The 107713-nt window shown below is 41.8% G+C and overlaps 1 protein-coding gene across 11 annotated transcripts; it reads left to right on the top strand.

Moving 5' to 3' along the window:
• Positions 1-2494: 2494 nt before the first annotated feature.
• wnk1b (WNK lysine deficient protein kinase 1b) lies at positions 2495-103795 on the top strand. Of its 11 annotated transcripts, XM_085436626.1 has the most exons (38): positions 2495-3098; positions 6053-7666; positions 54854-55026; positions 59611-59831; positions 60584-60741; positions 66727-66815; positions 67589-67728; positions 67922-68001; positions 68246-68446; positions 69005-69074; positions 69296-69489; positions 71028-71330; positions 73082-74509; positions 76795-76884; positions 77659-77733; positions 80905-81168; positions 82665-82735; positions 82916-83066; positions 83245-83361; positions 84065-84187; positions 84332-84383; positions 84591-84725; positions 85128-86004; positions 86193-86512; positions 86597-86655; positions 87060-87116; positions 89582-89696; positions 89778-89851; positions 90002-90289; positions 90407-90657; positions 90875-90950; positions 91040-91157; positions 91692-91889; positions 92291-92383; positions 95500-95541; positions 97137-97309; positions 97696-97752; positions 98321-103795. In XM_085436626.1, the coding sequence occupies exons 2-38, from the start codon at positions 6737-6739 to the stop codon at positions 98744-98746; spliced, it is 8289 nt and encodes a 2762-aa protein (XP_085292752.1). In that variant the 5' UTR covers positions 2495-3098; positions 6053-6736; the 3' UTR covers positions 98747-103795. The 11 variants fall into 11 exon arrangements, with proteins under 11 accessions (XP_085292752.1, XP_085292742.1, XP_085292744.1 ...); XM_085436616.1 differs by lacking the exon at positions 71028-71330 and having other exon boundaries at positions 73085-74509; XM_085436618.1 differs by lacking the exon at positions 71028-71330 and having other exon boundaries at positions 92291-92362.
• The last annotated feature ends 3918 nt before the right edge of the window (positions 103796-107713 follow it).

The following is a 107713-nucleotide window of genomic DNA, read 5'->3' as shown; positions in this document are numbered from 1 at the left end:
TTATAGTAACTTAATTTTAAGACCTGCTGAGGACCAGATTTGTTTTTGTTATGTCCTGATATGTAAAACCTTAGAATTGACAGAGTTTGTGCTTTCTTTGTGCTTTCTTTGTTCCATGACTGTAGCTCTCCTGCGACTGCCTGCACTCTGAACAACAATTAAAGAGTTTCAAATGAGTCTAATTCTTTAGATAATGGATTCCAGGCAAACTGGATTCCAGGTTTTACAATGCAAACCAAAGTGACTTCCTGTGAAATGACTGCAATGGTAAAAAAAGGAGAAGCTTTCAGTTCTCTCCAGGTTATGCTTGAAAAGCATAAACAACTGTCCTGGAATTAGAGACATGATAGTTAAAGGTGAAAAGACTATTTTGACATTTTGTGATATGCTTACTGATTTCCTTGACTAAATCTGAGATAACTGAGAACTCTCTCATGACTATACATTAAATATTTATGTGAAGCTTTTCTTCTCTTCTTGCAATTTCCACAAATTCAAATTTTAGCAGAATGTCATCCATATTCGCCAACACCAGTCAGATAGTAATAAAAAGGAAAAGTGACATTAAGCCTGTTCAGCCTGTTGTGTAGGGGGAAAGCAGACATGCATGTTCTCCATAAACTCTCTGTGTGCCTCAAGTTATAATAACATACTCTGGGATGTAATATATTAGGATGCACACATTAGGATATTAAGCTTTAATTAGGCTTGCTTGACGGCTCAGCCAACTCACTGCAAGAAAGCAAATATGCATACATGCCCAACTGCTCCTTTAAATGAGATTAGCTGCACGCTACAGCACAGTGGGGTCAGGATGCTACCTGAGCTTATAGAAATGTTTAATGTTTATCGATGGGCAGCATTGTCACTTCACAGGAACTGCAGATGCCTTTGTTGTGGCCTGTAACTTTGTGGAACAAAATATGTTCTCCTATGAAGACACATTTTGCATTTTGAGTGTCACAGGCTGTATTTTTACAGACACTTCCTGCATTCAGGAGTGCTTTTGTATACTTTATCTGCTTTAGTCTGTACTTGGCTAACCTGTTTTTACAACCTCATAATTCTTTCTTTGCCTAAAGGAAAGTGCAGGATAAAAATGTGCAGCATGCACACACAGGCAAAGGAACACCACCTCACACACACGCACCAGGAACGAAGACCAGGCTTGAAAAAAATTGATCTGCGTTGAGACACTCGTTCCTGTTTCGCTGGCACATTAAGCTACAGGTGGCCATGTGAAAACTCCAAAAACAAAAACAAGTTAATGGCTCACTTTTTGCTGTAGCCTTGCCACTGCTTCCAGTAACAAACACAGGTAGAAGTCACAGGCGTGAACACATCCTTTTCAACTCTTTACCAGCTGATTTTCCTGTACCAGCGACACAGAGCACAGAGCGACACACATCCTGCTGTTCACCGTGGAAACTTTAAGTTCAGATGAAAGCTGTTGGTGATGACTGTGAAAATTAGTCAGCAGTTTTCACAATCCACAATCAGATTTTTGTGTGTGGCATTTTCAAAACAGTTGCTTTAGTAAAATAACATTTGCATGACAATCTGGAGGAAGCAGCAAGCGTGAAGTGTGTTTCCAAATTAGTGAAGTGAAATTTTGTTTTAAAAAAAATTAAAGAAAACGTGAGCATAGAGTGGGCCTGCTGCTGAAGTGAAAGCCTCTTTCTTTCAGGGTAAATTAGTCAATATTTAGGAAAAGATGGTGGGGGCGTCATTGAACAGCCTCAACAATTATCGGTCTAAATAAAAAATGGCAAAGCACGTGTTAAAAACAAATGAAATAAAAACACGATGAGCGGCGCGTGTTGGTTCACACTGCTGCTGTCTGGTGGGTCATTATGCACGGGTTTGCCTCCGGTAGCCGTTGTAAATTACCTCAGCAGGAAATAAAACCATTTCCGGCTTGAGTTGTCAAAATAAGATCGAAGCGTCTGCTGAATAACCTTTTCTGTTTGCTTGACAATGAACAAAAAATGAGCCTAAAACAGAAACTGTCTTTGCTTACTTTTCAATACAGACAATTATTAATTATTAGTCAACTATTAACTTAAAAACGAAAAAAAGTCAAATCAATTTCGGATCCATTTCTCCCTACATTATAAAATAATTAACACGTGTTTCTTATTTCTAATGACTGAATAATACATCCTACATTATATGATAGCTTTTCTATTAGAATGACACTGAGAGCTTGAGAGCTTACAGTACTTACTATTGCTGAAGCTGCTCCAGTAGATCCACGAAGGGGCACAGCTGGATCTCCATCACTTCAACATATATGCTTCAAGTACCTGAAGAAAACAGACTCTGGTGGGGGCTGCATTGCATGAGTTTGTACTCGACAACAGCCCTTTCACGACTGAACACGCTTGCAGGAGGGATATAGGAAGTTTGTGAGTTTATGAGGTGTAATTTATTTTATTTTGAAAAGCGGCCTTATACAGCTCCAGCATCCTCGCTCGCAGCAGTGAATTGATGCGGCTGTGCTGCGTGAAAGCCCAGCAGTTGCTTTGACGAGTCATCGCTGGAGAAGATCCCAGAGCAGACGGATCCGCTGTCTGATGGCTTGAAAACGGGGAATCACTGTGGACCGCAGCGGATTTATAGCATCGTACGAGCCCGGAGGAGCGACGCGGAGGCGGCACGAGCGGACCGGGTGCCGACACGGGTCGGGATACGTTACCTTTAAGTGAGGCTGTTATCGTTTTTTTTGTTTTTGGAAGCCTTACACAGACAATACGGAGAGAAAAGTAGTACCACAGCCTCCGCGACAGCAGCGGGCGAACTTGTCATCTCTGTCCTGTGGGAGGTGTCTGTCTGTCGGCTTGGGGCTCTCTGCACGCACCGCTCGTCTCGTCACTGATTGGACCTTTTTAATTTGAGGGATATTTGTTGTGTTTTGTACAAATCGCTCTTATTTAGTGTTTTCCCTCAACCAACTGTGGCTTTAATGTGACGCACCACACTGACACTTGTGCTGTGTGTAGAGCAGACCCTCTGCAGAGGAGTAAAAGGCTCCCTAATCAAGTTTTTCCCCCCTTCACATTTCTGCGGCAACAGCACAGACCACACCGATGTCATAGGTAATGCTTCGCCTTTGTTTTTGCATCGCAATGCTTTCTGCAGAGTCGTTGCTCGCGTCTTTGTTTTTGCCTGTAGACAAACTTGTCGACACAGCCTCGTTTTCTGGAGTTCCTCAACAGGCAGCAGTGAAGCTGCACGGGGTTGCTCTGCAGCTTTAATTAAGCTCACTGCATTTCCACTCTGCTCAGTGGCAAGGCTTCTCACGAGTGCAGCACTGCTGTTGTCATACATCATACCATAGCAATATAAAGACCACTGAGCGAAAGCCAGCCAAGGTTTATTTGCTCATGTGCACACATCAGGCTTTTATGATCCGCTCGTAACCGCTGGAGTTCCTTTACTGATGATGTGATAACAAAGCCTTTATATATCAATAATAATGTTGCTGCTTCTACCTGTTTTAATGCTGCCCTTATCATTCTACTTGAAAAATAAGTTTAGATCATAGAGTTTTGCTTAGGCAAGTGGTATCAAACATGTGGCTCGTGGACCAGGAATCAGTCCGTTTTAGGGCCCATGGATGTCTTAGCCATGATATGCCATGTTTTCTCCACAAGCTGACACTCATTTAATAATAAGAAGTAATAATCTTTCTTGTTGCGCCTTCTTTGAGGCATTTTTTTAACCTGAGCTTGTAATTTCAAAGTTAAAAAGAAATCTTCTTCCTATTAGACCAGATTTGCTTATATTGAATATAAATTAACATTGTATACATACTTTACACATTTTTTTTTAGCAGTGGTGCAATAGAAACGCAAATATAAAAGCATCGGGTTATTAAAGGGACACTTCAAATTGGTACTTGGGGGACACCAGTGATGCAGTAATCCACAGTACTTATTGCAAACACTGAAGTTTAAGTCTGACTGTATTGACCTTTTTCTGACTGTTAAAAGTCTTTATTTATGCTTCCGTCAGCTGTTATGAAATCACAGCAGTGATCTATAGACACACCTGCAGTGACTCCATCGTGTAGTGGGTTACACATTCAGTCCCCAGTCCAGTCTTGGGAGGAGACACAAATTCCTTTGGGGTTGTATCAGGAAGGGCATCTGTTGTAACATAGCTGATAGGAGCTTCTTGACATAGGCACAACTTCATGTTTGTTTTTTCCTACCAGCAGTAATTCATATTTTGAGTTAATTGTCACAACAGTATCAGTGCAGCCATCGTTTCAGACAGCTGTCCAACAGAGGTGCTACACTTTCAAAGATCGTTTCATTCGCTCCCAGACTGGAACCTAACTCGTCTGAGTAAAGGGCTTCTCTTAGGGCAGAATGTGTGTAAGGCTTAATAATCTGTGGTATTATTTCATGGAAATTTAAACATTTGCTTAAAGATTTGTGTCGTTATGCATGTAATGGAGCACCAAACATAGGTGTACGGTGCAGATTTCAATATTAGAAAGGGTTCAAATAAGCAGTAAGGTCATAGCTTTCAGGTGCATCCGTACTATAACCTTCTCAGCGGTTGTCTTTTAACCGTTTCCCTAAATTGAGATGATAAAAAATAGTTTCTGGGACTAAATGAAACACAATTGTGGCTTAAAAATGTCTTCTGAAGAATAGCGCATATGTAAATTTAATGGCCACAAACTGGGACCATCCTCTGCGTTCTTCTTTGCACATCAGTGTCAAACTTGTGAAAACTTGCTTTGGTTTGTTTTGAAGCTTGAATACGTTTACAGTGAATTGTTTCTAACATCACACATGAAAGCAGCTGCTCGTTCTCTGAGCCGGTGCCACTGTGATCACCGAGTAGAAGGCGTCTGTAGGACGTTACGCGAGCCGACTTGCAAGTTCTGAACGTAGTAATTAGTTATTACATTTCCTCTAACACAAAATGCATAGTAATATATTGTGCACTGTCCTCAGATATGCATTTCTGTGAAGTAGTTCTGTCTGTGTCACTGAGTGCCCCTCATCTCTCATGTTAATCTGCTGAATTGCTACCGAGCAGTCTAACCTCGGGGTCAGTCAGGCTGTGCTGACTTGGGCTAAATTTGGAACATGGAGCAATTAGGCACAGTCTCTGCTACATCACAGCTTTAACTATGGAGGGGCAGCTGGGAGGGAGAGACTGGTGTGGGATGCAGATCTCCATCTGGTTAACATGCTTAAATTAGAGATTTAAAAAAAAAATTGTGCTGAGCAAAGGCAAATTTATTTCACTGAAAAAATATCAAACCAAAGCCTGACCGAGTGTTTTAAGTCTTTTCTGAACTAATGACTCCTGACAGTGGGTGAAGTACCGTGAACATTCACTCACCAGTTTAAACCCAGTTCTTTATTCGCTCTCATTTTATTAACCAGGCAGTTCATAACAAGAACAATAACAAAATAAGTGACTCATCTTTACTTTCTTGCCTGGGAATAATACAGATTACAGTGTGCCCAAGCCTACGGCACCATTTGGCTGCCTTGTTTCCTCTTCTGACGTTGTCAGTCCAGTCTAGTACGCCCATCGCTTGTCCTCTGTTGACTTGGTCTTTGGGACCTGAGGTGTCGCTGTTAGATATCTGGCCCACAGTTTCCATAGAGCACAGAGTGTGGGTGACCTTGGAAACAAAAGATGAGCTTCGATGGCTTGTGTCAGACATGATGAATTAAAGGGTGTGCAAAGGTCTACTATAAGTTAAATGATGATAATTTTAGTCGCGCAAAGTTGCTACACGGATGAGGATTTTTTTGGACTCCTGTCTGAGTCAGAGAATAAAAAGATATCCAGATAGAAATCAGCCGGATAGTCCCGGTTTAAGAAAGGAGAGAAAAAAGTCAAGGTTTTGAAATTGCTTTCAAATTCCTGCAATAAAATGCAATTAAAAAATATCTGACGGCTTGTGTGTTCTTATCAGCTACTTTGACAGGCAGCCAGGTATGTTGAATTCTGACATGTATACTCATACCTATAAATAAAACAGTTTCACTTCATAGTTTTCTCTTTTTATTTCCAGGGACAAGGACAGAAGCAGACCAAGCTGGGCCAGGCTAGGCCAGGCCTAGGCCTACCTAGCCATCAATCTGGCCTTACAATAGAGGCCAGCAACCTCTCTTGGAAGTTCAGGCAGCTGAGGAGGCTTCAGCCTGGTCTTACAGAGACATCCCCAGACCTAAAAATCAAACTTTGGAGTCCAGGCATCTTCTGTCATCTTTTAAGAGGCCATACTGGTCTAATCGATCTCCAGTCATTCCATGTTGCGGTCATCCCAGTCTGGTTGTTGGCAGCAGGATGGAGTTACGTGTTGATTTGACGGTTATCGTCTCACTGCAGTGCTTGCACCCCTCCTCTGTTGACTGCCTTTCATCCCTTCCCTCCCCAGTTTTTAAGAGAAAGCCCCTTCCACTCACCTGGGGCTTCCCTGAGCCCTCCACGAAAGGGCCTTGTAGAAACTGTGGGTTGTTAATTTAAAACATTGCAAAGAGGAAAGCAAAAAATACAAAAGACATCAAGGATTGCTGCATTCAGTCGATTTTGTTTTTTGTTCTATTGCACATTAACTTTCCTTTTCTTGCGGTTTGATCAAAGGTTAATGAACTAGGAGGTTGAGATCTGCGCTCAGAGTTTACAGGAATAAGTTACATAAAAGTCTTTACATAAAGATTTGCTCTTTTACAGTTTGAGCTTTTTTTTTGAAAGAATGTCTGAAGAAAATAGCAGCAGCAAAGCAGTGAAATTCATTGCTCCTCTTCCCCCCGTTTCTTCTCCGTCCCCCTGCCCATCACCCCAGACCCCCCACAAGAATGTGAACGGCTCTGCCAGTTCAGACACGCATGTCGTGGAGAAGCTTCTTGGAGAGCCGGAGGTCCAACGTCGGCGCCACACAATGGATAGAGACTCTAAAACGGCCGAGCACCGTTTCTTCCGCCGGAGTGTCATTTGTGACTCGAATGCCACAGCTTTGGATCTGCCCAGCAAAGCAGCTGTGTTACTCACATCACCCCCAGACTGTGAAGGGACTCCCATCATCTTCTCTCCGCAGCTTTTAAACCTTGGAGGACAGGATTATGAAGGTGAGGAGTCCCAAAGAGGTTCCTATCTGCAGAGCAGTACCCTTCAGCCTTCATTTGGGCATGGTGGGGCAGTCGAAGAGGGGGATCTACAAAATGCCGAGGGAGATTTGGATGTGTGCACGATTGCTGTTCCTACCAGTAGCAGTGTTGAACATAGTGCAGATGGGGCAGTAACAGAGCCCAGCTCGACAGTATTGGATGTTGCCAATAAAACAGTAGCCAAACAGCCTGACATCGTATTGCGTCCCAGAGGGCTTCAGGAACAGGTGGCCAAAGATGGAAAAGCAGTAGGAAATGTGTATGAGGGAAGCATCAGTAGTCCAACCGAGGAGAAAGACAGGGAGACGGAGGAGGAGAAGGGGCTCGCGAAAGCACGGGCAGAGCAGAGGGAACGGGAGCAAGAGGACATAGAGGAGGCTGAAACAAAAGCTGTAGGAACTTCACCAGATGGACGCTTCCTGAAGTTTGACATTGAGATCGGGAGAGGGTCTTTTAAGACTGTCTACAAGGGTTTGGACACTGAGACAACAGTGGAAGTGGCATGGTGTGAGCTACAGGTAAGGTTACGCTGTTAAAACTGTGCTGTCATTTCCTGTTTATTTGCCAAAGTCTCAAAAAGTTGCCATCCAGGTGCTGAATTTTACCCTTTCTATTTGTGCCTCTTGCTTATTACCTTGACAGGAAGATATAGTCTTCCTGTTTAGGCAGAGACTTTCTGTGTAATTGTGCACGAAAGGAGATCAGTCTGACTGGGACTGATGTACCAGTGCGGATTAAATGGGAACTGTTTACAACAAAATCCATCAGAGGTCCGTGTGCTATTTAAGGCAGCGACTGTGACTTTGGTAAATGGACATTTGCTGTGAGTTTGAGCGCACATTTTCTGCTTGTGTGGTTTTTAGTTTAAGTTTCACTGCATGTGGATCTGAGTGTTGAGGTACGCTGTTATCACAGTGGTCATAGTATTTGTAGCCCAAGCAGCAGAAGACGTAATGAAGATCCTCCAGTAATTGTTTTCATGAATAATGGATTCTAACTGTAAGTCAGTCGTTAAAAATCCACTGCTTCTTGGACTGATTTAATGCAGCACGAGCTGTCACTCAAGGGACTGCACTGCTTGAAATTATTTAGCTGACTGGTTATAAAAATTTTTATAGTGCTGGCCTGGACATTTAGCACCTCCTTAGGCCAAAGTTGTATTGTTCTAAAGCTATTGTCTCTCATCAGCTGCAACTCTGACTTCTGTAGACATCACCTGTCAGAGGTGCACATGAGAACGCAAATGTCCCACCTACTGTAGTCAGATCAGAGATCTGCCGGTTTTTAAACCGGCGGTTCGACCCTTTGGTCCTCCAGGTTGGATGTCCAAGTATCCTTGGACAAGATGCTGAACCCTAAGTTGCCCTGGATGCATCCTTTGGATTGTAACTGCATGAACACAGAGAGTATTGCTAGGGTCTGCGATTAGAACTACTAGAAGTATTCTGCTTGGCAACGGATCTGTCTAAATAGAGGCAGCAAGAAACACTTTGCACTAGGGAGATGACAGTTTAAAGATTAAAATCTCTGTATTGACTAGGTGGGACATATACGTTCTCATGTGCACCTCTGACAGTGGATTTCTACAGAACGTAGGATAGAAAACAAGTGTTTAAAAGCACTTGTATGTCTCTTGTGTATGAATGAGGATTGTAGTAAGAAAGTGCTATGATTGCTCAAATTGAGTAGAAATGCACTATATAAGTACCAGTTCATTTACCATTTTAAGACATCACAGTTATATAGTTTTATATTATTAGATATATTAAGATATACCAGTGCAGTAACCTGGACAATCTTCCAAAGTTCGCGTGTGAAAATGGCTTAAAATGTTATTCAGTGTTTACTGGGGCACTGCATCACAGATGGAACAAAGTGTCAAGCTGGCGCTCAGGCTCTTCGTTTTCTCTTACTCATGCATGTGTATTTTCATTATACGTGTGTCGTGGGTCTCTGGTAGTGACGGTTGACTTTCAGCTGCGAGTGAGCGGATGCTGTGGTGCGTCACATCACCACCACCGCATGTATAAATGAAAGCGGAAGAGGATACTAAGCAATATAGGCCAAAATGCAAGTGGGGTCGACTTCCTGATGACGGTGTCAAATCAGATAATGACACCTGCATGATATCTGCAGTATCAGAGATGCGGTATCCTGTCTCAACATTTGAAAAGTATTCAAAGTAGACACATAAAACTATTGGCCAACTTTTGACAGGATGGATTGCAGCGCACCACAGGATGCTGTTGCTTCATTGTGGTGCACTGATGCAACTTCTTTATTGAGTATTTGTCTGTCACGGGGCGAGGTGTGAACAGGAGACGTGTAGGCAAAAAGTGTATCGGTTGGTGAAAGGTTGTGCAGCATCGAAGGAAAAGGACAAAGTCTTTCAGCTTTCACTTCTTGTCGATGAGCAGGCAGAGAGACGGAGGTGCGGTGAGCAGTTGGAGATGTAGAACAACAGTCTCGGGCGGTCATATGACGTTTAGCACACTGACTGAGCCGAGGTTTCAGCGGAGGAGGAAAACAGTGACATGGACTCACGTGGAACTGCTTGCTGTGATGAAGCATTTTATACTGTGCCACAAAAACAACTTTTTCGGCTTATAAATGTATATTTCATGTTTTTCTGCAAAGTGTTTGTCATATTTAGACATTTAACACTGATATAAGGCATGGATACTGATTTTTTTTTTAATTTTATAGAACCTTAAAAAGACTGAGGTCACACTGTGCAGTTGAATGTTTTCTCTGCTAAACCGCTGGTGTTTATGTTTCTCAGCGTGTGCTTATTTCCTGTGGGAAGCATGTGCTTGTTTTTCTGTCATCTCCATCACAAGATGCTCCACGAGTCTTCCTGAATCCCAGGAGCTAAAATCAGCTTTGCCTGATGCCCTGCATCTAGGAAACGGCGGTGTGTTTATCGGAAAACAAACGTCTAGCCTTTGTTGAGCTTTTTCTGTCACACATGCTTGTCTTTATTGCCGTCTCTAACTCTACTACTTGTCGAAACGGAGAAACTTGGGGATTCTTGACAGTTCTTTGTGTCTTGGAGGTCTCCGTCTCTGAGTTGAGATTGGATTTTTAAAACTATTGCTTGGTTAGTTTGCTAAATGATCAGAATAAACTTGCTGACATTTATGTAATATATATCCTGAATTACTGGAATGCAAAATGTCGTTCATGCATTATATTCCGTGCGTGTGTTATATAAGAGTATTGAAGGACTGTGGTGATTGAGTTATATGCATGCAAAGGCAAGTACTCTTCTACATAAGAGGCTGTAATCTGGTATCACTGTGTGTCTGTGACTGAGCAACTGCTGACATGTGGCAGAAAGGTGGGAGTAGAATTACACGCACACATACACACATGCAGACACACACACACTAGAACCAATCACATTCACTCACTGGGTGGGCATGGCAACTGGAGATCTGTGGGAGTTGGCATCATCTGGAACTTGTCAGTTTTTAGCGTGGAAATATCTCTGTGTGACGTGAGTATGTCCCCCTTGCCATCCGCACCCACTTGTCACTGCAGTATGCATATGTTAGTGCGATGCACGTGTGTGTTTGTGTTTGCTTGCTTAAGAGTTGAAGGTGTGTGTCTTTCAAATTCCTGGCTTTGGATCCCAAAACAGGATCATATTTGTGTCCAGAGAAATTTGTAGTTACATGGAAGCAGAACGGGAGATGAGAAGGGAGATGGAGCTGGTACTTTGCTTAACCCTTTAGAGCCGATCGGAGCGGGAACGCTCTGTTATGCGTAACTATTTTTAAATCCCAGTAGCACTGCAACCACGTAAGCTAGCGCAAAAAATTTTTTTGCATATGAAACCGGAGGAGTTGTACTTACATCTGATGCCATCAGCTTGTCCTAGGTCACGGTTTCCTTCCACATAAAGCTTTGCAAAAACTGCATAAAAAGCGCTTGCAGGAACAAAAACATAATATTCCAGAAACACGCTTTACCGATCTGATCAGCTGTTCAAAACACTTCCTACGTTGGAATAGACGTCAGCGCGAACTTTTGCATTTCCGCCATTACCTGCCCGAAACCGGAAGTGACGTCATTTTCGCGGAAATGTAGTCTTTTTTGCGATCAGGGCCTCAGGGCCTATACTGCTCTTTTTAAAAGTTATCTTTGACTTTATGACTTTCTGTGTCGTTTCTGGGATGCTTAGGACTCATATTGCACTGCTGGAAATAGTTTATTTTGATGCATATGCTGCTTTTTTGCAAATTTGCAGTATAATATTTATTTTCGTTTTTCCTGCAGTGTATAAAAATTGGTGTATTTCAAAAATAAAACTATGAAGACACTCAAAATAAATTTCCTGTGGTAGGAAACTATTTTGTGCAACTTTTTTGTATTTACAGTTTTGAGGGATAAGACTCTTAAATTTCTCTAACTACAAATATTGTTAAAAAATCAAAAACGATTTTCAATTTTTTTGTAGTTTATTGCACTTTTTTGCAATTTATGTAATTACTATGCACTTAATGAATACATATTATTAAAATCTGGGCTATAATGGTTGTATTGATGTATAGCAACTTTAAATGCTCCCAAAAATGGCTCCACAGCAGGTAAAAATATAATATAAGCTCTGGCGGACTTGGTTCTATGGTAGGTCTTAAAGGGTTAAGCGTTTGATGAATAGCTAGAGGGGGGTGGAGAGGAAGAAGGTCATCCAGTAGCTAAGGTGCCTTATCAGAGTGTCTGTTGGAAGATGGATGGGAAAGAAGAGGCTCCTGTAGGCGTCCTGGAATGAAAGGAATTCTTGTGATCAGTTTGAACTTGGGTTACTTAAAGCTACAGATCATAATAAGCTCATGTAGTCTTGGTAAGAAAACTAATTGTAAGTTTTGGACTTTGTTTGTATCTCAGTGACTCATGAACTAGACCCGGCAGCTATGACCTAGGAGCGGCCGGATTTCTTGCAATTTAATGTTGCACTTAATTTATGCATCACCCGCTATGATGCTGATTGTGAAGGCACAGACAGGACAGAGCGGCTACATATATGCAGCTCTCCACGCAGGAGGAAACAGCAGACGCAGCGAGCGATTATCGAGTTTATTTCCTTCTTAAAGCATGAAGAGAAAGCATCTTATAAATACACCAGCCGGAGAGTCACACTTGACCTTGTTCACTTGAACGCCGACTGTTATTAATGAATATAAGCCATGGCTATCAGCTCGTTAGAAGTTGAACATTTGGCTGTTACTTTTCCTAACCCTACACTTTACAAATTGGTCGTAGGTGTGAATGTGAGCACGATTGGTGGCCTGTGTCTTTGTGTTAGCCCTGTGATAGACTCGCGACCTGTTCAGGACGTACCCCGCCTCTCGCCCTATGGCAACTGGGATAGTTTCCAGCCCCCCGCCCATGACCCCGAACTGGATAAGCGGAAGAGAGAAACGGGTTGTATGAAAGACCAGAGGCTGAGGGTGGGAGGAGGGGTACGAGTCAAAGTTCAGCCTGATCTTTCACAAGGGATCTTGAAGAGCCGGTTCAGCATTCGACCACCGAAGCAGTGTACTCTACCAAACTGATAGAGGGTGTTGAGCGCACAGGCGGTTTAAATCGGTTAAAATATTAAACAGAAAGATTGATAGGTGGAGTTGGAGAACTTTTGGAGGGAAGTGGGTTGGAAGACGGGAGTGGGGGAGGGGATGCTAGACGAATGGGGGTCGAGTTTGAGTAAGTGGAAGGTGATTGTGGAGGGACCCCTGTGAGAAGCTGGAGAAACTGAAAACACGGGGGAGGAAGGAGGGGAAATAGTGGGAGAGAAAAGACAAAGGAAATGAAAGGAGAGGATGATCAAGAAGGGGGAGAGGAACATAGAAACGGAGGATGAATTGAAGAGAGAAGAGGGTGTGTGACCTCAGGCTCGGGCACCATAGACTCTCAAAGACCTTCAACAGCACCACAAGGCGGATTAGCCCCCTTCCCACACAGACACACACACGCATGCTTTGGGGCTTTGCAACTGTCCTTTAAAAATGGTTATTCAATCAATGCCTTAAGATAGAGACTAGTTGCTGAGTCCAGGCAGCTTTTGCAGAAATGGAGATTACGCATCAGTTTGTTGACATCTCTCATATCATTATTTTGTATTACAAATTCACGCTTGCATGATTTTTATTAGCAGAACTATCATGACATTGACAAAATGAGGCTAACAACATATGCTTCAGGGTGTCCGATTTTAGCACGGCAGAGCACTATTGTTGACCCATTTTAATCTGGTGTTGGTCTGAAATACTTCCATGTGCAGGTAAAAGGACAGAGCGAAGAGGACATCGGGCATTTAAAAAGTATTATGTCTGCAAAGCGTTCTCCCTATCTTTATGAACATTGCTAGGCTTCACCTACACAAGCAACTGCCAGGATTTATTTTTTATTAAATGAAAAAAACCTTGTCCAACAAATATTTTGACCTATTTCAAACTCGAATCAGAAATCCTGATTGGACCGTTTCGAAGGTCACATGATGCTCTCGGAAACTATTCCATGCAAATATTTTCAGTTGATGATGTATCAGACAGAGCAAAAGTATTTTACAGCGTGATAAAATATCCTTAGATAACTTCAGGGCGGCAGAGCAGAGGTGTAGCGGTTAGATTTTCCAAAGGTTCATATTTCTCTGACAAAACAGCAAACCGCAGCAGTGTCAAGGCCTTGAGCAGAGGCTGCTTCTCCCTGCTGATTGATTCTGGAGTTACTGTAGTAGTCAGCATTGGACAGACACACATTATAAAGGGATAGAAAGTGTGGGTTCACTTCAAGTGTGTTCTTATAAATGTTTTAAACACCAGCTACGAACTCTTTACACAGTTCCCTTTCCTTATTAGCATTAAAGTAGTGCTTATGTGCCTGTTAGGTTTGGTCTGTGCTCTGCATGAGTTTTTGTGTGCATGCAGTTGGGCTGTACTGGTGTGAGCTCATACTGCAGCATGCTTCTGGGGATTGCTAACTTATTCATTTGGCTAGGCTGCAGACGAGCTCGACTGTTTAATTATGGAAACTTGCTGGATGTTTCCTGTGTTTTTGTTGTGATAGATGGATGTCTAAGTTCTTTAAGAGCCACCTTTCTGCAGCACTTTCTGCGTAACAATCAGGGTGGAAAATCACCACCAGCCTCCCTAAAACCACACCTGTGGTTGTGTGTTTATCAGCCGCTAATGGTCATGATATCACGACTCATGAATCTCTTATTCTTTACTAAATCTTATTGTAAAACAGGTGCATGTTGTGTTTCCACTTTGGAATCTATAGCAGTCACTGTGATCAAACAAGTTTGTTTTTTGCCTTGTAAACTGCAGGAATGCAGCACATACAAGAGAACTTTAGTATCCTGTGTTACAGTAGGTGAAAACCTGACGCACACTTTTACGTAATAGCAACAAAATCAGCTGGAGCAGCAATCTCTGTGACTGAAAAATGTAGTATGAGGACGTGCGTCAAATATCAGTTCTTGGAAAGGCCATTTGAAGCTGGCCCTAAAAGCAAGTCAATTCCCAGACTTCTTTAAAATGCTCAATTCCAGCTATGAAATGAACATATTTATAGCTAGGTACAAGTACTGGGTTTGGTCTTCATAGCTAATTTTCCACTTGAGAACAATATATGTTATATAAATTCTATTTGGATAATTTTATAGCTTGAAATTAAGGGAGTGGCATTTCTGATTAACAGGCGTAGCCGCTGAGGTGACTCACTGAAGTGGACCTATTGTCTAGGGCCTGACCAGTATGACGGCTCTGGATACTGATATTTTGTGATTTAACAGGCCGATTTTTTTTTTTTTTTTTTTTTTTTTTTGAGAAATAAAAACATAAACAGACATCGTCCCGAAACATTTACGTGTTTATGCCATGCTCGACTCTGCCCTGATCAGTTGCTGGTTGTACTTACGTTGTTAAAATATGTGTTTTGCATTCAGGGATTTTGAAGAGTGTCCTCTGGTGGAAAAACTGTGCAACAGCAAGACGCATAACATTGCTAAACGGTGGTTTTCCAGTCGCTTCTTTACTTTTTAGATTTTAATGTATTAGTTATTGCAAATGCTGATGCTAATAGGTAATAGTCATAGACAGAAAATGTCTCTTGGCTGATAATATTGGCCCACTGATAAATCGTCAGGCTATATTTTGGCTATGTTTGAGAGTTTACCACCTGCAGTGTTGGTGATTAAACCAAGGACACATTTAGGAGTCTCTGCTTTTTCAAGTAGTAGGTATCTGTCTGTGTGTTGCATTTTTACAGTCTATAAATGCATTCTTTTAACCAAGCTTGCTAGCATCAGCTAAAAAGTTAGCAAATGCTCTCTGGTTCAAATATGGTTGCTTCAAAAAAACAAGATGGCAGCGACCAAAAATGCTAACTTTGAGGCTTCAGAATACGAGCTCCAGAAATAAAAGGAGGTAAAATTGCAGTGGCCACCTTTTATATACAGTGTTTCAGATATGCAACAGCTCCAAAGCCCAGCCAGCTGGCTTTATAAGGGAAAAAGTGGGAAAAATGCCTAAGCTGATAAAGTTATTTAGCTCTGATGTCAGATAACCTGGGAATGATAGAGGGTGGACATAGAGGAAATCTCACTTTGAATCATTTTGTTACTCATCCTCATTGCATGACTCTGTCTTCCTCTTGCTTTGTTTTTGCCTTGCCTCCATCCATCCCCCGGCGCAGTCATATGTCAGTAACCAGCTGTGAGAGGCAGAGGAAGAGAGGCACAAGCTGGCACTTCCTCATACTGTCTCCATTACCACACACATTAACTTCCGGTTAATGAGCGAGCGTGTACACCAGTTTCACATAATGTAGAGCGGTGCGGTCAGGCTGCGCTGCCTTTCATTAGTATTGATTTCAGTGGAGGGTTGAAGTGTCACTTGGCCTGGATTTCAGGTCATGTTGTGTTATCAGCAAGGAGTGGGGAGTCAGATAGTGCACGCGGAAGGTCACTAAAACAGAGACCTTCCAAGCGTGGGAGTGAAGCATTTTATCACACAAACATAAATCTCACTGGAAAGCTTTAAAGACCCGGATACGTGTGCTAACAGTTTAGTTATGCGAAACAGTCACATTGACTGTGCGCTCAGAATTACTGACCTTTCTCCCTCGCAGTCTGTTTATTTAGAAAAAATGAGAAGCAAGTGTATTAGTGAGCAGACTTTCAGCGTGTGTGTGTGTGTGTGTGTGTGTGTGTGTGTGTGTACACAGGGAGACGATGCTCAAGTGTTTGGTAATCTCTTCTAAATAAAGTCATTCTGTAAAATGAAAGGATCTGAGAGCTTTAGCAACTGCTCAAATGGGTGTGTGTCCGTGGTTATGTCACACTGAGTGAAACACAATGCGTGTGTATGTGTGTTTAGTGATTATAGTATGGTTTAATTAGAAGCAGGTTGTATGTATGTGTGTACTGTAGGCTCACAGAAAGACTGTGCTTACAGTGTGTGTGTGTGTGTGTGTGTAAGTATATTGGGGTTAGTTGGGAACAGTAAATGCATCAGGCAGATGTTAGATGACTTGCACAGTGAGACATGTTTTTCTATTCCCTCTCACACGTTCTTGGTTTTTTCCCCCCTTTTAGCCAAGCGTCGTTGCTCTATGATTAGATTGACTCTTTCTTTCTTTTATCTCCAACCACTCCTGCTCATGCTGTCCTAATCCCACTCCTCTCTGCCTGGTATCAATCTTTCCTTCATGTGTCAACCCTTTAACATTGCTTACTCATCCAGCCCATAATTGATCTATGTGTAATCACAAATTTGAAGATGATTTTTTCAAAGACATCTCTCATCTGTTAGATGTTGCAGATAGTCCAAAAAAAGGGTTTAGCCAAAGTATGTGTGTTTACAGGCCTGTATACACACACACACACACACACACACTGACGAGCGTAAATGCGAGTGTGTGTGCGTCTGATTAGTGAAGAAAAGCATTTTGGTTTTCCCCTTTCTTATTTTTCCTGCCCAGACGGCCCTAACAATGCTGATATTATGCGAACAATCGCTTCCTGCTAAATCCAAAGCTGCGATTGGCTGACAGCTGCAGATCAGAAGCAGAGGATTGGATCACGTTGTTTTGAGCCTCAAGTGATAAATCTGGGATCAGGTGGACAGTTTCTGAAACTAGTCTGGGGACAGAAGGAAAGACAAAAATGTTGCTATTAAACAGGCTGTTTAATAGCAGCATGAATACTAACTTTTATCTAGTCATCTGGTAGAAATTCAGTGTGTGCTTATGAATTTTTTTTCCATCACTGTTTTTATTGCAGATTTTCCTTTAACACGACAGTGTCTCGACAGTAGACACAGAACAACAAAACAGTACAAACACAAAACGTACACAACAGCTCTTAAATAAGGCATAATACAAGATACAAAATACAAAATATAACATACAAGAGGTGGTGAGTCAGTCTTACAGCGCCCGGGTGGTGATCACGTGTGTAGTAGTCCTTTGAATAAGATAGCGGAAAGGTCCGGTCCAATATAGTCCAAAAAGGGGTGCCACATCCCATAGAACTGACCCACACTGTGGTGTATAACGTGTGTGAGGTATTCCAGAGGAATCAGTTCAAAAACTATTTTGCGCCAGCCACAGACAGTGGGAGTCCTATCGTTGATCCATTGTAAGAGGATATTTTTCCTGGCTGCAAATGTTAGAGTGTTATACAATCTTTTGTTGGCCGCCGCTTTTAGGCGGTCACTTGGAAGACCTAGAATCAGGGACAAAGGGTCCATCTCTATATCAACGTGGAAGATTTTCCCCAGTTCACCTGTAATGTCAGCCCAGTATTCTTGAAGCTTATAACAGGACCAAAAACAGTGAGTTAAAGTCCCTACATCAGTTTTGCACTTAAGACACACAGGGGAAAGAGAGCGGGATACGTGTAATCTGTGTAAAATCTTAAATTGGATTGCTCTTGTCCGAGTACAAATTGAAATCCTTTTTGCGAGAGACCAAACGGTATCCCACTTATCTTCATCTATGGTTACCGACAGTTCCCTCTCCCACACACCTCTAATCCCCTGCGCATCAGTGGTAGTCAAAGCATTAAGCACATGGTAAAATGAACTCAGAGACACCGTCAGCTGTTGCCCAAACAAAACCCTCTCAACATCAGATACTTCAGGGTGCTCAGCAAGGGTTGTATTGTGAGTGATATAGTGTCGTATTTGCAAAAAACGAAAGAAATCCTGTCTAGGCAAGCCGTAACTGTTGGTAAGCTGTTCAAACGACATGAGTTCACCACCCGAGAAAAGGTCACCAAGAGACTTAATATTCTTATCAGACCATCGTTGAAAGCCGGGGTCCAAAGAACCCAGAGGGAAAGCAGGGTTATTCATTATAGGGGTAAAGGTTGATGTTATTCTCGATCTTCCCTCAAGACGGCGGACAATTCGCCACGCTTTTAGGGTGTTGATTGTTACAGGATTTGTACAAAGGGCCTTAATTCCGTTAAAATCATTACAAAATAATAGATCGCTCAGTTTGCATTGTGACAGAGCTGTCTCAATATCCGACCAGATTGAGGTTTTACCCCTAACCCAGTCGCTCACAAATCTTAAATGGGCAGAAAGCTGATACAATCTAATATTAGGTAGATCCAAGCCGCCCCTGGAGCTTGGCAGATGCAACACTGCCATCTTGAGTCTGGGTCTGCGCTTGTTCCAGATGAAAGAGGTGAGCCAACCATTTATGTCCTTCAGTACTCTCTTAGAGAACAAGACGGGGATCATTTGGATAGGATACAATAGCCTGGGCAGCACATTCATTTTGATCAGGGCAATGCGTCCTAGCCAGGAGACAGGAAGTGACGCCCACCGCTCTAGGTCCTGTTTGAGTTTGCCAAATAAGGGTGTGAAGTTGGCTTTGTACAATTGGTCGAGAGACGGGGTAATAAAGATCCCCAAATACACAAATCCATTAGGAGACCATTTAAAAGGAAAGGAAGGAACAGTAGCCGGCATTGTGAAAAGAGTACCGAGAGGCATGGCCTCTGACTTAGCCAAATTTATTCTATAGCCAGAGAAATGGCTAAACCTGTCAATCACCTCAATGAGACTGGGTACGGATGTTACAGGGTTAGTCAAAAGAATCAAGATGTCGTCCGCGTATAAGGTTATTTTATGACACAGCTGTCCAATCTCTAAACTACGTATTGTGGGCGTCGCCCTTATGGCCTCAGCAAGAGGCTCTATGGCCAGAGCGAATAGAAGGGGCGATAACATTATTGTACATTATTGTACTTTATTGAGCCCCGTGGGGAAATTGCTCTCTGCATTTAACCCATTCACTCAGTGAAGCAGTGGGCAGCCATTGGGCGCCCGGGGAGCAGTGTGTAGGGACGGTACCTTGCTCAGGGGTACCTCAGGGTAGCTGTTAAGGGGAATCGAACCCCCGACCTTCCGATCATGGGGCAACCACTCTACCTACTGAGCTATCCCTGCCCTATGAGTGTTGAAGTAATCAGACCTAAGTCCATTAGTCAGGACTGCTGCCTGTGGATTATTGTAGATAACTTTGACCCATTTTATAAAATTCTCCCCTATGCCGAATTTGCCCAGAGTATACAACAAATAAGACCACTCAATTCTGTCAAATGCTTTCTCCGCATCGAGAGAAAGCACCAGGCCGTCAATAGATTTTTGCTTGAAAGCTACAATAGCGTTCAGTAAGCGTCTAACATTGGTGGCTGAGTTTCGACCCTTTATAAAGCCTGTCTGGTCCTCCCTTATCAGCACAGGTAAAAATTTTCTAAGCGGGTGGCCAGAATTTTAGAAAGCAGTTTCCTATCTACATTCAAGAGGGCTATAGGTCTATAGGATCCGCACAAATCAGGACACTTCCCTTTCTTTAGAATTAGGGAAATGTTGGCTTCCTTCAGTGTCTGCGGGAATTCACCCGTAATGAAGGAGTGGTTGAACATATCAAGAAGCGGTTCCACAATAATATCCCGAAACTGTTTATAAAATTCACAACAGAAGCCATCAGGCCCTGGCGACTTTCCACTTCGCAGTGATTTAATAGCCTTAAACACTTCGGTCTTAGTTATAGGGCTGTTAAGGGCAGTCTTCTGTTCCTCTGACAAATTTGATAAGTCGAATTGGGTGAAGAAATTATGCATCAGCTGCACCCCCTCCGGGACTTGTTGAGAAGAGTACAAGGCTTCGTAGAACTTCTTAACACAGTCATTTATCAGTTTGTTTTCATATATCTTGTGGCCACCTTCATCAGATATCGCTGCAATGGTATTCGATTCTGCGCGCTTCTTAACATAGTACGCCAGACATTTACCGGCCTTATCTCCATGCTCATAGAACCTCTGTCTGGTGTATTTAAGTTTCTTCTCTGCATCTCTGGTAAGAAGGCAATTCAGCGCTGACCTGAGTGCGGTTATTTCTTGCCATAATGGTGGTGATGGCGAGGCAATATATGTTTTCTCCTTATCCATCAATTCGCTCTCTAAAGATTTTTGTTCCTCCATCCGTTGTCGCTTCTTTGTCGCAGAATACGAAATAATTAGGCCCCTCGCATAAGCTTTGCATGTTTCCCACAAAACAGAGGCAGTAGTAGCTGAGGGGGTGTTGATATCCAAAAACGCTTTAAATTCTGCAGAGAAGTGAGAGGTAAATTCCTCATCCTTAAGAATAATGGTATTAAGCCTCCAGTGGCGGGACCTATGAAGCGCAGCTTTAAGATCGAGATCCATGATTACCCTAGCGTGATCTGAGATGATTATACTTGTTATGTCGCACGATACTACTGAACCTAAGTCAGTTTTCGGGAGAAAAAAGTAATCAATTCTAGTTTGGGACCTATGCGGAGCCGAAAAAAATGTGTATTGCTTATCGGAGGGGTGAGTATATCTCCAAGCATCCACAAGTCCAAACTCGTCGCATAGAGCATGAAGCGCTTTGGCCTGAGGAGAAGGAGTTGCAATGCTGTGTGGAAATCTGTCCATAAGCGGATTTAACATTAAGTTGAAATCACCACCAATAATAACGGTAGAGTTAGGAAGAAATGGGGCTAATTCCAGAAACATTTTGGTAAGAAAGGTAGTTGGGTGGGCAGGTGGAAAATAAACATTCAGTAATAAGATATTTTGGCCTTGCAAAATCCCTTTGACTATCACGTAGCGGCCCTTCAGATCCTTAACGCAATCAGTTACTACAAAAGGTACATTTTTCCTAATCAACACTGCCACTCCTCTACTTCTTGTAGTGAAGGATGAAAAAAACACTTGTCCATATAATCCTTGTTGCAACTTCAAGTGTTCATTATTATCAAGATGTGTCTCTTGTAACATAGCAACATCTACACCGTCCTTTCTTAGACAAGTAAATATCTTCCTCCTCTTAATAGGGCTGTGAACCCCTCGTACATTCCAGGTGCATATTCGCAGCCTACTCATTATTAGACTTATTCATGTATCACACAAAGCATATTGAGCCAAAGGGTTCACCACACCCTGGTTGAAAAAATAAATAAATAAAATAAAAATAAAAAAGGCATGAAAGAGCTGTGTGACGGAACATTCAAAGAACAGTGATTTGGCAACAGCCCTACTAAACATGTAGGGAAAAACCAATCTCCTCCTGCCCGTCGGGAAAGCCGAAGGGCATTGCACGCGCGTAACTCACGCCTACCCATAGACGAAAACACAGTCCGTCCGGTGCCCGATGGGGTGGAAGATTTCACCTGGTCGCTTATAAGCAGCGAGGACGAAAAAAAAGAGTCATATACGCCTAGATTCGGCAAGTACTCACACCGGTTAATTAAGGCATAGTGTGAAGAAAAGGAGTACTCCGGTGGTTACGGGGATTCAGGGCAGCGAGTCCGCGTAGGACGCAGCTGCCTCCGGTGTGTTAAATCTCTTCTCCTTGCCGTTGGCAAACAGCCTCAGTGTGGCGGGGTAGAGAAGCGCATAATCCACATTCTTCTTCCTCAGGCAGCTTTTCACCTCGTCGAAAGCCTTGCGTTTCTTGGCTACCGCCGCTGAATAATCATTAAAGGAGGAGACTTTGATCCGACTTGTTGGTTGGTTCGGCTGCGTAGCCAGGCGCCGAGCTGCGGCCATCACACGTTGTTTATCAGCAAAGTTGTGAAGCTTCATAATGATGGGTCTGGCGCGCTGGCTGGGGCCCGGCCTCGGTGCTAGAGAGCGGTGAGCGCGGTCTAGTTTGATCTTCCCATTTTTAGTTGTGAGCTCGAGATAGGAGGGGAGCCATGACTCCATGAAGGCGACAACATCATTTCCCTCCGTGCCCTCGGGAAGCCCGACCAGGCGAAGGTTACATCTGCGGCTACGGTTCTCTAAATCGTCCATGTGGTCTGCCATGTCAGTTACTTGTTTTTCGAGTCGAGCCACTTTCGCCTGCAATACACCTGCCGTGTCTTCCACGCCTGAAATCCGTATCTCGGCGTCTCCCACCCGTGTCGCCAGAGCCTGGATCCGAGACGTCTGTTCACGGATTGCGGCCAGCACAGTATCAACTTTAACATCCAATAAAGTTGTAATGCTGTCAGTTATCTTACTCAGAGCCGCAAGGATATTCGGGTCGATATCACTCCCAGTTTCCTCAGCGTCAGCGGAGATTTCTGTGTCGCTGGCGTTAGCTTCTTCAGGCTCAGCCGCCATAGGACCCACAATGTCGCTAGCTTGCACAACCGGAGCTGTCTTTTTCTTAGACCTGACGTTAGGCATTTTAGAAAAATAGTCGTCCAGACTCATTATACAGTTACTCCCACGCACATTTGTAACGTTTCACCAGGTGAACACGTATTTTAGACGGATAATCGGGGGACCTCACCGGAGCACAGCGAGACGGGTGTTCGCGCTACGACGCCATCTTGCCAACCGTGTGCTTATGAATTAAACAAATCTGTCTTGTTGCCTACAAAATGTCGAGAGTCTCTGGCTGAAATGAAGCCTTTGGCACTTGAATGATAGGGCGTTATCACCACTGGAATAAAGGAAAAAAACACTTTAAAAAAAGATTTTACTTCTGGTGATATATGAAGACTATTTGGAAAACACAGTCATCAGTCAGTATTAGTAGAATGCACAAAAAGTCATCTCTTGATGTATCTCCATTTCACTTCTTTTCAGTTTTTCATCTACTCACTACATGCATAATTTATTGCATTTGTGTTGATACCAGTGAGTCATTTCTAATGGACTTTTTTTCTCATATGAAGCAAGAGCCTGAAGATTTGTGATTTATGATTTCGGCCTATAAGAATAAATAACTTCATTTAAATGCCTCCCGTTGCTTTTTGTATCTACAGTCTCAAGACTGTTTGGATGGATGGATATATATTTGACCTGACATCAGACACCCTTTCTCAGCATGGTATGGTATAGATTAGATTCTGCTGAGCTTTGGTGGACAGCTGTTGGGGAATTCAGTTATAATCAGATAGTTATTACATGATTTATTAAACTATTATTATTATTATTAATTTAATCCTCTTATTGAAAAACACAAAGCGATCGACCGTTGGCGACAAGGTTGACTGCCCGCTCAATAGACCCGTACATGCCATAAGAAATTGGTACAGGTGATTGCGTAAGTGTGTGCATCCTGACCTGAGTCTAAAAAAGATCTCGACTCTAAGCTGCCTGTCGTCTGCACCAGCGTAAAGTGACCTGGGACACACATCACCGTGTGTGTGCGTGTGAACCTGTTTGTGTGTGTCTTTGCTTTATATTTGTGTTTAGTCTGCTTTTGCTTTTGTCTGTGCCCTGACAATGCACAGACTGTTCTGCTGCGTGTGCAATGCTCAGTCTGTTTTTGCAGAGGAGCTACTGTTTCTGTCTTTGTGTTCACCTTTTATTTTGTGTGTGTGTGTGTGTGTGTGTGTGTGTGTGTGTGTGTGTGTGTGTGTGTGTGTGTGTGTGTGTGTGTGTGTGTGTGTGTGTGTGTGTGTGTGTGTGTGTGTGTGTGTGTGTGTGTTTGAGGAGGGGGCAGCCCTCTGGGTTCATTGTATCCCTCCCAAATTCCCCGCATTCCATTGATAAGATGTCATTCCTTAGTGAAATAGTGTGTGGGGGTGTGCTTTAAAATATGACACCCCTCCCTCCCCCACAAACCCCAAATAAATGTGGGTGTGTTGGAATATCTTTGGTTCCTGAATCTCTGCTCCATATGGTTTTACTTTTCAGATATCAAAAGTCAATGAAACAATAGAGTACATACAGTGCTGTGTAAAGCCCTCATTTCTTTACATTAGACAGAATTTCTTGTATTGTGCGGTGGTCTTCAGCAATAGTTCCTCTGATTTTCTGACACTGGCTGCTTTTTCACCCATTTTCAGTCCAGTCCTTATACCTGACATTTTTTTTCTTTGTCTGGTCTTTGTTACTAGCAGCCCGTCTCATAAAGACATAATTTGTTCCCATTTTAAAATAATGTTTTTGCACCAACAAGGTGATTCCCAAAGAGCTGGCAGATCAAACCTAGCCTATTTCAACATACTGTGAGTTTGTCCTTAAAACATTTAAAGAAACTGGAAAAGTAGAGGACAAAAAAACCCTCCGCAATAAATCTACAGCACATGAACATGATCTCAGTCAGTCATAAGAAATCTTTGTGGCTGGTTGGCTGTCAAGAATTCCCTATTTCTTAATTAGGGAAACATGGAGAAAAGGCTGAGGTGTGCCAAACTGCAAAACAACTGGACTGAAAATCAGTGGCAACAGGTCTTAAGGAGTGATGAATTCAAATTGAAAACTTTTGGTTCCAATTGTGAATATATATATATATATATATATATATATATATATATATATATATATATATATATATATATATATATATATATATATATATATATATATATATATATATATATATGAGGTCCAGAGCAAGAGGGAGGTACAACAGCGAGTGTCGACACCCAACTGTAAAACACGGTGGAGGCTCGGTCATGGTTTGGGGCTGCATTTCAGTCAGCTTGGTCATCAGATTTTGATTCACCATTCAACACCACCGCTTAATTTTTCAGCATGACTATGATCCCGAAAGCATTTCTGGATTGAAGAGCACTCAATGGGACATTATCGGTCATCACTGGTGTCCCCAGAGCCTGGACCTCAATGTTAATGAAGCAGTGTGCGATCATTTTGACAGAGAATGGAACAAGAAGCACTCAACATCCAAAGAAGAGCTGTGAATATTGTACAAGAAGCCTGGAGAACTATTCCTGAACACCACCTAAAGTATACTAAGACCTTAAGAGATTTTAGGATGGACTGAAGAATATAGATGGTCATACCAAATATTGACTTTCAAGCTTTTTAGAATTGTTTAAGCTCTGTTTTTACATATTTTTGCACATTTCAATAAATCACTGCACATGTTACCCCTTTTTCTTTGCAAAATATTAAGAAATCAAAGGGGGCTCAAGAGTTTTGCACAGTACTGATGATCAGAAAATAATAACGGAGTGCAAGTAATCCCAGTTGATGCACAGGATTAAAAGCTTGATTTGGGTTTAACGAGTTCATTTGCTTCTGGAAATAGAATTTAAGAACAGTGAGACAAAAGGAGCAAAGCGTTGTACAATCACACACTGCCTGTGTCTGTGTTTGTCACACTGCTTTTTTTTCTCTCCTCTGCCTCTCTCTCTCTCTCTCTCTCTCTCTCTCTCTCTCTCTCTCTCTCTCTCTCTCTCTCCCATTTTGGGTGTCTCTCTGTCTCTGGCATCGTCTCTCATTGTCTGGTTCTGTCTCTTTTTGTCTCTCCATCCTCCTCGACCTTAACTAAAGCCTGTGAGGGGGGGAAAAGACGAGAGCGACGGAGACAGAGGGGGGAGCAAAGAGAAGGAGGAGATGGGATTTTTTTCCCCTCATTTTTTTCCCTTTCTGTTCTATAAATAGCAGCAGAGTGTCATCTGCCGAGCCATAACTAGAGCAGAATGAGTGGGGACTGTGTGTCGCTGCTTGTGTCACACTGTTGCGGTTATGTGAATAGGTCTACTTTTTGCGCTTTCCTTACCTAAAAAAGATTTTCCACTTAGAAGTTAAAGTGTTAAAATGTTACAACAGATTTCAGAAGGGATGCTAAGATTATTGAAGTTGTAATTTTTGCCTCCTCTCTATCATAGTTTTCATAACCTCTGACAGTGTAGTATATTTTCATTGGTATTAGCATATTGAACCAGTCAATACTGCCATTGTCTGCCACAAATGGATGACAGACATGTCTGCGAGTTTGAGCTCTAGTTTCGAAGGCCTTAGTTACAGGCCTAGAGACCAGTTAGAGACCAGATCCTGTGGGAACAGCTGGTCAAATGTGTACTCCCTGACCGGCTGGCAAGTGGATGCTGACTGTTACTGGGTGAAGTTGGTTGCAAAGAGGGTGCTGGAACAAAGTCCTCCTTTATCCATTTGCCAGTAGTTTACATGGAAGACACTGTTTTTGTCTGTGAACACTTTCTACAAACAAGTGGGATGCAAACTGGAAAAAGAGAACAAAGTAAATGTAAAAATTGTACCTTTTGAAATTGTTGGTTGCAGCAGTGAAGCGGGACTTTTACTCTGAGGTCAAACGGTCGGTGTTTCTGGTTTGCGTTGCACTTTTGCAAGCTTCAATACTCGCTTCCAGCAACTCGCCAGCTGGTTGGGGAATGCACATTTTTCCCTTGCAACTGGTGACTGCTAGGGGATCACCAACCAGTCTCTAATCCTATGTGACTGAGGTCTATAGGAAATCTTTAGAGTATTTGTATGATACAGATGTTTATTATAATTCAAGCAAACACTGAAATAAATTATTTTTGCCTTGGCTTTCTCTAGCTCTCTTAAAGCTATCTTATTAAATCTCTATAAAAGCATTTGATGAATTGGTTTCTAATTTAGTTTCAATTTTCATGACCAGTTTGTGGAAAAAGGAAGCACATGTTCGAAATGCAATGTTGAGTGGACACACATAGAAAAATGTACACACAACAACAGACTCCGTGGTCAGTGAGGCAGGAAGTTCTCCTCACCAGATTAGGAGTCAATCCTTCAAAAACCACACTTGCATGATGTAATCACCGCAGCCTGAGATCACATGGATGGTATGCAGCGCTCAGTGTCATTTGAATTGAATGGGAAAGCCCCCTTTGGTCTATTTAATGCCGTGGTCGGGTGCAAGAGTGAGCAGCTGCATGATTTGCAGCCGTCATCTGCCACAGATGATTCCAGCTTTGGTGCTAAAGGACAGTAAAGTTCACCAAATAGCATTGCTTTTTGCTTTTAAAACCCTGCAAGCTGTAAAAAAAAAAAAAGCTAACTTTTTTTTTTTGCTAGTGTATGTGCCTGTCTGTATCATATATCAGAGGGTGTTTTTTTTTTTTTTTCAGTTTTAAGTCTCATCACAGCTGTAGTCAGGTTGAAGTCATCAAATTCATGATGAAATTGTGGATTCAGGAAACCTCTATCTGATTCATCTGATTGCAGTTTTTATTTCCCCCTCCAGAAACGAGTTGCTGCTGTGAGATAAGGCAGGTCATGGGGGTATTGCCTCATGCTCTTATCACAGAATCAACAGGTCCTATGTTGGATTAAGCAGCCTGTGTCCTTTTGATGTCATTTCAAAGTAAATTCCCATCTTTTGTAAAGCTGGTCTTTTGGTTAAAGCCACAACTAGCAGCTGATCACAGCATGGAAAGAACATAGTAAGTTTAGCAAAGCGCCACAATTTTCACAGAAGTTGGCAACGCGGGGGAAATGGTTTTTTGAGTCGCCTTACGCTGTTGAAACCTTAAATTAAAGCTAAATTGAATCAAGGATAAACAGTCAGATCTTTTTTTCTAAACACAGATAACTGATCTTAAATATTTCCCCCCTTTTTTAAAATTGCCAAAGTGGCAATTTTAATGTTATTTTATGGTTAAGGCTCCATTTGACTGCTTTAGCTTAATGGTGTAGTGGTTATTCACAGTGTGGGCTCACTGAGAATAATATGGAGTGCATTGTTAATATACTGGTAACATCTGTGTTTTTGGTACAATGAGTCAGCATGTCTGAAGTGCAAAAGCTCGTTATCCATTCTGTTTTCTAGCATGGATTAGCAACAGGTGTGCAGGACCACTTAACATAGAAGCCCGACTCTCAGGGGCTCATCTCATTGTATGCGCCGGCACCACCACAAAATTAAAAAACAAAAGTGTGCCTCCAGGCTTTTCTTGTTCATGTGTAAAAGCGCACACACAATTACAAGTTATTAAAGCGGGGTTAACAGAGAGGTCAGGTCTGCTTGTTTTCGGTTGTCCTTCCTCCTTGTGCATTAACGAGCTGTGTTGCATCGTCTGTTCATTGTATTAAGTAGGGCTGTTCGATATAATGATATATATTGGATGACGATATAAAAACTTCTATCGTTTCATTTTACGCTATTGTTTGTTTCGTAGTGTCACAAAATAAACTGTTTACGGCAATATTTTTTCATCGTTTTGATGGTCACTGTAGTGGCTATATTCATTTCTTAAAGTTCTCTCTTTCTCTTATATTTAATATAACCATACTACAGACGGACAAGCGCCTGTTTTTATGGGTTGTGGTTAGCAACAACGACGGTAACAGCATCGCGTGTCCGCTTGTTTATGTTCCACATAAACCTTTCACAATAAAGCTCAAGATCCTGTTGAGACTTTTCAAAATAAACCGAATCACGTGAAAGAGCAGATTAAAACAAAAACAAAACCCTAGCATTTGGGTACATATTTTATATCTGCAGTTTAAATGCGTTGCATCTAAAACTGTTGCCTTGTTAACTCATTAATGTCTTAATATTCTTGCTGATTAAAAACCAAAGGCAGTGGGACGAATATAGATTAAAAAAACATATATATGTTTTTATTGGGCAGGAAGTGCAGCAAAACGTCGGTGAATGTAGCACAGAGACAAACAAACTTTAAAATAGGCTGGACATATAACTCGCAAGCCTACACAAGACAGGGCTGAAGGCAAGAGCAAGGGCAGAAAAGGAGCTAGACAATTCAGAGAGACGTTAATGGCTGATGAGCAAACCGGAGCGAGATATTTGCAAAGATAAATGGAGACGGACAGAGAGAGGCCGATAAACCGAGAGATGCAGGCAAAGTCCAAGAGAGGCGAGGCGGCACAAGAGAGGGTGACACAGACAGGGTGAGTGAGCGTAAGACGGAAAGTTAATGGGCAGCTTTAGGAGGTAATGGACTGTAGATCCCCTGCGGTCTGACGGCAGTCCCATTCAACCTGTGTACTTTAGGCATTGTGTGCTCCACTGTATATTCAATTTCCAGATGCTCCCATGCCCACGGGCTTTTGCACAAGAGTGCGGAGCAGCTCTCACAACCATCAAAGGCAGTGCGGCAGTTTAGTTTCAACTGGAAGGAATTATTTGACATGTCAGGTTGAACTTTTGTATATATATATTTTTAATTAACTGGTTTAGTTTTATGGTTTGACGCATAATGAGACGTTTTGAGAAACACACATGAGGATGGCTTTGTAGATCTTGTGCACTCCTGATATTTCTAAATGAAGAAAAGGAGGAAACAGAGATTATGGGTTCATCCGATTCTCATGAGAAGAAGCAGCAACAGGGAGAACTTGATGGTTTGATCCAGGAGTTGAAGCTGTATCACAACTGCTGTACACATTGTAGGATGTCAGTTTGAGCTCTTGTTGGCAGAGTTAGGGCCTATCTGAGGAGGCAGAGAAATGATTACAGAAAGCCGATTGATATAGAGCATTTCCATATAATCGTTCACTCAACATCAATGCAAAGTTTGAGCTATAAGTGCACTTGTTCCCAAAGGCAGTGATCTGATTGGTCAGATCTGTTTATTTGGATCCCAAAAAAATCAGAAAAGTGAAGTTTGATACAAAAAAATTTTCACACGTGAAATATTCGCATTAATTTTTCACTTCAAATTCAAATTCAAATTTTATTTGTCACGTACACAGTCATACACAGTACGATATGTAGTGAAATGCTTGGACAACTACTCGTGACCTAAAGAAAACAAAAAAGGAAAAGGCTATGAATAAGATAGGAAATAAATATGAAAAATTAAAAAGGGTAAATTTAACTAAGAAGGAATAGAATATAAATTAAGGTTAAAAATGAAATAACTGTACAACACAAATTAGAATGAAGGGTAAATTTAACTGGGAAGGAATAAGATAAAATATATAAATTAAAGTTGAAAATAAAATAACTGTACAACAAAATACACAATATAGAACTATATAAGAATGTATGAAGAAATCTAAATATAAATAAATATATACACAATAACAGCAGCTGTACAAGTATTAACCGGAAATGAAGAATATAGTGACCAGTGTTGTGCAAAAACAAAGTCCAGAAAGTCCAGTGTGTGTGTAAGAACCATATGTGTGGGTCAGTACTGTGTGGTGGTGTGATTGAGAGACCGTATCGCCTGCGGGAAGAAGCTCCTCCTCAGTCTGTCTGTGTTGGTCTTCAGGGAGCGGAATCGCTTTCCTGACCTCAGCAGAGAGAACAGTCTGTTGTTGGGATGGCTGAGGTCCTTCACGATCTTCCTGGCCTTGGTCCGGCACCGCCTGCTGTAGATTGAGGCGTGTAAAGGCCTCAGCATGGTGAAAAGCTCAAAGACTAAAGCAGGCTAAGATCTCTTTGTTTACATGGACAAATGGATAGCAACAAGATAAACGAACAGTAAAAAATATTGGCTTTGCTGTTTTTAAACACGGGTATCCACCCAGAATTTCGCAACCCTGCAACCGTAAATTACTGTACTGCAAACTTGCACCCTGCAGTTGATATTGATAATACCTCAGTGAGCTTCTGTGTGTGTGTGAGTGTGTGTTTGAAGTGTGGGTGGTCATGCATTTACGCATGCAAAGCCATGTGGCTTTATTTGCAGAAGAACAGGTTAGGGTGTTTATGTATCTTCAAATGCTGGCCAAGAAGAGCTTGTGCTTTTTAGCATTCTAAATATTAAAGCTACGTTTTTACTGACTATGTATAGTAGAAAGGAGCCTTTCTTTACACATAAATCACAATTAGCAGTTCGTTAGAAGTGGGAGCAACTATGCATGACATGTCTCTGCTGCTGAACTCATTCTTTATATGACCAAGCAAACCCGATAATAAAGAGGCGCACACACGCACTCAGACAAACACGCTGCATCCTTAAGTTGCAGGTGGGACTGAAACCACAGCAGTCTACAGCATATCCGCACTCTGTGGTTACTGCTCGTACACATAACCGCTTTGCACAGTTCTATTTCTATATGTTAGAAAACAAATTCAGATATTGTGGTCAGCCACCAGCAGCCTGCTACCTGTGCATATTCATCTCTGTAGTAACCCATCAAACATGTCAACTGCTGGAGTTAGCACTATCATATTTCACCTGACAGGGAAGCAGCTGGTCCCTGCGTAGACATGTGAAAAACAAGAGTTTTTGCGGGACTCTGTGTAGTCTTCAGTGACCTGAATGCCTGCAAACCTCCTCGGCCTGAAGCAATGTTGTAAAGCAGAGTGGACCAAAACTCCTCCACAGCAATGTGAGACTGATGAAGTCTCACAGAAAACAATTACTTGCTGCTAAAGATCATTCTACAAGCTGTTGAATCACTGGGATACTTAGTTTGTCACAGCACTGCATGTATCCTATTTTTATTAACTTAACTTAAACTATATGTTGAGGACACGTAACCAAAAATAAATATTAGTAATTGTTGCTTTGTCTCATTATTCTAATGGAATTCCTTCTTCAGATTAACTATATCCTGATACAACAGCATGCAGAGATCATTTGGCATTTAATTTCCCCACTCAGTGCGATTAAACTTGCAGCAGAGAGCTTTGTTTTGGGGCGACTTGAGAAGTATCTTCCAGCACATTTTAGGGGGGATTTAACAGTAAAACTCTTTTTTTTTTTTTTGTTGAAACAGCAAATCTACTGTGACTGCAGTGGTGGGGAATGTCCTTAATTAGCCCAAACATTAACTGTGTTTCAGCTCACTAGCTTAAAGTGAGCAAAAAAAGGGGGAAAACTGGGTCAGAAAGAGACAAACAAGGAAGCGCACAGTGACAGTACGTGTTAAGCTATCAGCATTAAAGCGTAATTACAAAGAAAAAAAATCATCTGTGTCATATCACTCACTGATTTTTATCTTTACTTCACCAGAAACGCATCTGTAAGGTTTGATTAACAGCCATATGTGCGTCTTGTTTGTCAGCGCGTGGGGAAGGAGCACGTAACAGGTCATCATGGGAAGGGCCGCGAGCCAAGGCAAACAGTATCACAGTGTACTCTGTTGTCACCCACTCTGTCTCGACATGTCTGCTTTACTGCGTTCACCTGGTATTTTGGATCCAGGATGTTTTCTGTCATAATTTCCATCTCTTGCTTTATAACTGATTTTTGTCCCCTTTCAATTTCTTTTTTTTCCCCTTCTTTAACCAGAACAGGTCCTGCCAGCAAACGTTTCTCCCATGTCAACCAAACATAATGAACGATTGTTTCTTTTTTTTCAATAGCATGAATAATACTACGCACAAACACACACCTGCTTTTGTTCGGGGTTTCCTGCAAGTAGTAGATCATAACTGAATGCCATTTAGGAGCCGAATGTTGGGTGTTTTGATATTTTGAAATGTTTTTGCTCCTCATGAATTTGAGGGGAACGCATGTTGCCGACTTATCTCCTTGTTTTTATGTTTAAGCTACTAAGCGACTTTGGTGTCATTTGGGAAGTCGGGAAGCTCTGCTGGCTGTTTTTCAGTATATTTTGAATTAATTATTGGAGAAATGACCTGCAGATGAATCGGGAATGCCCACTACTCTAAATTGCCTAAAAAGACAGCAACAAAAGTTTCGTTATATCATTTGAGTGTTTCATTAATCAGGCAGGTTTATTCTTGACAAAGCTCCTGTCATGTTGTCTTCTATGTTGGCTGTCTGCCCTTTCTCACAGACTCAGATGTGAGTCAGGTACATACACCTGTCTGAGGGTGGGGGTATATGCAGGTCTTAAAAACAACAGACATTTTGCACAATACTTCAACTCCTCTTTTTGCCTTTAAACTTTTCCTCTCTCGTACTTTTGGCCTCCCATTCCATCCATCCCACAGATGACCACGTTTTGACCCTGGTATTTTCTCAGTCTGGTGCACAATCATTCGTCCTTCTCCCCATTCTTCCCGTCCCACTCTTCTCTGTCTCTCTGCCATGAACCGATTTCTCTCTCACTCCACACCTCTGTCTTTCTCTCCTGGATTTTAACCACTCGCTGCTCTCCTTTTATGTCTCTCTGCCCCCCTCCCTCAATCCTTCCCCTCTTCCTCCAGCTGTCGACCCTCAGTGTTATGCTGTTGTCTTTGAACTTCCATGTTGCTATCATTTTGCTCCCTCTCTCTCTATCTCTCTGCCTATAAATAGCAGTCTCGTGGGCTGGAGGTGTTAGCAGCAGCAACAGCAGCGCATGATTCATATTTTCAGCTCTGCCTTTTTTATTTACCTTCAGCAGTAGACTCCTCACTGGCTCCTTCTCGTCTTCTATTTTTCCGCACTCCTCCTCGTTTCTTTACACATGAATGCATCTGGATCACGTTCAAATTGCTCTCACCCTGGTAAACTGTGCGAGCGTTTGTGCTTATGTGTGTGTTTTCCGTGAATACAGGTCTTGAACAATCATGCCCCCCATTCATCAGTCAGTCTCCCCTTTAAACTATGGCGTGACCTTCAACTCCTTAGTGCTCAAACTTGGAAGTGGCTGCTTTTGTTGTCGGGAAGCTGGATTTATGAATGTTTTAGAATGCGCAAACAAGTCAAATTTTAGGCATGGAGTGAGACAGACTCTGTTTACATCTGAGGAAAGTTTGTTTCCTTCACCTTCCAAAGATGCAACAGGAGGGTAAATGGCAGTACAGCACTGAAAAAGTTAGGAAACACCCTTCATTTCTTCTTATTTTGCTTCCAAGGAGCCAGACTTTCCTTTAAATTTTTTTAAGTGGTCTTGAGTGAAGGTTCTCCAGGCCTTTTGAAGGTCTTTCAAAGTTTTTCTTTGTACATTTGCCACTTTTTCACCCACTCTCAGTACACTGTTTGTACCGGACCATTTTCTGAGGAATGTTTTTTTGTTTTTGTTTGCTAAGCCACTTAACACCGACCTATGAATCATTCCGGCCTAAAAAGGTCTCCTTACTCAAGAGATGAACCAGTGTTGTTTCTACATATAACAGACAACTTATCAAAGAACCGATTCAGTTGTTGAAGCTTCATCAGAAATGGTCTCATTGCAAGCGTGATGGTCAAGAAGTCATGCCTAAGGAAGGGAAATGTGGAGAAAAGGCTGAGGTATGCCGAATTACACAAGAACTGCACTGATAATCAGTGGCAAAAGGGCTTATGAAGTTATGATTCAGAATTTGACATTTTTGGTTAAATTTTGGTAAATATGTACGGAGGAGTGACGAGAGATATAACAGTTAGCATCCAAGCAGCCATCTGAAAAACACACTGGAGGCTCTATCATGGTTTGGGACTACATTTCAGTGTTGTTAAGGGTCTTGTCAAAATTGATGAAAAGCATCAGATCTTGATCTGCTGTGCAATACTGTCTGGAAAGCACGACACTGATCTCAAACACACTACCAGTAAGTTTCAAGCTTGTTAAAATTGTACAAGTCCTGTTTTAGTCTTATGTGCTGCATTTCCATGTATGGTTGCACGCTTTAATAAATCGCTGCATGAATTTTCAATTCTCCCAGCGAAATATAAAGAAATGAGGAATAACTCAAGACTTTTGCTTGGCATTTTTTTTTAATACCTAAAATAAGTCTAAGAAGCTTACATCTCCAGATGTACTCTGTGATCACAGTTCATCAGTGAGCGTCAGCTGGCTCATGGGAAACTTTTTCTGAAAAGGATGGAGTTTAAAATATTAAAAACAGATTTCTGTCACATCTTGACTAACAGCCTGAGAAATTACATGTGAAAACAGAGAAGATGAGCCACAGTAATACTGTTGGATTGCCTGAACAGGCAGCTGCTCTGTTCTTTAGAGCAGTAGTGTTTTTAAAACCAGCCTTTGGATATGTAAACCAAAGAGCATCTCTGGTACTCTGCCGTGATAGAAGACTCTTGTCCATTTTTGGTCATTTTGGGCCACAACCAACACTTATCAATCAATTTATGCTGCTTTTATGCCACCGATTAAATGCTTTGAGATTTTATTTGAATAATTTATAAAAGCCAGTGGGAAAGGCCTGTGCTAATCAATTATGCATTTATGTAACTGCAGTTCATACATTGCACTACACATACACTAACTGATGATTATTGTAATCATACTTTCATATAAAAAAAACCCCCAAAACATAACCCCCCCCACCCAACATGGCACACACAAAGAGCTACACACTTAAACACATGTACAAACTAGAGATGGACCGATCCGATATTACGTATCGGTATCGGTCCGATACTGACCTAAATTACTGGATCGGATATCGGAGAAAAATAAAAAATGTAATCCGATCCATTAAATATCACGAAAGCACCTCACAAAACTTGCAACAAGCCGTAACTCGCCTCAGAACGTTAGCACGTCGGAGCAGTATGCATCATGTGATAGAGCAGCTGTGGCATGCGGGACCTGTCGGTGGTCTGGATAGCATGTGGAGCTTTGCTAGCAACCCGGCATTTCATCTCCGACAAAGTTATCCCCGAGAGAAGTAAAGCAAGTGTGTAAGTCCATCTCTGAATGTTTGTAAAGCATTCCCACGTTAAGCTTAACGAGCGACTGCCTCTTCTTGCTGCTACTTCAATCGTGAAACTGCTTAAATGATCAGCTGATCGGCTTTTCTGTTGCGAGTCTGTCTCTCATTTGTTTTTGGCCCACTTTGCACCAGAAAGAGGAAACCAGCGGCTGAACAACAGCAGCATGTTTAAGCTTGATAAGCTGTTGTTACAATTTATTTAATATTACTTTCTACACCAGGATCTTTTTCTACGTAGCTGACGGCTGGTAACTGTGCAGGGGCGGATCTAGCAAAGTTTAGCCAGGGGGGCCGATAGGGCATTAACTGGGAAAAGGGGGCACAAAGACATACTTTTCTTTCTTATTCTCATTTAAAATGTCTAGCTTTTAATAAATAATTATCTGACACCCAAAGTTTTAATTTGATGTAAAATGAATAGAAGTCAATTACTGTATATAGTAACTATTAAGTCTAATATATATACCCTAGTAAGCTATAGTACTTTTTCCTTTGGGAAGGTACCATCTGTGCAGTCTGCAATTTTGTTGAAGAAAGATGTTGAATCTATTTAATATTTCTTGAAAAATAATTGATTTCTGTGCATTTTTTTTCACACTGCATCAAATTAAGGTTGATTACGTCGATTAAGCATCATGAGGTGGCGCGTGAGGGGTGGTTCCCTATTTTTTATTTATTTATTTTTGTTGTTGCTGGGAGTTGGAACCCTATTAGTTAGGTTGCTTAATATTTACGCTAAGTACTCTTTAAAATACCAGAATAGGGAGGATGGTGTAGGTCTAAGTTTATTAGATTGATCAGTATTGCTGAACTATGAAATATTTTTTTTGTATACAGGTATAACAGAATAGCTTTAGTGTAGTTGTTGTTTTAAACTTGAGTATGAACTTGCAGACTTGCAAAATGCAGCAAGATATTTTAAAAAACAGTTTTGTTGATTAAAAAACACTATATCGGATTCATATCGGTATCGGCAGATATCCAAATTTATGATATCGGTATCGGTATCGGACATAAAAAAGTGGTATCGTGCCATCTCTAGTACAAACAGAGAGCACAATATGAGCATTCACACTCTGGCATGCTTGCAAACACACACATGCACCTACTCAAGGAGATAGATTGAGGGTCCCATTGAGCACAGAGGCCCGGGGTCAGATTTTAGGGTCAGCGTTTGGGTCACTTGACGTGTCTGTCGGGGGAGACTTTCAGAGTGATGAAGGACTGGCAGAGCCAGAAGACAAACACAGAGGAAAACGCAAAGAGCGTGAATCATATTTGACGATCTGTGCTGACTGTGAGCGCGCGCATGCCGATCCCTCATCAATTATCCTCATCACCATCTGACCCCGGAGTGGTTCGGGAAATGGTTTGGTTTTCAGTGACAGATGAGTCTGTGTTTTTGTGTTCGCTAATCCACGCTAGTCTGCTTCATCATTTGCATGTTCTGTTAAAACGGTTGATTCTCCGTGTTTTTGTGCATGTCCTGCTTCTGCTTTCTCATCTGCCTTTTTCTGTTTTAACAACACCATCTCTTCCTTCAGAGAGATTATGCATTCGGCTCATTCCCACAACACAAACCCGCCTGTTGGGATCGCCACCAGTGACGCCTATTGGGTAGATGCCTTGTGTATGATTGATACTAAATAAATAACTGACTGTTGATAAGCTCTCTTTCAGACATGTGAAGACCTGTCAGACACGTGTGCATTTGCACCTCAGGTTCTTCAGCGTTTGAAGAAGTATTTTTATGCTTATTGAAATAAACCTAGGTAATAACTATGTACCGTACAGAGTTTCAATAGCAGCTGTCAATAAATTATGTCAACACAGTAGGGGAAGGTTTAATGGTACAAGATTTATGCAGTTTGCTCATACTCCTCTGCATTGTTCATCGATCAAGTTTGCAGTCAACAAGTAATACTGCCACATGAAACCTGTGACTAATGTTGTTATCTAATGTAACTAGGAAGTTTTGCTTGGGCCCAGCTCTTCAGGTTTGGGGGTATGGTTCCCTCTACAGTCGCAGAAATAAGCTTTGAGTAGTAAAAATATCCTAAGAAGAAGCTTGAAATGTTCTAGATATCGCAATGTGTGGCACGTGTCGCTCCTCGGGTGGGACAGTGCGGCCGGACGAGGTTTTGCATTCCCTGCTCAGCGGGGGAACCATGACAGTAATGTTTCCAGATGGCGGGGGTTCAAGCAGCAAAGTAGGCCCACAAGTTTAATCCCCCGTACCCGTGATACACTAAGAGATCTGTTTATGGATGTCAGTATCTCTAGTCTGACATGATATTTTCACAAATGCCAGTTAAGTTCTTCATACAGTGAGACCATGTCTGAACATGTCTGAGACAAATGCGTGGGTGTTGGTCGGGTTTTTATCAGAAAAATTAATGATTTACTCTGGATTGCATGCCGCAACATTCACGAACAGCGATGCTGCTCCACGTGTCGGCACGGCACTTGTTACAGGCAGGTGTGGGGAGTCGTTTTGAAGTTATGGTTCCGATGGATCGTGTCTTGGCGCACACGTTTCCCTTCACCGGTCACCAGTCATCACATAAAGGGTCATATGTGTCGAAAAGCTGCTTGAACAGACAGCTTGTTATGGCCAAGCTGTCTTATCACAAACCAAATGGATTTATCAATGCAAACATTCTGGCTGTGCAGCACTTCCTTCAGCGTGCATCCATACATGTTATGTGTGCGCTGCACTGTGTATGAATTCATGTTTGGCTCTTGCTCTGTTTTTGCCCGACTGAAACTTTCTTACCTACTTTTTTCTCCTCTCTGACTTCAACCCTGTTTTTCTGACCTCTATTAAACCTCCAGCAGCTGATGTAACGTGTGTGTATGTGCGCACGCGCTCATGCTCTTTTGTTTTTATCTCAGCCAGCGAGTCTAGAAGAGGGATTTCTGTTGGCAGCGCGCTCCTATTGCTTTTCTGCTCATTCAGTTCGAGTATACGTAATCTAAATGGACAAAAAAATGCATATGTGATTAAAATACAGCAAAACATTTGTTTCCAATTTGCATGTTTTATATATGTATCTGGTCATTTTCACTTTATGTACGTAATTTACTTAATATTCTGTTACACTGTTAAGATTTTTATGATATATACTTTTACTTTTTACCACATTGTCATATATAATGAGTCTAATAAGCAGCACTTGGGTTTTCTTTAAATTCTTACAGTTATTTATGGCAGCCCATTCTTACATACCCCACCTGTTAAAGTAGTTAAAAGGACCAGGAAATAATGAGTTATACTCCTGCATACTGCTAGCCAATGAGTTCATAGCTGGCCAAGAAACAAAATGCAGTTGTTCAAATGCATTTTGCAAAGTCTTTCCAAGATATGGTCTCCTGCTTACCCCATATCATCTTCATAAATAAATACATCCATATTTTCTTGCTTTTTTGACTAGAATAGAGGAAAGAATAGACAAGAGGAGAATTAGTGCCTCTTACATCTTAATCCGACCCTTATTTCTATTTTAGGCTACAATTGTTCTACCCCAGGCTTGAAAATCATATTGTCATAGCTTATTGTTGTCATTGTTTCAAAGGAAGAAGGTTGGACATCTTACATACTGCGGAGAATTCAGGTTACAGACACAGTGAAAGTTTCTTTTACAGTTACAGCGCTTTTACCACTCAGTGGTGATAAAAGCTGGTTTATTCTACAGCTCTTTGTAAAGCTAATTGTAGCCAGATGCATCTTATGATTAATTATAGTGTTTCCTTTCAGAGGCAGCAGAGCTGTACATTATTGTAATTATCCAGTTTCTCGCCACATAACAGAAGAGTCTGACAACCATCGCAGCAAAAAGAAGCAGCTGAAATAACAGGCTAACTTTTTTACTATAGGCTGAGACCCAAAGTGATTCATGAGATGCTCCTCTGGGATAATAAAGTAGTTAGTAAGGTGAAGTAAAATGTGTTGTCTTGGACAAAAAAAGGAAGCACTTCATTGCAAACACACTTGGAAATATAACAAGCTTTAGAGTTCATATTTGGTATGACCACCTTTATTCTTCAACTTAGCCTGAACTCTCTTAGGTAAACTTTGTCATTTCTTTAAGTAGTCTTCAGGAATAGTTCTCTAGGCTTCTTCGTGAAGGACATTCAAAGCTCTTCTTTGTGTGTTTGTTGCCTTTTGTGCCGTTCTCTGTCAGCATGATCCCCTGCGTCCATAATATTGAGCTCCAGGCTCTGAGACTAATCTATGACTGACATTTTTCCATTATGTGTTTTTCTATCCAGATATGCTTTAAACTGCAGTGTTTGGAATCATTGTTCTACTAATCAATAAAGCTGTTTGCAATCACATATTTTCCAGAACTTGTTGCATTGTGGTTGAAAACCCAAAACTACTTTGCTGCATTCATAATTACACCGATTTTGACAGGATCCCCAACACCGCTGGCTAAAATACAGCTCCACCCATGACAGATGGCTGTAAAAATGCCATGTTGCAGCTCTATCCTGACCTCCTCCATACATATTGATGACAATTAGAACGAAAACTTTTATATTTTGAGTGATCACTCCATAGGACCTGTTGCCACAGATTTTCAATCCTGTTCTTGTGTAATGTACAAAGCTCAGCGTTTCTTAGTGTGTCCTTTCCTTAAGAATGGCTCCTTGACAGCCACCTTCCATTCAGGCTCCAGTAAGGAAATCAACCAAAGGACCAGATCCACCTCTCATGTCCTGTATCAGGTCTTTGTTGGAAACCCCCCCCCCCCCCCCCCCCTACTTTTTAAGGATATGACTTTCATGTCCTTAGGAAGTAGGCATCATGCAATATATATAGTTGTTTTTAGTCCTGACAACTCTTCTTTTGTTCTCCAGTTGTACAGTTTCCTCAAATTTTTAAAGAGCAAACTGCACATCATGTAGCAATATGTCAAGTTTTCAGCTAATAGCGCTCTATCATTCTCCGAGCACTATTATGTGTGGTTCTAGACTTGAACACTAGCATCAAATAACAGTATTTTATTATTTATTTTATTACTTTATTGTATTTTAGATTCTTCCACCAGTTTGAGTCCCTTCTTTGCTCCAGTTCACTTGAATCGGGGTCAGTTTGTACTGCAATGTTAGTGATACTTACAGGTTACATGCACTATGTTGTTCATAGTCTGGCTGTGGAAATTTGGAAAAGAACAGTTAGGATCATTATATTGGTAAAAACCTTCTCAACCTTCTTAATTCGAATTTAAAAATACATTAAGAGCTTGCTCTGGGCTTCAGAGGGGAAAAAAGGAAACATTTCCAGCTTTAAAAATGAAGCTATTTCATGCCTCATTATTTTAAACAATGTTAGCCTGAGCAGAGGTAAGAACTACTGATTCTGGCTGTCGCTCTATGAATTAACCTTTTGATTTTTCTCCTTTTGCAAAAGTGTCTTTGTTAAACTTTTAATCGGGGTTATCTTGGTATAAGAGTTCACTTTAGGAAAAGTTTGTTATATTGTGTGCGAATTTTTGTAGTAGTCTCATTACGAGGCCTCGTTGCCATTATTACTCTTATCTATCCCGAGAATGAGACTCATTATGAAGTTATACAAGTTTGCTTTTGTCTCAATTGACAGCTCATTATATGCACATCTTCCCTCCCACTCTTCTCATCTCTGCAAATCCAGCATGTCCTCTCGTTCTTTCCTGTTATTATCTTCCCTTCTTCCTACTTCTCCTCATTCTCTTCTCTTGATCATCCTTAAAACCTCCGTCTCCTCCTCCCGCTTTTCTCTCCTCTTCCGTTCCTCATCTCCTCTTCTGCTCTGCTCCCATCAGCCCTCCTTCTCTATACTCCGCCCCCTTTTCTTTCCCTTTAATTTCCCCATTCCTCTCTACATCTTAGCACTTTTGAATGCCTTCCCACTACTCTGTCGTCTAATTCTTGCTAAATAACAACCGAATCGAAACCAGAAAAACAGTGTTTTCATGCATCAACAACATCAGCGGCACAGCCCTCATTTTGCTTGACAAAGGCAGCGTGTTTTTCTAGTTGATGTAAGCGTTAGATTGACTCAGGCCTTGTGACATTGACATCTCTGTCTCTCACTGAGGCTTTAGAGAGACAGACAGGCACCTCTGCAGTAACCCTACACCATGAGTGTGTGTTTGTGTGTGCGCACATTCACACAGTTATTGCATCATTGTCATATAATCCAGTCTCCATTTCTGCCTCTCTAGACTTTTCTCCATCTCTCGCATCTTTTGTTTTCACAGTTGGCTGGATTGTAGCTGTCAAGGAAAGCGCAGTGTTTTTGAAATCTTTTATTTATTTTGGACTTCACAGTCTTGTCCAATTTCCTTGTTCCCTGAGAAACGTTATTATCCCAAACGTGTACAAACGCTGTTTTTCACTGTATGGAATATCTCTGCATTGTGCGTTGTCCCAACAGGAAACACTTCAGAGGACAAATATGCCCATTTCCTCTTCCTGTAACCTCACTTCCATCCTTGCTTCTGCTGTCACGCCTCTTCCTCGCTGCCTGCTTTGTTTGTCGTGTGTGCTCGTTTTCAGCGCGTTTGCATCTATAAACCTATAAAAGGAAAGGGTGCGAAAAGTCAAGAAAGATGGATGTCTTCTTAAACATTCACGTGTGTTTAAATCAGTTTGATTCAAATCAAACGTCTGCGTGTGTGCATCTCAGAGGGCTACTTGAAGAAAGTACAAGGAAAAACTAGGCTAATGTCTTGTAAGACCGTGCACTTTGGCAGTAACGGACTCACATCTGGAACAAATTAACCCTAAAACCTGCATGTAACAAAACCACAGTCACTCGTCAGACAGGCCCACAGAGAAACGCACATAAACACACACACACATGCACGCACGCATAAACATGAACACTTGGCTGCAGATCATACTGGATCTCGTCCAGTTGTCTCTCACAGATTACTTCAGTTTTTATTGCATGGCTCTATCGGTAGCCTGTATCTGTTCAACTTCTCTGGTTACCCCGGTCAAGGATGGAGCCTAAATGGGTTGCTCTGCCTCGCTTTAACCAACCAGCTGCAAAGGAAATATGGGCCATTGCTAAGTGAGGAAAAGGACAGAAAAGGGGGGGAAATGCAGATGTTCTTTTGCATTCACTTCCACTTCCAGCCATTTCTTTTGTCTCATTTCCTCACATCTCTTTTCCCACTCTCTTTCTGTGTTTACATGAGCTAATCCTCCTTTTATGTTTATTGTATAGAAGAGAGTTGTGAAGTGGTGTGTGTGTGTGTGTGTGTGTGAGTGCGTTTGTGTATTTATGCACACATGCATATGGTTTCTTCTCCGGCTGTGCATTTCCTTTAGTAGTTCTTTGTGTGCATGTGTGCGCCTTCAGTGTTTCTGTTAATCTGTTGACAGCCTTGCAGGCTTGTGGAGGAGTCTGAAACGGCACAAGCGCACAAACACATCATTGACATAGTGTGTAGTGTCCTACGAGTCGGTGTGCGTTTGTGCTGCAGCAACACTATATTCATGTAAACACCCTGTTGGTTCCTCTGACTAAAGTGGTTGTTAGACTGACAGAGCATAAATACTGAGCTCTTTAAATATTCAGCACACAGTTTTAAGTACACGCTTTTACTCTCCTCTCTGTTTGTGACCTAAAATTATGATTTATGTAAAAACAAAACAACTAGGATGCTTCTTAAAAAAATAAGGGGAGCCCACGAAAGTAGAAGATAGTATCAGGTCATCCAAGTGGCCTGTTGGTGCATGGCACCAGTGTGATTCCAGTACTATCCTACAGTCAGTTTGTGTCAGTGAAAAGGAAAAATCTGTAAAAAAAAAAAAAATCTAGAAATTCTAAAGTAACAAAGAGGTTAACATGGCAAACCTTGAAGAGGTTGTCATCATATTAAGTCAAAAAATATTACCTAAACTATTGCTTTCATCTTTGTCTTTGATCATTGTTTGCCAGGCGTCAGTAGAAGTGCTTGATGCTGTATGGCAGATAAATTGTAATAATTCCTGACTGGAGGTACTTATACTTCTGCAGTTTCCAAGGGTGTGCATGAAGAATATGCTTTACTCATTAAAAACATCAATTCTGACATTACATTTGCAATAAAAAATAGAAAAATGTCAAGTAGTCGTGAACTAGATAAGTTAATACTTAAAAAAGATTGAAATACATAGCTTAAAGAAATAAATAGTCAGTTGAAAGAAACAGGTAAATGTTTAGTGGACCTGTTAGGCTTTTTCTTATTTTTTTAGCATAGTCCAAGTCTGCGTAGCTACAGTCATTTAAAAAAGACAAATTTAAAAGCAGTCTATGCAGTCCTGTGAAAAAAGTATGCTCGATTTAATAGCTTGTGGAACCAACTTTAGCAGCAATAACCTGAAGTAATCATTATATGTATGATACCCTTCCACCACAATGCTTTTCACTTGTATGATGTGTTTGTGCTGAGGTGCTGTGTTTGATTTTTCCCAAAAAATCTGTCCATTATAGCAGCGGTCCCCAACCCCCGGGCGTCCGTGAGTCGTTTGGTACCGGGCCGCGAGAGTTGAGGCTCAGGTGTGAAATGTATGGTTTTCATGGTTTTTATCAGTTTTCAGCGTTATTTTGTTATCGTTTTTATCGTTAACTCGGTTTTCCTGGGTCTTTTCATGTGTGTTATGAATAAATCTTCTTTTTTTCGGTACCGGTACTAGTTTTATTTTGTTGTATTTATCCGCGACACCTTAAAGGCCGGTCCGTGAAAATATTGTCGGGCATAAACCGGTGCGTGGCGCAAAAAAGGTTGGGGACCGCTGCATTATAGCAAAACATCTCCATTTTGGCCTCATCTCTCTAAAGGACATTAATCTAAAGGTTTGTTCAGATGCAAACCCTTTGACACACTTTATGACTGAAAAGTGGCCTCTTAATATACTGGCCTGCATAAGACAAACATAATCAGAAAATAAGCACTAAGAAAAGTACATTTATCTTAACAAAAGCCTTCCAAACAAGATATACTTCTTTAGTCTTTTTCTAATCGTATGATTTAAATTGTGCTGTTTAAAGTTATTTCAAATTATATCATATGAGCACATGTCAAACATGATAGTTAGTGTTTCTACAGAGACCAGTAGAGCAAAGTCAGAAATCTTGTCTTTGAAGAAAATAAATCTAGCTAAGTTTTTGCAGGCTTCCATTGGACTCTATTACATCTTATAAGTTGTGGCAATGTCATACTGTACTTGCTCACTTTCTAAATAAAGGAACTTTTTTTTTTTAAACTACATTATTTTCTAGCTGAATGCCTTAATAGGCCATCCTTTTTGTTTACTGCAGTGCGTTAAGACACACAAAGTGCTGTCATGTGATTGGATGCTGATGGCTGCTGATCTTTAAAGTGAAACTGGAGAAGTCCTGAAGTTCAGCTTAGGCATTAATAGTGGAGGCCTAGTTTTAATGGCGTGTAAAGTGATAGTCCTCACAGATTATGTCACAGATTTTTTTCTGGGACAGTCTGAGTCCCTTCTCTAACGCTGACCCCAACCCTTCTGTTATTATCGGCTACTGCGGCCACGGCGTAATGTGTCATTTACATGTTATAGAATTGAGGAATGGCACACACCAACGTACACAGCATATAAACACACAGACATGGATATTAGGTTTCTCGTAATGAACTCCTGCCGGTAGCATCTGTTGGTATTTTAGTCGGATTTAAAAGGGATTTTATTCATGATCCTTCCACAGTACATTCACTACTGGAACTTTAACATTATGCACTCCATACTGTACAGTAACGCCACTGTTTTGCAAATGTCTGTATATTTTATTTTATATATTTTATTTATTGTTTACTCTATTTAATTTGTAAAATATGTGTACACACACACACACACACACACGTAGAAAAATATTTAGTATACACATCCAGAAATGCATATACTATTATATATTGTACATATATTTATTAGTTTCAGATGTAGCCATTCTTGTATTTTGCTTGTTTACATTATTGTATTTTGCACAACTCTGTTGCTTGTGAAGCTCGCACACAAGAATTTCACTCACATGTGCTGTACCAATGTACCTGCACATGTGATGTGACAATAAAAGTGATTTGATTTGATTTGATTTGGTATATGGGATGTTTCCTCTTTCTTTAAAACTTCAGAGACTTTCACAGAAGCGCATGCTTTTGTTTTTTTCCCCCTGGCATTGAACATACAACTCATTCAGTTGAAGGGACATTAAATAAGATTTAAAGGTCTGAGGAGTATACACTTCAGGATCATTTCCATTCTGTCTCATCTGTTTATGATGTGTTAACATGCAGGTGGATTTCTGCTATATTAAGACTACTGCCTTTTAAACAGAAATATCCTATCGCTATATACACACAAATGCAACATACACATGCACACAAATAGGTAGAAAAGAGGCATCGGCTTCAAAAGCATTGTGACGTTCACGTCATACAGTACTGCTACACGAACACAAGTGATTATGCACACTTGATCTGGCAAACTCATTTCAATGGCACAGAGGATCTATTATGCTGAATTAATAAAGTAGCTTTGCATGATATTAGTTACAAAAAATCCACTTTTTAACAGATATCCTACTATGCAGACCCCCACTTCATTCTCTGAAACAACAGAATTTAGCTTTTGTCTCTTTAGCAGCGTCTTCTATCCGTAAAAACCTGCTTCTTTTTGATTGGTCAGCTTTGGGAAACCTGCTGAGGGGCAGCACTTAGTGTTTGGGAACTGTACTGTCTGTGCTGTATTGGTGTGCTTTGCCTAGAAGAGACGACGATGTAAAAAAGTAGAACATTTTTAAGACTGAATATTATTTAGAGCGCGTAAAAGTTTATAAATATTCAAAGACTGTTCGGTGTTTTCAAGGGAGACAGGATTCTGAACTTTGAACTCTCAGTACAGACTGCTTGTGTAGAATTAATTGGACCACCGCATACTAAACTAATTACGAAATTAAAGGGAGCTTAAAATCTTCATATTTCAATTCCGTTTCCTTGAGTCTTCAACTCACGAACGGATGACACAAATTAAAAGAAAGTAAAAAGCAAGCGATTTATTACAGCTAATGAAAATAAACATCTAAACCAAACAACAGCTTGTTCCCTACAGCAAAGCTACTGTTTTCTTTCTTAATTCAAAACCCTTCCGTTGTGGCCAGTGGTAACCTTTCCACTGTATCCCCCTATTTTTATTATTATTTTTTTCATGTGACTTCACTGGATCTGTGTTTATGGTTTGAACAACAAAGGAACCCATTGTTGGTTGCTAATCATTTCATTTAAAACTATATTCAATGAATGCAGCTTTATAAGAGTCCTGCTTTATGCCTGTTGGCATTAGTGCGGTATTAGACTGTAAGCTTTGTTGTAAGAAATCATGTCCTGTAACTTGAGCATGTTCAAAGGGCGATGAATTGTGCCTCGCTCTTTGTTTTTAAGGCAGTCGAAATGCTGAATATCATTATTTATATCCTGTTTGGTCATCATGAAGCTGGCGTGTCAAAGTTTTACTCATTAGCTCCTGGAATTGGGATTATTCCAGGTATAATGAGATTCTTTGTTCATGGCATGCTGTTGCAGATTAACACTTTAGAGCGAAGAACTTTACACCAGAAGTTCCGCTCGTTATCCTCAGATTTCCTCTCATTAGCCTTGGATCAAGATTGGATCAAGTGACTGAATCGTAGAGGCTGATGTCAGAAGGGGGGCCGTATTTAAAACCCATCCTGCTCTTAATCTGAGGGAATGTGTGAATGGAAAATGTGTAGGATAGTAAGGGAGTAAAAAAAATTGCCAAGGAAAAACACTGAGGAGACAGAGCAGGGGAGGGGAGATGAAGCATGACCAACAGAGCAAAGGGTAATGACTACACTGGCAGTGTGTGTGTGTGTGTGTGTGTGTGTGTGTGTGTGTGTGTGTGTGTGTGTGTGTGTGTGTGTGTGTGTGTGTGTGTGTGTGTGTGTGTGTGTGTGTGTGTGTGTGTGTGTGTGTGCCTGGCTGCACAGTGTACACCAACACAAAGAGTTGGGACAATAGTGCACAGTGAGTGGCAGGATGAGATGGCACCTATTGTTAACATTCATGAGCATACAGCATAGGCACACAGCCGGAGGTCCCATGAATGGGTCTGTTTGTCTACGAATGAGATAAAGGAAAAAAAAACCCCAGAACATCAGTGTGTGTTCCACCTGTAGGAGAAGGTAAACCGAACCATCATAAATCCCATAAATAACATTTCGCCCAGCAGAATATGTTCAGCGAACATCATGTATCTCACCTCATTTTCTGCTGAACCCACTGCTTCTGCTGCACCTAGATAGCATTACAATACACACACGTGCACACATGGCCCTGGTTACTGCAACACGTAGAGTGGTGATTGAGGGGAAACCAAAAACCACCGTAATATGAGGAAGGGAAGGGGGTCTCCGAGTGAGCCGAGCAAAAGCCGAGTGAGAGACCACAGCATAACGCAAAGACAGGCGCTGTTTAGGTGTGAATGCCTTTTTGAAATGATCAGTCAGTCCCGACTTTCTCTGCCTTCTGTTTCGTCTCGTTTCATCCATTCTTATTCACAACAGATGCTCGTTCTCTGTTCCGCTCTCTCTCTCGCGCTCTCTTTTGCTGGCTAACCATAACAAGCTGTGGTAAAGGTCTTGGCGAGGTTTGGTTTGTGTGCCTAAGTGAGGCATGTGTGGGCCTTTGTGCACTCTTGTTTATTAGATGTGTAGGCGCGTGAGGGTATAATGGGGGTGGTGGGGGTATTCTTTGCAGGAGAATGTTTCCAGACTGTGGGGGGTCTTAATGGAACGTACCGGCTCTTTTTCACGCACACACGATGAGGTCTTTAAAGTATCTAGACACAAACCAGCTCATTCACTCAGCTAAGGGGTAATTAGGATTTACATGTCCTTGTTTTCCTTTCTCGAGTTGCAACTTTCTTCAAAATTCGGGTCAGGACTCTTAAGGTTTATTAGAAGAAATTCGAATGGGGTCAGCAACTCAGTCTGGCAGATTTGGATCAAAAGTTTATTGCACGGTTAGGCTGCTTGAAGGGATTGCACGATTATAGCAAAAACACGATACTGTGTCGTGATAGAATTTGTTTTAGTGAAAGCTTTTCTGTCGACATTAACCTGGGATGAGGCTGGATAGCTGCATGTAGCACACAACAGGAAACGGTGCACTTTAGTTGCGATCGCACCTCTGGGAATGTGATTTAGGTGAACCTGGGTAGTTTATGCAGGATGCAGGACACACAGCGCCAGGGGCGTATTAGCTGTTCGCACATCAATGCATTCCACCATCACACTGATTTTTATGAGGAGGCTGGCAGGTTAAAGACTGCTTAATGTATAATCCAATCATTTGCATTCTCACGTGTATCAGGTAATGCCAAGAAATGTCCAGGCTTGAAGTTCCGATATCGAAATTGCTTAGTACTCACCACTTTTGACATGGATGCATCATCTGGTTTTAAAACAAAACATCTGTTAATGTTTTTAGCAGCATAAACTGGATCTAAGCACTCTATTTCTCCGTATCTTGGACCCAAAGCCTACAGGAATCTGCCAATTTGCTCGTCATCGCAATATTTGGAACATAACTCTCAGGGTTCATTTGGCACGCCGTGCAAAATCCCCTTTTTCTTTTAGTGTTTTAGTTTTTTTGGTCTTATTTTGCAACATTAAACTGGTGTAATATTTGATATTCACTCAGTGAACATCAGTATACCATTGATAAAATCCTAACCATGTATAATAATGTACTTTTTCATTTTACAGTTGCATCTTTATCATTTTGCTGATGAATTCTACATTTTCCTGTAGTTTTCTACAGAAATGAGGGTTTCCTGTGATTACAGAGAGGTTGATTGGACAGTCTTGTGCCCTGTCTGTTTTAGTTTTTGAAAGCATTGCTGGCCACTCACAAGCGCACACCATAAACGCACACACACTAAAAATCTTGGTGTCCTGCAGGTATTTTTCCTCTGAATCAGGAACAGATTTTTCTTTAAATCACTGGGAAATACCCTGATCTCAATTCCCTGTAACACCTGGTAGGATCAGAAACTTTAACAGATATGTAACAAGTCTTGGCTGGTGAAACAGTTGAAGTTCCTGATGGTTTAGCATTTTCCCAACCAATTAAACTGTCAGAACAGTGTCTTTCCCTTCTTTTCCTTATGTTTGTGTCCTTTTCATTAAAAAGAAAAACTTAATAAAATTGCTGTTATATAATGTAAAGCCTGAGAAACAGTTCTCATCACGTAATCGTGTAATCATTTACGCTATATTTAGGCATCTGTTGTCCCCATGGGGATTAGCCACTTAAACAATATCCTGTAAGTTTGAAGAAGATACCACAAATTTACGACAAAGTCACGTCGTGCTTTCCTGGCTTTCGCGTTGTTTTCTTGTTCGGTCCATCTGGTGCTGCGGGTGTTGATCTCCTGTCGGGGTGCAACAGACCAGAGAGGAGCATATCACATGATCATAGTGTTAAAGCACAGAGGGATGTCCAGGCTAAATTAGCCGATCAGAGGGTATCAGCTTGCAGCATCTCTGCAGGAAACTGCTTAATACTGTAACACTGCAGGTTGTGTTTCTGCCAGCCTGTCTGGACTGCCTTGGCTGTATGTGAGTGCATGTGCTGTGCAAATAGGGCAGGCATACTTAGTGCTGTCACCTTATGCAGGGATGTGTATACGTGGCTTCTTTCAAGTTGTCAGATAGGCTAAGGGAACACAGTAAGATTACAATGCAGGGATTAGAGGGTGAGAAGTCCTTATGTTAAAAAGACCTGTACGTGTGTGTGTGAGTGTCAGATAAGAGGCTGCTGATTCCAGCGTGGAGGCGTGTCTCGCTTAAATGCGCGTGTATGAGAATGAGAGAGAGAGAGAGATGTGGGTTTGAATGAAAAGTGAGGATATTTTTGAGTCTGACAAACTCGAGTCTCATGATGTTTTGAAGCATGGAGAGAAAAGAAGGGATAAAGAGAGAGAGAGGGAGAGAGAAAACATCCATCCCCAACAACGTGACTAATGTGTCCCGGATCAAATTTATTCCTTAAATACCCGCATCCTACCACCAGCTTTGTTTTATTTTAAACGTGCTCTTCTTTTAGATATAAATCCACTGTCTCTGAGTAGAGTGCTGGAGCCACTACTACTATGTGCATCAGAGATGTGTGTGTGTGTGTCCATTTATACACTAGAACGAAGAAGGAAACATTAATAATGGATTAGCAGCCCCATTAGACCTGCTGTCTGCTTTCTCAGGCCCATGTCTGTGGACACAAATGCGCACACATGCACTTGTGTTTTCATTACTTGAGAGAACATCGTGTTGACTTGGATGCATTTCCTGCAGACTAACTGTAACAATAACCATAGCGCCCTAAACCTGACCTTGAACCAAATCTTCACCTTATGCAGCACATGTTACATGTAACACACTTGCTTATAATCTGACTGTTTTTGCACATTTACTCGTGAGAAATGCGAGTACACACACAGTGAGTGCATGAATGAGTGATTAAGTCAACGACTGAGTAAATCTTCTAATGTCCAGAGGGAGGTGTCTTAGGAGAGATATGAGTGGTCAGGGTCTTTTCTAAGTGCTGCTGGGAAATGGAATGCTGGCTTCCAGGCAGTCAGGTGACCTACGGCCATGGTGAGCGTGGAGTCATGTGATCATAATAGGAAAGAGATAATAGAAGAGCGAGGGGGTACAGTCAGCACTCACATGGATGTTTTGTGTGTCGATTGCTAATGGGCTATCGCTGGGCAAATGGTTGCTGCAGGATAAAGGGATAAGATGTTACAGGCCATAAAACACTCACACCCTCCCTGACACACATTAATGCACTTCAGAAACACACTAAACCTTTCCGACATCCCCCTCTCCTCTCTCTCTCTCTCACTCTCGAAGTCATATGATATAGATGAGGCCCTGGGTTATACAATATGACAGTATGAGATCATCACCTCAGAGATTGTCCTAATCTCTGAAGGAGCTCACAAGATTTTCTAATAGCTTTATAACATTTCCGAACGCTTGCTCATTGTGACCGAGCAGCGCCGAACTGTTTGAGCGGCTGTTTGTTTGTCAAAGCTAGTGGTCTAAACGGTGATAGTTTTTTTTAATTTCTTTATGAAAAATATTCCCATGTACACACAATTTAACTGACTTCAGAACTACAATCATTATAAAATAAACTACTACTCAAACTGGGGGTTTAGTAGTCGTGTTATTGAGAAATTCATTTAAGAACCTGAAGGTACCGCAAGTGGAGATTTATTCTTTTAGAAACACACAAAAGGAACGAAGAAAATTCCCCCTCACATTTACACACAAGTGCTTGAAATGATCAAATATTGCATAAAAGGTATTTTTATGGTGATTTAACATCATAAAATCTAAATTAGTTTATCTAAAATACCATACAGCACTTCTTTTTCTACTTATTGGATTTAAAAGTTTCCATCTGTTCACTTAAATTTTCAGGAATTTTTCCGGTGCGCCACTGTGTCCAAGGTTTTTGGGGTGGTTTGTGGGGCTGTTATCAAATCAGACTGTGTACTGAAGCTTTAAAACCATTTGAATGATTGATGGCAAGTGTCTCGTCTGTCTCAGATGATTTTGCTAATGCACTGGATGTTTTGTGTTGGGTCGGATTCATATTCAAATAGAGGACTAAAATAAAACAATACAAAGCTTAGAAAAAAAGAAGAGCAGATTAACAGCATTTTATGAAAGACAGCGTTGATGTTTTGGACTGAAAAAATAAAAGAGTTGAATGATGTGCCCTCATTGGACCTCTTTTTAAAAAGTGGTTGCCTTGGCGATAATCCCTGTAACATTATGGGAGTAGGTGTCTAAGCTCTGACGTCTATAGCCTCTAAACCACTGCCGTTTCTTATATTTTTAGACTGTATACTGTGGTGTCTGCACCTCGATGGAGACGCAGCCCCGTGTGTCAAACCTGCTGCTCTTTCTGTGCTCATCTGTAAACCAATCTGTCAGTTCACTTTCCCATAATTTCATCCTCTAAAAGGGTCACCGACGTTATGAAACGACCTGGATGTGTCACGACTTTCTGTCAAAGCACGAATTTCTGTTTGTCCCACGTTAATTGGAGCACCTCTTTCATATTTGTTTTAATCCTTTTCCCAAATCTGGCTCAACTTGCTTGTAACTGCCAGACTTAATAATTTAGAGAAATTTAGACTTTTTTGGGCCTAAATCCTGTGAGTACTGAGATGTCGTCACCTTATTTTATCGTCGTCAGGCAGCCGTGATTTTGTTTATTTTTGGGGAGCGATGTGCTGAATGTGTCAAATATGGTTAGACACAGAGCTGGTGAAGAGCGGTTCAAAACACATGCAGACAAAAGCAAATAATCACACAGATATTAAGCTTACCATTAGACATTCCCACTAAAATTGATAAACAAGCCTAGCACAATTTACTAAATAATATACTCCTTTAAATTGCAACAATTTAGTTTAGTTTTATTTTGTGAATATGGATTTGGCACTTTCTGTGGTGAGGTGAAAACCCTAGCAGTCAGACGATCCTCTATGAGCAATGATTTGGTGACAGTGGGGTGGAAGAACTCCCTTTTAACAGGAAGTGACCTCCAGGATGACAGGAAGAGCCCAAAGAAGACAATAACAACAAAAAGACAGCACAGAGTGATCGTTCACTTGTTTATTAGTAAACTACTTAGGATTTTCCTGACATATTTGTCAGTATACAAATGCACAAACGCGGGCATGCTTAAAGATTTTTACAGCAGGTCCCCTGCTAACATTGACTTTTGTGTTTTTATTGAGGTATCAGTGGTTGAGCTGGAATTCCTGTTAAAATGTGTGGAGGATGTTTCTGAGAAGCCAGTATTCCACAGGAGGGAGGAATGCAGACTGTGGCTTTTTTTTTTTCTCAGCTTGTTTTGGTCAACCTCCTACTGGGAGGCTGCTACCACTTCAGGTAAAGACAGCTGAAGCTTGGTGCAAGCGCTGGAGACTGCAATTCCCATTGAGAATAACAATGATGACGTAGGTGGTGGAAGCCGAGGATTTGATGTGTGTTCATTATCAAGAAGCCATTTACTGCAGCAGTTGAGTCCATTTTCACTTAGATAGCGATCGGGGGGGGTTAGCGTCTTATGATTTTCTGGTTCTGGGTTTTCAGACAATGAACTTCTTTTTAAATCATCCTCTAACCCTAACACTTTTATATTTCCCAATAAAATAGTCACCCGAGTAGCTTGTCAATTGGTTGAACACTGACTAATTTTGTAAATGTAGGACTGCTGGCAAAATTTCATGAACACATAAATGCAACACAGGTGTGAATATTAGCCTTTGGTTTGAAACAGAGTGCTTCACCAATAAATATCGCACAGCTCAGGTCAAAAGAAGATCGAGTGTGGAGCTGTTCGTCACTCTGTCTAATGGATTTTTGTGGAGTCTTTGAGTTAAGATGAAAGGACACTTCTCTTTTATCCCTGTCCTTTACTAGTGTAATGCAGAAAGGTTTTCGGATAGTATCAGGTTTCCCCCCGTTTCATCTGCACTTGTATTTCAGTACAGTATGTTCAGCTGCTGTTCATCAGTGTAAAAGATTATTGTTATCAGTTTCTCTGAGCTTATATGGAGTCATGTTTCATAGGAATTGTCATTCTCCTCCCCTCCCATTTTCGTTTCTGCGTAATCTCTTTGTTCTCTTCTGATTAGCTCTCCTCTCCAGCCCTCGAGCCTCTTCCTGACTTGATTTGATTGTAATTGCACATGCTGTAATAATGTTGTACTACTGACACAGCATTAATTTAGGAAAAACATTCCCTCCCTTCTGATTCACGTTGTAACGTTTCTCTCGGTTTTTGTGTACACGTGACCAAGTTTCCCTTTCTGTCCCGTTTGCAGGATCGTAAACTGTCCAAGTCCGAGCGTCAGCGGTTCAAAGAGGAGGCCGGCATGCTGAAGGGTCTCCAGCATCCTAACATTGTCCGCTTCTATGACTCCTGGGAGGGTCCCTGCAAAGGAAAGAAATGCATCGTTCTCGTCACTGAGCTCATGACATCTGGCACGCTAAAAACGTGAGTATATGAGGGATAGAATTTTAAGATTAAGAAGCTGTGCAGGAATCTTCTGAGAAGCCAAATATTAGGACACCAGACCCATGTGCATGAACTGAAAACTATAGCTGTGACTGAAAGGTGTGAACTGCGTGATGTTAACACCCACACTTACAGTAGAGTCCATTCTGACATTTTTCTCTTGAAGAGCACTGTCAGCACAGATGATGACTCACCTCCAGTCTTTCATTGAAATGTAAAACACACACGTGTCGTCCTCTTTGCTATTAAACTAATCTGCAGTCTTTCTCTCTTTTCATATGTTCAAATGGCCTTTCACAGTACTGTTAAAAGCACCTCACATCCTGATGTTTCAGTGCTGATTGCAGCTGTGAGTCAGCCAGCCTGCCTGTGTTAAGTACGGTATTTATGTCACTTACATCACCACAAAGGGTGAAATGACGCAGAATCATCAAAACTTTGATGCAGTTTTTGAGTTTTTATTTATTTCTCTTTTTGGACACCAAACAGTTGAATAAAACTGCTGTGGTCCCATTCGTGTCGCCGAAAATGGCTCGATCTTATCAGGGCAAAGGACACAACACATGTTGGGATCCTGTGAGGTTACACTCTCAGCCTGGGGGCCTCTGTGAGTCTGATTGGGATTTGAAAAGTTTGAGGGTGTGTCAACACTGTTATGTTCATCAACGTGTTTGAGGTAATTTTCAGCGTACATATGTGACAAACTGTACGTCGATGGCCTGCCAGCTCAACGGGCAGTTGTCAGTGTCTGCCTCTCAGACTGTCACCCCACATGCCGTGACTGAATGCAAGCCTCTTTGCCGATTAGAATAGATGTGCATCTGTGTTTGTCAATGCTATTGTTGAGCTCCTGACACAACAGAAGGCTAAACGTGGGGTGACACAGCCTGCGTCACACAGTACATCATGCGACACTGGCCCACCTGCCAGCTGCTGCTTCTGCTGCACATTCCTCTCATTCCCGACATCATTCAGGAGTGACACTGGTCATCGTCCACTTAGTTTAGGTTAAAGTGACAGAGAGGGAGACAGAAGACTACAGTGTGAGAGAGTTATGCGCAAATATTCTGATGAATAGACAAACTGATACTTAGACGTACAGTTTGAAAGCCGCTCGGTAGAGTGACAAACCTGTGAGCAAAGCACTAACAGCACTAACAAGAACCGTAGCGCCCTCCACTGGAGGACTACAAAAATTTCATACTTTTTTTTTAACAGAGAAGCTGCGCAGACACGCTCAGTCCTCTGCATACACCACAGAATAAACACACATTTAACAAATATAGTTTTCTATTTTCTAACTTTTTTTGGAACTTCCCACTACTTACTGAGTGAGAAAGGAAAAAAGAGAGAGAAGAAGAGCTGTATCCTTTTTCTTCTTTTTGAATTTTACATAAATATTCAGAAAAGACCTCAGTCAGAAAATCCAAAAAACTGCTTGGATCCAGAAGTGTGTGTGCCAAACAACTATAATATACTCCAAAGTAGTAACAAGTAACAAGCAGTGCATTGAACTCTTATAGATACATGATGCATACATGATATCAGGATTGCAATTCTGGTTACTTTAATTTTCCATTAATGTGTTTTTATGCACATATTGAAACAAAGACGCAACATCGTGTTTACCAGAAGACACTCCCATTTGAAAAACTGGAACCAGTGAGGGGAAAAAATACTTGCAAAAGAATAATTTTATATCAAAATTGTTGCTGATTAACTTTTTGTTGATCAACACAACAAGGTTTCTTTGTTTAAGACTATATGGAGCGGATGGATGTGCCCTTATGAAGAGGATCAAGGCATCCGAGGGGTTTGGCCATCATCCAGAAAAATACTCAGAAAGGAGAGGGACCGCTGCACGCTGAAGAGATGGAAAAAGAAAGGGAGATGATGGGAGGGTGGGGGCGATAGGGGAGGAAGATAGGATGGAAATACTTGCCACCATGGAGTGCCCTTTTCTGTGTGCATCTGTGTGTGTAAGAAATGTTTATAATGCTGTCATCTTTCTGTTTTGTAAAGGTTTATTTTCGGAAGAATACTTGTCTGTTCACAAATAATAAAAACTGTATTCACTGCTCATGAGAGCCGCACGTTCGTGTATCTACAAGTGCTAATTTGCGTGCTTGGAAACATAGCGTGGCTGAGTGAGCATGCAAGCTCGCTCGATGCTTTGTTGCAGCGTCACTCTGCATGCCACAGCATTTTCCCTGTCTTTCAACGCTGTTCTGACTTCAGAACGACAAAAGAAAGAAAGCAGAGGGGATGGGCGAGGAGGGGACTTAGGTAAGGGGGAAGAAGGGGATAAGGCGTGTGGCTTCTTAAGAGAGACATCAGAGGTAGCAGGAGAGATGCGGTATGATAGAGAGAACTTAAGTTATTCACATGCACATTTTAAGGTTTGTTCACTTTAATAGTCCCTAAAATTATTATTTATGCTCTGCACACTGAAAGCCATCTCCCTGTGAAAAACAAATTGAATTTACCCAGATTTTTAAGGCTTTTAATGACAAACCATAGAAAAGCGGTTAGAGGATTAAAATAAGAAGCATATAGAAGACTTTGATTGTTAAAAATCAGGGTAAAGACTTTACTATATAGCAGAATAGCTGAATTAAAGTTGTTTTTTAATAATTAGCCATCTATCTGTTCACCCATCTATCCGGTTCACAGGGGGGTGGAGTCTATCCCAGCTGTCGCGAGACAGGATGCACCTTGGGAAGATTTAGTCAGTCTATTAAAGGGCTAACATAGGAGAGACAGACAAAGATTCACACTCATATTCACACCTACAGCCAATTTATAAGCACATATGTAACCAGCATGTCTTTGGACTGTGGGAGGAAGCTGGGGAACCTGAAGGGAATCCACACAAGCACAGGGAGAACATGCAAACTCCACAAAGAAAGGCCCCAGGCAGCCTCAGGAATGCATGCAGGATTTTAGAAAGAAGTATAGGATGCAAATATCCAGTGTTTTTCTCTGGGAAGAAGTTGAGTAGAGGTATAAAGTGGCACCAAACGAAAATGCTCAGTTAAGCCCAGCACTCAGTGAGTGTACTTTCCATTGCTCGTTAATGGATGCTTTCTGCTCCGTCAAAGATACTGGGTCACAGCTAAAAGTTGTTGAGCCTCTGTGGCTGTAACACAGCAATCTGGATGTGGCTTAAGCACACCGCTCTATTATGCTGTAATGCTCACACGGTGTTATGTGAGAATTACTTGTCAGTTAGGACAGAGTTGCAGATGCTGAATTATTAGAGCAGCCAGTGACACCGTGGAGCTGACGGTAATGCTGGAGTCAGACTTATTGATGTCGCTCTGCATCGGGTCAGCTGTCTGGAAGCGGAGCTGGAAGAGGGCATTGCTGGCTGAGACAGAAACATTGTTTGCAGAGTCAGTCTATAGTTCAGTCAGCTGCCTGCTATTCACCAGATCCATGGGGACATTTCTGAGCTAAGCTTGGATATTGAATTAAATACACTAATTAGATCAAAGCCACGATTACTTAGCTCCTCTGCCTGCTTTAAGGCTGTGAAATTAGCACACCATGAAGAAGACTCACGGGGCGGTTGATCTCAGGAGTACGCCCTACCTACTGTGCTCATTGGTCACATTTGGCACAATACCAAGAAGAGGAAGACGCACATTTCTCTGTAGAGTTGAATTGATTTTCAGTCAGCTAATCAAGACAGACAAATGTTTTCTGAGTGAGTTCTTAGAGCTCTTGGAAATAACAAGAACTGCCTCTGATTTAATCAAAAACAAAATCAATCAAGTGCAGTGCTTTGCTAAGAATAGGAGAAATGTTCAGTCTAGATTCACAGTACTTTGCTGTTTTGTTGTAACATTCCTGTGGAATTTCCTCTCATTTTCCTCGCACATTCCAAAGACTTACAAACCAGGTGGATCGACTCAATCACCCACAGGTGTGGATCTGAGTTGGCTCTATGATGGCCTGGCAACCTGTCAAAGGGTGTTTCCCTGCTTTCCGCACTGGGATGTGTTCCAAGTTTAGTGAAGAGAGAGAAAAAAGAACTGATGCAGAAGAAGATCTGGTTGAATTATAAGCAACGTAAGATACAATCCCGATTCATAGAAGCCGGTGCAGGCACATGTTGCATGTACGGGACAGTAGTCGAAACCTTTTGATTGCTGTGTATAGTTGCCTTCGGAGAAAACAAGTAAATAACAATCTGCTGAATAAAGACAGAGATTATCAGTGCTGGCTGCTCATTGACTCTACAGCTGCTTTCAGACATTTCTGTGCAGCACTACATGTTTCTGCTTTTTTACTCCCTTATTCGGTCCTTGCATAGCTGTGTCTTTCATAGTTTTTTATGCAGAGTAGAGCAGCTGCATTAAAAAAAGTGATTTTCTGTAGCTAGTGGTTTTACACAGTGTGATATTCTGAGAGGCCATATGCTGGCAGCTAGCGTGCCGGGACAAAGGCCACTTGAACAAGATACAAGAGCTGAATCTCCTCCTGTGTGCATAATCGTGACCACTTTCTTTTGCTTTGCAAAACACACAGTTTCTTATGTGAGATTTCTTTGTCCTGCAGCTACCTGAAGCGATTCAAGGTGATGAAAATCAAAGTTCTGCGTTCATGGTGCAGACAGATCCTGAAAGGCCTTCACTTCCTGCACACCAGAGCGCCACCCATCATTCACAGAGACCTGAAATGCGACAACATCTTTATCACAGGGCCCACGGGCTCGGTGAAGATAGGGGACCTAGGGTTGGCCACGCTGAAGAGAGCCTCTTTTGCCAAGAGCGTCATAGGTAGGACGGTGCATACGCAGCATCTCAAATTCTCAGAAATGCTAAGACACAAAAATGTGGTTTGCGAAGGCTGCGAAACTGAAATAACTGGGATCTTTTATTTGAGCTCGCTGCGGCGATAATAACCACTTTACATGCATAAGCACATTATGTACACGCCCACTGTAGATAAATTTTACTACTTGAAAAATGTCTGGTTGTTAAAGCTAACCGCAGGCATGTGAAAAGTGATACGGCTTCCAAAGAAACTGTTAGTAAGTTGGGATTCAGTTGTCTGGAAATGTAACCGTTACAAACACATAAACCGAAAGTGCACCGCACTCGGACAATGTTTATGACACATACTTTGAGTCTGCAGTTTTCCCTCATAATAACCTGGGTACCTTTCAGTAGTTTTGTTGTACAGCTGACCACAGGTATTCAAGCTCTGCTCGCACCAAGTACGTAAATATACACTCTTCTCTGCACTTGAGACAAGAATGAGAAGCTCAGTAAATCTCACTGCTTCTTTGTAGCAATTAGGCAAACCTCAAGTATTCAGGCTTCACTTCCACAAACTGAGTCTGTGGCAGCACTAAGTGGATGCAGGTTTGAAATTTTAGCCCTTTTATTTCCAGCTGGAGTTTATTAGATTTCAATCTCTGATTTTATGTTTTATCATTTATACAGTATTTGTACATCATGGTGTGCAAGTTAGGTAGGAGTATGTCCTAGCATAACATACATGTTTTTCTCCACTTTCTAATCACCAGGTACACCAGAGTTTATGGCTCCAGAGATGTATGAGGAAAAGTATGATGAATCTGTAGACGTCTATGCTTTTGGGATGTGTATGCTGGAGATGGCTACCTCAGAGTACCCCTACTCCGAATGCCAAAACGCTGCCCAGATCTACAGACGAGTTACTAGTGTAAGTATGCATTCTCTGCTCAGTCTGTACCTGCAGGTGCATCAGCTGAGAGTGGTAGGAAACCAGTTGGTCCCATTTATGTTGTATCTAACCGTCTCGTTTGTTGTTTTTGCCTCTTGTCTCTATTTTCCGCTGTGAGCCACTCCTCCTCACCCTTGTTTACTGACTGTATTAACAAGTTTGGCATGAGCTGCAGAAGATCCAGTCATATGATTGTGTTTTTGCCCTGATTAGTCTTATGTTTTTGCTTATGCTCTCTCCCTCTCACACTACATTGCAGTTTGTCTTGCGAAGGGATAAAAGCGAACGGAAAGCACTTTTCCCAAACGCAAATCTGAAATCGATAGTCAGTCTATAGTTATTTTAGACGAATTGACACTTATTGAGAAGCTTTTATTCCACTTAGTGTAATGCAGTATAATTAATTCAACTGTCCCATAAACACTAACGCTGTGAGCCGAGCTGGGGAGAGTACAGTTCACCTCCATAAATGTCAGCAAAAGCAGTGAGAGTGACACACTGCGCTGAAATGAAACAGTGCATGAGAATAACGTATTTTTATCGCCCGCCTGAGGGAATAGGCCACACCCCCAGCGGGGAGGTAGTGGGAACACTGGTAGCACTCTGGGGCGTTTTTGAGGTTGCATTTAATCAATTATCAGGTTTAAACAAAGGTTCTGTGTTTACTCTTTACTCTTTACGAAAGAGATTTTTAGTTCAAAATACAATGAATGACAAAAAAGTGATTTCTTTAGTCGGGGGGGGAGGAGCCCTAGGCCTCAAGGTCCTGCAGGTTTTAGATGTGGCCTTGATCCAACACAGCTGAAGTTTTCCAGAGGCCTGATAATGAACTAATCATCTGATTCAGGTGACCCAGGGTGAGATCTAAAACCTGCAGGACACCGGCCCTTGAGGCCTCGAGTTCCCCGCCCCTGCTTTAGTCTAATAAAAGATTAATTTGGTTTTGAAATGACAAATTTAAGAAGAAGAAATATTTCCAGTAATGAAATTTTCTGCGTAATGAAAGTAATAACATGGATTTTATGTTGTCAGGTGAGTTTAGTTATTTGTTGAGTTATTGAAAATGTCTTCTGATTGCCACAAATTACATTTCAAAAAATGTACTGGCACAAACTCCTACTTTTTTCTTTTCTTCGTCTGGCATCATCCCATCCAGTCAGATTTTATAAGATTTCTCAGATTTGTTAATGTCCCTCCTTTTCTAAAATTTAGTTGACAGTTGGCTGGAGAGACAGACAATAAAGCAAATGCAGAGAGGACCAGATGCAGGCTGTTTTAAGCCTAGTGCTGCTGAGGTCATCACCCCAGCACACATACACACACAGACAGACAGATGAGCGCTGTCTCCCTCTTTTCGTCACTCGACTCAGCTCTCTGGATGCTGACAGTGATGCTTAATAGACGTGAGGAATATTCTTGAAATCTCTTCTCATTTTCAAGATCTGAATGCAGGACAGAGGGGCCGAGTTCAAAACAAAAGCCCCGTCTTTGTCGTGGCTCATAAGTCCAAAACATAAATCTAAAACTGAGGCCAAAATGCAAAGTGCCAAAAATCCACAACACATGGGGGAAACAATACAACAGGACAATGAACAAATGAAACACATTGCTAATTTATTCAAGGACACAGGGCGCACTGAGGGCTAATGAGAGGAAACAGGTGAAAGTAATTGAGCGTAACAAAACACAGGAGACAAAAGACTACCAAAATAAAATAGGTGACCTGCTACACCCAGATTTAAGATTCTGTCACACCTAAACTTGACACAGAAAGACACAAGAGGGATGTGGTAGAAGGATAACATAAAAATTTCCAGTGATGTTTACCAGAATGCTAATGTGTATAAACAGGAACTGAAAGAAAAAACCCAAATGGAATATTAAACAAACAAGAATCAGAGTCTTAAATTTAAAACCGTCGGTCCAGGACTCAGGAACATGACACTTTGTGTGTGTAATGATTCTTGAAAATGGAACATTTTTAATGCTGCTAAAGTATCAGTGCTAAACAAATAGGATGCTCAAACACTCTACAGTTATTTTGGAATTCCAGGCTAACGGTGCATGTCGTTGAATTAAAAGAAGTTTATCATTTGTTACGGATGAGTGCAGGATCCTCTCCAGCTTAAACAACTGCTGCTGTTACCTGAGGAGAGTCGAGCTTTAAAAATTAATAACTTAATAGCCACACTAGGAGCTGATTGGCTTTTATCTTAATAACCCATGTGTTAAAACTCTAATTAATGTGCATTTAGATTCAATTTAAATGTTCATTTCAGCTTCTTTTAGTATCCATCCATACAGTCCAGCCCATTCAAACTGAAGGGATTTGGATTAGGATTTCCTCCCTGTTTTTCTTCCTTCTTTCATCTTTCAGTCTTTGAATCTCTCGTTTTAATTTAAGAAGCTTCCTGGGCGGAATAAACTCAGACAGTATATTTCAGTCCACATGTCCGTCTGGCTCTCTGCCTCTCTTACCTTCCTGTTCTTTGATTGGTTTTTGTCTTTCTTCTCGGTCTCACAAAACCAAAATCGCATCATCAATTTGATCAAACTATTACATTATCGTAGTGATGCTTTGTTCTGCTTGTTTCCCGTGAACTGGACGTAACAGGCCAAATAGCTAACGTCAGTTGTTGTCACGCTCAACACAGTGGCAACGCCAGGGTGCCTCGGTCAGCTGCTTCCTTTCATTTCACTGCCAAATCCATGCAACCAGCTCTCCATCCTCCATTTCTCCCCCTGTAGACCCTGGTCATGAGTTAGTTAACCCCTGATATGTTTTAGCTGAAACAGACGGAGAGAAACTCAACTCACTACCTCTTGTAACCAGATGTTATTTCATTGTCTGCTGTCTGCAGCAAGCTGCTTCGGTAGCTCCAGTTGCTCCTCTGCCTTTGCATTTACTTCCCCTCCCAAACAAAAGATTCGAACACAGCCGGCTCTTCTTGCAGCCAGAGCTGTGTGCTGAGATGACCCTGTTGCTCGCATCCTCTCACTGACATCACATTGAGCCAAGAGCCTAAAACGGAATATTTAGAGCAGCCTCAGATGCTCCTCTCAACATTTCCCAAAAAGCATCTATCATGTTAACAGTAGCGTATATTATATAAGAAAAGACAAATAAGGATCACATTTCCACTTTTAAAAAGTTTGGCAGGAAATTCTGTTAATTGGTTCTTTTCTAGAAATTAAAAAAGGCTCTTTGTATGATTTGTGCGTCACTGGCAGGAAGATGTGTTGGGTATGCTTTATGGCTTAGCTTCTTATAGCTTGACAAATTGTGTTGTTAACATGCTTCGTTGTCCTTCTCATCCTGGAACATTCCTTGCCTCCAATCAGCCTTATTAAACTAAACTCTAGCTTTCTCTCCATCCCTCTCCCCTTCTTCTTCTTCTGTCAGGCTTAATAGCATTACGTCCCCCGTCAGTCCTAACTTTGTTTGGCCCTGGAATCTCAGAGTGTGTGTGTGTGTGTGTGTGTGCGTGTGCGTGTGCGTGTGCGTGCGTGCGTGCGTGCGTGCGTGATGGGGAGAAGGAGAGAGATAGGGTTGTTATGTAATGGTGAACTGGTGGGGTAGCAGGAGAGAAACATGCCAAGAAACAAAAGAAAGGAGGAAAGGAAGCTGGGAGAGCAGAAAGAAGTGGTCATTTGCTGGTTTGCGTGTCTGACAAGCAGCTGTTAGTCAAACAGAGTAGCCTAAAACTCTTTGTTTTTCCAAACGCATCAGTCAGTCACATTTCTTTGACTACTTTCTTGGTAAGTGATAAAAAAAAAGTTTTGTTCTTTCTCTCTGATCTTCTTCCTGCTGTTCTGAATGTGTTTTTCTTGCTTCTGTGCAGTTTGAGATTTGCTCGACTCTGATTGTTTTACCAGCCAGTTGCATATTTTTAATAACTGCTTTTCAGATGGGCACCTAGGAGATGCAAGACTGAACATGCAAGACTTTCTTGTCTGTGGTTGCTTCAGTCTGTTTTGTTTCTCTGTAGTATAAAATGGATTAGAACAAAAGTCCAGCTCATTAGGATGCTTTCTGCTATGCCGTGTGGCTTAAACTAGATGGGATTTCAGGCGTCCCTTGTTCCTGCTGCAGTTACTTCCAAGTGCTGAAAAATCTCTTACTCTGTAAAACCTGTGTCCTGTCACGCTAACATCTATTTTCCACTGTTTGTGTCTTGTGTATTTTTTTCTTTTAATCTTTTTTGAACTATATTCTTTTTTTCAAATAATTTGGGAGTCATTCCCAGTGTTTGCTAGGCCTTGGAGGGGGCTGCCCTTTGGGTTCCTGCTGATTTGTTCTGTTGATGTGCTCTTAATTGGCTCTGAAAGGCTCCACTTCATTATATATATCTGATGGGACAACTGGATTTATGTGGAATTTAACCCTGGGTCAAACTATTACTCAATCTCACAGTTCAGAACCTCTTGTCTGTCAGCTGTTTAAACCCTAACCCTCAATTGAGTATAAGTAGTGCAGGGCTGATAATGCAGTAATACTTTGATCATTCACCAAAATGCACAGAGACAACACAATAGCGCTTTCTCAGCCCAATTTAAACTATTCACATTGATCCGAACGCTTCCTTCAGTGTTCAGTTAAGTTGAGATCTGATGACTTTAAATGTCACAGCATAATTTTCTCCCCAAACCATTCAGTGGTGCCTCATTACCTTTGGATGGAGACATTAAAGACACCCCTCCCATCAGGATTGACATTTTTCATCATAAGCTAAAAACAACCGTGTGATTTGTAGTGACTGCTTACTTAATTGCTAAAGACGTGCAAGGGAAAGAAGTGGTTGGAGATGTGGCACAACCAAAATAATTGTGACCTTGTGTAATAAGCCTTTGAAATGATGAGCTTTGAAGACAGGGACCAGTTCTGGAACCACTCGCAGTCAGTCTGCAACCAGTCCGCTATCAGTTTGTGATTGAATGTGGTCAATTTTCAGTTACATGCAGCCTGTTTCTGATAATACTGCATTTATTTATCTGTTGAGCTTTGCATAAACAGAAATTCACATTAACTACTTGGATTCAGAGTCCTTCCTGAACAGAAATTCCAATAGAAAAAGTGACAAAGTTGTGCAGGACAGGGATTTAACTGCAAAATGACACAGGCGCTTGGCAGCCTTGCTTTTGTATAGGAATGAAACCACAATACAACCTTGAGCTGAGCTGAGTGCCCTGTTCCAAAGAAACACATCAAAGATGAGTTGTGCTCATCGGCACAGATTTACTCAGACTGATTGCAATGTGTATGTATTCTGTTTGTGTTTATAAGTTCAACAGCACTTATTTGCAAACCTTCAACAATCTGTCTGAGATTGATTGCAGAGACCTGTGCAACTGAATTTCAGTCAAAAGTGAGGGTGTTACAGAGCTGCCAGATCACCTCAATATGGGGATCTGGTGTTTAGGTTTTGCATTTAATTGTCATTCTGTATCTAAAATGAATAAATATGCCAACTTTATGGTAAATCTCATCTATTTAAGGAAAGAGTTTAAAGGTGCCTACTACACATGTAACCTTAGCATTCTTAGGAACTGAGACGTAACAAACAGGGTAGGACATTGGTATTTAATGGATCTAGCTATATGATTATAACATCTTTTGAATTGATTTTACATTGATCACCGTGTCATTATATGCTTTGGTTGGTAAGTATATATATATATATATATATATGTAAGTAGCAACAGATATCATGTTGAGAAGTGGTCACTCTAAATTTCTGGCACAGTCAGAATTTTTCCAGTCAGGCTGTTTAATGGAAAAATTGTTCTAGTAACCAGTTTTGAACTGCTTGCAGGAGCCACTGCCAAAGATATAGTCACACTGGTCATGATTTGTCTGGGACAGCCTAAAATCACACAATGCTCTTTTTATCCTTTATGTGTGTGCTTGTTTGACTTCTCTGAAAGGTTCCTTCCCTTCACTGCTCTTCTATTTTCGCTTTGCAGGGAGTGAAGCCTGCCAGCTTTGACAAGGTAGCCATTCCCGAGGTGAAAGAAATTATCGACTGCTGCATCAGAACTAACAAGGATGAGAGGTGAGTCACAGACAAAAACCATTGATGCTAAATGTGTATCTGGGCTTGGTGTGATTTCTTGGGCTGTGGATGTTTGCATGTTTGCAAACTCAACAATTAAAATGGCCTTATTTAATCGATTCCATTGTTATTTAGTCTCTTCATGGGTAGACAGATTGATCCGTTAAACCTCCTCTAAAAAAAAAAAGGTTACGTTTTTTTAAAAACTCATGCCTTCTTGGTTAGAAATTAAGAAGTGCTCTGTTTTCTCTCCACGTGCTGTTTGCCTGCCAACACTTTTACCACAGTCTCTCGTCTTCTGCTTCACAAGCTTAACCAAAGCAACTTTACCCCTCACTCTCATACTCGATCTTCTTTTTTTTCTCCAAATCTTCTTTCTCCAAATTATCCAGATTCAGTTACTGTATCTTTTTCATATTTTTCTTGGAAACCAATAACCAGTTTTAGCATTGCTGATGTTTTTTTAAACTACTTTTCTTTTCCCAAGAAACATTTGGAGGCTCCAAAAGTGATTGCACAATTTTCAAAGCTATCTAAGGACAACATGTCGTCAGCATGTTACGATTCCCAGAAGATTATTCAAATATCTTGTCTTTCCTCTTAGCTCATGAGTTAGGGATCAGCTCACAAGGGATTGCAGGTCTTGAATAAATTGATATCAAGTGGTATCTAGAAATAATTCCAGTTCACTCTCATTTATGGTATAACTTTCCTGTTGAATCTCCAGTGAATATATTGTACTGAGCTTGATCCATCTCGCCTTGTTTCTCTAGGTATGCCATAAAGATCCTGTTGAACCATGCCTTCTTCCAGGAGGAAACAGGGGTCAGGGTTGAACTGGCAGAAGAGGACGATGGAGAAATGATCGCTATTAAACTGTGGCTCAGGATAGAAGACGTGAAGAAGCTCAAAGGTAAGGCATGATTTTATCATTATTGATGATGCCATTATTCACATCACAGGACAAAATCTGACTCTATTTGTCATATGTGTTCAGATATATTAAACTGGTCAAAAACCAAAGCGCATGTTTTGTTGGGCAACCAGTAACAGTACATTAATACTATAGGTAATTGCCTGATTGGCAATTTTTAACATGTTTGCAGGAAAATACAAAGACAACGAAGCCATCGAGTTCTCCTTTGACCTGAACAAGGACGTCCCCGAAGATGTGGCCCAAGAAATGGTGAGTACAGTGAATAGGAACAAATCCATTTATTACTCTATTCATTGTGGAATAATGGATGTCAGAGGGAGAAAATGATGGATTTAGGAAGGACAGAGGAGATATATGGGAATGAGGAAAGAAATATATTGTAATGAGAGATGGAAATGGGACATTCATTCATATAGGAATGATGAATGGCGTTAAATGGAGTTGTGCCTTTTTTTTTTTTGTGTCTCTGAGTGACTTCTCTTCAATCCCGCAGGTTGAGTCTGGCTATGTTGCTGAGGCTGACCATAAGACCATGGCCAAGGCCATCAAGGACCGCGTGTCTCTGATCCGGAGGAAGCGAGAGCAGAGGCAGCTGGTACGAGAGGAACAGGAGAAGAGGAAGCTGGAGGCAGAACAACAGCAGCAGCAGCAGCAACAGCAACAACACGATACACACAAAGCTTCACACACACAGGTCTGTCGGACTGACGGGCATCGCATTAGTTTGGTGTCTAAGTTAAAAAGCACTTTAATAAGTCTATTGAACCAGCAGACTGATTTTGGTGCAGTTTAGTATTCTTTTTAAGGTTTGTAATGAAAACAATTACTTAGCCATCTACTGCACAAGCTCAAGAATTAGGACATGTAGGTAGATAGGTGTATCTACCAGGAGGCTGAGGGGTACCACTGGCAGCCGCAAGTGTTTTTTTTTTTCTTTTCAAATGATTACAACCAACCAAAAGAGTCTCGAAGAGCAGTTCACAGTAAGGATTGGGACTTACTATCAAACATTTGAAGGTGGCACATCCTCCTACAAGAGCACACTGAGATCTGGTATGTTAGGTTTTTCACTTTTTAGTCAGTTACTTAAAGCCCTGTTTTTCCAACATGTAAGCATATCAGTCATGTCTATCCACTGCTTGCTCTTCCTATCATATGGTGGAGTCATTTTTTTACATTAGGGTCAGAGAAATAGGAGTTTTATTCTTATTTTGCTTCAGTTTGACCCTCTCCTGTGCATGCTTGTCTGCAGGCAGAGACCGAGGAGACCGAAGTGGAGCAGCACCAGCTTCTCTATCAGCAGGCGAGCATCTCACACACATGTAAGTACCCAGATAAGGAGGTCTAGTCTAAATAGTCGATTTCAACAATTGTTATATTTGCCCACCAAGGCCAGGAAGGTTTTCTAGCATCAAGTTTAAATGTATTCCTTCAAATCAGAAGCAGCCATTCTTGGCCCACTTTTCAAATTCGATACAGTATTTAGAGTCGGGCATTAGAAAAGTTTACTCCAGTAAAAAGTCTGTTTTTGTGTCCCTGTCAGCTGAAGGAGGCGTGGACAGTGGCCAGGGTTCCTCTGTTTTCTCCTCAGACTCCCCCCACCTGGGTCAGCTGACCATGTCGTACAGCTGCCCCCCTTCTAGCCAGCCTCCTTCCCAGCCCCAGACCCCCTATCCCCCCACCCCCTCCGCTACCCCACAGCAGCACCCGGGCTACGCCCAGCCGCTGCAGCCAATGGTAAGTGGAGCTTTCATTCAAATGAGTCACTACACGTGACAGTCATGCCACATCGGTGACGGTTAGAATGTTCTCGATGCTCACGGATGTGATTAAACATGACTCGTCAGTTTGCAGTGAGCGCTGCTTCATGTGTTGGAGTGGGAGTGAGTTGGAATGAATTTTGCGGTGTTTCGAAATGGTGTGGGGAATTTCAGCCGCCTGTATTTATAAAAATAAAGATGGTAACTTTATTACACTTCAGGAAGATAAATAACACAAGGCACTGATTTGACTTATTCTTCACTGAGGCATGCAGCCTTCAACATTTAACCCATTATGGCAGTTATAATATTTCAGCCACTTTAATCCATCAGTAAGGTCAAACATAGTCAGACGTATTATGTCTGTACTACCAGCGTAGTACCATATGTCATCATCTGTACCTTGGATGTCGGTGAGTACTCTCTTTATTCCAAAAAAAGCATCTCTCATTATCAGACAGTTACCACCTTTCTTCTCTGTCTTTAAACCCTGCTTTCCTGTCCTTGTGTCTCTATATATTTTTTCCTTTACAGTTATAAATTTCATTTTTGCGGTCATTCTGTTATTTCTTTCTGTTTGGTGTATTTCATTTGTTTTATTCATTCATAGTCGGGCACATCTGTTTGGACACACGTCAAACAGGAACATGTTGAGATCACTCGCAGGTCATTATTTATTTACAATGCATTAGATATTTTTTCTCAAGGACCTGACATAGTTTTATGCGCTTTCTCTTAGTGGCCAAGATTTAGATCTAGGTTGACTTATTTATATCTGGAGCGTATGAATCACATTTCTTGTTAAAAGTAGTGGTAATGGAGAGGTGAACGTTTTAATTTTAATTTTCGCCATTACACGCGATGACTTCTGGGTTCTATGCCCTCATCTGACTTCTAAATTACCAGCATCCACACAGACTGAGACTGCTGTTGTTCACCTAGATGTACACCGATTGACTATATAACTAAATAATGTCCTTTCAAGGCTTTCTTTGAACTGCAACTGAATTACTCAGGAAGCTTATTTTCTCATCAAAGCCAATTTTTGGAGGTGGTGAAATAGACAGACTGGCTTGTTTCTAACATCAAATGAGGTCCTAATGAGTTATTTTGAAAAATCATTCTTTGTTCTATTTGAAGTCTGACATATTTTTTTCTGTTTCTTTAATTTACAGTTTATTTTTGTGTCTTTGTGATATTTGTGAAACTGGACACTTTTAACGGTATGATAGATGACTTGCAAATGATTAGCTCCATTGAGAAACCTGTTGTTTATAAATCTGAAACATTTTCGCTCACAAAATAACTGTAATTGTTTTGTTGGGGGTTTTTTCGATGATGTAAAAACTGTAAAACTGTGGCTTTTATTTATGGTATGATTTGGTTTTTATTTTAAGTTTCGCTATAACTGCTGCGATCTGTGTTTAAGTACCTTTTCTCCTGCTTTTTTTTTCTTTTTGTGTTTGTTTTTCATGTTGGTCACTCCCTCTTCCATCAACCCTCCCTGGCCTGCAGCCTGTGTCGCACCACCGTCGATGTCGTAGCATGTCTGTTTGCGTTCCCCCTTCCTCCTACTCCTTTTCTCACGTTCCTCCGCCCCTGGTTGTTCCTCCAAAACAGCCCGCCACACCTCCAGACCTGTCCTCCTCGTCCCCTTACACCACTGCCTCATCATGCACACCTCTCACATCAGAGAGGGACACATTCACTAGGTGCCTCTCCAAGGCCCTGGAGACAGTCCTGCCCCTTCACTCTGCCTCGTCTCAGCCCAGGGCCAGGCAGCGGCGGGCCAGCCTACCTGCCCTGTTCTCAACCCCTGTAGGTTCTAAAGAGATAATTGGGCCATAGTGGTGGAACCAAAGAGGACGAGAGAGAAAAAGATGATGGACATGGGCCACATTGAGTCTGAAATGAAAGATTTATAAAAATGCAAAATTGCATTATTGAAAAGTTCCAAGTGATGCTGCATATGGAAACACAATATGACACCATGTACATATTACTAACTGATGCAGTTTGTTTCAGTGCTGATTATTTTTCTTGGTTACGATTTGAACATTTTTCTGGTTTAAGCAACCAGGATAAGGTCCTTTGTTGATCTTAAGAAATGTACATTTGCACTATTAAATATAGAAAATATAAAAGCTCATTGCTTCAGAGAAATTCAGTAAAAGTTAAAATGGTGAGTTAGAAGAACAACAGCTGGCATAAAGGATACTTTACATGAACTAGATGTAGTATGCTTAGATTAGCGCTACTTAAGTTCTCAAACTTCCTGTAAGGGTTAGTGTAGCAAGCCTGTTACACAAAAATACGTGTATTACGTGCTCACTTTTTTTTCCATTTAGATTTTCAGACTCGTTTGTGAGTCTTTGATTCTAGACATACGTCTCTATAAAACTCTCTCGGCCTCCACTGGCCACCGCATAGTCCTATTAAATACGCAGTGATTGCACTTTACTTTAACCCTGCTCTGTAGTCAAATGCTCTAATAAAATGTGCATCCTGAATCAGGAAAACTGGTTACTTTACAGCAATTTGGTATAAAAACAATGCAGGATGTTCCCATAACATGCAGAGACAGCGAAGATGTGACGTAGGTCAGCGGTCCCCAACCTTTTTTCCGCCACGGACTGGTTCAATGTCAGACAATATTTTCACAGACCGGCCTTTAAGGTGTCACGGATAAATACAACAAAATTAAATGATACGACCAAGACAAAAACTGTGGTATTTTGTAAATGTAATAATAAACGCATATTCGCCGTGTAATTTTGTAACTTTATTAGCAGCGTCCTCCTTAAATGCACCAACAGCATTGAGAGTTGGCGCATTTCAGGAGGAGATTTTCCTCTCTGCCCCTGAATGCTCTCTGGTCACAATGGTAACGCGTAAACATTTCTTTCAAAATGAGACGCACAACTACAACACGGGAAAAGACCTAGGGAAACAGAGTTAACAATAAAAGCCCTGAAAACCATAAATTTCACACCCGAGCCTCAGCTCTCGCGGCCCGAGGCTTGGGGACCGCTGACGTAGGTGATGGTTGAAGAATCTGTGAGAAGATATTTGCACTTTCTGGAAAGTGTTGCAGTCTACCTTTTTTTGCAAGCGGCAGCTGGCTGCTTAAAAGGTCAACATTTTGCAGAGATATGTTTGAAATAAAACACAATTTTCCTGATTGCAGATGCATTAGGATAATGTCAACCTTTGAGACAACCTTTCCTCTCTTTGCATTTTATAACTCACTTTCTCTCCACCTGTGATGGTGTATATCTGTCCTTTTCTGTCTTGTCTTGTGTCTTTGTGCTGTAGCTGTGTGTGATTTCATCTGTCTATTGTAACCAGTTTCCCATCTCTTCATTACCAGTTTGGTTCACTTTGTTAAACAGCTTTTAACCACATAATTTTCCTTTAAGTGTAGAAGGTGACTACCCCCATCCCCCTTTTTATTTTGGGGTGTTCTTTGAAATTATGCTCTTTTTCTCCATTTCATTGGGCCTTTACTGTGGTTCTGTGTCATTCTCTCTGAGTGTCATTCTTAAATCCATTGTATCTCACTGTCACAGCAGCATTCAATGCCACACCCTTTCAGCGGAGGACCAAGCACAGGAGGGGGAGCAGGAGGGAACGTCCCTCTTCCAACTCTCCCAGACCCCCCGACTATTTTCTTCCCCTCTATCCCTGAGCGTCCCATTTCCTTCTCACCTCCTCCTACTGGGCCTCCAAAGGCCTACAACACTCAGAGACGCAAGAGCACTTCCATTCTCGAGGCGCATACCCGACACTTTCAGCCTGCTTACCCTCGTTACGGGAGCAGCCTCCACCCTTTTTCTGGCATGGAGGGTGTTGAGGCTCCTTCTCTCTTCATGGTTAATCCTGGTTTTGCAGCAGCTGCTCAAAGACTTGGTGTTGGGGAACCCCTCCATCTCCCAGGACAATCTGATCCAAGTTTTTATGGGTTCAAAGACATGAGAGCAGAGCACGAGGAAGCAGTGAGGAGACTCAATCTAAATCAAGCAGCCTTATTGGACCATTATGAAGCAATGGCATATGGAGGCTACCCAATGACTGCACACCAGCTTTTCCATCAGCAGAGGCAGGCAGCAGCTGCAGCTGCTGGTTTGGGTTTTGATCCTGGTCCTCCATCTCAAGCAGGGTTCTTACATCCTCATATCCTGCAAAGAATGAGTGCACACAGTCCAATACCGCCACCCTTACCCCCCATGAGTGCATCCACGGTTGGCTCTATGTCTTCTTCATCATCCGAGGGATGCTATGCTCCACAGCATGCTTCCTCATCCTCCTTTCCTATTTCTGCACCTCCAGTAATGGCCGACGCCCCGCCACCTACCGGAAGTGTTTTTGAGTTTCATTTAGCTGCAGCCGCTGCAGCTGCAGCCGCTGCTGGAGATCCAAGCCTCCTGGCATCCAGACTTTACCGGGCCAGACGGAGTTCTATGGACCTCCCTCTAGAGGACAGCCCTGGGACGGGATCCAGTGGCTCCGGCACATATAGTCGTCTGCAGCCAGTGACAGAAGAGCTGTACTCTTACGTGAGTCCGGAGCTCCCTTTACCTCCGGGAAGTCTCCTCCTTCACCACGCAGGTTTGACTGTAAAAGACAGAAGTCCCGATCCTTCCAGCGACTCTCTGACCTCCTCTGATGCAGGAGAGTTCCAGTCACCACCTCCGCCACCTCTTCCTCCTTCCTTCGAGTCCTCAGCTGCTCAGTCCATCCCTCGCTCGTCCTCCACTGCGCCTTACGATTCACCAGGGGGAGTTCTTCACGCAGATCCCCAGGGGCATCCGCCTTCAGTGCAGAACTTTCTGCCCACCACACCATCGTCCGAGCTCCCGCTTGGGGGGTCGTCATCAAATCAGCTGGAGTCTCTGATCCAGAGCTCCTGGGCCCGGCACGGGGGAATGGTGCCAGCTCAACCTGATATGACATACCACGAGTCACTGCTGGCCATGCAGGCCGCTAACCCCCCTCTGGTACAATGTTTAGAACTAGAAACCACACCTAGACCTCTGGGTCAGTTACTAGTTTAGATTTTGAAATTTATACCAAAATTTTACATAGAATGTTTTGATTGATGGTTAAACTGTAATTCCTAAATTATGGTATTTTCTGCTTTTGATTATAAATTATTAACAGCTCACAGATTGGCAGTTTTTTTTTATATATTATCCTTCTAACAGTCTTGTTCTTGGACCCCGTAGCCAGTAAATAATTGGAACAATGTTGTGCAATCTAGCAAAAGAAATTGAATTTTATTGGTAATCTGACCCAGAGTCTGTTACACCAATCCCTGTTGTTTTTTTTCCTCCATATTTTATTTATGGTATTTTTTTTTTCTTTATGTCCTCATGTAGTCTTTGTGATTTAATCCCCCCTTTTCTGTCGTGCAAGCACCACAGAGAGTCTGCCTTCGTAGTTTCTTCATTCTTCAACAGCATTAAAGGAAAAGGGGTGATTCTTTCAAATATTTTGGTTAAAAACATGAAACCAGAACCATTTAATTTTAAGTTTAACATTCGAGGCATTATTTTTAGTAAATGGATAATTACGTTGAAAGTAAGACTCTTTGGGACACTCTGTGGTGTAAAAGCTTTATGAGCCGAGTCTAAGCTCCCTTCTTCTCTGTGTTTATGTTGTGAATTTTTGGTGTTATCAGTAAGTAATATTTTGTCTGTATGTTCATATATGAAAGTATATGAGAAATGTGTGTTTGTGCTGGTATACTGTGTCTACAGTATACTTGAATTTTAGCCCATACAAATCCAAAGTCAGTTTGATCTGGAGTTTAAAGGTTAATGGTTAAGATGAATAATCTAGATGTACATTTTAAAAAAGGCATCTTTAAGACGTCGACGTGCGCACATTTGATATCATTTTATGACATTTAACGCAACGTCTGAATTCACATAAAGATGTAAGACTTTGCTGATTTGTATGCTTAAACACACAGAAACATACAACAAAACTAAAGGAGGCTTAGACAAAATAGCAATGTAACCATGCAGAGAGACGTTCATCTGTGTGTTTCACAATTTGTGTTGTAAATGCTAAAGAGCTTGGCTTCGAGCCAGTTCTTTAATTTAACATATTATGTTATCATTTCCTGCCCACAATGAAAATCAACTTCCTACACAGGGTTCAAAGGTCACAGCTGAAATTCTTTAAACCCTTAGAACGCTGACATTCTTGTTTACTTTCTTTCCTTTATTCATTTTCCTTTTCATCGTCCATCAGTAGCTCTTTTTTTCCATCTCATTTATATTAAGTTCTTGATCTTTTTAGCAACGTTATTTACTAAATATTGCGTCTGTGCAACCTCTTATGTGTTTGTGTTACTCCCTGTAATGTTAGAGAAAGCTAGGTAGTCGTACGTCTGGTGCAACGTACCGTACTTGCGTAAGCTTTCCCCATATTTTCTCAGGATGAGCTTCACGACAAGTATACAGTTGCTTCCGGCCTTCTAAGGGTTCAGTCATCAGTGGATTGGTTGTAGTCATCTCTGTGCTACTGTAGAGTATTTGAAGAATTCGTTAAGTGAACACAGGAGCCTGTCAGGGTGATGACCATCATGAAATTCAAAGGATTGAAAATCAAATATACAATTGAAATGATAAGTTGACTCAAAAGAAAGCCTGCATCATTTCAAGTGAATCAGACTTTCTGTCAGAGTCAGAGGTAGGGCCATGAACAGGACATGTGGTGTTAGGATGAAATCTGAAAAAGCAGCAAGTGTTTTAAAACATCTTAGTTAATTCATAGAGAGTATTCCAATTTTTACTCTGTGCTCTGTTGGCTATATAACACCTTTTTATCATCACTGTTAATGACTTAGGTCCTGACCTGCATGTTAAATAAATCCTACTTACACCCTGCCTAACCCCAGTGCCGTGCCCATACTGTTGTACATGCTATACTACAAGCTGCGTATATGCATACATTAGATATCAGTGTGCATATATCTGTCGTCGGATTAGAGTATACGTGTCTGTTTGCATGTGTGCATACACAAGAGGAAGATCTAGATTAAAAATGATTGCTAGAGAAGAGCAGAACTGCCTTGTGTTTGTACTCATGCATACTGTTGGATCCAAAAGCTACAAACATGTTCTAATTGTCTTTTTCTCTCTTTTACTCTCTCTTGTCCATAATCTCTCTCAATTTCTCTCCTCCATCCTCCATTGTTTTGTCCTACGACGTTGCATCTGGTCCTGTCTTTCCATTTTTCTGTCTTTCTTTCTCTAAATCTGACTCTTAACAGCAGACTCAGGTGTCCTCCCCTCAGCCAACTTCAGGACCTGCTTTGGTCCCTGCCAGCACACAGCCACCACTTTCTGGGACTGCCCAACAGGTAGGCATTGGTTTTTAGCATTATTTTCAAGTCTCGGTGTTTTGGCCACCTACATATTAGTTATTGGGAGTTAGATTTGAACAGAAAGGTGGAAATTTATCACCTCAAGCTTTATTTGGAGCGGCAACCTGCAAAACTCTCAGGGCCTCAGTTAAGAGGCCCAGTTTAGTGAGGTCAGTTAGAGGAGGTGAAGCCTTGCTCACAGCTCTTTGTGTTGGCTCAAATGTAGCTCAAAGTGGACTACTCCCAACTACAGGAGTAATTTCAATGTGTTAATCAGTACGCTGTGGGGTCCAAAGAACTGAACTTTGATTGAGCAATAAATTATAGTCAATTATTTCATTTATATTATGACCCTTTATAATTTGGTCACATTTACATTTTTATTGTAACACTTATTTAGTCAGAATGCAGCCATATTATCTTTTGGCAGTTTGCTAAATTAACCATTTTGTTCGGTGTCAAACACAAAGAGTATCTTTGTTTATGTAAATATCTACAGCAGGGGAGTCCAACTCCAGTCCTCGAGATCTACTGTCCTGCAGATTTTAGATGCATCCCTACTCCAACACAGCTGAATCAAATTGGATTACCTCTTCAGCATGCCATCAAGTTTGGCAAAGGCCTGGTAACAAGCCATTGATTTGATTCAGGTGTGTCGAGACACGGATGCATCTAGAAGCTGCAGGACAGTAGCTCTCGAGGACTGGAGTTGGACACCCCTGATCTACACTGTTTTCTCTCACCCACGTTTCTCTGTTTGTCCCTCTCCAGGTTGCCTCATCTAGCCAGAGTAGCACATCACTTCAAAGCCCCACACACACACCTCTGCCACAGTCACCTGCACAGGTACAGTTATAGTTGTATTTGTTAAATATATATCTATATGTGTTTTTAGCTAGGACTCTTTCTTTTCAAAGAGATTCTATTCTAGATTGAGTATTTAAATATACATTCATTTATATATTAACACTGTGTAACCTAACCCAATCCACTAAAGCAGCATTTCCATAAATGTAAATTTTAAGTTTTTATTTTTGTTGACATTTCTAGAAAGTTGATAGTTTAACTTTTTAACAGTAAAGTGATTGTGGGTTATTATGGCATACTGGATTGGCTTAGATTGAAGTGTTCCTAATTGTACATGTGGGTGGTGATAGGTCTTTTTAAAGGTGCCTGATGGCTCGTATATCTGCATTTATCTTTAGTTATTTACACACTTATGCATATAATGCAACTGCTCGCCCACATTTTAAATTCTAATCTGAAACAAATCTGCTAAACGCAATTCATTCACAATTCACACAATTCATAACAGTGTCTGTTATTTCACCTCAGGGCTAGAGTAAAAGTTGCCATTAGTATTTCCTCACTTCTGTACCCGAATACCCAGAGACAAATGCACATACGCATCTGTGGATATGTAGTTAGGCATTCCACCTGCTGTTTCTCAGTTATTTTGTCTTGTTGCATGTTCTGCTTTCTTCACTTTTCTTCTGTTTTTCTTTCCATTTTCTGGCTTGCTCGTGGGCATGCTGCCTGTGTTTACCACCGGGTTTGTTTTTACGTGTTTTTACGTATCCACTTGTATATCATTGTGTTTGTGTGGTACGCCGTGTGGTTGCGTGTTTAGTTTTGTGACTTAAGTCCATCTCCCAGTTTAGAGCACCTTTATCTTCTGTACCAAGTTGCTCAGCTAGCTCTGTCTCAGGTATCGTCGTAATTGACACTGTAGTTTGTTGTACTGTAAGTGGCTGTGCCTGTTTGTCTCTGTCCTCACGTGAAACTGTGATGTATTAACTGAATCCTTTGAACAGAACATAGACCTTTTGAGTAGAGCTGTGTATTCTCCTGACAGTGCATCTTTGTTTACCCCACATGCTCTCACTGACCACCTTAGTAAAAGCATGGACAACAAACACATGAGCACGGAAATGGAGATGGGCAGTATTTCCAGTAATAGTCCAGTATTTAGTTTGGTATTAAGGCTAAGTCAATATTTTGTTGGAAAAAGAGTGTTTTTTTTCTTCTTCTCTGTACTCCACTGCAGTGCGTTTTAAGTAAAGCAGTCGACACGTGATTGAAGTGCAGACTTTTAGCTTTGATTTAAGGGGTTTAACAACAATTTTGCATTAACTGTTTAGGAATTTTAGCTATTTTTATACACAAGCCCTGATTTTCAGATGCTCAAAAGTAATTGGACAAACGGACATAATTTTAAATATTAGAATTGATTGTCTTTGAAGTCGATGACCTTAACACTAGAGCCCATGGGCATCGTTTTAGTACAAGTTATATTGAGTTCATCTGTCCGAAGATTTTCTTTTCCACAACTGTGAAGACTCTTTGAGATGTTTTCTGCCAAAGTCCTCATCAGGCCTTCTTGTTCTTGAGGTGAAATCAGTGGTTTGCACCTGTCTGAAGCCTTTGTGTTTCCATTCATGAAGCAACCACCTGATTGTAGACCTGATACGTCCGGCACTTTGAGAGTGTTTTTTTTTTTTTTAAGGATCATAAACTCTGTCATCATGCACCTTCAGGCCTTTTGGTGTTGCTGAGGTCATCAGTGCATTTATTTTTTTACAGAATGCACAGGGTGGTAAAGTTTTGTCTCTCTGAAAGGTTTATTTGAGCTTTTGAGCCTCTACTAGTCTTTATTTCTTCCTTCATTTACACTGACATCTTTTTGGGATGCTGTATCCACTCCAGATATTATGTCTCCTTTATTTATCATGATAATGAAACAGGTCTCTCCTGGCCATGAAACTGTTTGTCAGTCCATCGTCTGGTTATTTTTAGCCTCTGGACATCAGGGACGGTGTATAAAGTGGTTATAATTACTACACAACTAATACAGTATTTAACCCCTTGGATAAAGCAGAAAGTCTGCACTTGAATTACATTTCGATTATTTGATTTTAACTGTGGATCTGTGCAAAACTACAAAAATTGATTCACTATCTAACAAATTATATATTAAAGAATTATAAAGAGTAACACAAAATATGGAATTTAAATTTAAATTTAAATTTCATTGCACGGATATTTTAGTCTTTTAGTTTTACAGTAATGATTTCATGACTTGCATTTTTTTTATTTTTAAACCTTTTAGTATAATTTTCATTGTTTCAAACAGTGAGATTGGCCACTTAAACACACCATTAACCAACTTGATTGATATTTTTTTGTATATAAAAATGAATGTAGTATCTTTGCCTTGCTGTAAACGATTAAAAATGTGTTTTTCTAAATGTGTAGATTGAATCTTTGAGTAAAAGACAGCCGATGATTCAAATATTAAGCAATATTTTCGGTTTTGTTTCTTTAGCTGTTAAGTTTTCTTTTCACCATTTCTGCAAACATGCAGTTTTTATTGTTACTGTATGTATTTCTTTTATAACACACGACACCAAGCAGTAGGTAATAATATTTATTCAGGACGTTGGATCTTGAAGACTAAAAATAGAAAGCTGTTTTCGTTTACAGTGTTTCCATATCTTGACTCTTGAAGGTTTTTAGCCTTCTTTTCCCATTTGTGATGTGGTGTTGAGAGTGTTGCCCATCTACATTGTAAAGCCGTATTGCACGTTGTCTGTAGGGTTTGCTCTGTTGTTGCATGGTCTTCCAGTGGTGTGTGTATCACCCAGCTGTTCTGTCACACAGTGTGTGTTGTTTGGTTTCAGAGCTTGGTATGTCCTTACTAACAGGCTTGATGTACGGTCCTGTTGTCTTGCTTGGTTAAGTTTTTGTTAAGGGTGTGAAACATGTCAGTAATGTGTTGGAACTGTGGATGACTCGCTCCTTTGACGTCTTTATTTTAACATGATTTATCATGGAGACCAGTAAAGACCCAGATTCAGTCTGTCCATGCTTGTCATGTCTGATCCCTGGCTGGGTTTTTCTACTTCCTTATCCCCTCATGACTTTGCTCCCGTCCTTTTCTCATCTCCTCTTCCTTATCTTCTTCTTTCTCTTTTCTCCTTTCTTTTCTCTTTCCCTCTGTTCCTCCTTCCTTCTCAGCCTGGTGTAACTCCACCTACCTCTACCGTTCCTTTGGTGACCCTTCCTTCTCCGTTGCTGTCTATTGCCGTCACAAAGCCAAGCGCGGCCATGGCTCCCCCTCCCTCTCCTCTGCCAGTCCCTGTTGGGGTGGTGCCTACTATTGTTTCCCCTCCTCCTCCTACTCCCGTACCCACATCTGTGCCTCAGGCTTTGGCCACGGTGGTGCCAATCATCAGTGTAGTCAGCGCCCCGCCTGATACCCCCATGGAAGCCCCCCCTCAGGTACTGGTTATAGATGGTCGAACCCACCAAAAGTGAATGAAATGAGAATTTTCCCAAATTGAAAAAATCTTGGAACTCATGCATGAAGTTTGTTTTTTTGTTTTTTTTAACCACCATCACACTTTCTACTGATAGGACCTCACAAAGATGTTACGAAGTTCTTGTTTTTTAATCTGAAATGCACATCCTGGAGTATTGTTATATGATAATTCTGTTTGTTAAAGTTTTGCGAGTAAGAAATGGAAATGCACAGCTACAGTTTTGTGTTGTTTTAATTGCCTTTTGTGGGTTTAAGTGTAACAATATACAGTCAGTTAATAATTGCTGGAAAAACTTACGCGTCTTGTTGGTGGAGTGAGTTAAAAAAATAGAAAAAACATGTTGAACCTGCAAAACCAAATTTTTTGATTAGTTTAAAAATAAATATAATGTCCTGTGGAACTGATCAGTAACTCTTCTTGGTTCATATTGGTTCGGTTCATTGAGGCGTTTGTTTATGCACAGCTTTCTTAAAGTCCTGCCACAGCATCTCAGTCAGGCTGGGGTCTGGACTTTGAATGGGTCATTGCTGCAGCTTGATTCTTTCTCAGCCACTCAGAATTGCTGATTTGCTGTGACATCATTGTCTTGTTGCATGATACAACTTTGGCCGAGCTTTAGGTGTGGGACAGATGGCCTCAGATTTGATTTTAGCAACTTTGGTACACAAAGGAGTTCATGGTGTGCAAAATCGTCACGTCTCCACTGCCGTGCTTGACAGTTGATATGCTGTGTTTGCTTTTCTCTATACGTGGTGCTGTGAATTACGGTCAAACATCACTACTTTGCTCTTGGCTGTCCATGAACATTGCTCCACACGTCTTGTGGTTTGTTCAGATGTGGCTTTGAAAACCTAAGCTGTGCTGCCATGTTCTTTTTAAAGAGAAGAGACTGTGTACTCCATACTCGGTCACTTTCTAGTTGTACTGTCATGAACTTTAGAATTTAACATGCTAACTGAGGCCCGTAGAGTCTGAGATGTGGGTTGGGTAATTCGCAGTTTCTCTGAGCGTTGCACCGGCTGTTCTTGGGGGTGGGAGGGTGGAGGTAGTGGGACACCTGAATGCTCCAGATGAACACTGGCTGATGATCAGTTCATCAAGTCCATTTGATTAGCAGCACCTGGCTGCTACTTAACCTCATCATTTCTTTGAAAGGTGTAAGTGTGGACTTGGTTTTTCACAAGTTTGAATAAAGTTCTAATTTAAAGGATACAGTTTATTCCATCCTTGTTCCATATTCTGTTTTTGACATTCTCAGGATTTACTTGAACTTCTGAAAATTACTTTTCTTATAATCTAGCTAGCATTTGCTTCTGTTTTTACACCCGCATTAATTGTTATAACTTCCTGCTATTTTTCCTTCCCTTCAGTGTTCCTGATGTTTGTGGTGACACCACACCCGTGTGTGTCATGCGTAGTTTCATGCATGTATCTGTGTGTATGTGTGTGTTTCAGCCTGCCTCACAATCTTCAGAGTTACCTCAGTCCCAGCTACAGCCGCCTCAAGTTCTCTCATTCATAGAGAGGTAATACTTGCACGTACACACACACACACACACACACACACACAAACACACACAGTTACTCTTCCCTGAAATCAAGGCAATTTCTCTGAATGACATTTTAGCTTTGTGACATCTTTCTCTCACTCAGTGCTCTTTTTAGGTCTTTCTCTCTTACTGTGTTTTGCTTATGTTGTACCTCAGTGGCCATTCTGAGACTTCAGGTTTGAGCGACGGCAACGAGGGAGGAGGAGGTCGTCATGAAGGGCGCTCGGCCAAGCGACACCAGAGACGTTCTGTGCGAAGTCGATCACACCATGAGAAGACGACCAAGGCGAAACTCAATGTTCTCAATGTAATAGCGCACACCTGATAAGTCCTGTGAGGTCAAAATTAAAAACAGGCCCTGTTTTCTACTGCACCAAGTATCCATTTAATGGTTGTTAGAAATGTGTCACTTACAGTAAAGTTATTTATTTCCATTCATTATCTTTTCTTTCTGTGTATGTATTTCTTGATGTGCTTGCATGTAGATCTCCAACCTTGGAGACAGGGTAGCAGAGTGTCAGCTGGAGACCCACAACAGGAAGATGGTGACCTTTAGGTTTGACTTGGATGGAGACAACCCTGAGGAAATTGCCCAGATCATGGTGCACACAATATCACACAACGACTCACATCCACTGTTTTTGATTCATTTCCACTTGCTCCAAATTATAGTTGTTCTAAAATTCTGTATATGAATTGAGTTCTGAAGGATTTCGTATAGTCTAAGTTCTGTTAACCAATTACTTTTGAGCAGACTGCATACATGTAAACAGCCCACGTGGAGAGCAAGTTTGTCATTAGCTTTTTTAATTAAATAAATTTAATTCTGACGTTGCAATCTAATTAAAAATGACTATAGTACTTTGTATGACCCGTCAGTGGAATTGCATGTTTCAACAGCACACAGTTACCAGAGTGGATATTAAACAATATTTCCTCACAGCTGACCAGTTACTACTTTGAATATGAGCGAATGTTGGCTCGTCAGCTTCAGCCATCCAACCTTCACGTTATACTGTCTGTAAATCCCTATTAATAGCTCTGTATTAAGGCTGGATTGTTTTTACGTGCCGGCGCGCCTGCTATCTGCTCTGCGTCATCCAAAACCACTGAAGTACATGCTCTAGTCCTTGCACTTTCATGGAGAGTTCTCATCAGACTCTCACACAAGGCAAAACTACTCGTATGTTACCTCACACTCATGTAGGAAGAAGGCTTATATAAAGAAATATTGCTGTTTGTGACTGATTATATTGCAAATTCATAAGCGTGTGACTAAGCGTGACCTTTTCAACGTGCATGCAGGTCGAGAGTGAGTTTATCCTGGAGAGCGAGAGAGAGTCATTTATTGAACAGGTCAGAGAGGTGATAGAGAACGCTGATGAGAAGGGTCTGGAAAGAGATGCCAACAGCCAGACAAAGAAAACAGTGAGTCTTTATTTTATTCACTGCTGCTGCTATTGAATTTTTATAGCCTGTCTATGGTGTGTCTAAACTTACTGGTCATCTCTACCTTTGCCTCTAACAGACCAACTGTCATTGTTTAATGCATGCTCTCTTGTCGATCTGCAGATGGCAGGTGACACGCAACAGCAGAATCCTGCAATATCTGCCCCCATGCAAGGTAAAATAAAAAAAAAAGACGAAAGAAAAAGCCTTAAAATAAAATAAATCCGAGACCAGGTTTATTGAGCGGCAAGGACCTTCAGATCTTCTGAATGGAAATCAATAAATACACTTTTGTAAACACCTTTTTTTTTTAGCCTGAAAACCTGCAACAGAACATGTCATAACATATCCAGGCCGTGTCTCACTCTTCTGCCTTTTTTAGGCATCCCACCCAGTCCATCTGCACAAGTGGTCCACTCGGCAGGTCGGAGATTTATCGTCAGCCTTGTACCCGAGGCGAGGCTGAAGGAACAAATGCTTCCCACCTCTCCTTCTCTTGCACCTCATGTTGAGACGGGTAAGGATTGTGTGCATTTGCGTGCATTACCTGTAGAGATCGTGTGTTGCCTGAGTGGCCTTAATTGTCATTCTATCACATGAATTCACATGAAGTTGAATAAAAGAAACAGAAACATTCTAACTGTATTTTCTGACAGTGCTGATCTAATTTGCCCAAAATTGCCCAAATTTGTTGATTTTAGATATGTTTTTAACATGATTCTTAATTGATAAGGTGTAATATAGCTTACTATGTATGTGGTACACTGGCTGAAATTTCAAATTTAATGGCTCTGCACACTATGTAGGGTGTTCTAAATAATTTGGTTACAGTGACCTATAAATCGGTGTAATCTGGGTGGAGCTAGGAATTACATATAATCATGTGGTGGCTTAAAATAGTTTCCTTTTTCTCTTCCAGTTTCTCCACCTCCATCACAGACTCCAGGTCAAGGTTTGGGCTTGTCCCATTCTACAGGAGCAGTCAGCTTACACCAAGCATTCTCTGAACTCCGACAGAACCAAAATCAGCTTGATTCAGGGCCCAACACTGCCCCACCCTCCATCCACTCCACCCATCCTCCACTTCTGGAGCCTGCAGCAGCTTCTGTCCCTTCACAGAGTAGCACACTCACTCCCACTGTGGATGCCGCTGCTGGGCATGTCCCTTCTAATTTAAACACAACACAGGATGCCTCTCTTCCTCCTCTTTCTGTATCCTCGACCCCTTCCGCCATCCATCTCAGTCCTCCCTGTTCCTCTTCTCCTCCCCCTACAACAGTGAATCAAAGCATCCTTCAATCACAGGTACTTCCACAGCCAGTAACTCAGGCTGTCTCACAACCCCAGACACAGGTACAAGCACAGCCTCAGCCCCAGGCTTTCAGCCACCCTCAGTCCCAGACAGTTTCTTCTGTCAGTGCTGCTTCAGTACCTTCCACTTTACCAACAGTGGTTCCCCCTCAAATGCTCACCTCCCCTCCTCTAGCCCACACTATTCCTTTTGTGTCCTCCCCGCCCTCTTCATCTCTTATAGCCAGTGAAGTCTCCTCTGATCATTCATCAGTCTTGCCAACTCCTTCCCTGACCTCCTCAGTCATCCCCACTACTGCCATCCTAGGTCCCCAGCTCGCGCCCTCTGTTGTCTCCCTCCCTGCTCCTACTCCCTCATCGTCCGCTGGAGGACTTCTGCCGGTGACCACAAATGTCCCCACAGTCCAACCAACTTTGGTGCACTCTCAGCCTCAGACAGCAGCCCTGGCTGGGCAGACGCATGCCCACAGTGACTGCGAGCCCAGGTGAGAGGTGGTCACTGTGTATTTATTTCTATTTTATTTCTATCCATATATATACACACACACACATACATGGTCAATTTTAGACTATATTTTGTGTGGAAAAGTTCTTGAATTCTTACTTACTTATTAACTTATTTACCCATAAATACTGATTATTTCTGAGACTTGTTGTCACCGATCTCCTTCAGATGTGAGCACTCCTCTGAGTCGCAGTGCAAACCAGACGACATCCAAGCTCTGGAAATGAAGCTGCGCTCTCTCTTCATGGACCTCGGAGGCGGGGTGCCTTCCACCCAGGGAGACATCGTAGCTGCTGATCTGGCTGCTGTGGCAGGTACCTCGTCACCAGTAGGACCTTGCTCCACCTCCACCACGTCTGTCGCAGCATCTGGCTCCAGCCAGTCAGCCATTCCTCCTCAACCCCCTTCCAGCCTGGCGCTGGGATCACTGGGATCCCCTGCTCCAATCCAGGGCCCTGGGACGCCTGTCTTCACCCCTGCACAGTCTAGTAGGAATATTTAAATCTTTTTTATTTAGTGGTGGTAAATCTTCTCTTCTTTTTATTTAATGTTGCTTTCTGCATTTTCTATAGTCATCCCTGTCTCATTAGGCCAGACCACTCCATCCAAAACGCCCTTATCCAGAGTACCGGTGAGTTGTATAATTCTAAACTTTTTCTAAAACTAAAGGTTTTTTGAGATGTAGTTCAATAATTTTTTGTAGTATGAAGTGTCGTGTGGTCAGACAGCATGTGCATGTTAGCTAATTTTAACTACATATTTTTTTTTAATTGTTTGGAAGTCACAAATAATGTAGTTTTGGGAGATTTGCACAAGTTGCGATCAATGAAATACCAAAATCTTTTTTGATCGCACCTAGTATGTCTTCCACAGTTTTTCTCCCCAATTTCCTTAAAACTCATCTGGCATGGAAATCCCTTGTAACATTCTTAACCATAAACACTATTCTTGTTATCTCCTCTACAAATCTCTTCTCTTGTCTTTCTCATTTCTCCCACTCCCATGCTTTCATCACTTCTCTTTCTCCGGGATTAGGCCAGTTCTCCTCCTTCAGAACTCCCGCCACCCTTCCCTGGACCTTGTGTAATACAGGTGTTCTTTTTTGGATCATTTTTTAAGACCGATGTGTCTGAAACAGTGCAACACTGTTTATAGACTGCTCAGTGTGTTTGTAATGTCTTTTTGCAATAGCTTCATCGGATTTAATTTGTGCTGTGCATAAGTTGTGCTTCTGCTTTTTTTCTGCCCTTTCTAAATTCTGCTAAAATGATTCATCTCTCTGAAACAGCAGCGTTATTACAGCCAATCTTGAAAAACTCTAAGATGAGACACTTAAAGGCCCAAAATAAAAAAGCTGCAGAGATGATACATCTGATACAAAGCCTACAAGGACAGTAAAACTTAAAAAAAGAAGAAATCTAATGAAATAATTACATTAAACAATTGAGTAATTTAACTTCAGTGTTACTTTAAAAAGAAGTCAAAAGCACATAAATGCAGTGTCAGGTGGGTTGGTTGACAAATGAGATAAGGCAGGAGTCTCTGTGGACTACGATGTTTGCAGATGATGATGAGATGATCTTTAGTGAAAGTAGGGAGCAGGTAGATGAGAGCCTGAAGAGGCGGAGGAATGTGCTGGAGAGAAAAAGAGTGAATATCAGTACAAACGAGACAGAAGACGTGTGTGAATGAGAGGGAAACAGGTGGGAAGGTGAAGTTGCAAGGAGTATGTGTTTAATACATGGGGTCAACCATCCAGAAGAATAAACAGTGCACAACAGAGGGAAATAAGAGAGCACAGGCAGGGTGGAAAAGGTGGAAATGAATGTAGGGAGAGAGGACAGAGGACACGCAGAGAGTTGGTGTGACTAAAGTGGATGCCAGGCGACCCATAATGGAAGCTGCTGAAAGAAGAAGACGAAAAAGTCTCTGTGGACTTTTAAGATAAAGACTGGGAAGCACATGGAGCACTGGTCAAAGAGAATGACCAAACAGATTAAAACAGTTTGCCAGACAAATGCAGCAGTGAGCAGTTTGAGCACCAATGACTTCAGGACAGACAGATAGTGAACTGATTTCAGTTGCCAGACCGTGAATGCTTCAGTTTAAAAATAGACTTTCCTTTCAACCAGACAAGCACATTGAATAAATAGAGAGATGTGACATCTAAAACAATCTGATCTGCCCGGATACAACATCCCGTCCCTTATGTAAGTCTCCTGGATGAGACATGTCTCGTTTGATTAAGATAATCCTGCTGTCGTTGAAGTTCACTTGGGATTTGTTTTTAATTATTTATTTTGTAATTGTAGTTTAATTGCTCGAGAATGAATGGCTTTGCGCAGCTTCTGGATCACATTGTTCATTGGCGAAGGAGAGAAATCTGATTTTTTTTTTTTTTTTTTGGTGAGGAACGGTGTTAAAAATGACAAATTTTAGACTTTAACTGGTCCTAATTTGTATGCTTTGCCAAGTTTTGAGGATGGTTAAAGCATCCAGTTGGACCAGAGGTTAGTTTGCATTTTTAGTCAGATGGTATAACTGGAAGTATTTTAATTACAGTTTGCTTGGAAACGTTCATTTAGACTAGAGGATTTTTAAAATAAACTTCAATGATATTGCACCCTATAAAACAGTGTTACAAAATCCTTGACAAAGAGAATGGAGCATGGTGTATATTCAGGTGGGCTATGAGATCACACACAAGGGCGATCCAGCTCATTGCATACCAGACGATGGCTCAGCTGACTCAGCTACACATCAGTAACATCATTGGTAAGCAGTTTATATAGGCTGCACCATATAAACTGCTTCAGTCTTCCAAAGGTTGTAGTAAATCTGCAAACCGCTGCAAACCCTCTCCAGCAAACCTGCCCTTTTTAATGTTGTGTCTGACTTAATCAGTGTGCCGTATCTGTTGTCTGTTCCATATGGGAGGTTTTGCTGGTGCTCTCGTCATGTCCAACTTTCCATGTATGAGTGCAAAGAAGCAGCAAGGTCCCAGAGTTGAGCTTTGCTTGGAAATATGAATTGCTGCTGATAGAAACAACAGTCTCCTTTTACTATTAGAATACCAGCTTACCTATATAAAACAAATATTCCATCCCTGAAAACAAAATTACCATAAAAGCAGAAAATAAAGACTAAAAAACATAATTGCACTGAAAAAAAAGTCCAAGATTGTGCATACATGAACGGTGATTACAAAGATGGCCTTGATTATGCAATTCTTAGTTTTCCAGGCAGCGAGCTGCAAAATAGAAGGAAGCCAAATGCGAACCAGATACTCAGCAAGAACCTGCCTGCAGATCTAAGACTGCAGTCTAACTCACAGCGGAGCAGCACTAAACAATTAATCAGTTTAGCTGAGCTTGGAGTTTGGTGTTGCTTTAATCCATAAAATCTTAAAATCAACTGAAATGTTTGATTCAGTTGGCTGATCTGTGCTTATGTTGCTAATCAACAGCTATTAGTAAAACCTGCGTGGCCAAGCCTGCCTCTTTTTGCACGGTTTTTGTTCTTGCATGGTCTAACAGTTTATCTGCCCACCTCTTCAGTCTCAGCAGCCTCTGGAGGACTTGGATGCCCAGTTAAGGAGAGCGTTGAGTCCAGAGACTGTTTCTGTGGGCGGTCAGGCCTCCCACATTAATGTGGCTTCAGTTGGACAACCAGGTATGTTCGATTATACCCAAATCCTAATGTTATATTTTTGTATCTGTGTGATTTCTAAAGTATCCATCATATGTTCCTCAGTTCCTTTTCCAGTGGAGGAAGAAACTTTGTCCTCTCCTGTTCATCCCCCTCAAACTCAATTAGGACGATTTAAGGTAAAAGATCTTCAACACGAGACACCGCACATGAATACCGTCTGCATGTAAGGCTAGCATAATGAATATACGCTGGATCCCAATTGATAAGTAGGATCCAAGTGTTTCTTTGTCTCATAGCCTTCTTCCACGTTTCTCTTCGATGCTTAGGTCTCACGGGCTATCGAAGAGCCCGCTGTCCAGCGACCGGCCTGCACCGAGTCTTCCTCCACCACCTCCTCCACTTCATCTTCTTCATCATCCTCTACTCTCTCGAGCCCAGAGAACACATTGCACAAAAACTCCTCGTTGCCTCTGAAAGCGGAAGGAGCAGGAAAAACAGGAGACGTGGTGGACGGGCCCCCTCACAAGACTCCCGTTGGATCCCACCACCCCTCCCCTCTAACATCCCCTTGCCCCTCCCCCAAACCGCCCACCACCACCATAGGACGCTTTCAGGTAATCGTTCACTTTATTTTCTCTGCCGCCTCCTTTCCTTTTCGTCTTTTGTCCTTTTTCCCAGTTTTAATTCTCTCCCCTCCTCTTGTTGTTTTGTTCATATTTTCAATTTTTTAGGTTTCTCCTAAACCCGAGGCCCGCGTTGGTAGATTCTCAGTCAGTCGTGCTGAGGAGGAGAGTCCTCCACCTGCTGCCAAAGCTGCTAATGGACCCAGCGATCCTGGCCAAGTTTTGACCCCAGATTCTACCCATAAAGCCTCTCTGCCGAGTCTAAACAACTCCTTCAATAACTCCTACATCAGCAGTGACAATGACTCGGAATTTGAGGATGAGGACTTCAAACGGGAAGTCACTCGCCTCAGAGAGAAGTGAGTTATCCCTTTCTCATTTTCTTAAAGTGGAAAATAGATTCACACGTCCATTCTTTGTTTTATTGTCCACCTTTGCTTCTTTAGTAAGGTTAATGGCTTTGAAAAACTTGATTTTTCTCTCCTTCTCGTGCGCTTTTCTTCTCCTCCTTTTCCTTCCAAGAATGATTCCGTTCTTGTTACTTCTATATATCTTATTTTACTTTTCACCCACCAGGCACATGCGTGAGATTCAGGAACTTCAATCCCGCCAGAAGGAGGAAATAGACCGTCTGTTCACCAGGCTGGGAAAGGTAACCAGCGAGTAAAAAACAAAAAAACTGCAATTAAGGCAGCATCACAAAAAAACGGAATGTGAGAATTCTTCCTTTTGGCGTTGTAGGTTCCTCCGCCTTCAGCGATCCCTCCTGTTTTGACCTTGACTGGCAGGAGGAGACGGCCCACCAAAAGCAAGTCATCGAAATCGTCCAGAACCAGCAGCAAGAGTCCATTACAGCCAGGTAGGCTTTGGTGAAAAGATGAACACATGTAAAGGCTCAGTTCATTCAAAAAACGATTTCCTTCCCACACACGTGAAAATAGTTAGTTTCTATTAACAAAATAGACAAACTTGAAAATACTGACACTACCAGAGCATGAAAAGGTGTTCTTCTAATTTGGTTGAACTGACCCTGAATGACCTTAATCTTGAACCCTAAGCCCACTACAGCCAGGACGGTTCAAAAACCTTTCGCTAACATTGCATCCTCTCTGTGTTTATGTATCCATGTGCACATGTATGTATGTGTGTTTATCTGCTTGTGTACACCTGCACGTGGGATCAGGCTCGGAGCTTGAACATTTCTGACTGCTTTCTCCGTCTGTTTTTCTCTGTGTGGTTGTGTGTGGGGGCGTGTCTCTGTAAATGTCTGGGTAAATGGGTCTCTTTAACTATCCATTACCTTTGTGTTTGTGTGTTTGTGCGTGTCTCTCTACTTTCTGCGATTGGTCCTGGCCTGCTCCTTCCTCTTGCCCATGCCTTCTGCTATCTTCAGGCAGCACTCTATCCGCCCAGAGCGTCCCGACTATGTACCCCGGCCAGCTGGCTCTGCTAGCCCCAGGAGGATTAGCCGATTCGAACAGCAGCACTCTGCTCCAGCCCCTCAAACCCTCTCCCTCCAGTGACAACCTGTGTTCAGCCTACACCAGCGAGGCGGCGCTCTCTGTGCCCAGCCTGTGTGCTCCCACCCCAGGTATGCATCCGCTGAGAGTCCCGGGCCTCGTTGCATCTCCGCAGCATTAAAAGTTCACACAAACAGCTTATTGGATGCTTCGCATGCAGATTAAGACAAATGCATGCTGTTGGTTTGTCTTCACTCACTCACAACAAGATCTCCCATCTCTTTCTGTTGTTCTTTGTTGAGAGAAAAAAAACTGTGAGGGCTAACTCAGTGTCCTTTCTGTGTATTCTTCAACTGTGTCTCTTTTCATCTTTTCCTTCTCTTCCTTCTTCTTATCGTGTCTTTTCTCAATTTTCTCTCTTCGGTTTTATCGCTCTCCTTTCTTCTCATTTCTCCTCCCCTTCACCTCTCTCTTCTCCGTACTTTCCTCATCTCCTCTCTCTTCCCCTTCTTTCCCTCCTCCCTCTCTTCAGGCTGTGTAAAGTTCAGCTGGGGTTCGGAGCGTTTGGCCTTCAAGCCTGGCGGCAGGAGGACGCGCTTTCTGAGTACGCCCTGCTTGGCTCTTTGTGTGTAACGCTCTATTTCTTTGCTCTTCTCTTTTATCTTTACTTACTTTTGTTTAATTTTTTCCCCCCATATATCCGTCGAGTCACAGTCATCCTCTCCTGTGGGTTTTCTTCTTTGGTGGAGGAAGACCCGCTCCTTCTGATATCATCAGTGCTCTGCAGAAATCTGTTAAATTTACAAAAAAAAAAACACGCAAAGTCAGTTGAGTAGACATGAACATCAAACTTTGTGGTTTCAGAAGTTGAAACCTGAGTATTTTAGTTAAACAGACAAGCAGAAACAACGTTTTTACCTTAAAAAAGGTTGTAGGTGCATAAAAAAAGTAAACAATATAAGATCTTACTGCAGGACGCAAAATGTTCAGACAGTGATAGTTCTTCACACCCAGATCTTGCGGCAGTCATCTTTACATACTATTTCTTCATTTGTAATCTTGTTTCTTTCTTTGTCTTCCTTGCCAAAAATGTTATTTTTTTAACTTCCTTGCGCCCTTTTGGCTATAGTAAATAAGAATCGTTTTACTATAATAAGGTCAAAATGACTGAAAATGACAGAAAGTTTCTCACTGTCTGAAGATGCAGTGTGAAGGCCCTGAAATGATCAAAAGAGACACTGAGTTAGTGACACTGAGGCTTTTTTCATTTTTAAACAAGCCCATGTCTCTAATCAAAAATCCGGTACTGTGGCTCTGGGTCATAAAAATCTAAAAATCCAATGAATCAGAAATTGACAGCATTAGCAGGGAACTAAGTTTCATTAGACGGCTCCTGGTCAAAGCCCTTATCAGTCCTGCTTGATTGATGACAATATGTTGTAGATTAATACCGCAGAAATCAATTTTAGAGCTACTTCTAGCTTCTACTGCCGCTGCTCCGTCGCAAATACAGCAGAAGAGCCGATTGACCAAACATATCTATGCTGTTGCGATAAAGTTTGCTGCATGATAGCAGTTGGTTAGTTTTTCCGAGAATTTAGGAGGAAAAACTTAAGGATGACGGCTTCATTTGAATTGACCCTTTAAAGTCAACTGTATCATATTTGATACATGTTTACAAGTTTTTGTCAGTTTTTGAGTCTTCTAGATCATCAGTGTGATGATGTAGAAATAAACTGCACGATTAACTTTGAAGGATGATGTAGCAAATATGATACAAATTAAAACTCATCATTTATACATCGTTTAATTCCCTCACAAAGTTCACTAAACACTTCATTTTCACAAAGCTTGAATTTTCTGGCGATTATTTTGTGATTCGGGCTTTAAAGGGCTTTAAAGGGAAAGCTAGTGAATACAGCAGCTAAACATGGATTTTACAAGCAGCTGGAGAATCCTGTACATTTATACTTAGACCTGTAACTAACGTTCTTTGTGACGTTATTCAAGCTCAAATAAGCTTCTATCCTAACAATAATCATTACAAACATTCTCCCTCTGATCGATTTCATCTTCGGTTGTCTGCTGGTATTAATTTCAAATCCTGACTGCTTCCATTTCTAACCCTTATTTCCAAATAGCGAAGGACGGACATGTTGATTATTTTAGCTTTTCTTTCATGCGTTTTGAATTTTTTTAAATAAGCAGTTTGTTTTTACATCAATTAAGCACACTTCAAAGCTTGATTTCTATTTTACTCTTAATAAAGTGTTTCTGTTAAACCTTAATCTGTAATGCTCAAATGTTTTGTGCTTAAGGGACGTTTCTGAATGCTTCTGAACCCTCTGCAGCTCAAACCCTGTCTCTCCCTTCCTTCTTTCCTTTCCTCACTCGGTGTCCTCACCGCCCGCTCAGCCGTCCCCATGTCGCTGCATCAGCAGGAGTGGAGAGAGGCATACCTGGGTCTTAGTGGACTCGAGTTATTCTTGTTCCTTAACATAGTTTTAAAAAGTCTAGAATTGGATTCAAATTCTTGCTTATAATCAGGGTGTGATTTTATGCATCCCTCTCATTTTTATCGCTGCACTTTGAAACAGTCTACAGCACAAACTTCAGTCTAATGGGGAGCTGATTTCACTTTCAGTGCTTGCAGTCTTTTTAAGTAGAAATTTCACTGCATGGGGCGGGCTTTTCATTGAGCCAAAAAGCACCGCATGTTCGAATCATCTCGTTGAACTGCAGCTATGCATGGGGCCGCTGTCTGAGACATCCTGCAGACGTTACTCACATGCGGTGGTGCAGCTGCTATGATAGGCTGACAGAAAGTAGTAGGTGCACTCCTGTGTAAAAAGAGCCGCTCTAAGTCAGTCATTAAAGCAGGCTGTTGTCTAAGTTTGAGACGTAGGATTGTACTGCAGCAGAATATTTATTCAGCCTAACAATTCTTTAGACTGACAGTAATTTTTTTAGCTTATTTCATATTAAATAGTGACGTTGATGCACAGATAGATTTGAGTCTTGCTTGTATCATTAGGATTGATTGGATTGTGACTGAAAGCACAAACGTGATGCTGAGAATTTTGCACATTAATTTAAAACCAGAATCCTTTTTTGCACAAATCCCACCCTGTTTATAGAAAGTCTGAAAATCAAAGTCGATTACAATATTTGACCCAGGTGTGGTAAGGCCCTGTGAGCTGCAGAGAGTATCAGAATCACATGTGAAACCAGGTTTTGGTTTGCCCATAAGCATCTTAAAGCCACAGTACACATTTATGGCACATGTGGCTGTGTGCAAAGGCAAATCTGAAATTTGATATTGTTATTAAATTGAAAGTAAAGCAATGTCAATAGCTTTGGTTAAATAATATGTTCACCTCTGGGCTAAAAGTAACTGTCGACTGAGGTCTGCATATCTGCAGAAAATTGTCTGTGTATCTTACCATTGTCAGAAAATGCTTTACTCATTTGTGTGGTTGTACATTAAATAATAATAATAATAATCAGGGGCAAAGTCTCCTCCACTATTTGCTTTGTGTTTCTGGGGACATGTTACATTGTGTGACAGGTTTTTAAGATGTTCCTGGGCAGCTCAACACCAAAGTCTTGTTTGTTTCAAGGTCACATTATTATGCTTATACCTGTCACAATGTGCATTGTGTTTGGTTGTTGTGTGTTGTGGGCGGGGCTTAACTCTGACTCTCTCCCGATCCCTCCAATTGTTGTCTTCCGGCCGCACAGGGAAGATGGTGAAAAAAGTCTGCCCCTGCAACCAGCTCTGTAGTAACTATCTCTCTTTTTGGTCTTTCCTCCCTCCCTCCATCCATACCAACTCCTCCATCCTTGCACTTGCTCTCCCACGCTTCCTCCCGCCTTCTGACGCCCTGTCGGTTACAGCTCCGACCCTCTGCCAGATTTGAGATCCGTTAACTTCAGTTATTTCAGCTAAGACGAGCTTTGCAGTTTCGATGATGGCGTTTCAGGGAAAGTCCAGTTTGAGGGCTGAAATAACTGAAGTGTGTAGCCTTAACAGATCTAAACTGACAGCGCATGCACCTGCAAGCTCTCCCTCTCTCTCACACACGCATATAATGTGCCAAACTAACACATACAAGCTGCCCCTCCCGTTCCTCTCAGCCTTCACCATGGCTTTTGGCTTGGACTACATAGACCAGAATCCCATGCTGCTGCAGTCGTTCATGACTCAGCGTCTCCTCATTCTTATTTTCCTCCATTTTGTTTAGCATGACATGACAGTTTATTTCTATTTATTGATTTATTTATTTTTGTCAGACCAACTGTATAATCCTTGACAATCCTTGCATATTCTGCCTGTTCTCATTTAATATCTGATATGAACAAATCATGTCAATATTTAACGCCCATGCTCATTCTGCTGGCATGGCTTTGGGATGATCTTGTATGCAAAGGAAGTGCATCAGCTTCGTGTGATTATAAGGGTAATGTGCAGTTATGGGGATGTTTAAAACATAAGAAAACATGATCTATCTGCAGTATGTGTATATGCTTTTCATATCTTTATGGTTTTCCTCGTAGCATTTATAAATGAATCTTTATCTTCTCTTCCACAGACCTAAATTATTTATAAAAATTGCATATTTACAAAAGATAAACCTGTATTCTCAAAGACTTGTCTGCAGTATAAGGGATCCAGAATTAAGGGACTTGAAACTGTTGTTTGAAGCAGCAGAGTGTGCAGCGTCTTGTAGCAAAGAGCTTATTTCACTAGCCAGTGTTTGGTGGTTTCCTATTGGACTGATAGACCGGCCCTGTCATTACCCATCATTGAGCACGGTATGGGGAACACACAGATGCCAAAAAGCCAGCCTGCAGTGTGTGCTTTTTTTTTTGGAGTTTAGTCTGCATTAAGTTTGGTAGTGGGTGGGAAAAAAAACACATAATACTTCCTGATACAGAGCTTGAGCACCATCTAGTGTCTGGGAAATGTATTCAGAGTTAAGAGGTGCACTGCAGGGGCATTTTGAATGCTCTACAGGCTGTCCAGTGTGATCTGATTCCTTGTTATAAATAAGATATATATACTATAAAGGGTTCAGCATTTATCCTAACTGCCAAAGTGCCCTTCCTCTGCTATCATAAGTTGTCTCTTATTCCTGTTTATCATCATGATCTCCATCATTAAAACTAAACAATGCAGTTCTGTGACCATGTCGACATGCTCAGCTGCCCTAAACCTCCTGACCTGACCAACCTCTGTCTGCCCTTTGTGGTTAAGACAGAGCCGCCTGCCGCCAATCACAATCATCCAGATAACATCAGCTTTGCCTCACCTTTTAAACATTATCTCACACTATTTGCTCTTTTCCCTCCTCCCTTGTGTCTATCTTGACTCTCAGGGACGAATAGCACCAATGCAGTGAGCGGTTCAGGTGGTTTGGGTCAAAGCCAGGGGGGTTCTCAGTGTCTGGCCCCCAACATGCCAGCCCCACACCAGAGGAAAGGAACCTTCACCGATGACCTTCATAAACTGGTGGACAACTGGGCCAGAGATGCCATGAACCTCTCACAGGTTTAGTGCTGTTTTTGAATGTATATTTTAAAACATAGCAAGAGTTTTCATATCAAAGAAAAATATATTTTATCAGTGACTCAGCAGGTCCCATAGTTAGTTCACTAGATATGAAGACAGAGAGGAAAGAGCTTAAACTCTGAAACCTCCTTTTTAGAAATGCAAATGTGTTTGATCTGTTGAAGAAACCTGATCCAAGGCCTTTTGGATGTATACAAAAAGTGTTAGCCATAACTTTGTGCCTTGCAGTGTTAATCTTAAGAGAAAGGTCATGAACATGACAAATATTTTTTCTGTTATCAGTGGACATGGAAGCAGTTTTTTGTGATTAATTATATATTACATCATTATGTTTGTACAGTAAATTAAACATTGAACTGTTTCAGGGTAAGAGGAGTGCCAAACAGCTGCAGCAGGCTCCGGTGCAGGGACACAGCTATGAGGTTAATATTAAAAAACACCACATCGCATCATTTCTGCACTAAACTCTTAGAAAAAACACAAAAAGCTGTTTGATCCCTGCCTGCTTTACTACATCCAGATTTCTGGATGATGTGCTATTGTATTCCCTTAACAACTGATCTTTTGGTGTTTAATTAAAATGCATTATTTTGCATCATGTGCCATTTAAAACACAGTAAAATTTACACGTTATTATATTACAATGTGATATTGATTTTTCAAATTGATACTTTTTACTTTTAAGACATGCAAATTCCCAAAAAAATGTTTTGGTTATTTAATTATTAAATTCCACCTGACATGAAGCAAATCTGCTGTGTTGGTGGTGCAGAGAATAACACAGTTTGTTTAGCTAAGATAAATGTCGCATGGCTGTATTTTTGGGTTGTTTTTTTTTAACTTACATTTTAAGCAGGCTTGGTTAATAATAACTCTTTAATTTTAACTCCTTGAAAGACATCTTTACCTAGCACAGGGAACTAGAATCAAATTATTTAAGAGAAAAATGCTTAATTTTGAATTTTGAGTGACGTTTCTCCTCCCCTGCAGGTTATCCAGTCAGCCAGTCTGGGCAGGAAGTACTCCGCTCCCAGCCAGCTGTGTCCCAGCAGCATAGGTGGTTCAGCCCACATCCCAACAAACTCCAGCACCGCTACCTCTCTGGCTGCCCGAAAGGGCTCTTTATGCCACCCTCCTGCCTCCTCCACTCCACCCCAACCCCAGCTTCCCCAGTTCATCCACTACACCCCAACTGCTGCCTATAGTGCACAATGGTCTGGTCCGGCTCACAGCCTGTCCACCCCACACCAAGCACCAACACAGCCTCTGCTGGTCAGTACCTCCCAACCCCTGGGCCCCTACCCCACGCCACAGGGCCAGATTCCAGGCCAGGGGCCACTCCAAGCTTTCCATGTGACCAATACCCTGCAGAAATCAGTCAGTAACCCGGGAGGACCCAACTTGAGGACCACGTAGGGCTCAGAGTCGGGGCCGGTTTAAATCACGGCCTGAGAGGACTGGTGTGAAGTGGAGTGTTCATCGCTGGATTGACTAGAAAGTGTGATTGATTTTATTTCTTTTGTTGGGAGAGGGGGGTTGAGACGGGGGTAGGCATGCGTGTGCATGAGAAGCCACTTCAGGCTGCACTTCAGAGAAAAGCAGTGCAGCCTTTCTGCTGTGGGCTTGTAGCAAAAGAAAAAGACTCAGAGTACAATGATAAAAGGCCAAAGAGGTTCTGACAGGGTGTGTGGGCTTGCTGTCAATAACTGTCTGCATGTTTGCTCTAATGGCTGGTTTACACTTGTTGGATTTCACGCTCTGACATGAGTTAACATATCTTTACATAATATGGGTTAGTGAGCCGTGCTTACTAGACAGACGACATTACATCAGGCTCAGGAGGAGGAAGAATGTGGTAGCCAGCTTTTACAAAATCCAACTTGAGCCTTTGTGTCCGTGGAGTACCTTCTCATCAATTCCTGCTGGTACTGATTTTAAGGCCTCTGCTATCCATGTTTATCAGTCTCTGCTAGAAATCCCAACAAAAAAACTTGCAAATATGCATTTCTTCCATTGGGGGTGAGCATTGCTAGTCCTCACATTAACCGATATTGTTGCTTAGCGTTAGGAATCAAAATCGTCAGTGTTTCTGACAGCAGTTAGCATCCTTAAATCAAAGGATTACAGGAGGAGATGCAAATGGCAGCAGATAGAAGGGTGAGGTGAGAGCAGAAGACGAGTCCGCATAACTCTAATCGAATGTTTCAGGAAGTCGTTTGGAAGTTGGAGAGCCTTCCTAACCTTTAAAAGCACAAAGCGAGTCAAGATTAAATCAAATACATATCGAGACTAGATGTAGCCCAGCATCTCCGCCGTCTTCTTCTCCCCCTCCCCACCGCTCAGTGTGGCAAAGTATTCAAGCAGGTAGAGAGAGATGGAAGTGGGAAAGCCCTCCATCAGCTTCCTGTTTCAGCTCACTTCATGTCGATGGGGTCCCAAACGGGCAGAACAGATGCTTCACGACTTCTTTCGTCCCTCTCTCTTCACCTCCCTGTTGCAATTTGAAGCAATAACAGCAGAAACCTTTTAGAAGAGGACAAAAAAAGCCCGAACACAAGAGAACTCAGTGTGTAAAAGTGACCTTGTTATCAAGATAATATCCATGTATAGTTCGTGTCTGTTTTTTCGAATGTCTGCTATGATGATTCCATTTTTTTTGTGTGTGTCGTCGGGTTGGTTCCCTTGTTGCCCCCTGCCCCACCCACCTACCGCCACCCCAGCTAGCAATCTGACGCATACACATTCACACACCCACGCAACTCTTATGACATTCATATAAATACACAAAGCCGCATACAGTCATTCACAGACTCATGTAAATACACTCACGCATAGTTGGAGGTGTAGCAGCTGTCAGACTCATGGGCCGTGCCTCAGTTCTTAGTGTCATAATTAGGTCGTTTTCAATATCTGGGTTGAAATGCAATGTACATTATTGTCATAATTATTGTTGTTAATGATTGTTCTATTTAAAAAGAAACAAAAAACAAAACCGTGTTCTGTCAATGGACCTGTTATATGTGCACATCGCTGTATGATGTGGAGACACTGTGATTATTGTTGTTTGTTATTAGCAAATGTTGTTGGACAACATTAGTTTTAGGGTGAATTTAAAAACAAAAAAAAGCATATTTAGAATAGTTTTTCGGGGTCCTTTCGCTTTCAATTCACAGCTTTCCACAAACGAATTTTTGGAGATCGGTAACCCCTCTCTCTCTTTCTCTTTTTTTCCAATAAGCGTCCTTCTGTCAGTTTACTGAGGACACACTTCCAAACCAATGCCTTACCAACAACTAATCAATCCGTTTTTTCAGGTCATCTCTATAAACTGGGTGAATTGAAAGCCGAAACTGACCTGAGTATAAAGACAAACCGGCGTGAACGCCAGGATAGTCGATATTTAGATAATAAAGTAAAGCTAGCTATTTTTTTTCTTAATACAGTACTTGTCTATCAGACACTTTAAATAGCCCTCCTCTTCCCTTTCTCCCCTGGTTTTGTTAGATGAATGTGAATGTATAAAAACCAATGGTGTCCATTTTTAATGTACTTGAAAAAAAAAACCCTGTCTTTTATTTTTGCTTGTCTTCGCTCCCCCTGACCCCTCTAGAGCCTCTAGTGATGGCTGGAGGTATTAAACTAGTGCCTTGCTTCCTTCCTGTTGCTTCTCCATTGGAGGTTAAAGTGAGCACATTGGACAGAATTTGTGGAGGATATAAGGTTGTTGCTGTGAAGTTTAGCGGATGAGGCCTGCAGTGTATATGTGCGCGCACGTTTAGGCCGGCTTGTGATGATTCCTCCTGAGTGTATTTTTTGCAAAATGGGGAAATTTGGAGTGAAATGCTCTGCTGCCGTTTGAACGAAGGTTGAGATTGACGTCCAGAGACGGAGAAAGGCAACCGTTTGTTATCAGTGTTGTTTCTATTGCTGTATATATTTTTTTTTTCTTCAGTTTTAAGGAGGGAGTTTATTGAAGATTGTATTCGAAGCTTGGACCACTCTGTACTTTGACCCGAGTGCAGCATACTTGCGGGGAGAGCATGCCGTGGTACAGTGACATAATGTTCTTTTTAACGTGAGATCAGCTGATATTAAAGACTCGTTTTAGCTTTCTGTCAGGATTTGAAACTCTGAGACCATCAGAGCTAACCAGGAATGTGATATAGGCCATGATGTCGCGCTCTACTGTCAGAATAATTTGGGTTTACTGAAATATTGTGAGAAGCGCAGGCTAATGGCCCTGTTTAGGTATGTCTGAAATCTGTTTATACTTGGCGTTAAAATGTATCTGGAGGGATCAGATCACATGTGGATGTGGCACTAAATATAAAAAGGACCACCAAGGCACACTGTGATAGGCTGAGGTAGTCTGCAGTGCATCAGGCCACTTCTTTTGAAGTGTAAATATCGTTGTGCCCTGATGCATCCCCCTCAAGGACTTCAGAGGAAAGCATGTCACTAGTGCAAGATGTACAGTATAGGTCCTTTTTCCTATTGTTCTGCCTCCTTTGCAAGTCACAAATGAATTATCTGTGTTTGTTTGCTAGCCTTTAACTATCTAGCAAAAGTCACATATACAGGAAGTAGCCAAGCAGTCAGCTGGACACTTTCAGAGACGGTAAACAACAGCTGTAATCTTGTGATCCGGTCATGCATTAGATGCATTAGTCAAACCGAGTCTAAAGAAGGTTCGGTATATCTAAATAAGCAGCAACCTAACACTTGAAAATGCAACTTTAAAAAAATGTAGCCAAAAAAGTGTTTGGTGCATATAGATACTCTGTGACATCATCTTTTTCTGATACATTTTAAACTAGTTGGAAGTAACTAGCTGGAAGAAAGAAAGGAATAAAGAAAAACAAGGCAGTACTTTGTCAGGACCCATAAAAATTCTGCAAAAATATTAACGAGGCAGCACAGTTGTCAGCTGTCTTTACAGAAATTGAAAAACCAACAAATAAAAGTCAGCTTTAACGAGTTTTTGAGTGAAGGTATGACAGAGATGATGGCAGTCATGATGATTGATGGATTTAAGGGAGTACGTGCAAGGCCTCTGGCACCCTCTACTGTTTTTTTGTTTTGTTTTTTTAACCTGTAACACAAATTAAACATTTGGTACAAACTTCAAAGCTTTGCATCTTTCCATTGCTTTTTTCCAGATTGTGTGTAAGTTACTTTGTAAAGTTTGTGCAAAAGAGCATAGATCTTTTTTCGTTATATTCCTCGAGAAAAATAACGCGACATTTTTTACTACTTGGCAAGTTTGGTTGAAGCTGTGAATAGTCATTGAGCCACTTTGCTTCTGAGTTCTCAATATAAGCATTCTGTCAGACCTTTAATGATGCCACAAACTCAGTGCCATTTGATTTTTTGTTTTTGTCAGTGGAGGAAAAAAAGTGGCGTAGTTACCTGCTTTAATTCACTGGAGCTGTTTAATTTGCCAGGTATCATCCTGGATCTGCACTTTGCAGCTGCAGATTTGAGGTTTGGTCATATTTTACTGTCTCTCTGTTACGCAATGATTACAATAAAAGGAATACCTGCTGCGCTGCAATGCCCTTGCATGCAGTATTAAAACTGTCACTTTAATAATATCAATATCAAACTGAGATTACAGTAGGTTTTGACGGCTATGCCCCTGCTGGAAGTGGGTGCAGTTATTGTGAAGTTTTGGAGTTGTCGTGGAGGAATTTTACTGTGAAAGGCTCGAAAGTTTTCCAGCACAGGCACTCTTATTGTGAAGTTTCCTCGAGTTAAAGTGGAAAAGTAGGATTGTGTGTTTCAGGAGAGGCGTGCACGGTGTAGCAATAGTTTGAACTCGCTTGCATTAGAATCAGTTTCCTGTTGATGTGTTTTCCAGTTTTCGCCTCTTCAGGACTCGCTTACCCTTTACGCTTTTCACTGTAGAAGTGCCCACATGTAAAAAACAAACAAAAGAGAGAGAAAAACAACAATAAAAGAGATTCTGCCTTTCAGCGCACACACACACACACAAAGCCACAGTCACAGATACATGCAACTCCTCGCTGTTTTATGTAGCTTGCTCCTGTGAAATGATGTGTTGAAAACAGCAACAGTTTCTGTGAGCGTTGCTGAAAATATGTCGATTTTGTTTCTTGTCTCTCTCCACTCTCACATTTTGTTTTTTTGAATTCTCACTGTGCCGTTTTACTGTCTCTACCAGCTCCTAATTTAATTCATTGCTTTCCTTTTTCTGTATCGTGGTTGACGTTGTTCAAACATGGTCGGATTTTAAGTAAACAAATATGAAAGAATGAAAGAGAATAACAAAAAATAAATAAATACATGTAAGGAGTCATCGACAGCCTTTAATGGTATGTTTTGCACTAAGTATAGAGTGTTCAAGCTTCTTATTAAAAACAAAACTTTGCGCTTTGCGCTACAATACAATAAATTTGTTACTTTATTTGTAAAAACTTAATAAATAAAAGTTGTTTAAATGAATCTGAGTGGGGGTTTTGTGTATTATTTGGGTTGTTATGGCTTAAATAGTTTTTCTCTGCCGACTCAAACCTTTTAAGTCTGGATGAATCACTCCATTATAATTATACATTCAATAAGAATGTATTCTTAACCTTCCGCTGAGAGCATTTCTGGTGATGCTGCTACCTCTCATGTCCTGTCTCAGGTCTTTGCTGGACTTTTTTCCTATTTCTTAAGACATGACTTTCAGATACTTTTCATCTGAAGTATTTTTGTTTTTCTGGGGGGTTTTTTGGCCCCGCCACTTTTTCTTTTGTCCTCCCACTTGTCCAGTTTTTTAAGGCAACACAAGTTTTCGGCTAACAGCTCTTTGGGAATCACCTTGGTGGTGCAAAAATGCTATTTTTATTCCTGCCCAACTGCATTATCTTTGACATTTTTCACATATTCAACTAAAGAAACAGGAATGATGTGTTTTGCACATCTGTGCAACAACACAAAATGCTTAAGGATATAATTTACAATCGATTCTTTGCTAAGTTGTCTGATATGTGTAGAAACGGTACCGATTTAGGTTCTTTTTTTTTATGTTTGAGTGATTCATGGGTCGAGGAGTAAGGTGTAAAGAATGGACTAAAAATGAGTGAAAAGCAGACAAATGTCTTAAGAAAAACTTTGAAAGGCCTCAAGAAAACCTTGAGAACTATTGCTCAAAAGGACTTTGAAAATGCAAGAAAGTCTGACTCGTTGTAAGAAAATTATTAGCAATGAGAGGTGGCTTAAAGAAAAGTAAGTGTGCCGATGTGGATGCTTGCAGCGACTGCTGTATAGAGACCATCCTGCTACACATGAAACACATCAGAGTCATAATTGTTATTTTAGTCACGTGTTGGTTTATTATCCTTATTGTTTTATCTGGGACTGTTTGCAGACATCTCAGAGAGAGGAGACACCAGCATCTGAACAGAGACTCAAACCAGCAACCTGCAGCTCCCTGCTTGGCTGCTCCAGTTTTCTCCTCACTCATGTTGCCCACCAGTGATTTCTAGCTGCCCACCCACACAGCAGGCTAGAATATGCGCTGAGCCTCAGCACCCAATACTTGGACATGTTTTCTTTATTAAATAATGAACCAGACCCCAAAAAGTAAACAGCTTTCATTGCTAGGCAACGGGAGCAGCATTTGGCAATGCAGCACCTGACATTCCTGACCTTGTGGGCGGAGCATGCATGGAATTGAATGTTTAGTAGAACTGTGCAACACAAGCACTTAGTTACAGCATTTTCCATTTTATCCAGACACAGCTAGAGACACATCTACAGCAGCATCTCTGTGCAGGACAAACGACAGTTGACAAAGAAAACATCGAAAACTTCACTACAATACGTTGGTTCCTTTGTTTAAAAGGCCAAAATGAATCGAGAGAGAACGAGAAGAGGATCTGCGAGTGCTTCACCATACAATACAGTACAGCTGATTAACCTGCAAGAAGAATTTCAAATGATACAGGCTGAAAATGTCAAATTAAAAGAAGAGGCAGAAAAATCAAGAGGAGAAGCTAAAAATTCAAAGTTTGAAACTGAAGTAGTATTGCAGGAATTACAGCATGTGGGTCTAAAACTTAATGTTGAATTGTCTGCTCTAACTGCTCTATCCCATGTTGTTGCAGTATATTAATGGCTTACATTGTACTGTGGATGGATTGTCTCAGTTGTTCTCCTGACTGAAGTTTACAGTCCGTTTAATGCATAAAGCCATTAACTTGGTAAGAGAGTCGGGGAGATCTCGCATAATGAGTTCATCTTTCACCTCTTCATGAACATTGTGTCACAGTCTGGCAAGGGCAGACTGTAGGGGTTGACAAAAAGACCCAAAACGCAGACTCCAAGGAACAGGGAACAGAACTTGAAATGTTAACAAAAGGAGAGCCGTTTAATATGGCTGGTAGAAAAGGTACAAACAAAGGGCAAGGCAAACTGAAGCAAAATTAACACAAACCTAAACTGGGGACTCTGAACAAACAATAAGAAAAACCTAGACAAGAAACTTGGAAGCATGGCATAGGAAACATGGCGTGGACAACAGACGACCTGACAATCACACACTGAAAACAGAGGACTTAAATACACAGGAGGTGATTAGGGGAAGTGGGAACACATGGAGGAACAGCTGACTGACATGAGCCTAATGACAGGACAAGGGAAGTGAAACTAAATACAATGAACAAAGAACACACGACTCTTTCAAAATAAAACAGGAAACATGAGACAGACATGATAATACAAACTTGATAACATAAGCCACGCAGCATGAAACACGAAGGGTGAGGGGAAGCTTAAATACAGGGGAAGAAAACACAAGGAGTCTAATAACCAAATGAACTTAGATAACCTAATGAACAAAATAAACTCAAACTTAAAACGCTGGGTCAAAAGACCCAGGATCATGACAGAGCCCCCCCTTCAAGGGCGGATTCCAGACGCCCAAAACCACGAACAAAGAAAAGCAACAAGAAAACAAACATGAAACAAAATCAAAACAACCCACCCAGGGCGGGCGGTGGGGGTCCAGGATGGAGGGCCTGAAACAAAACCACAAACAACAAAGAATCTGAAGCACTCAGTCCAAACACAAGGGCTTAAGAGTCCGAGACCCTGTTTCAGGAGGGCGACCATGATCCCGGCAGAAAAGGAGTTCATGATGAAGTAGCTCAGGTGGCCGACCTGGATGACAGGAGCACAAGAGTTCACGAGCTCAGGGGGCCGACCCGGAGGTGGTGGATGTGGCTTAGCCAGTGAGGCAGGACCAGGCGTGGCGACGACCTCAGGCTGGGTCGAGGCAGGACCAGATAGTGGTGGCGCTGCAGGCGGAGGCGCGGAAGCCACAGGTGGTGAAGCAGGTGGTGGCACTGCAGGTGCGGAAGCCACAGGTGGTGAATCAGAAGGTGGCTGGACAGGCTCATTAGAACCCCCAGCTGACGTGGCATGAGGCTGGACGGCCTCCTCGGGCCCCCCAGCCGGCGTGGCGTGAGGCTGGACGGCCTCCTCGGGCCCCCCAGCCGGCGTGGCGTGAGGCTGGACGGCCTCCTCGGGCCCCCCAGCCGGCGTGGCGTGAGGCTGGACAGGCGAAGCTGAAGCAGGACCAGGCGACAGCGAGGCAGCCTCAGGTGGTGGCTGGACGGGCTCCTCGGGCCCCCCAGCCGACGTGGCAGCCGACGTGGCGTGGTGCTGGACGGGCTCCTCGGGCCCCCCAGCCGACGTGGCAGCCGACGTGGCGTGGTGCTGGACGGGCTCCTCGGGCCCCCCAGCCGACGTGGCAGCCGACGTGGCGTGGTGCTGGACGGGCTCCTCGGGCCCCCCAGCCGACGTGGCGTGGTGCTGGACGGGCTCCTCGGGCCCCCCAGCCGACGTGGCATGAGGCTGGACAGGCGAAGCAGAAGCTGAAGCAGAAGCTGGACCAGGCGACAGCGAGGCAGCCGCAGGTGGTGGCTGGACGGGCTCCTTGGGCCCTCCAGCTGACGTGGCGTGAGGCTGGACAGGCGAAGCAGAAGCTGAAGCAGAAGCTGGACCAGGCGACAGCGAGGCAGCCGCAGGTGGTGGCTGGACGGGCTCCTCGGGCCCTCCAGCCGACGTGGCAGCCGACGTGGCAGCCGACGTGGCAGCCGACGTGGCAGCCGACGTGGCAGCCGACGTGGCGTAGTGCTGGACGGGCTCCTCGGGCCCCCCAGCAGACACAGGAAAAGGCTGCACAAACTCCAACTCAGCCCCTGGCTCCAACCTGGCCTGGATCTCGGTCCCGCAGTAGCTTAGCTGAGCCTCATGGCTAGCACTTCCAGTGCAAACAGTCTTATAATTTGGCTTCTTGGAAGCAAAGTTCGTAGCATGATCAATACACTGGGATGCTAGGTAATTGTGCAGAGGGATAAGATATTCCGTGGA

Source organism: Copadichromis virginalis, linkage group LG17 (assembly GCF_057382275.1).
Source record: "Copadichromis virginalis isolate Kocher_CV1m ecotype Utaka linkage group LG17, C_Virginalis_male_GT1.1, whole genome shotgun sequence".
Taxonomy (NCBI): Eukaryota; Metazoa; Chordata; class Actinopteri; order Cichliformes; family Cichlidae; genus Copadichromis; species Copadichromis virginalis.
Note: the sequence above shows the minus strand (reverse complement) of the source record. Positions and strands in the feature narration are given on the sequence as shown.

Bases quoted from the DNA above. Each gene is read 5' to 3' on its own strand.
- wnk1b (XM_085436626.1), top strand. From the start codon at position 6,737: ATGTCTGAAGAAAATAGCAGCAGCAAAGCAGTGAAATTCATTGCTCCT. The intron at 91,158-91,691 runs GTAGGCTTTGGT...TGCTATCTTCAG, and splicing joins CAAGAGTCCATTACAGCCAG to GCAGCACTCTATCCGCCCAG. The intron at 97,310-97,695 runs GTTTAGTGCTGT...GAACTGTTTCAG, and splicing joins ATGCCATGAACCTCTCACAG to GGTAAGAGGAGTGCCAAACA.